This window comes from Panulirus ornatus, chromosome 20 (genome assembly GCF_036320965.1).
Source record: "Panulirus ornatus isolate Po-2019 chromosome 20, ASM3632096v1, whole genome shotgun sequence".
NCBI classification, from domain to species: domain Eukaryota; kingdom Metazoa; phylum Arthropoda; class Malacostraca; order Decapoda; family Palinuridae; genus Panulirus; species Panulirus ornatus.
Window position 1 is genome coordinate 58455042 of NC_092243.1, and position 103612 is coordinate 58558653.

The window sequence follows — 103612 nt, forward strand, 5'->3', positions numbered from 1 at the left end:
CCGGCTTTAATCTTCTGCAAAGGTTTCACTGCCTCTTCTCTCTTTACCAGATCATTCTCCCTGACCCTCTCACTTCACACACCACCTTGACCAAAACACCCTATATCTGCCACTCTATCACCAAACACATTCAACAAACCTTCAAAATACTCACTCCATCTCCCTCTCACTTCACCACTACTTGGTATTACCTCCCCATTTACCAATTGTTCTCTTGTCTTACGCACTTTATTTACCTCCTTCCAAAACATGTTTTTATTCCCCCTGAAATTTAATGATACTCTCTCACCCCAACTCTCATTTGCCCTCTTTTTCACCTCTTGCATCTTTCTCTTGACCTCTTGCCTCTTTCTTTTATGCATCTCCAAGTCATTTGCACTATTTCCCTACAAAAATCGTTCAAATGCCTCTCGCTTCTTTTTCACTAACAATCTTACTTCTTCATCCCACAACTCGCTAACCTTTCTAATCTTCCCACCTCCCACCTTTCTCATGCCACAGGCATCTTATGCGCAAGCCATCACTGCTTCCCCAAATACATCCCATTCCTCTCCCACTTCCCTTATGTCATTTGCTCTCCCCTTTTTCCATTCTGCACTCAATCTCTCCTGGTACTTCCTCACACAAGTCTCCTTTCCAAGCTCACTTACTCTCACCACTCTCTTCACCCCAACATTCTCTCTTCTTTTCTGAAAACCTCTACATATCTTCACCTTCGTCTCCACAAGATAATGATCAGACATCACTCCAGTTGCCCCTCTCAGCACATTAACTTCCAAAAGTCTCTCCTTCATGTGCCTATCAATTAACACATAATCCATTGAGCTCTCTGCTCATCTCTCCTACTTATATACGTATACTTATGTATATCTCTTTTTAAGCCAGGTATTCCCAATCACCAATCCTTTTTCAACACACAAATCTACAAGCTCTTCACCATTTCCATTTACAAACTGAATGTCCCATGTACACCAATTATACCCTCAACTGCCACATTACTCACCTTTGCATTCAAATCACCCCTTACTATAACCCAGTTTCGTGCATCAAAGTTGCTAACACACTCACTCAGCTGCTCCCAAAACACTTGCCTCTCATGATCTTTCTTCTCATGACCAGGTACATAGGCACCAATAATCACTCATCTCTTTCCATCCAATTTCAGTTTTACCCATATCAATCTAGAGTTTACTTTCTTACACTCTGTCACATACTCCCATATCTCCTGCTTCAGGAATAGTGCTACTCCATCCTTTGCTCTTGCCCTCTCACAAACCCTTGGCTTTACTCCCAAGACATTCCCAAACCACTCTTCCCCTTTACCCTTGAGCTTCGTTTCAATCAAAGCCAAACATCCAGGTTCCTTTGCTTAAACATACTACCTATATCTCCTTTTTTCTCATCTTGGTTACATCCACACACATTTAGACACCCCAATCTGAGCCTTCGAGGAGGATGAGCACTCTCTGCATGACTCCATCTGTTTCCCCATTTCGAATAGTTAATAAAAGCCATTATTTATGTATCAGAAGAGGGTTTGTCTCCTTTACTATTCTCCTAGTGTAGGACTCCTACAACAGATTAAGGACAATGTTGACTCCCAAGTCCTTCTCGTACACAACCCTGAGGCATATTTTCTCCAAGATAATAATCATATTGAGACCTTCTTTCACTTTGTCCATCCTCGTTTCTTTTCATTTGCTTGGGTTGAAGAACTACTCTTATCCTAGATAGAATAACCATGAAAGTGATGAAACTTTAGTTATATTTTTGCTAAAATTATCATTGGTTATTCATAAGGATTTCTGATGTGAGTTATACATATGTGTACTGTGCTTTGTGTATATTGTGTGAAATCACACCTTGAAAGAATCGGTAAATGTGTACAATTCTTTTGTGTACTGATGTTTAGTGAAGTTACGTTATCACCCACTCACACTCTCACCCCAAATAAAACTTGAAGAAAGAGATAAGGATTGTTATTTGTTGAATAATGAAATGATTTCTGCAGTGTTTGTGCCAGTATTTTTGGTTTTTATATTTATTTGTACATTTACTTATATACTTAATGTTCTGGCACTGTGAATAACTGGAAGACATGTGCTTTGTGTATATAGAGGCACCTCTTGGTTGAAGTGAGTTACAATTTAGGAAATCTTGTAAATCAAATATGTCAATAATAGTGATAGGGGTTTTATTATGAATAAGACACTCCTGAGTATTTATTATACAAGTGGAAAAACTACAGCATATATGCACCAATAAATATAAAATACTAAAATATACATACTGCACAATGGAAATAAACTATGAATCCTAATGCTGTCTTAATGTTTCACTCTTGATTATCTTCTTGATCTCTGCATTATCAGGAATGGCCCATGAAGTAGATTCAGTAAGTCCTTCGGCATTTTTAATAACGGCTGTTCATTTACCTCTCTCATAACGGTTGAACACATCATCTTAACCCCAGTGGTGATGGCCTTATGCTTCTTAGCCCAACTGATACCAGAAAAACATAAAAGATGCTTTGGTGGCATGATGTAAGGGGGTAAAACATGCAATATAGTTTGTTGCAGCACAAAATATTTTGGCAACTCATCACTATTGACTATATTCAAGCCATGCATAGACACATTTCTCACTAGGTGCTGACAATATACCACTGCACTATTAGCCCAGTGATTATCACTTTATTCTAAACTTAAGCCCATATAAATAAGAAAATAAAGTGTGCATTATTTTAAAAATGGCATAAATCGAGAGGTCCCTGTGATATGAAATCACATCTGAAAAGTGTGTCCTCCAGGTGTATGTTCACATTACATACTAAGAGTATATTGTGTGAAAATAATCCTGGAGAAATCCATACTTATCATTCAGTTTCCAAGATACACAGCCACAATGCCAACTCCAACTCCATCCACTCAACACCCTACCAAACCAACATAGAAGTAAGTGTACTAATAGTACTGGTGTGGGTATTCTGTAAAATTCTTTTTGCATAGTGTAAGATTATCTTGTAAACTATGCTATCAAGAGATTAATAATGATGCATGAGATGGGGTTTTAGTGATGGGTGACTTAAATACGAGGGTCATTAATGAGGCAGTTGAGGGTATAATTGGTAACCATGGGGCATTAAGTGTTGTAAATGGAAATGAAGAGCTTGTGGATTTGTGCTGAAAAAAGACTGGTGATTGGGAACACCTGGCATACATATGTATGGGAGAACGAGAGATGGTCAAAGGGCATTATTGGATTATGTGTTAACTGATAGGCACATAAAAGAGAGACTTTTGGATGTTAATGTGCTGAAAGGGGCAGCTGGAGGATGTCTGATCACTATCTTCTGGAGGCGAAGGTGAAGATTTGTAGAGATTTCAAAAAAGAAGAGGGAAAGTTGGGGAGAAGAGAGTGGTGAGACTAAGTGAGCTTGGAAAGGAGAGTTGTATGAGGAAGTCCCAGGAGAGATTGAGTGTAGAATGGCAAAAGGTGAGAGCAAATGACATGAGGGGAGTTGGTAAGGAATGGGATGTAGTTAGGGAAGCAGTAATGGCTTGCACAAAAGATGCATGTGGCATGAGAAAGGTGGGAGATGGGCAGATTAGAAAGGGTAGTGAATGATGGGATGAAGAAGTAAAGTTGTTAGTGAAAGAGAAAAGAGAGGCATTTGGACATTTGCAAAAAAAGGAGTGCAAAAGACTGGGAGATGTATAAAAGAAAGTGGCAGGAGGTCAAGAAAAAGGTGCAAGGATTGAAAAAGAGGGCAAACAGGAGTTGGGTTAAAGTATCATTAAATTTTAGGGAGAATAAAAGGATGTTTTGGAAGGAGATAAATAATGTGTGTAAGACAAGAGAACAAATGGGAACATCAGTGAAGGGGGCAAGTGGGGAAGTACTAACAGGTAGTGATGAAGTGATAAGACGGAATGAGTACTTTGAAGGTTTGTAGACGTGTTTGATGACTGAGTGGCAGATATAGGTTGTTTTGGTCTGGGTGGTATACAACGTAAGAGGGGTTAGGGAGAATGGTTTGGTTAAGAGAGAAGAGGTAGTGGAAGATTTGCAGAAGATGAAATCTGGCAAGGTGGCAGGTTTAGATAGTATTCCAGTGGAATTTATTACAAAAGGGGGATGACTGTGTTGTTGATTGGTTGGTAAGATATTCAATGTATGTGATGACCATGGTGAAGTGCCTGAGGATTGGTGGAATGCACGCATAGTTCCTTCATACAAAGGCAAAAAGGATAAAGGTGTGTTCAAACTACAGAGGTATAAGTTTGTTGAGTGTTCCTGGAGGTTTGCATGGGAGGGTACTGATTGAGAGGGTGAAGGCATGCACAGAGCATCAGATTCGGGAAGAGCAATGTGGTTTCAGAAGTGGTAGAACATGTCTGGATCAGGTGTTTGCTTTGAAGAATATATGTCAGAAATACTTAGAAAAACAGATGGATCTGTATGTAGCATTTATGGACCTGGAGAAGGCATATGATAGGGTTGATAAAGATGCTTTGTGGAAGGTCTTAAGAGTATATGATGTGGGAGGCAAGTTGCTATAAGCAGTGACAAGTTTTTACCAAGGATGTAAAGCATGTGTACGAGTAGGAAGAGAGGAGAGTGATTGATTCCCAGTGAATGTCGGTCTGCAGCAAGAGTGTGTGATGTACCCATGGTTGTTTAATTTGTTTATGGATGGGGTGGTTATGGAGGTAAATGCAAGAGTTTTGGAGAGAGAGAAAAGTATGCAGGCTGTTGGGGATGAGAGGGCCTGGGAAGTGAGTCAGTTGTTCGCCAATAATACAGCTCCAGTGGCTGATTCGAGTGAGATACTACAGAAGTTGGTGACTGACTTTGGAAAAGTGTGTGAAAGGAGAAAGTTGAAAGTAAATGTGAATAAGAGCAAGGTTATCAGGTTCAGTAGGGTTGAGGGACAAGTTAATGGGGATGTTGGGATTTAAGTTTGAATGGAGAAAAACTGGAGGAAGTTAAGTGTTTTAGATACATGGGAGTGGACTTAGCAGCAAATGGAACCATGGAAGCGGAAGTGAGTCACAGGGTGGGGGAGGGGATGAAGTTTCTGGGAGTGATGAAGAAAGTGTGGAAGGAGAGAACGTCTGAAGGAATAGTAGTTCCAACAATGTTATATGATTGAGAGGCTCAGGCTATAGATGAGGTTGTACTGAGGAGGGTAGATGTCTTGGAAATGAAATGTTTGGGGACAATATGTGGTGTGATCGAGTAAGTAATGAAAGGGTGAGAGAGATGTGTGGAAATAAAGTATGGTTGAGAGAGCAGAAGAGGGTGTGTTGAAATGATTTGGACATAAGGAGAAAATGAGTGGGGAAAGATTGACAAAGAGAATATATTTGTCAGAGGTGGAGGGCAAGGAGAAGCAGGAGAACAAATTGGAGTTGGAAGGAAGGAGTGGAAAAGATTTTGGATTTAGCAGCGGATGGAACCATGGAAGCGGAAGTGAATCATAGGGTGGGGGAGGGGGTGAAAATTCTGGGAGCGTTGAAGAATATGTGGAAGTCAAGAACATTATCTTGGAAAGCAAAAATGGGTATGTTTGAAGGAATAGTGGTTCCAACAATATTATGTGGTTGCGAGGCGTGGCTATGGATAGAGTTGTGCGGAGGAGGGTGGATGCAAATGAGATGCTTGAGGACAATATGTGGTGTGAGGTGGTTTGATCGAGTAAGTAATAATAGGGTAAGAGAGATGTGTGGTAATAAGAGTGTGGTTGAGAGAGCAGAAGAGGGTGCTTTGAAATGGTTTGGTCACACGGAGAGAATAAGTGAGGAAAGATTGACCAAGAGGATATATGTGTCAGAGGTGGAGGGAACAAGGAGAAGTGGGAGACCAAATTGGAGGTGGAAAGATGGAGTGAAAAAGATTTTGAGTGATCGTGGCCTGAACATGCAGTAGGGTGAAAGGCGTGCAAGGAATAGAGTGAATTGGAACGATGTGGTATACTGGAGTTGACGTGCTGTCAATGGATTGAACAGGGCATGTGAAGCGTCTGGGGTAAACCATGGAAAGTTCTGTGGGGCCTGGATGTGGAAAGGGAGCTGTGGTTTGAGTGCATTATTACATGACAGCTAGAGACTGAGTGTGAACGAATGTGGCCTTTGTTGTCTTTTCCTAGCACTACCTCGCACACATGAGGGGGGAGGGGGTTGTTATTTTATGTGTGGCGGGATAGCAATGGGAATGAATAAAGGCAGACAGTATGAATTATGTACATGTGTATATATGTATATGTCTGTGTGTGTATATATATGCATGCGTTGAGATGTATAGGTATGTATATTTGCGTGTGTGGACGTGTATGTGGGTAGGTTGGGCCATTCTTTCATCTGTTTCCTTGCGCTACCTCGCTAATGTGGGAGACAGCGACAAAGTAAAATATAAATAAATAAAAAATAAATATAAATATACTTCTTTTTTTTTTTTTTTCTTTCAAACTATTCGCCATTTCCCGAAGTAGCGTTAAGAACAGAGAACTGGGCCTTTAAGGGAATATCCTCACCTGGCCCCCTTCTCTATTCCTTCTTTTGGAAAATTAAAAAAAAATAATAAGAGGGGAGGATTTCCAGCCCCCTGCTCCCTCCCCTTTTAGTCGCCTTCTACGACACGCAGGGAATACGTGGGAAGTATTCTTTCTCCCCTATCCCCAGGGATATTCATATACATATATACATATTCATGCTTGTTTGTCTTCATTCTCGGTACCATCCCACCTCACAGGAAACACGAAAAAAGGCTATTTCCACTCACACTCATTCTCAAGCTGTTGTGTAATGCACCAAAACCACAGCTCCCTATCCAGGTCCCACAGGCCTCTCCATGGTTTATTCCGGATACTTCACATGCCCTAGTTCAGTCCATTGACAGCAAGTTGACCCGAAGTAAACCACATCATTCCAAACCATTCTATTCTATGCACGTATTTCACCATTCTGCATGTTCAGGCCCCAATTGCTCAGAATCGTTTTCACTCCATTCTTCCCCCTCCAATTTGGTCTCCCACTTCTCCTCGTTCCCTCCTCTCTGACACATATATCCTCTTGGTCAATCTTTCCTCACTCATTCTCTCCATGTGACCGAACCATTTCAAAACACCCTCTTCTACTCTCTCAACCACACTCTTTTTATTACCACACCTCTCTCTCACCCTATTATTACTTAATCAAACCACCTCACATCTCATATTGTCCTCAAACATCTCATTTCCAGCACATCCACCCTCCTCCACACAACTCTATCTATAGCCTATGCCTTGCAACCATATAACATTGACGGAACCACGATCCCTTCAAACATACCCATTTTTGCTTTCTGAGATAATGTTCTCGACTTCCACACATTCTTCAACGCTCCCAGAACTTTTGCCCCCTCCCCCACCCTATGATTTGCTTCCGCTTCCATGGTTCCATCCGCTGCCAAATCCACTCCCAGATATCTAAAACACTTCACTTCCTCCAGTTTTTCTCCATTCAAACTTACCTCCCAATTGACTTGTCCCTCAACCCTACTATCCCTAATAACCTTGCTCTTATTCACATTTACTCTCAGCTTTCTTCTTTCACACAATTTACCAAACTCAGTCACCAGCTTTTGCAGTTTCTCACATGAATCAGCCACCAGCGCTGTATCATCAGCGAACAACAACTGACTCACTTCCCAAGCTCTCTCATCCACAACAGACTGCATACTTGCCCCTCTTTCCAAAACTCTTGCATTCACCTCCCTAACAAACCCATCCATAAACAAATTAAACCACCATGGAGACATCACACACCCCTGCCGCAAACCAACATTCACTGAGAACCAATCACTTTCCTCTCTTCCTACACGTACACATGCCTTACATCCTCGATAAAAAGTTTTCACTGCCTCTAACATCTTGCCCCCACTCCATATACTCTTAATACCTTCCACAGAGCATCTCTATCAACTCTTATCATATGCCTTCTCCAGATCCATAAATGCTACACACAAATCCATTTGCTTTTCTAAGTATTTCTCACATACATTCTTCAAAGCAAACACCTGATCCACACATACTCTACCATTTCCGAAACCACACTGCTCTTCCCCAATTTGATGCTCTGTACGTGCCTTCACCCTCTCAATCAATACCCTCCCATATAATTTCCCAGGAATACTCAACAAACTTATACCTCTGTAATTTGAGCACTCACTTTTATCCTCTTTGCCTTTGTACAATGGCACTATGCAAGCATTCCGCCAATCCTCAGGCACCTCACCATGAGTCATACATACATTAAATAACCTTACCAACCAGTCAACAATACAGTCACCCCCTTTTTTAATAAATTCCACTGCAATCCATCCAAACCCACTACCTTGCTGGCTTTCTCCCTAACCCTCTCACTTTGCACACCTCCTCGACCAAAACACCCTATATCTGCCACTCTATCATCAAACACATTCAACAAACCTTCAAAATACTCACTCCATCTCCTTCTCACATTACCACTACTTGTTATCACCTCCCCATTAGCCCCCTTCACTGAAGTTCCCTTTGTTCCCTTGTCTTACGCATTTTATTTACCTCCTTCCAAAACATCTTTTTATCCTCCCTAAAATTTAATGATACTCTCTCACCCCAACTCTCATTTGCCCTCTTTTTCACCTCTTGCACCTTTCTCTTGACCTCCTGCCTCTTTCTTTTATACATCTCCAAATGCCTCTCTTCTCTTTCACTAATAATCTTACTTCTTCATCCCACCACTCACTACCCTTTCTAATCTGCCCACCTCTCATATTTCTCATGCCACAAGCATCTTTTGCGCAAGCCATCACTGCTTCCCTGAATATATTCCATTCCAACCCCCACTCCCCTTATGTCCTTTGTTCTCACCTTTTTCCATTCTGTACTCAGCCTCTCCTGGTACTTCCTCACACAAGTCTCCTTCCTAAGTTCACTTACTCTCACCACTCTCTTCACCCCAACATTCTTTCTTCTTTTCTGTATATATATATATATATATATATATATATATATATATATATATATATATTTATTTTTTTTTTTTTTTTTTTTTTTTTATACTTTGTCGCTGTCTCCCGCGTTTGCGAGGTAGCGCAAGGAAACAGACGAAAGAAATGGCCCAACCCTCCCCATACACATGTACATACACACGTCCACACACGCAAATATACATACCTACACAGCTTTCCATGGTTTACCCCAGACGCTTCACATGCCTTGATTCAATCCACTGACAGCACGTCAACCCCTGTATACCACATCGCTCCAATTCACTCTATTCCTTGCCCTCCTTTCACCCTCCTGCATGTTCAGGCCCCGATCACACAAAATCCTTTTTCACTCCATCTTTCCACCTCCAATTTGGTCTCCCTCTTCTCCTCGTTCCCTCCACCTCCGACACATATATCCTCTTGGTCAATCTTTCCTCACTCATTCTCTCCATGTGCCCAAACCATTTCAAAACACCCTCTTCTGCTCTCTCAACCACGCTCTTTTTATTTCCACACATCTCTCTTACCCTTACGTTACTTACTCGATCAAACCACCTCACACCACACATTGTCCTCAAACATCTCATTTCCAGCACATCCATCCTCCTGCGCACAACTCTATCCATAGCCCACGCCTCGCAACCATACAACATTGTTGGAACCACTATTCCTTCAAACATACCCATTTTTGCTTTCCGAGATAATGTTCTCGACTTCCACACATTCTTCAAGGCTCCCAGAATTTTCGCCCCCTCCCCCACCCTATGATCCACTTCCGCTTCCATGGTTCCATCCGCTGCCAGATCCACTCCCAGATATCTAAAACACTTCACTTCCTCCAGTTTTTCTCCATTCAAACTCACCTCCCAATTGACTTGACCCTCAACCCTACTGTACCTAATAACCTTGCTCTTATTCACATTTACTCTTAACTTTCTTCTTCCACACACTTTACCAAACTCAGTCACCAGCTTCTGCAGTTTCTCACATGAATCAGCCACCAGCGCTGTATCATCAGCGAACAACAACTGACTCACTTCCCAAGCTCTCTCATCCCCAACAGACTTCATACTTGCCCCTCTTTCCAAAACTCTTGCATTTACCTCCCTAACAACCCCATCCATAAACAAATTAAACAACCATGGAGACATCACACACCCCTGCCGCAAACCTACATTCACTGAGAACCAATCACTTTCCTCTCTTCCTACACGTACACATGCCTTACATCCTCGATAAAAACTTTTCACTGCTTCTAACAACTTTCCTCCCACACCATATATTCTTAATACCTTCCACAGAGCATCTCTATCAACTCTATCATATGCCTTCTCCAGATCCATAAATGCTACATATAAATCCATTTGCTTTTCTAAGTCTTTCTCACATACATTCTTCAAAGCAAACACCTGATCCACACATCCTCTACCACTTCTGAAACCACACTGCTCTTCCCCAATCTGATGCTCTGTACTTGCCTTCACCCTCTCAATCAATACCCTCCCATATAATTTCCGAGGAATACTCAACAAACTTATACCTCTGTAATTTGAGCATTCACTCTTATCCCCTTTGCCTTTGTACAATAGCACTACGCAAGCATTCTGCCAGTCCTCAGGCACCTCACCATGAGTCATACATACATTAAATAACCTTACCAACCAGTCAACAGTACTGGGGTTGACGTGCTGTCAATGGATTGAACCAGGGCATGTGAAGCGTCTGGGGTAAACCATGGAAAGATCTGTGGGGCCTGAACGTGGAAAGGGAGCTGTGGTTTCGGTGCATTATACATGACAGCTTGAGACTGAGTGTGAACGAATGTGGCCTTTGTTGTCTTTTCCTAGCGCTACTTCACGCACATGTGGGGGAAGGGGGTTGTCATTTCATGTGTGGCGGGGTGGCACGGGAATGAATAAGAGCAGACAGTATGAATTATGTACATGTGTATATATGTATATGTCTGTGTGTGTATATATATGTATACATTGAGATGTATAGGTATGTATATGTGCTGTGTGTGGACATGTATGTATATACATGTGTATGTGGGTGGGTTGGGCCACTCTTTCGTCTGTTTCCTTGCGCTACCTCGCTAACGCGGGAGACAGCGACAAAGTATAATAAATAAAATAAATAATAAATCTAGTCACATGTAAAAAAAATTTTTTAGCTTACATTACACTTTTATAAAACTTGGTTTTATCTAAAAGAAAAATGTTTGGTTTTGTTACTATTTTACAATGAGGGCCTTGGTTTCTCTTCATCAGGAATTAAGGAAGGCAAGACAAACTATTTTAAACCTAACAATCTGGTTATTAAAGTCACTGCTTTCTTATTCCCTTGAGGATAAAAGAAAAAATATCCCTTTTGGTATTGTGGATATTTGTAGGAGTGCTAAGAAAGTCAAATGTACAGCAAAAGGGTTAAAATAATATTTTTGTACAGGAAAGCTTGATTTTAAGAATGTACTGCTATGACATTTGCACTTGTAATGGTGTCTTGAGAAGTACTGAATTCCAGCACTCCATCATTTTTGTGACAGCCAAACTGTGTAGTGTATTTTGCATTTTTAGAAGTGGGGATTTTCTATGTGGTACATATTTACACTTGCTGCTTAAAGATAACATTAAAATATGGAAAACCTCCCCCAAAAGAGCAATATGTATACTCTGAAAATCCCAAGACCTGAGTGTCCTAAGAATGTGGATTGGTGATCTGCCCATACTAAAGGGAGAAAGGAAGACAAATAGATTTTGGCCTGAGAAAGTGAATTCAGGCAGTATGGGATATTGGCATTCATCTAGGCTTGGCTGGAGTGAAATTTTGTGTAATTTCATTATTACTGTACTTTCAATTTTAAGTGTTATTATAATATCCTTGAATGACTAGCACCAGGATTAACAAGACAATGTACATGTGGAGTCACTACTCACGCAACTCGACTGCATAATTCCCACTCATACTTGATAAACAGTTGGAGAGACTATCTCATCCTGCATCTCAAAGCATCTAAGTGAAAGATAGGGTGGAAGGGTTGCAGTGTAGTCTTAGCTCACACAGATTAAAGTACAGGAGTTTATTTGAACTTGTACACCAACTATTTAAGGTAATCATGAATTTTTGATAATTGGAAATGAGTCACTTGTGGAATACAGGAAAGTTGCTTTACCTACATCTAAGGCAATACAGAAATTCCCTCCAGCAAAAGAAGTTGAACACAATTTTTTCAAATCTGAACAAATAAACAGCAGTGTCGCACTGATTTTGGAGCTGCTGTTATTTCTGATGCAATCAAGTTGCCAAAAACACCTGAGTAACCATGCAGATGATATTGAGATCATACAGAGAGAACAGTGTGCTAAACTGCAAAATTCTACAAGTTCTACAAGTTCCAACTTTTGACAACTACATGGCTGATGAAATTCAACACAGCCTAACATGAAGTGAAGATGATGGATACACTGAAAAGAAGCCTTGTTGTGAGTGTCACTGTGCTGGTAGCAAAGAACAAGTCTACAGATCAAGGGTCTTAAGGATTTAAGGCAATATGCAGCTTGCTACTCGACCACCTCTACATGAATATTTTTGAGAGAGGGTCAATTTTAATCTCACCCTCAAATACATGGCTATAAAATGCTGAGAATTTTTAGAATATATACATTCCTTGCACTGTTTGCATGACCAATTTGTTCATCCCACTTGAAGAGACACTGATTCACCACAAAAGGCTTAATGGTTAGGGACAAAGATTGTACCCACAGTAAAGGAGCTGAGCTCCATGAACACAGGTGGAGAATGACTTGTAAAAAAAAAAAATAAATAAATAAAAAAAATGTTACAACTTCAGTTTCTGAACCAATATAACTAGTTGATACTGAGCAAGTCTTCAAAAATGGCAAGGAACCATCTGTGAGGGAACATAAGAAACTAAGCAAGAAATAGCTATTCAAAATTTTTCAGTAATACAAGCAACAAAAAAGGTGGTTAAACAGAACAGGATGAGTGAACAGATGGTGATTGTTCTGTAAAACTATAAAATACTAAAAATGATCATCAGAAAATTTGAAGAAATGAAAATCCAGAAGAGTATAACTCCTTTCAAGTAGTGCATGATGAGGTAATCATACATCTCATACATGCCTCAAAGCTCATCATAGCCCTTCTAATTTGTGAGCACTTGAAATCTGAGCAGGCACTTTTTATGATTTTTCTTGGGATTTTTTCTCATTTCCCACAAAATATGTTTTCCTGAGTTTTGCAGTTTATGCATATTCATTTAAACTGTATATGTTACAGAATATTTTTAAAACAAAAAAAAATCAGGCTCAAAAGACTGTTCTTAATGCTACCTCACTAACGCAGGAAATGGCGAATAAGTATAAAAAAAAATCATGTTAAATTCACTTGCAGTTAGTCTGAGAATGAGACCTTTTTACTGTTTTTATGTTTGCTTTTGCTATTAACCAGGCATGATGTCAAAGAGAAATTTTGAAGGAAAATTACAACAGCTTATTCCTGTTAAGATTTCATCCCCCCAAAAATAACCAAAAACACCTGAGTAATAATGCATTGTCTCAAAAGAATTTAGTGTTTCATGTAAATATTTTACACGAAAGTTTACTACCTCCACCAAAAGTTTATGCAGTTTTTAAAAGCATACCTAAAGGACCAAAAACTAGCTTGGCCAGGAAGTTGTCGTCTTTGCCTATACTCTCTCAACCTTACCCCACCCACTACACATACTAATTGCTGAATCAATATCACAGCTACAAATGTTCCCAGGAGTATACTGTAGCAAGCACCAGATATTGCTAAGCTGGATCTGAAAAGAAAGGACATTCCATTAAGAAAATGACAAACCCAACACACATGAATTACACATCTTTATTTATACTAATCTTGCCTCTCAAACAATCATCTATATCAAAAAAAGGAGACTGCAAATTTTTTCTTAATATATTAGGAGCTAGAAACAGCAGCTCAAAAATAAAATACACTGCATTAAAGGGGACTGGAAAAAACCCTCCCTTTCTTGTATTTCAATTTCTAAAAGAGGAAACAGGAGTCAAGTGGGGAGTGCTCATCCTCCTTGAAGGCTCATATTGGGGAATGTAAATGTAACACAGATGAGAAGAAGGGAGAGATAGGTAGTATGATTAAGGAAAGAAACCTGGATGTTCTGACTTTGAGTGACACGAAGCTCAAGGGTAAAGGGGAAGAATGGTTTGGAAATGTCTTGGGAGGAAAGTCATGGGTAGGTGAGAGGACAAGAGCTGAAGAGGGAGTAGCTTTACTCCTGAAGCAGTTATGGGAGTGTGTGACAGAGTGAAAGGAAGTAAATTCTAGATTGATGTGGGTAAAACTGAAAGTGGACAGTGAGAGATGGGTGATTATTGGTACTTATGCACCCGGTCATGTGAAGAAAGATCTTTAGAGGCAAGTGTTTTGGGAGCAGCTGAGTGAGTGTGAGCAGTTTTGGTGCACGAGATTGGGTATTAGTGATGGGTGATTTTAATGCAAAGGTGAGTAATGTGGCAGTTGAGGGTATAATTAGTGTACCTTGGGTATTCAGTGTTGTGAATGGAAATGGTGAAGAGCTTGTGGATTTGTGCGCTGAAATATGACTGGTGATTGAGAATACCTGGTTTAAAAAGAGATATGCACAAGTACACAGATGTGAGAAGGAGAGATGGTCAAAGGGCATTATTAGATTATGTTTTAAGTGACAGGTATATAAAAGAGAGATTTTTGGATGTTAAGTTGCTGAGAGAGGCAGCTGGTAGAAATCTGATCACTGTTGAGAAGAGAGTGGTGAGAGTAAGTGAGCTTGGAAAGGAAACTTGTGTGAGGAAGTACCAGGAGAGATTGAGTTTTGAATGGCTAAAGGTGAGAGCAAATGAAGTGAGGGGAGTGGGTGAGGAATGGGATGTATTTAGGGAAGCAATGATAACATATGCAAGAGATGCATGTGGCACGAGAAAAGTGGGAAGATTAGAAAGGGTAGCAGGTGGTGGGATGAAGAAGTAAAGTTGTTAGTGAAAGAGAAAAGAGAAGTGTTTGGAGGATACTCACAAGGGAGGAGTGCAAATGACTGAAAGCTATACAAGAGAAAGTGGCAGGAGGTCAAGAGGAAGGTGCAAGGGTTAAAAAAGAAGGCAAATGAGAGTTGGGGTGAGGGAATATCATTAAACTATAGGGAGAGTTAAAAGATGATTTGGAAAGAGGTAAATAACATGCATAAGACAAGAGAACAAATGATAACATCAGTGAAAGGGGAAGTGATAACAGGTAATGATGAAGTGAGCAGGAGATGGGGTGAGTATTTTGAAGGTTTCCTGAATGTGCTCGATGACAGAGTGGCAGATGTGGGGTGTTTTGGTCGGGGTGGTGTGCGAAGTGAGAGAGTCAGGGAGAGAGAGGTTTGGTGAAGAGAGAAGAGGTAGTGAAGCCTTCCAGAAGATGAGGTCCGGCAAGGTGGTGGGTTTCAATGGTACTGCAAATGAATTTTTTAAGAAAGGGAGTGTCTGTGATGTTGATTGGTTAATAAGAATATTCATTGTATGTATGGATCATGGTGAAGTGGCTGAGGATTGTTGGAATGCATGTATAGTGCCATTGTACAAAGGCAAAGGGGATAAAGGTGGGTGTTCAAACTACAGAGGCATAAGTTTGATGAGTATTCCTGGAAAATTGCATAGGAGGGTACTGATTGAGAGGGCAAAGGCATGTACAAAGCACCATATTGAGGAGGAGCAGTGTGGTTTTAGAAGTAGTATAGGATATGTGGATCTGGCGTTTACTTTGAAGAATATATGTGAGAAATACTTAGAAAAACAGATGGATTTGTATGTAGCATTTATGGATCTGGAGAAGGCATATAATAGATAAATAAAGATGCTTTGTGAAAGGTCTTAAGAATATATGGTGTGCGAGGTAAGCTGCTAGAAGCAGTGAGAAGTTTTTATCAAGGGTGTATGGCATGTACAAGTAGGAAGAGAGAAGCGTGATTGGTTCCCAGTGAAGGTCAGTCTGTTGCATGGGTGTGTGATGTCCCCATGGTTGTTTAATTGTTTATAGATGGTGTGGTCAGGAAGGAAAATGCAAGAATTTTGGAGAGAAGAGTGAGTATGCACAGTCTTTTGGGTATGAGAGGGTCAGGGAAGTGAGTCAATGTTGATTGGTCATTGATACAGCACTGGTGGCTGATTCGAGTGAGACACTACAGAAGTTGGTGACTGAATATGGAAAAGTGTAAGAAAGGAGAAAGTTGAGAGTAAATGTGAATAAGAGCAAGGTTATTAGGTTCAGCAAGGTTGAGGGACAAGTTAGTTGGGATGTAAGTTTTAATGGAGAAAAATTGGAGGAAGTGAAGTGTTTTAGATATACTGAAGTGAATTTCTTAGTGAATGGAACCCATGCCTCACAACCATATAAGAGTGTTGGAACTTCTATTCCTTCAAACATACCCATTTTTGCTCTCCGAGATAACGTTCTCTCTTTCAACACTCTTCACTGCTCCCAGAACCTTTGCCCCCTCCCTCATCCTATGACTCACTTCTGCTTCCATGGTTGCATTTGCTACCACATCCACTCCTAGATATCTAACGCACTTCATTTCCTCCAATTATTCCTTGCTCTCAATCACATTTACTCTCAACCTTCTCCATTCACACACTTTTCCAAACTCAGCTACCCACTTCTGCAGTTTCTCACTTGATTCAGGCACCAGTGCTGCTGTATCATCAATGAACAACAACTGACTTATTTCCCAGGCCCTCTCCAAGACTGCATATACTTCCCTAACCTCCCCATCCATAAAGAAATTAAACAACCATGGTGACATCCCATTCCCTTGCAACAGACCAACCTTCAATGGGAACCCATGACTCTCCTTCTTACTTGTACACATGCCTTACACCCTAAATAAAAACTTAATGGTTCTAGCAGCTTACCTCCAACACCATAAATTCTTAACACTTTCCACAAAGCATATGTTTCAACCCTATCACAAGCCTTCTCCAGATCCACAGATGCCAGATACAAATCCATCTATTTTCCAAGTATTTCTCACACACATTCTTCAAAATAAACACAAGAATGACACATCCTCTACTGCTTCAGAGACTACACTGCTCCCCAATCTGATGCTGTGTACATGCCTTCATCCTCTCAATCAATACCCTCCCAAAGAATTTCCCAGATATAATCAACAGACTTATGCCTCTGTAGTGTGAACACTCACCTTTATCCCCTTTGCCTTTATACATTGGCAATATACATGCATTCTGCCAGTCTTTGGGCACTTCACCATGATGCATCCTTACACTAAATATCCTTTCCAACCAATCAGCAAGACAGTCACCCCCTTCCTTAATAAATTCAACTGCAATACATCCACTCCTACCACCTTGCTGAATTTCATCTTCTGCAAGGCTTTTACCACCTATTCTTTCTTCACCAAACCACTTTCTCTGAGTCTCTCACTTTGCACACTACCCTGACCAAAACACCCTACATCTGCCACTCTATCATCAAACACATTCAACAGTCCTTTAAAATACTCACTCCATCTCCTCCCTACTCCGTCACAACCTGTTATCACTTCTTCTGCCCCCTTCGCCAATGTTCCTATTTGCTCTCTTGTCTTTTGCACGTTATTTACTTCCCTTGAGAATATCTTTTTATCCTCCCTAAAGTTTAATGATACTCTCTCACCCCACCTCTCACTTTTTTCTGCCCTCTTTTTCAACCCCTACACCTTCCTCTTGACCTCTTGTTACTTTCTCTTATACATATCCCATCACTTGCACTCCTTTCTTGTAAGCAATGTCCAAATGCCTCTCTTTTCTCTTTCACTAGCAACTTTACTTCTTCATCCCACCACTCATTACCCTTTCTAATCTGCATATCTCCCACATGCATCTATTGCACAAGCCATTACTGCTTCCCAAAATACATCCCATTCCTCACCCCCAGCATTCAGCCTTCCTTTAAAATCCTGTATAAGTATTATCATATATAATAACTCTGCACTATTTTTTAATGGAAAATCATATTGCCAAACACTGGTGCTAAATATCATATTTAGCATCTTACGAGTCCTGCCAACTTCATGAATTATAAAATATACAGCTTTTCACATATCAATTTAGCAAATCTGGTACGAGGCAGAAAAAAGCACTTACTGAAGATCCAAGAATGCATTAGGGCACTGATGAGGAAAGAGAACTGTGGTGAAATACAGGTCTAGAAGGTATGGATGGCAGACTGCAGTAAGACTCAGGTGAGCACCATAACATAATGCAGGCAAGCCAAAGGCAAGACCAATCACAAACCACCGATCATTTACACAGCTTACACATGTATCCAACCTGAAAGAAAATAAACAATGTATGATTCTGAAAAGGTATGCATAGTTAGTGTAGTTTCATATTTTAAGATGTTTACAATGAAATCTGTGATTTTGTTTAATCAGCAACTAAATGATACTAACTACGTTTAACTCCAAATCTGACTGATATATACCCTTCCCTGCCACTTTCATTTAGTACAGTAAATAGATATGCACATATCCCTTACTTTCCTGCCCAGGAGCCCCTTCTACTGGGCACTAATAGTACTCCGGCAGCCTGCTACATCCAAGAAGTAGGACCACTTGGTGGTGTCATGTTTGTGTTTTTAGAGAGAGTGCAGAACAACAAAGCATCAAGTGCATGTCCAGTTTGGAAGATGCACCAGGGGCATGGGGAGGATCTTGTGATACTTTGCTGTATAGATGGGTGGTCTTTAGTGCAGATGAGAGAGTGCAACTCAAACATGCTTGAGTGGTAGTAGGGTGGTGTTTAAGACTGGGCTGGGAGCATGGTTATTTAGTGCTTACTGGGTCATCTGAATGTGTACTGCATGTTCTGTCAATACTATTTGGTGGGTGATGGGGGATCTGTCAGCATAGGGAGCTGAAGTGTGATGGAAAGGTAAGCTCTTTTTATTTCTAGTTAAGAGATGGTGGTTTATTACATAGTAGTATGAATAACAGGGATATAGTGCTATCATAAAGAACTGAGTGCCAAGCATACTGAGCTGGGATTGCATTGGTAGAACTTTTTTGCTGTGTAGGTGAAGAGTGCACGCTGGTGCTATGCAGCCAGTGATTGTTCCGAGTGCTTTGTTTAGTGTGGTTTGTAGCTTTGTTGTATTGGTTTCGTCAGCTGAGGTCTTGTTATTAGGCAGCCACTGATTCTTCTGAGTGCTTTCTTTTAGTGTGGTTTGCACCTTTTGTTGTATTAGGTTTTGTTTGGGTGGGTGCCCATGCAGGCGGGGTGTAGACACAGATTGGGCAGATGAACTGTCTAAGAAGAATGCTATGGGATTCTTTTTCTTATTCAAATCTGGTATGACTGAATGTTTAGGGCATTCAGTCATACCAGATTTTCTTTTGTTAAACTTCAATGTTTGTGGGTTGGAGAGTGAATGACACGTGTATGTCATACAAGAAGCCCAAAAAAGTTGATGTGTATGTCGTACAAGAATCCCAAAAAAGTTAGTTTTGTTGAGTTTGGGAGACTGGATATTCAAGGTGACGTGAAGGTGCATGTTGGATTTATTTCTGTCTGGGATAAATACGGTGACTGAAGACTTCTGTGGACATGGACATGCTATGCTGTGAAAGCCAGTATTGTGCAAGTAATTGTATGATGAGTTTAACATGTTTGTTGTTATATGTGTTGTGTGGTGTCAAAGTGCTGTGATGTGACTATAAGGCTGTCTGCATATGAGAGGATTTTCACAATTTGGTCAATAGGAGGTGAAGGAAGGCTACGTAGAAAGAGACTGAAGAAGGTTGGAAAAGCAACTACTTCTTGGGAAACTCCATTGCAGAGTTTGTGGATTTTGACGTGAAGCCTTTAAGAGTTACTGGCACAGAGGCATGGCTAGGTATAAAGTTGACTGACCATCTTTTTTTTGTCATTGTGGAGGATGTTGTCAAGTGTCTTTTGTGTCAGGAAATAGTGTCAAATGTTATGCTGATGATTACTGCCAGTACTGTGCAAGAAAGGAGTTGTAGTTGGTAGAAACCATCTAGGATGTAATGTGAGAGGTTTATTTATAGTGTGGTACTTACCTCTATGAGTACTAATGAAAAAGTTTTGCTGGAGAGACAGGGCTAGCATATGAGTTCACCATGTCTTGCTTGGTTATTAATGCTGTTTCTCTCGGTTGTTTTGCTTAGTCATCGATTTTAGATTCATCTGTGACTGATTTCAGCCTTGAATCTAATCATCTTTTACATATTTCTGAAGTAATTCCATGCATGTTTCTTTCTCCTAGCTTTGCATTGAATAATCCTTGAAGTTTACTTGCTGGGCATTCATGTATTTTCAAGCAATAATTTTTTATGCTTTCCAAGGATAAACTTCAAATTTGATTATTCTGTATATTACTTGTTGAGAGGCTTTCACATTTAAGATATCTTTATACCCTCCATATGCTGCTAGGCATGTATTATCATGTAAGGCTCTCTTCTTTCCAATCCATAAACCTGTAGCTCAAGCTCTTTCAGGCTCTTGTGACAGTTCATGGGCTTCAGTCCTCCAATATTACTTGTTCAATGTTTCTGTATTCTAATTTCTTTTTTTATCCAAACATTTAACTGGTTACTATGCAAATCAGAAATCTTCTATTCTACCTCTTCAATAAGTCTTTGTAGTAAGGTCATGAGTTGGTGTGAGGGCAAGAGCTAAAGAAGGGGTAGAACTACTGCTGAAGCAGAAGTTGTGGGAGTGTATGAAAGAGTGTAAAGAAAAATGAAAGTGGACCATAATATATGAGTGACTATGAGTGATTATGCACCTGGCCATGAATAGGAAGATCATGAAAGGCAGGTTTTGGGAGCAACTGAGTGAGTGTTTCAGCAGTTTTGATGTTCAAGATCAGGTATTAATGATGGGTGATTGAAATGTGAAGGTGAGTAATGTGGAAATTGAGTGTACAACCAGGGGTCATGGTGTATTCAGTAAAGTGAATGGAAATGAACAGCTTATGGAGTTGTGTAGTAATTGGGAATACCTGGTTTTAAAAGAATGATGTACAGACATATATATATGTGAGTGGAGAAAGATAGTTGGTGGGCATTGCTGAATTACATACTAATTGACAGTTGTGCTAAAGAGAGAGACTTGGAGGCTAGGGTGAAGAATTGTAGAGGTTTTTTGGAAAAGAGGAAATGTTATGGGTTAGAAGAGAGTGGTGAAAGTAAGTGATCTTGGAAAAGAGACCTGTGCAAAGGAGTACGAGGACAGACTGAGTATAGGATAGCAAAAGGTGAGAATGAACAAAGTAAGGGGAGCAGGTGAGAAATGAAAGATATTTAGGGAAGCAGTGCTAGCAAGTGTGAAAGAAGCATGTGGCATTCATAAGGTGGGAGGTGGGGAGGTTAGAAGGGGCAGTGAGTGGTCAGATGATGAGGTAAAATTCCTAGAGAAAGAGAAATGAGAGGTATATGGGCAGTACTTACAGGAAATGAGTGCATATAATTGGGAGGTGTGTAATAAAAAGTGGCAGAAGGTCAAGAGGAAGGTGCAGGGGTTGAAAAAAAGGACAAATGAGAGTTGGGGTGAGTAAGTACCAGTAAATTAAAAGGGGAACAAAATGTTTAGGAAGGCACTAATGGTGTGCCAAAAACATGAGAACAAATGGGAACATCAATGAAGGGGGCAAATGGGGAAGTGATAACAGGTGGCTATGAAGTGAGGAAGAGATGGAATGAGTAGTTTGCAGGACTGTTACATGTGTTTGAAGATAGGTGTTAGTGCTGGTATTGCAGGAGAGCACTGAGGAAAAGAAACAGTTTAGATGTTAAACTTCATGTTATAAGGCAATAAAAAGCTAAGGTTCATGAGGTATCATGTTTTCAGGAGTATGGTGGGTTTCTTTCAAATATTTCAGCCTACTTTTTTGTGCAAGAGATCAATAATGACTGGAAAATGGCACACAGGTTAGTGTTAGTAATATGGGTAAATACATAAGGAAAAGAAGTTCAATTGTGAAAAATCAGGTTATAAGGTATACAGATGGTAGTTATATTACACATCAATGTCTTCTTTTGTCTTTGCTGTGTGCTCAGCCAATGACATGCTAATACAATACAATGCAATGGTGAGCCAATCAGCAACTTGGGCCCCCAGTCTTGAATGTTTCCCTCAAGGCCAAGTCTCCTGCACGTTAGTGGCTATAATTTTTTTTTTTCCTACTTTTGAGTGGGTAAGACACACATAATGTCTAAAAAATGGCTTGCATATGATAGTGATTATTGTGTTGCCCAGCAGTTCTGGAAGAACATCAATTTGGATTTGAAAATGCTTATGATAAGGTACAATAAGGCTGGTAAGCATTAGGTTAATGTCAGCCACAGCTTGGGTCTGGCTATGTCTATGAAACTGAAGGCAAGGCAGACTACCACAAATACCTTCCTAAAGAAGAAAAGTGCAGTTTCTAGTAGGATGAACTATCGCCTGGTCTATCTTCACAGTAGCTCCTCCCATCTGATCACCCACCATCACCTGCTCAAGTTGCTCTAACTGTGTTTCTTGATGTTTTTTTTCACTAGGTTATATCATTAAAAATTAGTATCATTATCTATAACCTAATTCAAAACATTTATGGTCATATGTGCTATTACAAGCATTTTAATGAAAGTCTTATGGGTGACCAATGGTGCTGTTGGTAAGTCTTATAGGTGACCAATGGTGCTGTTGGTACTCATTTCCATTGGAGCCATATTATAATGGCTTCCTTTGGTGCTTTTTTTTTTTTTCTAACTTGGAGCCACTTGATCAAGAATGCATCCCCAGCACTAATAAAGGTATGTCTGTAAAATTTCTACAGCAACCTCCCACCTAGAATCTATAATATGACAACATATTGCAATAAACACCTACATAACACCTTTAATAACATGAAAGCTACTTTGGTAAATCCTGTGGGACAATATATTTCAAATACTTGGAGTTCAAACTCTCCTAGAGAGGATTTTTTTTTTATTGTTATCTAAAAAGTTGTAAAAAGTTAGCTACAGGTCGAACCTCTTTCATCCGGCAACCTTGGGACCTGGCCATTGCCGGACCACACAAAATGCCAGAAAACAGAAATTGATCCATAAGGGAAACCCCTTTTGTAAACATATTCCTGTCAGAGATAGAACAAAGCTTAAAACAGGAAATAATACAATCATAAAATCTTTCAAATGAGGTTTTTGTTGTTACATCAGTTCACATTAGAAGTATCACCAGATGGAGACTCCTCAATATCTTGGGCAAGGGATTTTTGTGGCATATGACACCAATACAGGGCAGGTTCGTTAGCATTTTCCAGTTGTTCGGGGGCTAAGTTTTCTATTGCCACAAGCTGTGCAAATTCATCCAAAAAATTTTGTCGCAGCTTTGTGACGAGTACTTAATGTAACAAATGACCATAGGTTGGTAGTTGGCTGCCTCGTACACTCTCTCCTTCCCTGTATGTATTATTGAAATTTCATGTCTCCACTTAAACTTGTGTAACCATTCTTAGGAATATTCACAGTCATAGTCTAGCTTTAGTTCTCTATGAAAAACTTTGACCTGCTCGATAAACACCTCCCCGGAAATGCTTTCATGTCCATTACGTTGGAGCTTTAACCAATTTACAAGTGCACCGTCTAATCCTGTGCTTCTGGCACCTTTCAAAGTTTTCAGAATTTTTAAACATTTCAGGCTTTCATTTTCAGCAAAAAAGTGAATATAAAAAATTAACAGGACTCTTAATTAACTCAGCTGCAATGTGAACAGATTTTGGAGCCTTAGCACTGCTAACAGTGCTGCCCTGGTGGCAGATTCAAAACATGCTGGACCACAGAGCGCCGGATTAGAGAGGTACAACCTGTATATATACAAAGACAGAAAAAAGGAGTAATGAAAAAAAGCAAAGTAAAAGAAAAATAAACCAAACAATCCATGTACCAAAACAAATATGACAATGACATTACCAAACACAATGGTGATCGCGTAGTAGGTAGCAGGTGTCACAGGTACGACAGTGGGAGGCTTGTCTAGGCACTTGCTTCTCACAATCTCCACATATCCTCCAAGCCCCAGATTCGATTACCTCCTCATACATCTTGTCTCCCCTTCTGCTTGGAGACTCAAAACCAGCACAGGACGTGGCACGTACGAGATACAGGGAAGTGCAAGAGACACATGTGAAACACATAAAGACCAAGTTCTCAAATGCACTAATCTTAAGGTATGCAATGACCTGTGTATAATATACTGCAAGAAGAAGTGCAGCAGATGTTGTCAACCAAGCGAAATAAAACTTGGATCTTGGATAATTCTTTACATCTCTTGATCTACCTATGCCATATGTTGAAATACTGTCACGAACAGCCTTCCTTCTTAAGAGTCGATGAACAGAAACCAGTACACCTGGAAGAATCACCACATATGTAATAACAGTAATTGTCCATGAGAAGCAACCCAATAAAATGGTGAAAAACACGAACACAACAGCACTACCCACATCCAAAGGAACTTTTTTTGCCCCTCCGTACCATGGTATCCTTAAACGATCAGATATGGTATCCATGATCTTCTCAACACTTTCTGTCTGTGAAGGTTTCAGAGTAAACAACCTGTGAATAAAAAAAAGGAGGCAAATTACAAAACTATCTTTTTTTCATACTTGTTTACTGTTCCCATGTTAAAGAAATATTGACCAGCACAGGAAAAGAAAAGTACTCCTCCACTTACATCCATTCTCTACCTGTTATATGTAATGTACAGATACCTCACCTACCTATCAACAACAAGGCCCCACAAACCTTTCTGTGCTTTCCTTCAGCTGCATTGTATCCCCTCTTTCAGTCCATGGACAGCATGTTGCCCCTTGTTATAAGACATCACTCCAATTCCTTCTAATCTGTGCACACCTCTCATCTTCCTGCATGTTCAGGCACCATCCACTCACACTATTTTTCACTCCATCCTTCCATTTTCAGTTTGGTCTCCCCATTCTCCTTCTCTCCACTTCTGACATGTATAGCCTCCCTATCAATCTCTCCTTGCTCATTCTCTCCATACATCCAAACCATTTCAGCTCAGACTCTTAAGCTTTCTCAACCACACTTTCTTTTATTACCAAATCTCTCACTTATTCTTTTATTACATTCTCAATCAAACCACCTTACACCATATATTGCCCTCAAACATTTTATTTTGAATGCATCCAATCAGCACATTCTCGTCTACAGTCCATGCTTCACACCCATACAACAATGCTGTGACTACTGTACCTGTTTTTGCTCTTTCAGTTATCGTCCTTTCTTTTTACACTTTCCTCAATGCTTCTGGAACCTTCAACCCCCCACCCGCACCCCACTCTGTAACTCACTTTCATTTCCAAGATTCTATTTGCTGCCATGTCTACTTACAGGTATCTAAAATGCTCCACTTGCTCCAATTTTCTCCATTCAAACTCACACCCCAACTAACCTGTCCCTCTGCCCTGCTAAACCTAATAACTTTGCTCTTGTTCAAATTTACTCAAAATTTCCTCCTTTATTAAACTCTCCCAAACTTACTCAAAATTTCCTCCTTTATTACACTCTCCCAAACTAACACACAAACTTCTGCAGTTTCTCACGCAAACCTACCATCAATGCTGTATCATCAGCAAACAAGTGACTCACTTCCAAAGCCCCCTCACCTCCGCCACACTATATGAAATATATTCTGTGAAATATCAAAACTCCATAATGGCTTTGGATTGAACAAGAGCATCACTCAAATATGAACTTGTACAATGAGCTGAGAAGACAATATTTCTTATCACAGTACCAAGTATAATCCTTCTTACCTTTCAAATGCCTCATCTATTGCTTCACAATTGCAAAAGGTAGCAAGCAAATGTGATCGTTCACCATCTTCACTGATGTATTCACAGCAACACAGGGGAATATCATCCCGCTTTGGCTAATGGATAAATTTATGGAAAAAATTAATTGCAGATGTGAAATGTAGTCCTAAGTACAAATGAATAGTTATTAATGTAATAGATGTAATGTGCCAATATATATCATCAGACTCAAAGAAATATGAAGCCTACGGATGTCTATGCAGTAATTCTAAGAGATGAGTACCATATACCATGTTTCAATGTTAACAATGTTTTCACAAATCCCATGCTTCATTGTTAACAATGTTTTCACAGCTCCTTAAACTATTAATGTCAAAGGCTCCATTCGCTCCATCCTTCCATTCCAGAATGTGAATTTTTATAAGTATAACCTATTAGCTAATAGCCCTCTTACAGTGCTCATGCAGCTTCAAAGTTATGCTACAATCAGTAGTAGCAAAAAGATCAACTCCCTTGGAGTGGCAAGTTCCTCCATGGAACTACACTCCTTTTCAATCTTTACCAGTGTAACAACCTTGACAAATGTGAATTTTCACTCATGGCATAAACGCATTGTATCGTTTGATGTGATATTCAAGTCATTTAGTTGGGAGAGAATAATTGGTTAATCCTTAACCCTTTCAGTGTTATTGCCCTCATCTAAGCCAAGCAAAACAGGCTTTTATTTTCATAAAGCAAAGCAACATGGGTTCCTGCCACTAGATAAATTCTTTGAACACTGTAGACTAAGTTGGCTGAACTGAGATGGCAACTAAAACAAAAGATAAGTTAGTTGTGATACGTGTTTGAATAGGGAACACAGAGGAAGTGAAGTGTTTTAGACACCTGGGAGGGGACTCAGTAGCCAATGAAACCATGGAAAAGGTGAATCATATGGTGGGTCAGGGGCCAAGGTTTTGGGAGCATTGAGGAATGTGTGGAAATACTGGTCACTATCTGGGAGGGCAAAAATGGGTACATTTGACGGCATAGCAGTCTCACTCAATGATGTTGTATGGATGTGAAGCATGAGCTATGGATGAGAATGTGCAGAAGAGGGTGGAGATGTTGGAAATGAAATGTTTGAGGACAGTATTATGTGGTGGAGGAGGGATGAATGAGTTAGTAAAAGAGGTTGATAAGGAAGATTTACAAGTCAGAAGTGGAGGGAAGAAGGGGAGACCAGATTGAAAAACATTTAACAATTCATTGCAGAGAAAATTTTACAGAAGTTTTATCATCTGTTCATGTGTAAGTTAAACTGATGTTCAATTTTACCTGAGTGAGGTCATCTGGGAAATGTCAGATCAAGGTCAGGAAGACGCAGGGTCATACAGATCCCTAAGCCAACGTTGCCTCTCTAATTACAAAGTTACATGACATTCCATGATTCCTCTGGTTCTGTATACATAACCTCTGTTTTAACCATTTTCTCACTCTGTAGATAGTCCTCCGAAGGAGGTTAATAATGTACAAAAAAAAAACAAGAAGAAACGTGAACATTGGTGAAGAGGTAATAGGGGAAGTGATAACAGGTAGTGAAGGTGTGAGAAGACAGAGTGGGTATTCTGAAGGACTGTTAAATGTGTTCAAAGATAGAGTGGCAGATGAAGGGTGTTTTGGTCAAGGTGGTAAGCAAAATGAGACGGTCATAGCAAGTGGTTTGGTGAAGAAAGAAGAGGGTCAAAGCCACGTGGAAGATGAAATGGGATAAGGTGCCAGAGGTCAATGGTATTGCAATTGAATTTATGAAGAAAGAGGGTGATTGTGTTGATGATTGGTGGGTAAGGATATTCAATGTATGTATGGATCATGGTGAAGTGCCTGAGGGTTGGCAGAATGCATGTATAGTGCTACTGTATAAGAGTGAAGAGGGTAAAGGTGAGTGTTCTACCTACAGAGGTATAAGTTTGTTAAGCATACCTAGTGAACTGTATGGGAGGGTATTGATTAAGATGAAGGCATGTGTAGAGCATCAGACAAGGGAGGAGCAGTGTGGTTTCTGAAGTGGCAGAGGATGTGTGGTCAGGTGTTTGCTTTGATTAATGTGTGTTAAAAATACTTAGATAAACAGATCGATTTGCATGTGGCACTTATGGATCTGGAGAATGCATTTGATAGGGTTGATAAGAGATGCTTTGTGGAAGTTCTTAGGTATATATGGAGTGGAAGTTAAAATGCTTGAGGCAGTGAAAAGTTTTTATCAACAGTGTAAAGTGTGTGTACAAGTAGGAAGAGAGGAGAGTGAATGGTTCCAAGTGAAGGTTGGTCAATGGTGGGGGTGTGGGATGTTACCTTGGTTGTTCAATTTGTTTAGGGATGGAGTGATGACGGAGGTATATGCAAGTTCTTAAAAAGAGGGGTGAGTATGCAGTCTGTTGGGGAAGAAAGGGTCTGCAAAGTGAGTCAACTGCTGTTTGTCGATGATACAGCACTGGTGGCTGATTTGAGTGAAAAACTGCAGAAGTTGGTGACTGAGTTTGGAAGAGTTTGTTAAAGGAGAAAGTTGAGAGTAAATATGAATAAAAACAAAGTTATTTATTAGGCTCAGCAGAGTTGAGGGCAAGTTAGTTGGGATGTAAGTTGGAATGGAGGAATATTAGAAAAAGTGAAGTGTTTTAGATATCTGGAGGTGGACCTGCCAGCAAATGGAACCATGGAAGAGGAAATCAGTCATAGGGTAAGGGAGGTGGCGAAGGTTCTAAGAGTGATGAAGAATATGTGGAAAGAGAGAACTTTATCCCGGAAAGCAAAAATGAGTATGTTCAAAGCAACAATTGTACCAAAAATATTATTTGGTTGTGAGGCATGGGCTAAAGATAAGGTTGCATGGAGGAGGGCGGATATGTTAGAAATGAAATGCATGAGGTCAATATGTGGTGTGAGGTGGTTTGATTGAGTAAGTATTGAAAGGGTAAGAGAGATGTGTGGTAATAAAAAGTGTGGTTTAGAGAGCTGAAGAGGGTGTCTTGAAATGGTTTGGATATATGAAGAGATTAATTGGGGAAAGGTTGACAAAGAGGATACATGTGTCAGAAGTGGAGGGAAAAAGATGTGGGAGACCAAAGTGGAGATGGAAGGATGGAGTGAAAAAGATTTTAAGCAATCAGGGCTTGAACATGCAGGAGGGTGAAAGGCATGCACAGAATTAGAGTGAATTGGAACGATGTGGTATACTGGGGTCAACGTGCCATCAGTGTGAAACTTCCAGATCTGTGGGGCCTGGATGTGGATAGGAAACTGAGGTTTCAGTGCATTACACATGACAGCTCTAGTATGGATGGGTGCAGATGGGGCGCCTTTCTTTGTCTGTGTCGTAGTGCTATCTCATTGATGCAGGGGTGGTGATGCTGTTCTCTGTGAGGTGGGGTGGCACTGAAAATGGATGAAGGTGAACAAGTACGAATATGAATATATGAACAAGTACGAATATATATATATATATATATATATATATATATATATATATATATATATATATATATATATATATTTATTTTGCTTTGTCGCTGTCTCCTGCGTTAGCGAGGTAGCACAAGGAAATAGACGAAAGAATGGCCCAACCCACCCACACACACATGTATATACATACACATCCACACACGCACATATACATACCTATACATTTCAATATATACATACACAGACATATACATATATACACACGCACATAATTCATACTTGCTGCCTTTACTCATTCCTGTCGCCACCCTGCCACACTTGAAATGACAACCCCCTCCCCCCGCATGTGCGCGAGGTAGTGCTAGGAAAAGACAACAAAGGCCACATTCGTTCACACTCAGTCTCTATCTGTCATGTATAATACATCGAAACCACAGCTCCCTTTCCATATCCAGGCCTCACAAAACTTTCCATGGTTTACCCCAGATGCTTCACAAGCCCTGGTTCAACCCACTGTCAGCACGTCAACCCCGGTATACCATATCGTTCCAATTCACTCTATTCCTTGCACGCCTTTCACCCTCCTGCATGTTCAGGCCCCGATTGCTCAAAATCTTTTTCACTCCATCTTTCCACCTCCAACTTGGTCTCCCACTTCTCCTCATTCCCTCCACCTCTGACACATATATCCTCTTGGTCAATCTTTCCTCACTCATTCTCTCATGTGCCCAAACCATTTCAAAACACCCTCTTCTGCTCTCTCAACCACAGTGTGGTTGAGAGAGCAGAAGAGGGTGTTGAAATGGTTTGGACGCATGGAGAGAATGAGTGCGGAATAACTGACAAAGAGGATATATGTGTCAGAGGTGGGGGGAAGAAGGAGAAACGGGGGACCATATGTACATACAATTACATACACACACACAGACATATATATATATATATATATATATATATATATATATATATATATATATATATATATATATATATATATTCATACTTGCTTGCCTTCATCCATTTCTGACACTACCCCACCCCACAAGAAACAGCATTGCTACCCCCTGCTTCAGTGAGGTAGTGCCAGGAAAACAGATGAAAAAGGCCACATTCATTCACGCTCAGTCTCTAGCCGTCATGTGTAATTCACCAAAACCACAGCTCCCTATCCACAACCAGGCCCCAAATTCCTTTTCATGGTTTAAACCAGACGTTTCACATGCACTGGTTCAGTCCACTAACAGCACATTGTCTCCAGTTCACCATATCGTTCCAATTTATTCTATTCCTTGCATGCCTCTCACGCTCCTGGATGTTCAGGCCCCAATAGCTCAAAATCTTTTTTCACTCCATCCCTCCACCTCTAATTTGGTCACCCACTTCCACTTGTGCCCTCCACCTCTGACACATATATCTTCTTCGTCAACATTTCCGCACTCATTCATTTCATGCATCCAAACCATTTCAACACACCCTCTTTTGCTCTCCTAACCACACTCTTTTTATTACCACACATCTCTCTTACCTTTTCATTTTTTACTTGATAAAACACCTCACACCACACATTGTCCTCAAACATTTCATTTTTAACACAACCACCCTCCTCCATACAATCCGAACTACAGCCCATGCCTTGCAACCATATAATGCTGCTGAAACCATTATTCCTTCAAACATACCCATTTTTGCTCTCTGAGATAACATTCTCTCTTTCCACACATTCGTCATCACTCCCAGAATCTCCACCCCCCCTCCCCCACACTATGACTAGAATACAAAAAAATTACAGTCAGCTACAATTGGGGTTGGTACAGTTTTCTTTGATTCAGTTGATTTTTTATATGTTACTGCTATTTTTATATCAATTAGCCCCTTATTTTTCCCTGATCATCAGTTGCAGAATTTAACTTTGTAGGTAAAACAGCTTTATGTTATTATTAACTTTGAATATCCAGTGACTGTGTTCAGCAATGCTGATGTATTATATATTTACAAAACACAGTTAAACACGACTTGAAGCATATGTCATTATTTAATATTAAATAAAGCAATAAAGGCCATGTATATCAAGAAAAATTTAGGTATGATTAATACAGAAGTAGGTTATACACTTGTAAAACATCAATACAAGCAATAAAATCCTCACCTAGCTGCTAAAATAATAATATAAATTTGTTGCTATCATTATATTCATTTCTTGCTAAAGATCTCAAGGCTGCTCAAAACTGTTTGTATGTTGACATCAAACACCGTAATAATAGTGCAGTATCATGTATGACTGGTATATTTCAAATACACTATCATAGTTTTGAGTAGTATAGAGGTTAAGTGAGGTATTCATACATTCAGTTAATTTTTCTACTAGCCTAATACAGTGCCACAGTTTCCAGTGTCTACTATGTTATGATTTAATATGAATGTGGAAAAAAAGCATTCTCCACAAGTATTTCTGCAATCACAACAATGTATACATATACAACATTTCAAAAACTAGTACAGTAGCCACTTGTTAAAGTTAAATTAGTTCCATTTGATGCTTAGTAAAATTAAATTTCACTTCCCATCTAATCAATTAATGTTTATTAGTTGGCACCAATGACTCAAATTGAACCAATAGTTGACAAAATAGTGTTTGAAATACTGATGCTTACTAGATGGCAGTAATATGAGAGTTATGGCAATTTTGCCAACTTGGCATAATATCATGACAAGCTGGTAAAATAGCAAGGCATCACAATCTGCAGCCCTTACTCCCCATCCTTAACATTCCTAAATCTGGTTTTCATGCAGCGATAAAGTGGTAATTCTGAAAATTGATCTTTTAACCAGTGAAAACATGAGGTTAATTAAGAAGGGAACAAAAACAAATCAATGGAAAACTAATGTTTCCTTAAGTAAAAGATATAAAATAATCTTTATCAAATAAGTTGGGTACCATTGATCTTACTGTTTTTATTCTGATTCAAACTGGTGCTTGTATTTGTCATCATTTCTTTAAAAATAACTCAATCATGAAATCATTCCAATAATTACTTCAACTGTATTTTTCATCTTTCATCTTCTAATCTTTAACTTGAGCCATTGTAATCTTCAAAGTATCATGAGGAAGAATATGTTACAGTACACTATATGTGCTATCATCATTGAAATATATATGTAAGTAGATTGTACATATATTTTGACAAATATATCAAATCCCTTAACTTAGGGGAACTCCATTCTCTTGACCCCAAAGGAACAACCTTGTTTGCCCTAGTCCCTAATGAGGTGGATAATCCCCGGGACACTTATCTAACCAATTCATTAAGACCACAGTGATTGTTTCAATTATTAAATTTATTACCAATCAAAAGAGCGATGTTTCCTAAAGCGCTCAATAGCAAAATTATTTTCAATAGTTTTAAACAAAGTTTGCGTTACCATTTTCAACGTTTCCACTTTGATCAAGGAATTTCTCTGAGTTCATTTATTTCCGATTTTAACAATCGTCTTTTTTTTATTTTCGTTGTGGTTTCTGTATGTCAGGCGACATGACACTTAAGGAGACAACTGCGCACCATGCACTGGCATTTGTTAAATAATAACAATCACATTGATGTCACATCATCTTTCTTAACAACCCCAAAATCATTGTGTTCACATTTTCCGTTTTAGAACTCATCTATAAGGTCTCTAAATAGAGTCAAATTGTAATAAGATTTAAGTTGATTAAGCGAAATTATCTGATCATCCCAAAATTTGTTCCTTAGTACGGTACTGAAGATTTGGCACCACAGCCTATCAAAGGGACCAAGCCCGCCAGCTTTTCCGCCATTTTACTGCTGGAACATCTCGACCACTCCTGTTTTGATGAAGGATTTTGTTGTACTCAACTCTTCATTAAGGTAAGAACATCCCTCAACAAGTACTTTATAAGTAAATGAATACTTTTGGTATCAAATGGTCCAACAATAATGGGAAACTGGTATGAACATAGCGATACCCGATTTTGTCCCTGTTGTATTTAGGTTGGCATTCCTGTGTGGCTCAGGTGGCTGGCAACTGCACCGAGAGCACCAGCTGGGTCAGCAGGGCAGCCACTGCCACCACCCTCGGTAGGCCCTCACATGGGCAACATGCAAACATTTCTTCACTTGCCGGCATCATATTATAGGGGCGAAGGCAACACTCGACAAGTCGAAAGGGTTATACTTGGTCGATCATGTGCAACTGGAGCAATAAAGGAAGAGATATAGGGAAAGTGAGGACAGAATGCATTGGCACATGACATGAAGATGTCGAGTTGGTCAGAGGACCGACTGTAAGATAAAGTAGTTTTGGGTTGTAGTAACCGATTCAGTACATGTCAGAAATATACATATGTAAATCGAAGGCTATTTCAAGGTCAGTACATACCATCAATCATCTGAAACAAATTTCGTTACCTTGTATTAAAATAACCTGAATCGAATATACGTTAAACATATCCACCTGCGATTCATTTTAAAGGTATATATAAAGAATGTTAATCATGAAGTTTTTCACAATATATGTTCTACTGAGTAAGTACTTAATGGACTTGGCCATTGAAATACAGTTTTGAGTGATACATGAAAAATCATCGATTAAACATATCGGTACTTTATAATTTAATTGGTATATATATATATATATATATATATATATATATATATATATATATATATATATATATATATATATATATATATATATATACTGAGTTTGGTAAAGTGTGTGAAAGAAGAAACTTAAGAGTAAATGTGAATAAGAGCAAGGTAATTAGGTACAGTAGGGTTGAGGGTCAAGTCAATTGGGAGGTAAGTTTGAATGGAGAAAAACTGGAGGAAGTAAAGTGTTTTAGATATCTGGGAGTGGATCTGGCAGCGGATGGAACCATGGAAGCGGAAGTGGATCATAGGGTGGGGGAGGGGGCGAAAATCCTGGGAGCCTTGAAGAATGTGTGGAAGTCGAGAACATTATCTCGGAAAGCAAAAATGGGTATGTTTGAAGGAATAGTGGTTCCAACAATGTTGTATGGTTGCGAGGCGTGGGCTATGGATAGAGTTGTGCGCAGGAGGATGGATGTGCTGGAAATGAGATGTTTGAGGACAATGTGTGGTGTGAGGTGGTTTGATCGAGTAAGTAATGTAAGGGTAAGAGAGATGAGTGGAAATAAAAAGAGCGTGGTTGAGAGAGCAGAAGAGGGTGTTTTGAAATGGTCTGGGCACATGGAGAGGATGAGTGAGGAAAGATTGACCAAGAGGATATATGTGTCGGAGGTGGAGGGTACGAGGAGAAGTGGGAGACCAAATTGGAGGTGGAAAGATGGAGTGAAAAAGATTTTGTGTGATCGGGGCTTGAACATGCAGGAGGGTGAAAGGAGGGCAAGGAATAGAGTGAATTGGATCGATGTGGTATACCGGGGTTGACGTGCTGTCAGTGGATTGAATCAGGGCATGTGAAGCGTCTGGGGTAAACCATGGAAAGCTGTGTAGGTATGCATATTTGCGTGTGTGGACGTATGTATATACATGTGTATGGGGGTGGGTTTTGCCATTTCTTTCGTCAGTTTCCTTGCGCTACCTCGCAAACGCGGGAGACAGCTACAAAGCAAAAATATATATATATATATATATATATATATATATATATATATATATATATATATTCTCTAACTCATCCTCTACTATAGTGTGCAAGCTTACGCTTCTTTTATGGTCCTGAATTAATGATGTATGATGTTGAATAGCAAATTTTGTATGCTGTTTTTTAAGTCACAAAAGAGTAAATTCTCGAATGACACCAGTTTAAGGAATGATCGGTGATGCACGTTGTTGTGAGTGGACGAATCATTATATCAAAGCTTAAGAATACAAGTGGGCCTTCAAAAGTAATGATATTCACAATTTTGCATTTTTTCATATACAATTAAGAATACCTAAAAAAAATCGTGTTCAAGTTGGGGAACGTCGCTATGTAAGATATGAAACGGGAATTACACTAGGGTGGAATCATGTCTCAGACCAGGAATCTTGTATCCTTTATAAGAAATCATTACGTCAGATATTTTCTTACTCTCTGGTTTTCCAACGCTAAATTAACACAAGAATCTGGATTACTACTTGTAATGTTGACTGTATGTTATCATTCGTGAAATTAAGATTCATCTTATCAGATAAGTTCAGTCACTCACGTCAGGCGGTTTTTTTTTTTTTTTTTGACATTCATGGATAAGCTCCATAGTGTTGTGTTCTACGAACTATGAAATATATGGACCCATACTTTAGTTCCGAGCTTGGGACTATATATATATATATATATATATATATATATATATATATATATATTTTTTTTTTTTTTTTTTTTTCTTTTTTGTCGCTGTCTCCCGCGTTTGCGAGGTAGCGCAAGGAAACAAGACGAAAGAAATAGCCCAACCCACCCCCATACACATGTATATACATACGTCCACACACGCAAATATACATACCTACACATCTTTCCATGGTTTACCCCAGACGCTTCACGTGCCCTTCTCCAGATCCATAAATGCTACATACAAATCCATTTGCTTTTCTAAGTATTTCTCACATACATTCTTCAAAGCAAACACCTGATCCACACATACTCTACCACTTCTGAAACCACACTGCTCTTCCCCAATCTGATGCTCTGTACATGCCTTCACCCTCTCAATCAATACCCTCCCATATAATTTACCAGGAATACTCAACAAACTTATACCTCTGTAATTTGAGCACTCCCTCTTATCCCCTTTGCCTTTGTACAATGGCACTATGCACTCATTCCGCCAATCCTCAGGCACCTCACCGTGAGTCATACATACATTAAATAACCTTACCAACCAGTCAATAATACAGTCACCCCCTTTTTTAATAAATTCCACTGCAATACCATCCAAACCTGCTGCCTTGCCGGCTTTCATCTTCCGCAAAGCTTTTACTACCTCTTCTCTGTTTACCAAATCATTTTCCCTAACCCTCTCACTTTGCACACCACCTCGACCAAGACACCCTATATCTGCCTCTCCGTCATCAAACACATTCAACAAACCTTCAAAATACTCACTCCAGCTCCTTCTCACATCCCCACTACTTGTTATCACCTCCTCATTTGCGCCCTTCACTGAAGTTCCCATTTGCTCCCTTGTCTTACGCACTTTATTACCTCCTTCCAGAACATCTTTTTATTCTCCCTAAAATTTAATGATACTCTCTCACCCCTACTCTCATTTGCACCCTCTTTTCAACCTCTTGCACCTTTCTCTTGACCTTCTGTCTCTTTCTTTTATACATCTCCCACTCAATTGCATTTTTTCCCTGCAAAAATCGTCCAAATGCCTCTCTCTTCTCTTTCACTAATAATCTTACTTCTTCATCCCACCACTCACTACCCTTTCTAAGCAACCCACCTCCCTGGGGAAAGGGGTGAAAGAATACTTCCCACGCATTCCTCGCGTGTCGTAGAAGGTGACTAAAAGGGGAGGGAGCGGAGGGCTGGAAATCCTCCCATCTCTTTTTTTTTTTTTTTAAATTTCCAAAAGAAGGAACAGAGAAGGGGGCCAGGTGAGGATATTCCTCAAAGGCCCAGTCCTCTGTTGTTAACGCTACCTCGCCAACGCGGGAAATGGCGAATAGTTTGAAAAAAGTATATATATATATATTTATATATATATATACTGAGTTTGGTAAAGTGTGTGAAAGAAGAAACTTAAGAGTAAATGTGAATAAGAGCAAGGTAATTAGGTACAGTAGGGTTGAGGGTCAAGTCAATTGGGAGGTAAGTTTGAATGGAGAAAAACTGGAGGAAGTAAAGTGTTTTAGATATCTGGGAGTGGATCTGGCAGCGGATGGACATCGGAAGCGGAAGTGGATCATAGGTGGGGGAGGGGGCGAAAATCCTGGGAGCCTTGAAGAATGTGTGGAAGTCGAGAACATTATCTCGGAAAGCAAAAATGGGTATGTTTGAAGGAATAGTGGTTCCAACAATGTTGTATGGTTGCGAGGCGTGGGCTATGGATAGAGTTGTGCGCAGGAGGATGGATGTGCTGGAAATGAGATGTTTGAGGACAATGTGTGGTGTGAGGTGGTTTGATCGAGTAAGTAATGTAAGGGTAAGAGAGATGTGTGGAAATAAAAAGAGCGTGGTTGAGAGAGCAGAAGAGGGTGTTTTGAAATGGTCTGGGCACATGGAGAGTATGAGTGAGGAAAGATTGACCAAGAGGATATATGTGTCGGAGGTGGAGGGAACGAGAAGTGGGAGACCAAATTGGAGGTGGAAAGATGGAGTGAAAAAGATTTTGTGTGATCGGGGCTTGAACATGCAGGAGGGTGAAAGGAGGGCAAGGAATAGAGTGAATTGGATCGATGTGGTATACCGGGTTGACGTGCTGTCAGTGGATTGAATCAGGGCATGTGAAGCGTCTGGGGTAAACCATGGAAAGCTGTGTAGGTATGGCCATATTTGCGTGTGTGGACGTATGTATATACATGTGTATGGGGGTGGGTTTTGCCATTTCTTTCGTCAGTTTCCTTGCGCTACCTCGCAACGCGGGAAATGGCGAATAGTATGAAATATATATATATATTTTTTTTTTTTTTTTTTTGCTTTGTCGCTGTCTCCCGCGTTTGCGAGGTAGCGCAAGGAAACAAGACGAAAGAAATAGCCCAACCCACCCCATACACATGTATATACATACTCCACACACGCAAATATACATACCTACACAGCTTTCCATGGTTTACCCCAGACGCTTCACATGCCCTGATTCAATCCACTGACAGCACGTCAACCCCGGTATACCACATCGATCCAATTCACTCTATTCCTTGCCCTCCTTTCACCCTCCTGCATGTTCAGGCCCCGATCACACAAAATCTTTTTCACTCCATCTTTCCACCTCCAATTTGGTCTCCCACTTCTCCTCGTTCCCTCCACCTCCGACACATATATCCTCTTGGTCAATCTTTCCTCACTCATTCTCTCCATGTGCCCAGACCATTTCAAAACACCGTCTTCTGCTCTCTCAACCACGCTCTTTTTATTTCCACTCATCTCTCTTACCCTTACCTTACTTACTCGATCAAACCACCTCACACCACACATTGTCCTCAAACATCTCATTTCCAGCACATCCATCCTCCTGCGCACAACTCTATCCATAGCCCACGCCTCGCAACCATACAACATTGTTGGAACCACTATTCCTTCAAACATACCCATTTTTGCTTTCCGAGATAATGTTCTCGACTTCCAAACATTCTTCAGGGCTCCCAGGATTTTCGCCCCCTCCCCCACCCTATGATCCACTTCCGCTTCCATGGTTCCATCCGCTGCCAGATCCACTCCCAGATATCTAAAACACTTTACTTCCTCCAGTTTTTCTCCATTCAAACTTACCTCCCAATTGACTTGACCCTCAACCCTACTGTACCTAATAACCTTGCTCTTATTCACATTTACTCTTAACTTTCTTCTTTCACACACTTTACCAAACTCAGTCACCAGCTTCTGCAGTTTCTCACATGAATCAGCCACCAGCGCTGTATCATCAGCGAACAACAACTGACTCACTTCCAAGCTCTCTCATCCCCAACAGACTTCATACTTGCCCCTCTTTCCAAAACTCTTGCATTCACCTCCCTAACAACCCCATCCATAAACAAATTAAACAACCATGGAGACATCACACACCCCTGCCGCAAACCTACATTCACTGAGAACCAATCACTTTCCTCTCTTCCTACACGTACACATGCCTTACATCCTCGATAAAAACTTTTCACTGCTTCTAACAACTTGCCTCCCACACCATATATTCTTAATACCTTCCACAGAGCATCTCTATCAACTCTATCATATGCCTTCTCCAGATCCATAAATGCTACATACAAATCCAATTGCTTTTCTAAGTATTTCTCACATACATTCTTCAAAGCAAACGCCTGATCCACACATCCTCTACCACTTCTGAAACCACACTGCTCTTCCCCAATCTGATGCTCTGTACATGCCTTCACCCTCTCAATCAATACCCTCCCATATAATTTACCAGGAATACTCAACAAACTTATACCTCTGTAATTTGAGCACTCACTCTTATCCCCTTTGCCTTTGTACAATGGCACTATGCACTCATTCCGCCAATCCTCAGGCACCTCACCATGAGTCATACATACATGTATGTATATATATGTGTATATATTTATTTATATCCCTGGGGATAGGGGAGAAAGAATACTTCCCGCGTATTCCCTGCGTGTCGTAGAAGGTGACTAAAAGGGGAGGGAGCGGAGGGCTGGAAATCCTCCCATCTCTTTTTTTTTTTTTTTAAATTTCCAAAAGAAGGAACAGAGAAGGGGGCCAGGTGAGGATATTCCCTCAAAGGCCCAGTCCTCTGTTGTTAACGCTACCTCGCCAACGCGGGAAATGGCGAATAGTTTGAAAAAAGTATATATATATATATATATATATATATATATATATATATATATATATATATATATATATATATATATATATATATATTATCCCTGGGATAGGGGAGAAAGAATACTTCCCACGTATTCCCTGCGTGTCGTAGAAGGCAACTAAAAGGGAAGGGAGGGGGGGGGGCTGGAAATCCTCCCCTCTGTTTTTTTTTTTCTAATTTTCCAAAAGAAGGACCAGAGAAGGGGGCCAGGTGAGGATATTCCCTCAAAGGTCCAGTCCTCTGTTCTTGACGCTACCTTGCTAACGCGGGAAATGGCGAATAGTATGAAATATATATATATATATATATATATATATATATATATATATATATATATATATATATATATATATATATATATATATATAATGTGTTAGCAGTGTTGATGCACGAGACCGGGTTATAGTGATGGGTGATTTGAATGCAAAGTTGATTAATGTGGCAGTTGAGGGAATAATTGGTGTACATGGGGTGTTCAGTGTTGTAAATGGAAATGGTGAAGAGCTTGTAGATTTGTGTGCTGAAAAAGGACTGGTGATTGGGAATACCTTGTTTAAAAAGAGAGATATACATAAGTATACATATGTAAGTAGGAGAGATGGCCAGAGAGCGTTATTGGATTACGTGTTAATTGATAGGCGCGCGAAAGAGAGACTTTTGGATGTTTATGTGCTGAGAGATGCAACTGGAGGGATGTCTGATCATTATCTTGTGGAGGCGAAGGTGAAAATTTGTAGAGATTTTTAGAAAAGAAGAGAGATGTTCGGGTGAAGAGAGTGGTGAGAGTAAGTGAGCTTGGGAGGAGACTTGTGTGAGGAAGTACCAGGAGAAACTGAGTGCAGAATGGAAAAAGGTGAGAGCAAAGGACGTAAGGGGAGTGGGGGAGGAATTGGATGTATTTAGGGAAGCAGTGATGGCTTGCGCAAAAGATGCTTCCATTTACAATTTGATCTGCCGCTTCTTCCTCTCACCTTCTCTGACCCATATGTCTTTGTTGACCTCTTTTCCCTCATTCTGTCTATAAGTCCAACCTATTTCAGAACACCGTCTTCTGCTCTCTCAACCACAATTTTCTTATCACCACACCTCCCTTTTGTTACTTATTCGATCAATTTCTCTAACACTGCATATTGTCCTCAAACGTTTCATTTCCAACGCATTCTTGGTAATGTTTTGGTGTTAACTTCTATGGAATTATTGCTATAGATAATTCAGCACCATCTCATAAATGTGATATTATCACAATGTTTCAGGTACCATTCCCTGTAACACAATATTGACATATGAAATAACCTGTCAAGATGGAGAGAGTGTATTGGATTAACGCGTGATTAAATGCTTTTGTTTGACCTATCCTTATGGCTGATGGCAATATTGTGCATGTTCAACATTGATTTTTTAGGCATATACCAGTCATGAAATCAAGTTACTTATTTCAATTTGTTGTTTGCTTTTTGGCAAGGAAAACAGTCCTGACAGGTCTCTTTTATGTTACTTCATTGATTCCCAATTAGTTGATGTTAGGTGCTAGAAACGCTAACTACTGTGCCAGGAATAATCAACAAGGGGTTACTATTTGTAGATAGTGAAAATTTGTTTGTTGGAAGTGTGTGGATCAGCAAGAGGAAGACAATAGGTCAGACTACGGATATCAAAGGCAGAAGTAAGGAGAGACATTGGCAGTTAGGAAAAGTGGTTGGATACCTTACCTTACACAGAGTCACCCACACCGCACACCTTCCAGTGCGGCCTGACGGACGGGAGTAGTAGGCATACCCTGCCTAGACGTCCACTCTCCCACCACGTCAAACCGCCGTCGGGAACTGATACCCGCCATGGTAGTAGCATTGGGGGGACGACCAGATTCCGCTCCCCACGACACCAGATGTTACAGGCAGGCTACTAATCTCAACCTGTGCTCTTGGACCACATCTTGTAAAGGGAATGGGTCCAGGTTAGGGCTTTCACGGAGCACACCTCCAGGCCCCGGTAGGAACCCTAACCCCCCTGAGAGCACTTGCACTCTCTTGACACCATGCGCCTCGCCAGCTCAGAGTGGCTGATGTTACCCGCACGGTGTCTGCCGGTAAGATCCTGTACGCCCTGTAGGACTTCCGGGATGCCGTAATAGCTGCACTTGTGTTGGTGTGCAACTGAGAATGCGAAGCAATCACCAGAGACTTGTGTATCTACAACACAAGTCTGTGACCCTTTGGAAGCCACGATGTCTGGCCTCCTAAAGGACACTGCAATAGGGATACAAGGCTCGCACGTCACGTCGTAACCCTTTTGCCTCAACCGGCCGGCCAAGAAAGCACTGATGTTATCATGCCTCTTAACCCAACCTCCGTGGGTACTTAGTCATACCTGGGAGATATGCCCAAGCGTGCCTGGCTTGTGACACGTGTCACAGAGGCCGGAGATCTCGGGTCGGCCTCTAGCAGCCCTAGTGGGGGTAGCTAATGCGCTTGCCCTCACTTGGATGGCCTTAACGTAGTCACTACCCGTGAGGAGTCGGGTCCCACAGGTGACCCATCTGCTGACCTGAAATCCGGTGTAACCACCCCTTGCAGATGTGACCTCATTTAGACGACGAGGCATGGAAACCCCCAGTTTGGTGTTAGGTCGCATCAGGCGCCGCATGGCAGCTGTTCCCGTGCCTCAAATGCACCTGTAATGACAGCTACACGGCTCTGATGTTGTTCCTGGTTTGCCTTGTTTGATGTCGTTGCAGTCCACACGTTAGATGTGGTTTAGGTTAGGAGTTGTAGGTAGATATTGCACCACTGTAGTCTTCGGATGTTGCATAAACCACTCCAGGACTGCTGGGCACACGTGGATAGGACTGTGGTCATGGACAAAATGAAAGTGTTCTGGCCCTGGGAAAAGTAAACACCTCAGCGATGGAAGGAAAATCTCCTCCTGTAGTTCCACATACCTTTACCTGGTAAACTGCCTCAAACCATCATGAGTCAGCTGGCCAACAGCACCTGCAGGCATCCCAACACTGACTTGGCCATTCCATTCTGCGACCTACCACGTGCTCACTGTCATATCTCAGGAAATAATGGAAGGAAATTTAATGTGATTGAATTTTAGTTTTTGTATATTACTCATACACACCACAAATAAATGAGAGAGAGAGAGAGAGAGAGAGAGAGAGAGAGAGAGAGAGAGAGAGAGAGAGAGAGAGAGAGAGAGAGATTTTATGTATATTATTGTTTCGTCGGGCGCCAAACGTATTTTGTGACTAGTGGAACCATCATTGACGAAAGCCTCCTTATCGCGGAAAACTGTGGTCCCAAATGCTTCTTGGTTTGTCGTAGCACGTCAATGCATATTCCATTCTGGCTTCCTTGTGCAACTTGGTCAACCCTGGCTTTGTTGCTGGTATGCGACCACGTATCGCACTGGAGTGGACTGTTGTGACCTGTTTAAGGTTTGCATGCTTGACCAAGGTCATTATGAATGCTGACTACAGGTCTGAAGTAATGACAGATGCAATGGCCTGGGCGAGAGACGTAAAACATGGGTAAGTCATATAAAATAATTATGGCGATTTACCTATCAGCAACCTCGTTATTTCAAGATAAATCCATCACCTTAGTACCCACAAGTTGTGCAGCCAGGGCAGCCACTCCAAGGCGTGGTGTCCGAACTTCCGAATCTTGTACCGCCAGTCCGCCGAACAATTTAGGAAATGCTGATGCCTTACTTGTAAAGTACAATAATTGTTCCTCGCGTAGCTTGTGCGGTTTCCATGTGTATGAGACGGTTGCGGCAGGAATGCAATACTTCAACTCTGTTAGTCATTAACACATAGCCACCTAAACATAAAACCAATACTAGACTTTATGGAGTTATCGACCCAACGGTAGCGTTGCGCTTTATGGAAATATCTACTCAATGGGAAAGCGTTGTTGGGCCTGGTTCCATTACGACAGCATTAGAAACTTGTAGAGTTAATCAGATGTCTCGAAACAAGCATGATAAATTTCCAAATCGAATGATAAAGAATTTCATATTGATTCATTATTCCAAAGTGCAGCAGCCATATACTAATTCGAAACTCGGTTGCTGAATAAATTCCTACCCTCATTATCTTTCATACTATTCGCCATTTCCCTCGTTAGCGAGGTAGCGTTAAGAACAGAGGACTGGGCCTTTGAGGGAATATCCTCACCTGGCCCCCTTCTCTGTTCCTTCTTTTGGAAAATTATGAAAAATGAGAGGGTAGGATTTCCAGCCACCCACTCCCTCTCTTAGTCGCCTTCTACGACACGCATGGAATACGTGGGAAGTATTCTTTCTCCCCTATCCCCGGGGATAACCCTCATTATGTATATGTTAAGTCTCCCAACCGTGATCAATCCATCAGTGGCAGTCAGTGGACCGGCCTGACAACCAATAAAAAATACAAACAAGAAGTGGCTGACTGCCCGACCTCATACCGTAAGAACAGGAGAGAGGAAGTCGTGCTGGCCCGCCCGAGAATGAACTGTTCCTTTATCACCCACATGAAGCCATACATTAACAAAAATTGTCCACCATTATGCCAACAATGCCAAGAGCTTTCAACAAAGGACATTTACTCCGATGGATAGTATTGCAGTGGAATTTATTTAAAAAGGGGGTGACTGTTGTTGACTGGTTGGCGAGGATATTCACTGTATGTATGGCTCATGGTGTAGTGCCTGAGAATTGGCGGAATGCATGCATAGTGCCATTGTATAAAGGCAAAGGGGATAAAGGTGAGTGATCAATTACAGAGGTATAAGTTTGTTGAGTATTCCTCGGAAATTATATGGGAGGGTATTGATTGTGAGGGTGAAGGCATGTACAGAACATCAGATTGGGGAAGAGCATTGTGGTTTCAGAAGTGGTAGAGGATGTGTGGATCAGATGTTTGCTTTAAAGAATGTATGTGAGAAATACTTAGAAAAACAAATGGATTTGTATGTAGCATTTATGGATCTGGAGAAGTCATATGATAGAGTTGATAGAGATGCTCTGTGGAAGGTATCAAGAGTATATGGTGTGGGATGCAAGTTGTTAGAAGCAGTGAAAAGTTTTTATCGAGGATGTAAGGCATGTGTACGAGTAGGAACAGAGGAAAGTGATTGGTTCTCAGAGAATGTTGGTTTGCGGCAGGGGTGCGTGATGTCTCCATGGTTGTTTAATTTGTTTATGGATGGGGTTGTTAGAGAGGTGAATGCAAGAATTTTGGAGAGATATGCAAGTATGCAGTCTGTTGTGGATGAGGGCTTGGGAAGTAAGTCGGTTGTTGTTCGCTGATGATACAGCGCTGGCAGCTGATTCAGGTGAGAAACTGCAGAAGCTGGTGACTGAGTTTGGTAAAGTGTGCGAAAGAAGAAAGCTGAGAGTTAATGTGAATAAGAGCAAGGTTATTAGGTACAGGAGGTCTGAGGGACAAGTGAACTGGGAGGTAAGTTTGAGTGGAGAAAAATTGGAGGATGTGAAGTGTTTTAGATATCTGGGAGTGGATCTGGCAGCGGATGGAACCATGGAAGCGGAAGTGAGTCACAGGGTGGGGGAGGGGGCAATGATTCTGGGAGTGTTGAGAAATGTGAGGAAGGCGAGAACATTATCTCGGAAAGCAAAAATGGGTGTCTGAAGGAATAGTGGTTCCAACAATGGTATATGGTTGCAAGGCGTGGGATATATATAGGGTTGTGCAGAGGAGGGTGGATGTGTTGGAAATGAGATGTTTGAGGACAATATGTGGTGTAAGGTGGTTTTATCGAGTAAGAAATGGAAGGGCAAGAGAGATGCGTGGTAATTAAAAGAGTGTGGTTGAGAAAGCAGAAGAGGGTGAATTGAATTGGTTTGGTCACATGGAGAGAATGAGTAAGGAAAGATTGACAAAGAGGATATGTGTCAGAGGTGGAGGGAACGAGAAGTGGGAGACCAAATTGGAGGTAGAAGGATGGATTGAAAAAGATTTTGAGCGATCGGGGCATGAATATGCAGGAGGGTGAAAGGCGTGCAAGGAATAGAGTGAATTGGAACGATGTGGTATAACGGGGTCGACGTGCTGTCAGTGGATTGAACCAGGGCATGTGAAACGTCTGGGGTAAACCATGGAAAGTTTTGTGGGGCTTGGATATGGAAAGGGAGCCGCGTTTTCGGTGCATTATACATGACAGCTAGAGACTGAGTGTGAACGAATGTAGCCTTTGTTGTCTTTCCTAGCGCTACCTCGCGCGCGTGCGGGGGGAGAGGGTTGTCATTTCATGTGTAGTGAGGTGGCGACGGAAATGAATAGAGGCAGCAAGTATGAATTATGTACATGTGTATATATGTATATGTCTGTGTCTGTATATATATGTATACGCTGAAATGTATAGGTATTTATATGTGCGCGTGTGGACGTGTATGTGTATGCTTGTGTATGTGGGGGGCTTAGGCCATTCTTTCGTCTGTTTCCTTGTGCTACCTTGCTCACGCGGGAGACAGCAACAAAGTTTAATAAAAAAAAAATTTAGATTACTACAAGAACATTTGTTTTAACATTGACAAATTGATGGTCTTCCTCAGAGAAACAGAATTAATCAAGATGATGTAAGATGGTTTGTGGCTTCTCTGGCGAGGTTGGCTTGTCGCATGGTGGATCGACATGTCACTTACTAGGCGTTCGGCCTTTGGAGTAGGTGTTTATACCCACGGACAGCTGCGTCATTGGTCGAGCCGGTGGACCTCTGAATAAATTATTTATTCTATGTGCATTCCGTGGTGGAGGACTATCTCTAGTCTGTCATATCTTCTCGCAGTCTTGGTTAAAATGCAGTCGTGGGTGCTGTGCCGACTGATCGGTTTTTGCCGCTATGTCGGCTCATTACCCACAAAATCCTTTCTTTCCATTATTTATTTTTGATTATTTATCTGTTATCATAATATCAGAATTATGCTTTTTTTTCCTTTTTCTAGAATAGTTATTTAGAGATGATGGTTTCAGTCATACATTAAATACGGTTGCAGGCCCAATGACCTTCCTCATAGGTCGATGGCCGTAAAACCCAACAGCAACAACAACCATGCATTCTATTTCTGTATGGCAACTCATGCACATACAACTACCAACCCTAGGGTTTCAACGGTTGTTCAGTTTGAAAATCATCGGACACCTCTTGTAAAGGTACTTTTTTTTTTCTTTATCGAATGTACATGCTTTCACCCTCTTGATCACCAGTCTCCTACATAACTTACCAGGTACAGTTAATTAACCTTTGTATTTTAAACGCTCACTTTTGTCCCCCTTGCTTTATTACAGTTGCAGTATACACGAATTCTGCTATTCTTCAGGCACCTATGCATGATCCATACATGCATTAAAAATCTTGGATAGCCAACCAGCAACACAGTCACCCCCTTTCTTAAGAACTTCTGCTGGATTAGCAACCAATCTATCTGTCTTGGCACATTTAATCGTATGGAAGGCTTGTATCACTTTTTTTCTTCACTAAACCAGACTATTTTCTCCTCTTCTCTCCTCACCAAACCACTTTCCATGACTTCCTTTACGTACCTCCCTAACCCAAACATCCTACACCTGCCACCGTATCATTCAACACATTCAACAGGCTTTCGCAATACTCACTTTATATCCTCCTCATCTCTTCCCAACCCATTATATCCTGCCCATTTGTTCCTTTAATCAATGTTTTGATTTGCTCTCTTATTTTTCACTCTTAACCTCTTCCAAAACATATTATTATCCCTGAAGTTTACTGATAATCACTCACACCAACTCTCATTTGCCCTCTTTTTCAGCACCTGCACCTTGCTCTTGACTTCCTGTTACTTTTTCTTGCACATATCTGCTATGGGATATGGGTTTGAATGCAGAAATTTTGAAAGAAGTGAAGTGTTTTAGATACTTGAGAGTGGACATGGCAGCAAGTGGGACCATGGAAGTGGAAGTGAGGTATAGGGTGGATGAGTGGATGAAAAACTGTGAAAGGATATTATCTGGGAGGGCAAAAATGGGTATGTTTGAGGGTATAGTAGTTGTATGGATGCAAGGCAAGCATGGGCTGTACATGAGGATGTGCAGAGGAGGGTGGATGCTTTGGGAATGAAATGTTTAAGGGCAATATTTGGTGTGAGACGGTTTGAACAAGCATTAAAATGATAGGAGAGAGATGCAGTAATAAGAAGAGAGTGGCTGAAGGAGCAGAAGAGATGTGCTGAAATGGTTTGGAAATATACAGAAAATGAGTGAGGAAAGGTTGACAAAGATAATTTATGTGCTGAAATGGTTTGGACATGTAGAGAAAATGAGTGAGAAAAGGTTGACAAAGAGAATATATGTTTATTCCCAGTCACCAGTCCTTTTTCATTACAAAACTCCACAAGCTGTTCACAATTTTCATTCACATCACTTGATACCCATTCCTTAACTATACACTTAATTGCCACATTACCATCTTGCATTCAAATCACTCATTACTCATACTTAGTCCCTTGTATCAAAATTACTGATGTGGTGTACTCAGTTCATTCCAAAACATTTACCTCTCTTTCTTGCTCTTGTTTCCAGGGGTATAAGCACTAACATTTACTATCTACTCTTGATCCTTTTTCATTTATACTCGTATCACTTTGAGGCTTACTTTCTTGCATGCTTTCTCACATTTCCACAATTACTCCTGTAGTAAAAGTGATACCCATTCCTTGGCTCTCACCTTCATTTTATACTGCAAGTATAGAGATTGCAGGGCGGTTAAGTAGTAAGTGTTCTATGTGATAGTTCCATCATGGGCATGACTGGTTTTAGGATATTTTTAAATGGTGCTTGTAGTGGTTTAGGGATGGTTGATATTCAGAGCATAGATGGGAGAATGTGACTAATTTGTGAGGCTAATTTGTGAGGAATGTTTAATGCTTGTCTAATTTGGGAGGACTTGTTTAATGTCTGGGAGGACTGTTGTTTAATGCTTGTGGGAGTTATTTCAATATTTATATATTATCGTTGTTATATTTGTTATAGGTGGGGAAATCTGTGAGTAGAGGTTACAAGTGTGTGATGCGGGGGTAGGCTTTTTATTTACTTGGGGTTAGCAGTGTTGTATAGGATTAAGTGTCGAGCATGTTGAGGTGATGTGCTGGGCTGATCATTTTTACATTGTGAAAATATTGATTGTTTGTGGTTCTTAGGCATCTAGTGATTGTCTGAGTGTACTATTTTGTATGGTTTGCATCCATGTTATACTTGCTTTTACAGGGGAGCAGATGAATGTTTTGTATAGGATATTGAAGTGTTCTTTTTCATATCCAAATCTGAGGACATGTAGATTGTTTTGCATTTTTGTTGGTATTATTGATGTGTGGTCAGTGTCATGTGTGTTGTACGTGATGCTTAGAGTGGTTTGTGCTCTCTATGTGAGTCACTGTCCATTCAATATGACACTTAGGATGTGAGCTTGATTTGTGTCTGTATAGGGTTAAAAGAGTGTTTGAAGACTTCTGTGGAGAGGGAGACATTCTGTTCATGACAAGACCTTGTTCCAGTTGTGTAATGTAGTGCTGCACATATGATGTTGCTACTATGCTGTCAAGGTGTAGTGGTGTGATAGTGAAGTCATCTACATATGAAAGAACCTTCATGTTGAGGTATGCCTGAGGCAATGGTAGGTCATGTAAGAAGAGATGAGTCAGACAAAGAATTGCTCCATGGGGAAGTCTGTTGTAGAACTTAAGGGTTGAAAAGGTGAAGCTGTTGTGAGTGATTGTTATGGCAACTGTTGTGAAATTGGCCGACCACTATTTGTTGTTGTGGAGGATGTTGTCAAGGATGTGTTGGAGGACAGGGTCAAATATTTAGTTCATGATTGTTACCACTTGCACTGTATGGGAGGGGGTTGTAATTAGTTGAACCCATTTGACATGTGTTTTGTTAGGTCATTGTGTAGTATGATGGTAGAATGATTGGTTCTTGATTCATGATGAGTGGGTGAGATTGGGATGCTTTGTTTCTGGGTCTGGTTCTCACAGATTTTGGGTACTGGGGATAGAAGTGTGATAGGGAAGTAGGAGGAGGAGGTATTGGATGGTCTGGAAGGTTTTAGGATAGGTGTTATGTTGTTGAGTTACCAGATGTTAGGGATTTTGATATGTAGACGGGAGTAGTTGAAGATATCAGTGAGTGCTTGAATTGCAAATGGGCTATAATGTTTTATGTGAAAGTTTGATATGTCATGAGGGCCTGTAGCACGAAAGTCCCATAAGGCTTCTTTCCTTCATTTTGCTCCCTCATATCTAGCTTCCTGTTGATGGATCAGCCTTTACCCTTTTCTTCATCAACAGTGGTGTCCCTCAAGGTTCTGGCCTATCTCCTACTCCTTGTGTCCTTTTTATCAATGATTTACTTTCGTCCACAGATTATTAAATTTGCACTTACTCTGATGACTCAACACTGCATTCCTTCACATCTTTCCAGTCTGCACCTTCTTCTCTCACTCAGTCTGCATCTTGTCTTTATATAACTTCCTCAGTGAACTCAGACTGGGACAGGATACTTCATACAACTTCCTCATTGAACGCAAACTGGGACAGGATACCTAAGTGGGATGAATGAAATCTGGTTAAGTTTAATGCCTTCAGGACCCAGTTTCTGCCCATCTCTCTGTCGAAAATGCCTCACAACTTTTCCCTCTCCTTTGATGGTTCTGTAATTCCACCTTTTGAGTTGATGATCATTTTTGATATTACTGTAACACCCACATTACAGAAATAGCTAAGTTGGCCTCTCAGAAATTGGGAATACTGTTTAGAAGTTGTTCTGTTAATACAAAGGATTGATCCATTCTTGTATGGAATAGTCTGCATTCATCTGCTTCTGGAAATAGTGCAGCCTTGGGCTACAGGAGACTTTAGAAAGAAGCTTGGGTAACATCAGGACTCTTTCATGAAAATTAGTCCTGGGGTAATTATGAATGAATATGAATATGTAATGTCCATATGCCTTCTTAGCTACCGTCAGGAAATTGAGAAAAAATGTTTATATATAATTTTTATTTGTTTATTCATATTCATATGTTTTATATGTTCACTGAAAGGCCTATGAGCCTTCCAGGGGTTGATACTTTCTCATTTATCTTTATTGTGTGAGTAAATATGTCTACGTGGTATTTGTGCCGACATTTTTTATTCAAACCTGATAAGTAGATAGAGGTTGATTGAAAAAATATCTGTTTTTAGAATAGTATTCAGTTTGTCATAATACTACCTCAGTTACGTAATCAACAAGAGAGGAAAGGTATGAGATCCTATAATATGACAACCATAAATGCATGAGATAATGCTGTTTGTTAATGTTTTGCTCCTTTTAAGAGCCTTTTTTCACTATTTGATTTTTTTTTTTTTTTCAGGAAATGGAGGGGTTGACTTTAGATGTGTCTAGCCTTGGGGGAGAGGGAGCCCAAATGATTACTTTAGTTGATACTACTGGCCTGGATGATGAGGCAACACAACCAAATGTTCACATTCTCACAGCTCACCAAGTGGGTTACTTTTATTTTCAGTGTACATTAGAATTAGTTATGTGTTAAGCTGTATGTGACACATCAATATAGTTATGTATTAAGCTTTATGTGACTTTGAATCGTTTCATAATCTAAGTGGTAAGACTAGTTTGTGGCCATATAGATACTCAGAGGGAGAAGTCACAGACTTTGTTCTTAAGCTCCTCATGTTTCCAATGCATGCAGTCAGCTCTTAGAATGAGGGGTTCTGTAGGCAAATTATATGCTTGAAAAGATTGTCAACTTTTCCTCACTCATTCTTTCCATGTTTCCAAACCATTTCAACTCACCCTCTTCTGCTCTCTCAACCACTCTTTTTTTTATTACCACACATCTCTCTTACCCTTTTATTACTTACTTGATCAAACCACCTCATATCACATATTGTCCTCAAACATCTAATTTCCACAACATCCACCGTCCTCTGCGTAGCCTCATCTGTAGCCCATGCCTCGCATCCATATTATATTGCATATTGTCGGGACCACTGTTCCTTTAAATGTACCCATTTTTGCCCTTCCAGGGCATGTTAAAGGTGTGGGGTAAACTATGGAAAGGTCGGTGTGGCCTGGATGTGGATAGGGAGCTGTGGCTTTGGTGCATTACACACGACAGCTAGACTGAGCATGAATGAATATGGCCTTTTTTGTCTGTTTTCCTGGTGCTACCTTGCTGAAGGGGGTAGTGATGCCATTTCCTGTGGGGTGGAGTAGCACCAGGAATGGATGAAGGCAAGTAAGTATATGTACATGAGTATATATGTACATACTAAAAGGGGAGGGAGTGGGGGCTGGAAATCCTTCCCTTTTGTTTTTAATTTTCCAAAAGAAAGAACAGAGAAGGGGGCCAAGTGAGGATTTCTTTCAAAGGCTCAGTCCTCTGTTCTTAATGCTACCTCGATAATGCCTTACATCATCAATAAAAACTTTTCATTGCTTCTAGCAACTTACCTCCCACACCATGTACTCTTAATACCTTCCACAGAGCATCTTTATCAACTCTATCATATGCCCTCTCCAGCTCCATAAATGCTACATACAAATCCATTTGTTTTTCTAAGTATTTTTCACATACATTCTTCAAAGCAATATCTGATCCACACATCCTCTACCACTTCTGAAACCACACTGCTCTTCCCCAATCTGATGTTCTGTACATGCCTTCACCCTCTCGATCAATACCATCCCATATAATTTCCCTGGAATACTCAACAAACTTATACCTCTGTAATTTGAACACTCATCTTTATCCCCTTTGCCTTTGTACAATGACACTATGCATGCATTCCGCCAATCCTCAGGCACTTCACCATGAGCCATACATACATACATACTCTGAATATCCAACACATCCACCCTCCTCCTCACAACCCTATCTATATCCCATGCCTCACAATCATATAACATTTTTGGAACCACTATTCCTTCAAACATACCTATTTTTGCCCTCCGAGATAACGTTCTCGCCTTCCACACATTCTTCAACTCTCCCAGAACCTTTGCCCCCTCCCCCACCCTGTGACTCACTTCCACTTCCATGGTTCCATCCGTTGCCAAATCCACTCCCAGATATCTAGGACTTTTCACTTCCTCCAGTTTTTCTCCATTCAAACTTACCTCCCAATTGACTTGTCCGTCAACCCTGCTGTACCTAATAACCTTGCTCTTATTCACATTTACTCTCAGCTTTCTTCTTTCTCACACTTTACCAAACTCAGTCACCAACTTCTGCAGTTTCTCACCCAAATCAGCCACAAGCGCTGTATCATCAGCAAAAAACCCACCTACATACACGTATATACATATCGCCCACACACGCACATGTACATACCTATACATTTCAACGTATACATACATATACATACACAGACATATAATATATACACATGTACATATTCACACTTGCTGCCTTCATCCATTCCCATTGCCACCCCGCCACATATGAAATGGCAACCCACCCACATACACATGTATATACATAACGCCCACACACGCACATATACATACCTATACATTTCAACGTATACATACAAATACATACAGACATATATACACATGTACATAGTCACACTTGCTGCCTTCATCCATTCCCATCGCCACCCTGCCACATATGAAATGGCACCCCCCCTCCCCCTGCGCGTGCGAGGTAGCGCTAGGAAAAGACAACAAAGGCCACATTCATTCACACTAAGTCTCTAGCTGTCATGTGTAATGCACTGAAATCACAGCTCCCTTTCCACATATTTCACATTTCTTCATCATTTCCCGTGTTAGCGAGACAAGGCGAGGAACAGATGAAGAAGGGCCACATTCAGTCATATCCATTTTCGAGCTGTCATGTGCAGTGCACCAAAACCACAGCCTTATATCTACAACCAGGCCCGAAAGACCTTTCCTTTGTTTCCCTGGCTGCTTTGTATACCCTGTTTCTGTTTGTTGACAGCATGTCACCCCCTTGTACAACACATTATTCCAATTCATTCTTGCCTATAGATTTATTTCACCTTCCCCTTTGTTCAGACCTTAGTCACTGATACATTTTTTCACTTCATCTTTCCATCTCGAACTTGGTCTCCCTCTTCTCCTTGTCCTTTCCATTTGATCACACTCTTCAGCTCTCTTAGCCACAGTCTTTTTGGTATTACACCTTGCTGTTACCCTTTTATTACTTAATCATACCACCTCACACCACATATTGTCCTCAGACATATCATTTCCAGCACTTGGATTCTGCTCTGCATATCCTTATCTGTAGCCCATGACATGCAACATTAGGACTACTATGCCTTCAAAAATACCAATTTTTGCCCTCCCGGATAATGACCTATCTTTCCACACATTCCTCAGTGCTCTTAGAACCTTTGACCTCTCACCCACCCTATGGCTCACTTCCACTTCCATGGTTCCATTTGCTACCATGTCCACACCCAGGTATGTAAAACACTTTACCCCTTACAAACTTCTTCATTTAAACTCACACCTCATTGAACATGTCCCTTTCCCTAGCTAAACCTAATAACCTTGCTTTTATTCACAAATGCTCTCAACTCCCTCTTATATTCACAAATGCTCTTAACTCCCTCTTTTCACACACTCTCCAATACTCAGTCACCAACTTATGCAATTTCTCATTCAAATCTTCCACTAGTAATTGGGGGGGACAATTCCTAAGCACCCTCACCCCTTACTGACTGCATACACACCCTCCTCTCCTAAGGACCCTTGTATTTACCTCCCTCGTCACCCTATCCATAAACAGATTAAACAGCTATGTTGACATCACACATCCCTGCTGCAGACCAATTTTCTCCTGGAGCCACTCGCTCTCCTCTCTTCCTACTCCTACACATGCCTTATACCCTTGATAAAAACTTCTCTCAGTAGCTTTCCTCCCTTACCATATATTTTTAAGACCTTCCACAAGGCATCACTGTCAATTGTACCAAATGGTTATCTTATATCTATAGGTGCCACATACAAATACATTTGTTTGTGTAAGTAATTCTGACACAAATTCATTAAAGCAAACTTGATAGGGTTGTGCGCAGGAGGGTGGATGTGTTGGAAATGAGATGTTTGAGGACAATATGTGGTGTGAGGTGGTTTGATCGAGTAAGTAATGTAAGGGTAAGAGAGATGTGTGGAAATAAAAAGAGCATGGTTGAGAGAGCAGAAGAGGGTGTTTTGAAATGGTTTGGGCACATGGAGAGAATGAGCGAGGAAAGATTGACCAAGAGGATATATGTATCGGAGGTGGAGGGAACGAGGAGAAGTGGGAGACCAAATTGGAGGTGGAAAGATGGAGTGAAAAAGATTTTGAGTGATCGGGGCCTGAACATGCAGGAGGGTGAAAGGCGGGCAAGGAATAGAGTGAATTGGATCGATGTGGTATACCGGGGTTGACGTGCTGTCAATGGATTGAATCAAGGCATGTGAAGCGTGTGGGGTAAACCATGGAAAGTTGTGTGGGGCCTGGATGTGGAAAGGGAGCTGTGGTTTCGGGCAATATTGCATGACAGCTATAGACTGAGTGTGAACGAATGGGGCCTTTGTTGTCTTTTCCTAGCGCTACCTCGCACACATGAGGGGGGAGGGGGATGTTATTCCCTATGTGGCAAGGTGGCGATGGGAATAAATAAAGGCAGACAGTATGAATTATGTATGTGTGTATATATGTATATGTCTGTGTGTGTATATATATGTGTACAGTGAGATGTATGGGTATGTATATTTGCGTGTGTGGACGTGTATGTATATACATGTGTATGGAGGTGGGTTGGGCCATTTCTTTCGTCTGTTTCCTTGCGCTACCTCGCAAACACGGGAGACAGCGACAAAGCAAAATAATAAAAATAATAATAATACTTAATCTATACATCCTCTACCACTCCTGAAACCACATTGTTCCTTTGCAATCTAATGCTCTGAATATGCCTTCACCCTGTCAATCACTACTTCTTCATAAAGCTTACCAGGCACACTAAATAGTTTAAATATTCACCTTTGACCCCATTCACTTATACATTGGCACTTTGCATGCATCCCATTAGTCCTCAGGCACTTCACCATGATCCGTACATTGAAAATCCCAACAAGCCAGCCAGCAGCACAGGAAATCAGGAAATCAAACTGCAACATTGTCAACTCTAGCTGCTTTACCAAATTTCATTTGATGCGAGGCCTTTATCACCTTTTCTCTTCAAACTACTTGCCGTGACTCTCTCTCTTTTTACATACCTCTCCAATCCAAACACCCTTCATCTGTTCAGAATACTCGCTCCATCTCCTTCTCACCTCATCATTACCTCTTATCAGTACCCTATTAGCCACTTTCACCCATGTTCCCTTTTGTTTTCTTGTTTATCTCATACTATTAACCTCCTTCCAAAACATCTTATTCTCTCTGAAGCTTATTAATGGGTAATATCCAGAACAGAAGGGTGTGATTTGTTGTCTTTGGAGAACTACTATGCCTTCAAAAATACCAATTTTTGCCCTCCCAGATAATGACCTATCTTTCCACACATTCCTCAGTGCTCTTAGAACCTTTGACCTCTCACCCACCCTATGGCTCACTTCCACTTCCATTGAAAATCCCAGAGTGTTGGAGTTCAAATAATTAAGGCTGAGTTGGGAGGGTGGTTGTTTAGTGCTTGCCTGGTTATTTCAGTGTGTGTGTGTGTGTGTGTGTGTGTATTGCTATTTTTTTTATAGGAATGGGGGATCTGTGAGTTGAGGTTACTGAAGTGGGAGGCACAGATAAGCTTTTTATTTCCACTTAAGGTATGGTGGTTAGTTGGTTTGTAGGAGGAGGCAGAGTTGGGTAGTTTAGAGAGTTTTAAGATTGGTATTATGTTAGCATGCTTTCAGATGATAGGGATTTTGTTGTGTAGCCAGGAGTTGTTGAGGTTATCTGTAAGTGCATGGATTGCATATGGGCTTGTAGCAGTTGCATTCTTTAAGATTAAATTTAATTGCATTGCTTGTTGAGTGAGAGTGAAGAGTAGGTGAGCACTTGTTTTTGGGTGGATTTTGTGTAGGTTTTTCATGACATTTTGTTTTGGAATGTTAGTGGCTGATTTTTGAGAAGTATGTCCTGTGCTCACCCTACAAAGATGCTAACACAGCATCAACTTTCTTCTTGACCTGTGGTTGTTCCTTGTGACGTGCCTGGCTTCCTGAGCACTGCAAGTCTCCTAGAAGGGGATCCTGGGGGAGGAAGGTAAAGATAAAGGTACACCAAAGTCTTGGCCCCAACTTTTGCTTATAATGAAGAGTCAGTTGTACAGCATTTTAGAATTGTGTATGCTAGATTACATATTCTTATGTGTTTTCCCAGAACTGTAGCATTTGCATTTTATAAGAAATTTAAACTAGTTTTTTTTATTCAAAGCTGGAAAGGAGTACAGCAGAGCATATACATGATGAGAGACAGCGGAATGTTCATATGAATCACCACCACCACCAAGCTTCAGAACACAGTCACTCAGAACTAAAATTTCAGCGACCCTCACCTCATGCCAGTCCACATTGTCTAGTTTGCAATGCTAAGCTTGGGGTATCTGCTAGAGGTGCCATGGAGGTCTTTTCAGATAAGGTGAGTTCTCTCCAGTTTTGTTTCAGTATTTGGAAGGTATCAGCTAGTGCTATTAGTACTGTCTTTTGCTCATTATTTACCTTCTTCCAAAACATCTTTTAATTCCCCGTAAAGTTTAATGATACTCTCTGATCCCAACTCTCATTTACCCTCCTTTTCAACCCCTGCACCCTCGTCTTGACCTCCTGTCGCTTTGTCTTATACATCTCCCAATCATTTGCACTCTACACACTTATCTATTACATTTGTACAAATGTAACTTGTTTTTTGGGCATTATGGGCTGGATTTGGTCATTGTGACTGTGATTTATGTACATTGTGTATCATTTGCTGATGTTGAGAATGTGTTTGCTGATTATGGATAAACTCCAGCATAGGGGGTCCTTGCAGAATGACAGGGTTATGTTCCTGGTGATCTATCGTTATTGCAGATTGTCACTGCATGAGTAATTGAAATCCTTGTCATAAAGGGTGTTATGTTCCAGGCTAAAGATTACCCCAGTCTAATTCTTATGCAGGAACGATACCCAAAGCAGCTTGATATCAATGTACCAAACTCTGTCATGTTGTAAATTAGACTCTCTGATTCAGCAGCTGTTGCCATTTTACTGGTAAATCATTCAATGATTCTTACTGAGACTGCTGGTAATGAGGAATTGAAGTAGGTGTTGGTAGAGTGGATGGGTTAGAGTGAATGGTTTGTCAAGCTTTCCAGAGTAAGTTTTTCTATTTTATTGTGTGAGATTTATGTTTGTTAATGTGTGAGGTTATTATATTACCTATTTTAACATTCTTAAGTTATGTAGATCTTACTTTTATGGTACATTAAGAATATGAAAACTTAGTGTTCCTTATAAGGTGACCATCAGTGGCTGGAATATGATAAGAATCCAGTTTTTGCTTTGATATCATTATAAAAGGCATTATAACTGAAAACCAAACAGTAGACTTAAATGTTTGTATATTCATATGCTCTTCAACTTATAATGGTATGTTCTGATAAATCCATTGTAAGTTGAAAATATTTTAAGTCAAAAGTGCATGTAACACTGTACATCAGACTTACCGAACATCATAGCTTAGCCTACCCTACCTTAAGTGTTCTTACATCACTCACATTAGCCTACAGTTGGACAAAGTCATCTAACACAGAGCCTAGTTTATGATAAAGTGTTGAATATCTCACCATTATAAAGTTGAAAAATCATAAGTCGAACCATTGTAAGTTGGGGAGCATCTGTATATATAAAAGAATATATTCCTTCAACTCTGTTTCTGTTGCACAAACATTTTTTTTTTTTTTTTTTTTGCTTTGTCGCTGTCTCCCGCGTTTGCGAGGTAGCGCAAGGAAACAGACGAAAGAAATGGCCCAACCCACCCCCATACACATGTATATACATACGTCCACACACGCAAATATACATACCTACACAGCTTTCCATGGTTTACCCCATACGCTTCTCATGCCCTGATTCAATCCACTGACAGCACGTCAACCCCGGTATACCACATCAATCCAATTCACTCTATTCCTTGCCCTCCTTTCACCCTCCTGCATGTTCAGGCCCTGATCACACAAAATCTTTTTCACTCCATCTTTCCACCTCCAATTTGGTCTCCCACTTCTCCTCGTTCCCTCCACCTCCGACACATATATCCTCTTGGTCAATCTTTCCTCACTCATTCTCTCCATGTGCCCAAACCATTTCAAAACACCCTCTTCTGCTCTCTCAACCACGCTCTTTTTATTTCCACACATCTCTCTTACCCTTACGTTACTTACTCGATCAAACCACCTCACACCACACATTGTCCTCAAACATCTCATTTCCAGCACATCCATCCTCCTGCGCACAACTCTATCCATAGCCCACGCCTCGCAACCATACAATATTGTTGGAACCACTATTCCTTCAAACATACCCATTTTTGCTTTCCGAGATAATGTTCTCGACTTCCACACATTCTTCAAGGCTCCCAGGATTTTCACCCCCTCCCCCACCCTATGATCCACTTCCGCTTCCATGGTTCCATCCGCTGCCAGATCCACTCCCAGATATCTAAAACACTTTACTTCCTCCAGTTTTTCTCCATTCAAACTTACCTCCCAATTGACTTGACCCTCAACCCTACTGTACCTAATAACCTTGCTCTTATTCACATTTACTCTTAACTTTCTTCTTTCACACACTTTACCAAACTCAGTCACCAGCTTCTGCAGTTTCTCACATGAATCAGCCACCAGCGCTGTATCATCAGCGAACAACAACTGACTCACTTCCCAAGCTCTCTCATCCACAACAGACTTCATACTTGCCCCTCTTTCCAAAACTCTCGCATTCACCTCCCTAACAACCCCATCCATAAACAAATTAAACAACCATGGAGACATCACACACCCCTGCCGCAAACCTACATTCACTGAGAACCAATCACTTTCCTCTCTTCCTACACGTACACATGCCTTACATCCTCGATAAAAACTTTTCACTGCTTCTAACAACTTGCCTCCCACACCATATATTCTTAATACCTTTCACAGAGCATCTCTATCAACTCTATCATATGCCTTCTCCAGATCCATAAATGCTACATACAAATCCATTTGCTTTTCTAAATATTTCTCACATACATTCTTCAATGCAAACACCTGATCCACACATCCTCTACCACTTCTGAAACCACACTGCTCTTCCCCAATCTGATGCTCTGTACATGCCTTCACCCTCTCAATCAATACCCTCCCATATAATTTACCAGGAATACTCAACAAACTTATACCTCTGTAATTTGAGCACTCACTCTTATCCCCTTTGCCTTTGTACAATGGCACTATGCACGCATTCTGCCAATCCTCAGGCACCTCACCATGAGTCATACATACATTAAATAAACATATTCAGAAATATTCATATGATGTGATGTCAGAATGCAGCCTAGGAAAGGGTTAAGTGCATGTGTTATCCTCATTTAGATCTATTGGGAAGTAGAAAATGAATCTTTTGTGAACTCAAAACCAGTTTTTAGTATCTCATTTGTTTGGAAGATTGAGAACTATAGAAAACAAAAAAACAAGTGTTTGTGTAAAGAATGCAAAAAGCGTTATTGTTTTGGCATGGAGAGATTTCACATTTTTATCATACTAAATGGATTTTTTTTAACAGGCAAAGACTTCACACCGTCAGCTGCAGGTTCACATTGTTCTGAGCACTATTGTCAACCAGGACCTGAATGCTCTTATTGCCCATTCGAGCATTGTGTGTAAAAAATGCTTCAAGCTTATTGATGACATAGATTCTCTAGAAGGTCAGCTTATGAACCTGAAGCAGGTGAGTAAAGTGTTCTTTTATTGTAAGTACAGTACACATAACTGTACACAGTTTTCTCTTACATTGTAACTTACATGGCAAAGGCAAAAACATACCCTAGTTGTGGCTGTCTTGGTTGAAAGGAAAAATGAAAGAGGTTGAGCTAAAGAATGAAGAAGAAATTGTTTTGAACTCTTCAGGTGTTTAGAACCCTGACTCTTGAATGTGGAATGTTTATCAATCATATGTTTTCTTCTGTACAGTTTTTCAAAACAACCCAATTCAACCCTGTAACAAACATGTTAAGTGTAACCATATCCTCCACTTTTTTCTGGAAATGCCGCATAGTCAACAAAACAAATTCTTCCTCCTAAAAGCTGAGGATATTGTGTAATTGGCTTAATTTTCATGTGGGATTCTGCCTCGTAAAAGCTGGAGATGTGTAGGTGCCATATTTTTCTTGTGGGAAGCTATTTCATATCTACTTTGGTTTTATATTCATTAGTATGGAGTACTGCTCTCACATGTGGGGAGATTCTACCTCTTCTTTATTAACCTGAGTGAAATCAAAAGCTTTTCATCTCATTAACCATACCTTTCTGTGTACTGCTGTTACTGTTCTTTCTTTTCTTGGTGGGTGTTATTTTGTACTGTCTATTTTGTCTATTTTGTATGTTGTATGATTTGTATGTTGTATGTTTTGTATGATTTGTATTTTGTATGATTGGATGTTTTGTGGGCAGAATGCCAGCAGTCCTTATATAGGTGAGGCAGAAAGAAAAAACTGCTGCCCAGGTCAAAGGAGTGGAACTTGATAACAACTGAAGTGCTGGCTCAGGACACAGCCGTCACTAACCCTCCCAATACCCAGGCACCTGGGAAGTACAGGTAATTAACCTTCTTGGTCGGTAGCTGCCTACCAACTCTTACCAACATAACAGTCAACCAATTCCGAAAGGCAACAGCCTTGTCCTGTAGGCCCAAGTCTTAGTTACCGAAATACACACAGACAGCTCATGCAAGTTGTGTTTGAAATAGGAGATAAGGCAGCAACATCATGGCAAAAGGAAAGGTAAGTTTGTACAGAGGTGATAGCTGGGGTGTTGATAATATGGAAGGCTTTTGATACCATTCTGGTTCAGGGAGAGGTGTTGGAAGATATGTGAGCAGCACTCCAAGGCTCAGATTGGGGTGTGTGGATGTAACCAAGATGAGAAAAGAGTAGAAATAGGTAGTATGTTTGAGGAAAGAAACCTGGATATTCTGGCTCTGAGTGAAAAGAAGCTGAAGAGTAAAGGGGAAGAAAGGTTAGAAAATGTTTTAGGGGTAAAGTCAGGAGTTGGTGAGAGGATAAGAGCTAAGGAAGAAGTAGTACTACTCCTGAAGCAGGAGTTGTGGGAGTGTGTGATAGAGTGTAAGAAAGTAAATTCTAGATTGATGTGGGTAAAACTGAAAGTGGGTGGTGAAAGATGGGTGATTATTGGTGCTTATGCACCTGGCCATGAGAAGAATGATCATGAGAGGCAAGTGTACTGGGTGCACTTGAATGTGTCACCAGTTTCGGTGCAAGAGACTAGGTATTAGTGATGGGTGCTTTAAATAAGAAGGTAAGTAATGTGGCAGTTGAGGATACAAATGATGTGCATAGACTGATCAGCATTATGAATGGAAGTGGTGAAGAGCTTGTGGAGTTGTATACTAGAAAAGACTGGTGATTGGGAATGTCTGGTTTGATGTGCTGTCAATGGACTGAACCAGGGCATGTGAAGCGTATGGGGTATACCATGGAAAGGTCTGTGGGGCCTGGATTTGGATAGGGAGCTGTGGATTTGATGCATTGCATATGACAGCTAGAGACTGAGTGCGAACGAATAGCCTTTTTGTCTGTATTCCTGGCACTACTGTAGAAAATGAAAATAATGGTATGTTTCCATTTTTAGATTGCATGATCCATAGGCAAGGAAACAAGTTTAAGTTTAGCATATACAGAAAACCTACCAATGTATGCTCATATATCCATTATTACTCATCCCAACATGACAGAGTTAAATTATCATCATTTCAATCTATGTTCCTTGGGGCATTACGTATTTGCAGCCCAGAGTTTATTGATGATGAGTTTGAGAAGATATATTCTATTGGATCTAAGTTAAAGTACCCTCGATCTTTCATTGATAAATCCCTTAAGTTAGCAAAGAAATCATTTCAAAGAGTTGAGCCCAAACCTCCCACTGACACCAAGAATCTTTTAGTTCTCCCTTTTAATAATGATTTCACTTTACTTCCCATGTTGCTTAAATCCTTTAATGTAAATGTTGCCTTCAGCGACAATAATACTATGAAGAATATCTTAATCAGGAATTCACCAGAAAATTCTCTTGGATGCATCTATAAAGTGCCATGTGGAAAATGTGATAAATTTTATGTTGGGCAGACTGGTAAGGATCTCTCTGTTAGACTTAAGCAACATAAATATAGTATAAGAACAGGACAAGAATCAAATGCTTTGTTTAATCATGTTAAAAACTATGATCATTGTATTGACTGGAGTAATGCCATCTCAGCTATTAACTCTATTACCATGAGAAATATTGAATCTTCTATTATTAAATACACAAAGAATTTTTTTTTTTTTTTTTTCATACGATTTGCCATTTCCCGCATTTGCGAGGTAGCGTTAAGAACAGAGGACTGGGCCTTAGAGGGAAAATGCTCACCTGGCCCCCTTCTCTGTTCCTTCTTTTGGAAAATTAAAAAAAAAAACGAGAGGGGAGGATTTCCAGCCACCCGCTCCCTCCCCTTTTAGTCGCCTTCTACGACACGCAGGGAATACGTGGGAAGTATTCTTTCTCCCCTATCCCCAGGGATAACACAAAGAATTATAATCTTAATATTAGTGATGGTCTATACAAATTAGATAACTTTATTGTTGATAAAATTTGTAAAATGATAAGTTAATGAACACTCGTATGTTTTGGACAATCTCTTGTTTACCAAATGGCGTCCTAGCTTCATCTCTTCGATGTATATCAACTGACTTATATTTCTTTCTTGTGTCTCCCCTGATGATGTGATTATTACACAAAAGTGCACTTGGGAACTTATCGTGTTTCATTTTCCCCGTGGATTCATAGAAGTTGTAGAAGGCGACTAACTTTTTAACTTTCTAAAAAATGGGAAACAGAAGGAGTCACGCGGGGAGTGCTCATCCTCCTCATAGACTCAGATTGGGGTGTCTAAATGTGTGTGGATGTAACCAAGATGTGAAAAAAGGAGAGATAGGTAGTATATTTGAGGAAAGGAACCTCTGAGTGAAACGAAGCTCAAGGGTAAATGGGAAGAGTGGTTTGGGAATGTCTTGGGAGTAAAGTCAGGGGTTAGTGAGAGGACAAGAGCAAGGGAAGGAGTAGCACTACTCCTGAAACAGGAGTGGTGGGAGTATGTGATAGAATGTAAGAAAGTAAATTCTCGATTGATATGGGTAAAACTGAAAGTTGATGGAGAGAGATGGGTGATTATTGGTGCATATGCACCTAGGCATGAGAAGAAAGATCATGAGAGGCAAGTGTTTTGGGAGCAGCTGAATGAGTGTGTTAGTGGTTTTGATGCACGAGACCGGGTTATAGTGATGGGTGATTTGAATGCAAAGGTGAGTAATGTGGCAGTTGAGGGAATAATTGGTATACATGGGGTGTTCAGTGTTGTAAATGGAAATGGTGAAGAGCTTGTAGATTTATGTGCTGAGAAAGGACTGGTGATTGGGAATACCTGGTTTAAAAAGCGAGATATACATAAGTATACGTATGTAAGTAGGAGAGATGGCCAGAGAGCGTTATTGGATTACGTGTTAATTGACAGGCGCGCGAAAGAGGGACTTTTGGATGTTAATGTGCTGAGAGGTGCAACTGGAGGGATGTCTGATCATTATCTTGTGGAGGCTAAGGTGAAGATTTGTATGGGTTTTCAGAAAAGAAGAGTGAATGTTGGGGTGAAGAGGGTGGTGAGAGTAAGTGAGCTTGGGAAGGAGACTTGTGTGAGGAAGTACCAGGAGAGACTGAGTACAGAATGGAAAATGGTGAGAACAATGGAAGTAAGGGGAGTGGGGGAGGAATGGGATGTATTTAGGGAATCAGTGATGGATTGTGCAAAAGATGCTTGTGGCATGAGAAGAGTGGGAGGTGGGTTGATTAGAAAGGATAGTGAGTGGTGGGATGAAGAAGTAAGATTATTAGTGAAAGAGAAGGGAGAGGCATTTGGAATTTTTGCAGGGAAAAAATGCAATTGAGTGGGAGATGTATAAAAGAAAGAGACAGGAGGTCAAGAGAAAGGTGCAAGAGGTGAAATAGAGGGCTAATGAGAGTTGGGGTGAGAGAGTATCATTAAATTTTAGGGAGAATAAAAAGATGTTCTGGAAGGAGGTAAATAAAGTGCGTAAGACAAGGGAGCAAATGGGAACTTCAGTGAAGGGCACTAATGGGGAGGTGATGTGAGGAGATGGAGTGAGTATTTTGAAGGTTTGTTGAATGTGTTTGATGATAGAGTGGCAGATATAGGGTGTTTTGGTCGAGGTGGTGTGCAAAGTGAGAGGGTTAGGGAAAATGATTTGGTAAACAGAGAAGAGGTAGTAAAAGCTTTGCGGAAGATGAAAGCCGGCTAGGCAGCAGGTTTGGATGGTATTGCAGATGGTATTGCAGTGGGTGACTGTATTGTTGACTGGTTGGTAAGGTTACTTAATGTATGTATGATTCATGGTGAGGTGCCTGAGGATTGGCAGAATGTGTGCATAGTGCCATTGTACAGAGGCAAAGGGGATAAGAGTGAGTGCTCAAATTACAGAGGTATAAGTTTGTTGAGTATTCCTGGTAAATTATATGGGAGGGTATTGATTGAGAGGGTGAAGGCATGTACAGAGCATCAGATTGGGGAAGAGCAGTGTGGTTTCAGAAGTGGTAGAGGATGTGTGGATCAGGTGTTTGCTTTGAAGAATGTATGTGAGAAATACTTAGAAAAGCAAATGGATTTGTATGTAGCATTTATGGATCTGGAGAAGGCATATGATAGAGTTGATCGAGATGCTCTGTGGAAGGTATTAAGAATATATGGTGTGGGAGGCAAGTTGTTAGAAGCAGTGAAAAGTTTTTATCGAGGATGTAAGGCATGTGTACGTGTAGGAAGAGAGGAAAGTGATTGGATCTCAGTGAATGTAGGTTTGCGGCAGGGGTGTGTGATGTCTCCATGGTTGTTTAATTTGTTTATGGATGGGGTTGTTAGGGAGGTGAATGCAAGAGTTTTGGAAAGAGGGGCAAGTATGAAGTCTGTTGTGGATGAGAGAGCTTGGGAAGTGAGTCAGTTGTTGTTCGCTGATGACACAGCACTGGTGGCTGATTCATGTGAGAAACTGCAGAAGCTGGTGACTGAGTTTGGTAAAGTGTGTGAAAGAAGAAAGTTAAGAGTAAATGTGAATAAGAGCAAGGTTATTAGGTACAGTAGGGTTGAGGGTCAAGTCAGTTGGGAGGTAAGTTTGAATGGAGAAAACTGGAGGAAGTAAAGTGTTTTAGATATCTGGGAGTGGATCTGGCAGCGGATGGAACCGTGGAAGCGGAAGTGAATCATAGGGTGGGGGAGGGGACGAAAATCCTGGGAGCCTTGAAGAATGTGTGGAAGTCGAGAACATTATCTCGGAAAGCAAAAATGGTTATGTTTGAAGGAATAGTGGTTCCAACAATGTTGTATGGTTGCGAGGCGTGGGCTATGGATAGAGTTGTGTGCAGGAGGATGGATGTGCTGGAAATGAGATGTTTGAGGACAATGTGTGGTGTGAGGTGGTTTGATCGAGTAAGTAACGTAAGGGTAAGAGAGATGTGTGGAAATAAAAAGAGCGTGGTTGAGAGAGCAGAAGAGGGTGTTTTGAAATGGTTTGGGCACATGGAGAGAATGAGTGAGGAAAGATTGACCAAGAGGATATATGTGTCGGAGGTGGAGGGAATGAGAAGTGGGAGACCAAATTTTAGGTGGAAAGATGGAGTGAAAAAGATTTTGTGTGATCGGGGCCTGAACATGCAGGAGGGTGAAAGGAGGGCAAGGAATAGAGTGAATTGGATCGATGTGGTATACCGGGGTTGACATGCTGTCAGTGGATTGAATCAGGGCATATGAAGCGTCTGGAGTAAACCATGGAAAGCTGTGTAGGTATGTATATTTGCGTGTGTGGACGTATGTATATACATGTGTATGGGGGGGGTTGGGCCATTTCTTTCGTCTGTTTCCTTGCGCTACCTCGCAGACGCGGGAGACAGCGACAGAGTATAAAAAAAAAAATATATATATATATATATATATGTATACGTTGAGATGTATAGGTATGTATACTTGCGTGTGTGGACGTGTATGTATATACATGTGTATGTGGGTGGGTTGGGCCATTCTTTCGTCTGTTTCCTTGCGCTACCTCACTAATGCACGAGACAGTGACAAGGCAAAATAAATTAATTAAATATAAATATATATGTCTGATCATCCCTGGGGATATGGGAGAAAGAATACTTCCTACGCATTCCTCACGTGTTATAGAAGGCGACTAAAGGGGATGGGAGCGGGGGCCTGGAAACCCTCCCCTCCTTGTATTTTAACTTTCTAAAAGGGGAAACAGAAGAAGGAGTCACGCAGGGAGTGCCCATCCTCCTCGAAGGCTCAGATTGGGGTGTCTAAATGTGTGTGGATGTAACCAAGATGAGAAAAAAGGAGAGATAGGTAGTATGTTTGAGGAAAGGAACCTGGATGTTTTGGCTCTGAGTGAAACGAAGCTCAAGGGTAAAGGGGAAGTGTGGTTTGGGAATGTCTTGGGAGTAAAGTCAGGGGTTAGTGAGAGGGCAAGAGGAAGGGAAGGATTAGCACTACTCCTGAAACAGGAGTTGTGGGAGTGTGTGATAGAATGTAAGAAAGTAAACTCTAGATTGATATGGGTAAAACTGAAAGTTGATGGAGAGAGATGGGTGATTATTGGTGCATGTGCACCTGGGCATGAGAAGAAAGATCATGAGAGGCAAGTGTCTTGGGAGCAGCTGAGTGAGTGTGTTAGTAGTTTTGATGCACGAGACCGGGTTATAGTGATGGGTGATTTGAATGCAAAGGTAAGTAATGTGGCAGTTGAGGGAATAATTGGTGTATATGGGGTGTTCAGTGTTGTAAATGGAAATGATGAAGAGCTTGTTGATTCATGTGCTGAAAAAGGACTGGTGATTGGGAATACCTGGTTTAAAAAGACAGATGTACATAAGTATACATATGTAAGTAGGAGAGATGGCCAGAGAGCATTATTGGATTATGTGTTAATTGATAGGCACACAAAAGAGAGACTTTTGGATGTTAATGTGCTGAGAGGTGCAACTGGAGGGATGTCTAATCATTATCTTGAGGCAAAGGTGAAGATTTGTAGAGGTTTTCAGAAAAGAAGAGAGAATGTTGGGTGAAAAGAGTGGTGAGAGTAAGTGAGCTTGGGAAGGAGACTTGTGTGAGGAAGTACCAGAAGAGACTGAGTACAGAATGGAGAAAGGTGAGAACAAAGGAGGTAAGGGGAGTGGGGGAGGAATGGGATGTATTTAGGGAAGCAGTGATGGCTTGTGCAAAAGATGCTTGTGACGTGAGAAGCTTGGGAGGTGGGCATATTGGAAAGGGTAGTGAGTGGTGGGATGAAGAAGTAAGATTATTAGTGAAAGAGAAGAGAGAGGCATTTGGACGATTTTTACAGGGAAATAATGCAAATGAGTGGGAGATGTATAAAAGAAAGAGGCAGGAAGTCAAGAGAAAGGTGCAAGAGGTGAAAAAGAGGGCAAATGAGAGTTGGGGTGAGAGAGTACCATTAAATTTTAGGGAGACTAAAAAGATGTTTTGGAAGGAGGTAAGTAAAGTGCATAAAACAAGGGAACAAATGGGTACTTCAGTGAAGGGGTCTAATGGGGGGGTGATAACAAGTAGTGGTGATGTGAGAAGGAGATGGAGTGAGTATTTTGAAGGTTTGTTGAATGTTTGATGACAGAGTGGCAGATATAGGGTGTTTTGGTCAAGATGTTGTGCAAAGTGAGAGGGTTAGGGAAAATGATTTGGTAAACAGAGAAGAGATAGTAAAAGCTTTGCGGAAGATGAAAGCCGGCAAGGCAGTGGGTTTGGATGGTATTGCAGTAGAATTTATTAAAAAAGGGGGTAACTGTATTGTTGACTGGTTGGTAAGGTTATTTAATGTATGTATGTCTCATGGTGAGGTGCCTGAGGATTGGCTGAATGCTTGCATATTGCCATTGTACAAAAGCAATGGGGATAAAAGTGAGTGCTCAAATTACAGAGGTATAAGTTTGTTGAGTATTCCTGGTAAATTATATGGGAGGGTATTGATTGAGAGGGTGAAGGCATGGACAGAGCATCAGATTGGGGAAGAGCAATGTGGTTTCAGAAGTGGTAATGCACCGAAACCATAGCTCCCTTTCCACATCCAGGCCCCCAGACGCTTCACATTCTCTGGTTCAATCCATTGACAGCACGTCGACCCCGGTATACCATATCGTTCCAATTAACTCTATTCCTTGTACGCCTTTCACCCCCCTGTATGTTCAGGCCCCGATCACTCAAAATCTTTTTCACTCCATCCTTCCACCTCCAATTTGGTCTCCTACTTCTCCTCGTTCCCTCCACTTCTGACACAAATATCCTTTTTGTCAGTCTTTCCTCTCTCATTCTCTCCATGTGACCAAACCATTTCAATACACTCTCTTCTGCTCTCTCAACCACACTCTTTTTATTATGACACATCTCTCTTACCCTTTCATTACTTACTCGATTAAACCACCTCACACCACATATTGTCCTCAGACATCTCATTTCCAACACATCCACCCTCCTCCGCACAACCCTATCTATAGCCCATGCCTCACAACCATATCATATTGTTGGAACTACTATTCCTTCAAACATACCCATTTTTGCTTTCCGAGATAACGTTCTTGCCTTCCACACATTCTTCAACGCTCTCAGAACCTTCGCCCCCCTCCCCTGCCCTGGGACTCACTTCTACTTCCATGGTTCCATCCGATGCCAAATTTACTCCCAGATATGTAAAGCACTTCACATCCTCCAGTTTTTTTTCCAGTCAAACTTACCTCCCAATTGACTTGTCCCTCAACCATACTGAACCTAATAACCTTGCTCTTATTCACATTTACTCTCAGCTTTCTTCTTTCACACACTTTACCAAACTCAGTCACCAACTTCTGCAGTTTCTCACCTGAATCAGCCACCAGTGCTGTATCATCAGCAAACAACAACTAACTTACTTCCCAAGCCCTCTCCTCCACAAGAGACTGCATACTTGCCCCTCTCTCCAAAACTCTTGCATTCACCTCCCTAACAACCTCATCCATAAACAAATTAAACAACCATTGATGCATCACGCACCCCTGCCACAAACCAACACTCACTGGGAACCAATCACTTTCCTCTTTTCTTATCCTGCTATATTCATTCCTTGCTCTCCTATTCCTAGCACATGCTAAATGGCTGCAGTGTCACCTGTATTTTCACTACTTTATATTTAATAGCTTCTTTGGTTTTTGACAGCTTGTATTAAAACATTCTTCCCTTTTTCTTAACCTTCCTTCTGTCTTTAAGGATAGAGCTACCCATGTTCCTAATCCTTTGCTGTAAATGTTGCAGAATGTTCACCAGAGTGCCCTAGTTTTTGGTTACTGAATTCCACTTTTCTGTAGCTGTGACCATAAAAGTTTTTGAAATTTGAGTTGTTTCCATGATTATATATCCCCCTTATGTCCTTGTTCACGTCTGCTTTTGTAACTTCATCATTTACCACATTGTCAGATTTGAGCATTAGATGATTATGTGATCATTTGGTATATTATATGCAATATATTCAATATTCATGCTAGTATGTGGATGTTGATAAGATCCAGCAATGATGGTGTATCAGTCACTCTTATACTGGTGTGTTCACTGACATGTTGATATGGGAAATATTCCTAAATACACTTAAAACGTATGTTTCTGTGACTCCCTCTCACCATGAGAACCTAACTGCCCCATCTGTCTTTTAGTAATTGAATTCCCCCATCATGCATACTGCACTGTCTATAGAAAGTGTTTTATTGCTTCCTGTATGCACATCCTTATTATTCCTCAATTATTGTTATTGTATATTTGTTCTGACCAGTACCGCTGTACATTTACCTCAACAGAAGTTAGGGGCTAACGATTTTAACCCCAGGGATGCTGGAGATTCCCTTGAAAGCTTATGAGACACTGCTCCAAAGAGAAACCATTTTTCATTCTTCAGCACATAAATTATCTTTTCATTTGTTTGCAGCTGAATTGGTTGCATACTGGAACCATATCTATTTGAGATTAGAATCTAACTTTTATTGAATTTTGGAGAAAATTAGGGCTTATTTTTTCCTTCACATTTTGGAATTGAAAGTGCGAAAGGTCTCTTAAATAGACTGTTAGATTGAATGGGTGGAAACCATGCTAACTTTCACTTTTCCTTTAGATGTGTTTATTGCTTAGTAATTTAGCATCCCATGCTGTATAAATGTCAAGTACTTTTAGGATTCATGGTCAGTTGTTTCTCCAGTTTTGTATGTGCAGCTGTAGTGATTTGTAATAAGAAAATATTTTTCAGGTGGTGACCAACAAGTATATGAGAACCTTGGCTTTAGTGAAACAAGATTCTCTTGAGGAAAGTGTTGACAGTGTGCTAGAGGAAGATTCTTTGAATCTAGAGGCTTCCACTCTTGCTAAGGATGATAAAGATTTTAAGGTGTACATGGGATCAGGTTAGTCTTATTAATACTTTTGATAATGTAGCTTATGTTGAAGGAAGAAGCTAGTTCTTTCTCATTTAATGCTTTGACACATTGTCTTGTGCCTGAGATAATGGCTTGGTTCTAAAATTATTGCAGGGTTGCATGGAAACCCTTAGAATTAAATCATTAGTAAATGTCACACTGCCATCAGTCATTGCATTGTCTTGTAACCTAGATGACGCATATATATGTTTTTCTGTGTGAGCAAGAAACACATTTTTTTCTTCTATTCTTTTCTTCCTTAATTTTCTTCTTTTCCTCTTTCTGCTCTATTTCCTCCTCCCTCCTCTCCTTATCCTCCTCCTAGTCCTTTATTTCCTCATCCTCTATTGCCTTTTCCTCCTACTTTAGTCTTTGACACAACCCTTAAGGATTAAGGGAAGATTGCCTTTGAAATGAACTTATGATTGTCGACAATGTAATGAATAAGGAAAGTGAATTTATGTTTTTCTTCCTCTGCGGTGAGCATGATGGAGATTGATTATATGGAGGAAGACATATTGCATTAGCTCATGAGCTCTCATTTCTAGCAATGAAATTGACTATCTTGAAATTGATATGTTGCTGTGCTTGAGTGATATCATAATGTCCATAGTGTTGAGGAACTTTACTGAGATTTGGGTAAGGTGATGAACAGTTTTTGAAGCAGGCAGCTTCTTTAATGATCACTTTTAGAAACACTTAAGTGGCCATTGGCTTGATGAGGATTATTTTTATCTTGAAAATAGTGAAAGAGGGCCTCATTCTTCTCTGTGAACTTCAAAGTCTCTTTGTGTGTATTATCAGTCTTTCTTGTTAGCAGAGTAAGGAAATTATGAATTTTTTTTCCAAGGAAGTGAAAGAGCTGTCACCTGCTTGCATTGGAAGAGAACCTGTCTTAGGTTACTTCTCAGATGTGAATAGATTGTATATTAGAATGTACTTCCTCATTAATTTTCTGGTGCTTTTTGTAATGTGACATGCAGCTGTTGTTTCAGTGATAGACGGGAGCATTAGGTAGAAGTAGCAAGTAGGAGCATAGGCTGAGAGCATAAGATAGAAGTAGTAGGTTGGAACATTAGACAAGAACATTAGGAACATCAGTTAGGAACCTCTGAAAACACTGCACAAGTTACCCTCTGCCAGTAGCCTGTTAAGGATGAGGTACTAAAATGCTAAAAATCAGAACTGGAATTCAACAATTATGGAGACTGTTGCTGTGGCCACCACCTTGATGGAGTTCCTAAACGGCACAGGTGTCAAAAATATAGGTAGAAAGATAGAATACAGTACCTGTGTGTGTATGTGAATATATATGTGTATATGAGTGGATGGGTCATTCTTCGTCTGTTTCCTGGCACTACCTTGCAGACGTGGGAAACAGCAGTTAAGTATGGTAAATAAAAATGAATGTAAAATAGGTATATATATTCTTTATTTTATTTTTTTTATTATACTTTGTCGCAGTCTCCTGCATGAGCGAGGTAGCGCAAGGAAACAGACGAAAGAATGGCCCAACCCTCCCACATACACATGTATATACATACACGTCCACACATGCACATATACATACCTATACATCTCAATGTATATATATATATACACACAGACATATACATACATACATATGTACATAATTCATACTGTCTGCCCTTATTCATTCCCGTCGCCACCCTGCCACACATGAAATAACAACCCCCTCCCCCCACATGTGCACAAGGTAGCACTAGGAAAAGACAACAAAGGCCACATTCGTTCACACTCAGTCTCTAGCTGTCATGTATAATGCACCGAAACCACAGCTCCCTTTCCACATCCAGACCCCACAAAACTTTCCATGGTTTACCCCAGACGCTTCACACGCCCTGGTTCAATCCATTGACAGCACGTCGACCCCAGTACACCACATCATTCCATTTCACTCTATTCCTTGCACACCTTTCACCCTCCTGCATGTTCAGGCCCCGATCACTCAAAATCTTTTTCACTCCATCTTTCCACCTCCAATTTGGTCTTCCATTTCTCCTCGTTCCCTCCACCTCTGACACATATATCCTCTTTGTCAATCTTTCCTCACTCATTCTCTCCATTTAATATGATAGGGTGAATAGAGATGCTTTGTGGAAGGTATTAAGAGTATATGTTGTGGGAGGTAAGTTGTTAGAAGCAGTGAAAAGTTTTTACCAAGGATATATGGCATGTGTATGAGTTATAAGAGAGGAAAGTGAATGGTACCCAGTAAATGTCGATTTGCGGCAGGGGTGCTTGATATCTCCATGGTTATTCAATTTGTGTATGGATAGGGTGGTTAAGGGTTTGAATGCAAGAGTTTTGGAGAGGGGCAAGTATACAGTCTGTTGTGGATGAGAGGGCTTGGGAAGTGAGTCATTTGTTGTTCGCTGATGATACAGCACTGGTGGCTGATTCGGGTGAGAAACTGCAGAAGTCAGTGACTGAGTTTGGTAAAATTTGTGAAAGAAAAATGTTGAGAGTAAATTTAAATACAAGCAAGGTTATTAGGTTCAGTAGGGTTGAGGGACAAGTAAATTGGGAGGTAAGTTTGATTGGAGAAAACTAGAGGAAGTGAAGTGTTTTAGATATCTGGGAGTGGATTTAGCAGCAGATGGAACCATGGAAGCAGAAGTGTCACAGGGTGGGAGAGGGGGCGAAGGTTTTGAGAGCATTGAAAAATGTGTGGAAGGAGAGAACGTTATCTTGGAGAGCAAAAATGGGTATGTTTGAAGGAATAGTGATTCCAACAATGTTATATGGTTGCGAGGCATGGGCTATAGTTAGGGTTGTGCGGAAGAGGGTGGATGTGTGGGAAATGAAATGTTTGAGGACAATATGTGGTGGGTGGTGATTTGTTCGAGTAAGTAATGAAAGGGTAAGAGAGATGTGTGGTAATAAAAAGAGTGTTGTTAAGAGATCAGAGGAAAGTGTGTTGAAATGGTTTGGACATATGGAGAGAATGAGTGAGGAAAGGTTGACAAAAAGGATATATATGTCAGAAGTAGAGGGAACAAGGAGAAGTGGGAGATTAAACTGGAGGTGGAAGGATAGAGTGTAAAAGATTTTGAGCAACCAGGGCCAGAACATGTAGGAATGTGAGTGAATTGGAATGATGTGGTATACTGGCACCAGTGCGCTATCAGTGGAGTGAACCAGAGCATGTGAAACGTTGGGTAAACCATGGAAAGCTCTGTGGGGCTTGGATGTCATTAGGGAGCTGAAGTCTCAGTGTATTACACAACAGCTAGAGACTGAGTGTAAACAAATGTGGCCTTTTTTTGGCTGTTTTCCAGGCACTACCTTGCTGAAGCAGGGGTTACATATACAGGAGGATTAGTAGAATGAATGTGTAAAGCCATTGTATAAGGGAAGGTATATAAATTTGAGTATTTAAACTACAGAGGTGTAAGTTTCTTGAGTGTACCTGGTAAGTTGTATGGTAGGGTAGTGATTAAGAGAGTGAAGGCATGTACAGAGCATGAGAATGGAGAGGAACAGTGTGGTTTCAGCAGTGGTAGAGAATGTGTGGATCAGGTGTTTGCTCTGAAGAATGTGATTGAGAAATATTTAGAGGAAACAGATGGATTTGTCTGTGGCATTTATGGATCTGGAGAAAGCAGATGATATGGTTGATACAGGTGCCTTGTGGAAGGTCTTAGATATATATGGTGTGGGAAGAAAGCTGATAGAAACAGTGAAAAGTTTTAATCAAGGGTGTAAGTTATGTGTATGTGTAGGAAGAGAGGAGACATGTTTCCAGGTGAAAGCTTGTCTTTGGCATAGATGTGTGATGTCACCATGCTTGTTTAATATGTTTATGGGTGGGTTGGTTGGGGAGGTAAATGTGAGTCTTGGAGATAGGGGAGAGTATGCAATCTGCAGGAGATGAGAAGGCTTGGGAAGTGCGTCAGATGTTGTTTGCTGATGATACAACACTCACAGCAGATTAAAGTGAGAAGCTGCAGAAGTTGGTGACTGAGCTTGGAAGAATGTGTGAAAGGAGAAAGTTGAAAGTAAATGTGAATAAAAGTAAGGTTATTAGGTTTAGCAGGGTTGGGGTGTGAGTTTCAATATAGAAAAATTGGTTACATGGGAGTGGCCATGGCAGCAAATGGAACCATGGACTTCGAAGTGAGTGTTAGGGTGGGTAAGAGGGCAAAGATTCTGAGGCACTGAAAAATGTTTAGAAAGGGAGATTGTTATCTGGGAGGGCAAAAATGGGTATGTTTGAAGGTTTAGTAGTCCCCCACAATATTATATGGATGCAAGGCATAGAATATAGATGAGACTGTGTGGAGGAGGGTGGGTGCATTGATAATAAAATGTTTGAGGACAATATGTGGTGTGAGGTGGTTTGATCAAGTAAGTAATGAAAGTGTAAGAGTTGTGGCAATAAAAAGAGTGTGAAGAGCTGTGCTGAAATTGTTTGGACTTATGGAGAGAATGAGTGAGGAACGGTTGACAAAGAGTATGTATATGTCAGAAGTTGAGGGAATAAGGAGAACAGGGAGTCCAAACTGGAGATGAAAGGATAGAGCGAAAAAGTTTTTGAGCAACTGGGGCCTGAATGTGCAGGAGGATGAGAGGCGTGCACGGGATAGTGTAAATTCAAACAATATGGTATACAGGGGTTGACGTAATGTACTAGACTGAACCAGAGCATGTGACCCCATATTAGATTATTGCTATTCTTCCTTCATTTCTCATGAGTGCCTTTCCTTCTTCTATGGGGCCCTTCAGCACTCAGGACGCTAGCCAAATCCACCGGGCACAACCACAGGTCATGAAGTATAGTGGTGCTGTGTTGTATGTTTATGTGGGGCGAGAGCATAGCAGTTAGAGTTCAGGGAAAAAAATGTAAGGGACAGGACAGAACCTTGAGGGACATTACTGTTGATGGATAAAATGGGAGAGGCTGATCCATCAACAACCGCAGAGATAGATTGGCCAGAGAGGAGGCTAGATATGAAGGAGCAAATTGAGGAAGGGAAGCCATAAGAGGGGAGCTTACAGATAAGACCTGATGCCACACTGTGAAAAGCCCTAGATATGTCAAGGGCAACTACATATGATTTCCCAAAATCTTTCAGGGATGATGCCCATACATTAGTAAGATAGGAAGGAATATCTTCAGTGGTTCTCGCCTCATGGAAGCCATACTGGTGATCAGAGATAAGACTGATTTTTGAGTTGTTTAAGGATATGGGAATTGAGGAGGGATTCATAGACTTTGGAAATGCTATATGTCAAAGCAATATGATGATGGTTAGGGAAGTCAGAACAGTCACCCTTCTTAGGGATGGGATGTATCAATGCATGCTTCCAAGGAGAAGGAAAAGGTGTGGTTTTTAAACAGAAACAGAACAGATAAGTTAGCACACATGCAAGTTCAGAGGCACACTCTTTCAGTACACGGGGATGGATGCCATCAGAACCATAAGCCTTGCTTATTTTCAGAGAAAGAAGTGCTTTTCAGACAGTCCAAAAAGAGATTACTGGAAGGGGGCATAGGAGCTTCAGGGGGTGAAGGAATGTTAGAGTCATCCAAGGTGGAGTTAGAGGAGAAATGGCAACCAAAGAGAGTTGCTTTGTCTATGGGAGAGATAGCTATATTACCATTAGAGCAGAAAAATGAAGGGAAGGTAGAGTGACAGAAGTTATTAGAAATGCCCTTAGCTAAAGACCAGAAAGACCTATGAGTGGATGATGAGGAGAGGTTATCACACTTCTCTTGAATGAAGGAATGCTTCACCCATTGGATAACATGCTTGCAGCATTTATGGGAAAAGCTGAATGGGAGCCAGAGGAAGGAGAGTTTTTCCAAGCCTGATAAGCCTGATCCCTTTCCTGGATTGTTTGAGGAGGTTGTCTTGGAGGAAGAGGGGATTTTGAGGAGGTTGTCTTGGAGGAAGAGGGGATAAATGCTTCCATTCCTGCAAAGATAACCTGTGCCATGAATTTGGTGGAAACAGAAGCATCACCATATAAGTGACGGTAATTTACCCAAGGAAAGTCAGAAAAGAACTTAGGTAAGTTATTCCAGTCAGCTCTCTTGAGGCACCAGTATTTACACTTAGAAGGGGCTGCTGGAGGGGGAGGTCCCATTAAAATAAATACATTTATGAGAATGTGATCAGATGAACCGATTGGGGTGAGATTGTGTATTTACAATGGGGTGGACTAGTGGTGAAAAACTAATTCAGAATATAAGGAGAGTGGTCTCATCATTCAGGAATATGGGTAGGATGGGGGATAATTATGGGAGGAATTCAACCAATCCCTATGATGAATGTTGAAATCCCCGAGATATAGGATCTTGGCTTGCAGCTGAAAGGATGTTACAGTCTCATGGCAGGAGTTTAGATACTCGAAGAAGGATGTAAGATTTGTAGAATTAGGAGAGCAATAGGTGAAACAGAGGAAAAGTGTGGAAGTAGGGAGACAGACCTTGAGTCCCATAACATCAAAGTTTAGAAACTCAAGCTCCTTAAGGCCTGCAGCAGGTGTGTTGATTTTGGAAGAAGCACATACACCACCTTTGAATTGGAATCATGAGTGGAGGTCATAGTTAGATATGATAAAGGGACTAGTGAGAACATCACTAGACAACTATTTCTCATACAGAAGTAAGATATTAGGAAAGGTACTCCACAGATGGTGTTCAAATGAGGATAGGTTACTAGAGTCCACGAATGTTGGTATGGTGAATATAAACAGAGGAAGGTCTAACAGAGAAGGAAAGGTCATGGGAGGGGCTGCTACTACTATTGCCAGAGCCCTCCCTTTAATTGGCAGTAGAGTCAAGCACACACCTGGAAATTCTTAGCACACCACAATACCGGGGACTAGGGGCCATAGATACGATGGACTCTGTTATGGTGATACTTATAAGTGTCTGAGTGGACAGGAATTGGCAAAAGTACTTATGTGAAAAAAGGTGATGATAATAAGCAAGGTTTGAGTAGGTGTATGGTGCTTGTAAGAAGATGGTAGAACTAGCCCAGTAGTCCTGTTTTGATGAATCCTGACATGGAGAGTGTAAGATGGTTCTAGGCACCACTTTAATGCTCCTCAGTCAGGACAGTAGTATCACCCTGTGTGGCTGTTGTCAACAACCTACTACCTAATATCCTGCTAGCAGTTTTTTGTGTTTTTCTAACTCTGGTTGGCCTTCCCCTCTTTTTGAAAATCTTTTTCTTGGTACCTTTTGGTGGCCCTGGATATTGGAGCTGATGGGAAGGTGATGTAACCCTTGTGGCAGTAGATTGGCAGAGAGCAAACCCTGTTAGTCATGTAAAGATTTTAGTGATCCAAGAATTAACTGAAAAGTGTTGGCAAAGTAGAGCTTCCACACCAGTTTATGAGGGTAGAAATGAATACTAACCTAATATTCACTGAAGAACATCTCATACTCCAAGGACACTACCTCAGGGGAAAAATGTTTTTCCATTCTTCAAAACATCCCTCTTTCTTCCATCTATCTGTCCCCCATGGAGGTCAAGTCTTTTCCATTGACCTGTAGGGTCTAAGACTGGGGTTGAAATGAGAGAGGAGATTGGCGGTCTTTATGTTGTGGTAAGTTGTGTGAGGGGGTTACAGCTTCATTAGTCATTACAGTATTATTTTCAAGTAAGATTTACCGGCAGATTCTGTAATGCATTTGGGTTATGTCCTATGTGCATTAAGTATGACTATTTTGTGAACCAACTGGAAGAAGTTAAACTATGTCTTTAGTGACCTCAAAGCTAACTTTTATGTGTTAGAGAAGCTGGTATCTAGTCACTTGCCTAGTGCACAGTAGATATTGCCAGCTGTCTGCTTTAGGCAAGTTTGACTCTACAGTGTCCTTTCTGTGTAGGACAGCACAGTATTCATAAAATTATAGCCTGGTTTTGTAAGTTTAATTTCAATTTTAGGAGGTGGAGGACGAGCACGTCGAGGACGCCGAGGAAGAGGCAGAGGCCGACCTCCTAATATAAAACTTGAAGTGAAGCAAGAGGAACCTGTTGAAGTTATTACTGGTCTTGCAGCTAGTGATTCTATTGAATCATTGAAACACCAGGTGAGGAAATTATTATTTAATAAGCTGAAACAGTATACAAGGCATGTTTTCTTTCAGTTGTGGTAAACTAAAATTTCTTAAAAGTCATTTTTTCCTTGATAGGCATTTGAATAGAATATTATATGAATGAATATAAAATATTTAAAGATTACTTTTATTGGAAATGGCTACTAAGAATTTTTTTTTTACTGCTACTGGTTACACTGCAAGCAAGAAGCCACCGTTTGCAATGGTGTATGATAATCAGATGGAAAGAATTGTAGTCTTGTTAAGAACCTTAGTCCAGATGAGTCTATTATTTCCCTGCTCTAAAGTGGAGTGCAGCCTTGAAGATGCAGGAGCCCCATGAAAGGGGTTCTAGGGTTGTCTTCATAAAAATTGTGTAATCTCTGATCATAAAGGAGCTATTTTCAAAGAGGCAGTGAATGTTTCCTTTTACAATGAAAGAATATCAATTTTGAAGGAAAAAACATTACCATCAGCATAACCCTCCAAACATCTTTAAGAGCAGATGACTGATTGGATGTTAAATTGTTTTTTCATACTTGTTCATCATTTCCCACATGGCAAGGTAGTCTATGAATTGACAAAGAACAACCTCGTTGGTTCATATCCACTCAGTAGCTGTCATGTATAATACTCTAAAACCAGAGCCCCCTATTCCTAGCCAAGCCTTACAAACCTTGCCATTTTATGCTTTGGTTCAGTTCAGTGACAGCATGTCAATCCCTGTTGCTACATTGTTCAAATGTGTTTTCTGCCATGCACACTTCTTACTCCTGTAGCATGTTTAGCCCCCAATAACTCAAGGCCTTTTTCTTTCCATCCTTCCATTTCCTTAGTCTCCTGCTTCCCCTTGCTTCCTCCACTTCAGACAGAAGAATCTTCTTAGTCTCCTTCACTCATCCTTTCCATATATCCATGCCATTTCAGCAATACCAAGTTCAGATTTCCCATACATACTGTTTTCACTCCCACACTTCCTTTTTACACTGTCATTTCTTACGCAATTAACTCCGAGCATTATATTATCAGCACGTCCTTCTTTTTCTGTTCTTTTGCATTTAGGACCTGTGACTTGCGCTCATGCAGTACCACTGGGACTACTGTGCTATCATACATACCTGTCTTTACCCTTATGGACAGAGTTCTCACTTTCTATACATTTCTCAAAGCACCCAAGACCTTTTCCCCTCACTCACTCTGTGGTTTACTTCCGCTCTCACAGTTCCATCCTTTGCCATGTCCACTCCTGAGACATCACTTTCTCTAGATTTTCTCCATTCAAACCAGCCTGTCTCTATCCCATATAAAACCTTATAACCTTACTTTCACATTAACCCCCAATATGCTCCTTTTAAACACACTTTTGAACACACATCAGCTTCTGCAGTTTCTCACTTGGGTTTGCCACCAGAGCCATGTCATTTGCAACTAGCAGCTGACTCCCCTACCAGGTAACTCCAGCTTCCAGCATACAATAGATTTGCCCCTTCTCCACAATTCTTGCATGGCCACCCCCTCGAGGGAATTTTAGAAGGGAACAGTCGTCAAAGATATAGATAGATAGATAGCCTTCCTGACCACCCTATCCTAAAACAGAATAAACATCCATGGTGACATCACATACCTACTTTCACTTGGAACCACTCAGACTCCTCCCATCCTGCTCATGTACATGCTTTTCTATCTTGATAAAAAGCTTTCCCTCCACAAAGTGTATTCAAAGCACTTTTAACAAGGCTTTTGTATCATATTTCTGTAAAAGATATTGTTGAAGAAGTGTACTCAGACTTAAGTGGTGTTGGCCAGCTTTGTTAAACAACATTTATTGTGGGGAGACATTTAATAGCTGTGTTTATGCTATGATAAGTACCTGATAATGTAGGTTATCAGTAAAAAAATCCCTGTATAGCTAGCCACACAGTGCTACTGAAGCAGACACTGTGCCTGGGATCTTTTGGTTTGCAACTTATAGCAGAAACTAAGATATCATTTTTAGGCCCAAGTAGTACTTTTTAGGTTATGGACTTGTAATGATAAACTATGATCTGTCAAAACGTTCCAGGCATCTTGACCAAGATGTTCATGAAATAGGGGTATGTATATGTTATATAGTTAAAGCTCTGTTAAGGCTGTGTGAGAAGAAATCCCACAGGGCAGTTCAGTGTTTTTCTGTCTTTGCTTCCCTCACTGCTGATGCAGTTATGAGATGCTCTGAGTTTGATTATAAGTACACATTGTACCTGAAATAGTTATCTTTCTGTGTACTGAAGATGGTCTAAGTCCCTTTGACACCATATGACTCATTTCATTAACATTGGACATAAGGCTTCAGGATCTGTCATTGCCTTCCTTATAAGAGACACAAGGTTATGTTTTTAGGTTCCTGATTATATTAAGAATGGTATAACCAATATCAACACACCTCTTGCATACCTTGAAGACCTAGAGTCCCCAAACTTTAATGTTATGTGGCTCAAGGTTTTTCTCTTGACTACCACACTGTTCCTCTGTTTTGCCTATTGCTCTCCTAATTCTGCGAATTTTATGTATCTTTCCTTGACTATCTAAACTCATGCCATGAAACTGTGGCATCCTCTCACCTGCAAACTGAGATCCTCTACTTAGGGGATTTTGATGATCACCTTAGATGATAGTTGAATTCCTCCAATATGGATTGTGGGGTGGGTTAGGTTGTGGGTGGATTGAAACCCTCGTTTTCCATTCTCAGTTATCCAGAGCATATTATCTCCCACCTTACCCATATTCCTGACAACTTTCCTGATATTCTGGATGTTTTCACCTCTGATCCATTTCGCTATAACTTCACAATCTCACCCTGAATTAGTCCAACTGATCACACTCATAATTATATCTGTTTTAGTAGCACCCCTCCTCTCCAGCAGTCCCTTCTATGTGTAAATACTGGTACCTCAACAGAACTGACTGGAATACCATAGAGAAAATTCTTTTCTGACTCTGGATGAATTACATTCTCTTATCACGTTGATATTCCTGTCTCCACCAAACGCATAGCAGAGGTTATTGTTGCAGGAATAGAAGCATTTGTCCCCTCTTCTTCCAAGATGACTTCTTTCATTCTATGGTTTGACTGTTCCTGTTCTGAGGTCATTTAGGAAAGGGATTAGGCATATCGAGTTTGGAGAAACTCTCTTTCCTTTGACTCCCATTCAGCATTTATCACTATGTGTTATCAGTGCTGGTATACTGTCCTGAGGCAAAGCATTCCTTTGTTTAGAGGAAATGTGACAAGCTCTCCTTGTCATCCACTGATAGGTCTTTCTGTTGTTTAGCTACAGACATTGCTAACAACTTCTGTTGCTCTACCTTTCCTTCACTCTTCTGTTCTGACAGTACTATAGTTGTCTCTCCTGTAGACAAAGCAACTCTCTTTGGTTCCCGTTTCTCCTTTAACTCTTTTCAGACTGTCCAAAGAGCACTTCTTTTTCTAAAAACAAGCAAGTCTTGTGATCCTGATGGCATCCATCCCCATGTACTAAAAGATTGTGCCTCTGATCTTGCACCTGTGCTTGCTCATGTGTTAAGTTTCTGTTTAAAAGCCAGAACTTTTCCTTCTTGGAAGTATGCTTTGGAACATCCCATGCCTTAGAAAGGTGACCATTCTAATCTCTTGAACTGTCATGCTGTTGCTTTGAAATCTGCCATTTCCAAAATCTTTGAATCCCTTCTCAACTCCCATATCTTTAGACATCTTGAATTTCAGTCTTCTCTCTGATCACTAGCATGGCTCCCATAAGGCAAGATCTGCTGGATATTCTTTCCTATCTTACTAATATCTGGTCATCATACCAGGAAGATTTTGGGAATCCCATGGAGTTGCTCTTGACATATCCAAAGCTTTTGACAGGGTATGGCATCAGGGTCTCATCTTTATGCTCCCCTATTTTGGCTTCCCTCTCTCACTATGCTCCCTCATATTTATCTTTCTCACAGGCAGATTCATCTCCTTGTTTGTTGATGGATCAGCCTCCCCTACTTTCTCCATCCACAGCATTGTCCCTCAAAGCTTTGTCCTGACTCCTACACTCTCTCTCCATATTATCAATGATTTCCTATCTTCCATAAATAACCAAACGCACTCATACACTGATGAGTCAGTTAGCATTGCGCCTTAGCTCAACTTCCTTAGAGAACTAGGACTTTGACAGGATATCAGTTTCCAACCATCTCTATCGAAAATTCCTAACGACTTTACCCTCTTCTTTGACAGTTCTGTAAATCCACCTCTTTACTCAGTGAACATATGTGGTATTAGTGTAATATCCACTCTGTCTTGGAAACCCCACATTAAGGAAATAACTTAAGTCTGCCTGTAAGAAAACTTGCCTCTAGGAAACTGGGAGTCCTGTTTAGATGTAGAAATTTCTTTTCTTCTGGACAGCTGCACATGTTATACAAATGATTGATCTGTCCTTATATGTAGTACTGCTCTCACAGAGTTAAGTAGAAACCAGTCTGACTTACAAATTCTCCCAGGCTTACTTCAAAACTTGACCTGCTTGCCCTGTGCTGGCAATGTTGGTTCATTCTCTCTTCTCTATAAGTATTACTTTGTTTTTTTGCACTTGAGAGCTGGCTGATTGTGTACCTCTGCCACTGGCTAGACCACTCAGTACTTGGCATGGTGCTACACCACATGATTATTGTGCGACAATTGGCAACTCAATGGTGGGCTGTTTTCATAACTGTTTCTTTCCCTACACCTTAAAGCCTTGGAACTGTCTATCTCATGACTTTCCTGATAACTGCAATCTGGCACAATTTGGTAAACAGAGAAGAGGTAGTGAAAGCTTTGCGGAAGATGAAAGCCGGCAAGGCAGCAGGTTTGGATGGTATTGCAGTGGAATTTATTAAAAAAGGGGGTGACTGTATTGTTGACTGGTTGGTAAGGTTATTTAATGTATGTATGACTCATGGTGAGGTGCCTGAGGATTGGCGGAATGCGTGCATAGTGCCATTGTACAAAGGCAAAGGGGATAAGAGTGAATGCTCAAATTACAGAGGTATAAGTTTGTTGAGTATTCCTGGTAAATTATATGGGAGGGTATTGATTGAGAGGGTGAAGGCATGTACAGAGCATCAGATTGGGGAAGAGCAGTGTGGTTTCAGAAGTGGTAGAGGATGTGTGGATCAGGTGTTTGCTTTGAAGAATGTATGTGAGAAATACTTAGAAAAGCAAATGGATTTGTATTTAGCATTTATGGATCTGGAGAAGGCATATGATAGAGTTGATAGAGATGCTCTGTGGAAGGTATTAAGAATATATGGTGTGGGAGGAAAGTTGTTAGAAGCAGTGAAAAGTTTTTATCGAGGACGTAAGGCATGTGTACGTGTAGGAAGAGAGGAAAGTGATTGGTTCTCAGTGAATGTAGGTTTGCGGCAGGGGTGTGTGATGTCTCCATGGTTGTTTAATTTGTTTATGGATGGGGTTGTTAGGGAGGTAAATGCAAGAGTTTTGGAAAGAGGGGCAAGTATGAAGTCTGTTGGGGATGAGAGAGCTTGGGAAGTGAGTCAGTTGTTGTTCGCTGATGATACAGCGCTGGTGGCTGATTCATGTGAGAAACTGCAGAAGCTGGTGACTGAGTTTGGTAAAGTGTGTGGAAGAAGAAAGTTAAGAGTAAATGTGAATAAGAGCAAGGTTATTAGGTACAGTAGGGTTGAGGGTCAAGTCAATTGGGAGGTGAGTTTGAATGGAGAAAAACTGGAGGAAGTGAAGTGTTTTAGATATCTGGGAGTGGATCTGGCAGCGGATGGAACCATGGAAGCGGAAGTGGATCATAGGGTGGGGGAGGGGGCGAAAATTCTGGGGGCCTTGAAGAATGTGTGGAAGTCGAGAACATTATCTCGGAAAGCAAAAATGGGTATGTTTGAAGGAATAGTGGTTCCAACAATGTTGTATGGTTGCGAGGCGTGGGCTATGGATAGAGTTGTGCGCAGGAGGATGGATGTGCTGGAAATGAGATGTTTGAGGACAACGTGTGGTGTGAGGTGGTTTGATCGAGTGAGTAACGTAAGGGTAAGAGAGATGTGTGGAAATAAAAAGAGCGTGGTTGAGAGAGCAGAAGAGGGTGTTTTGAAGTGGTTTGGGCACATGGAGAGAATGAGTGAGGAAAGATTGACCAAGAGGATATATGTGTCGGAGGTGGAGGGAACGAGGAGAAGAGGGAGACCAAATTGGAGGTGGAAAGATGGAGTGAAAAAGATTTTGTGTGATCGGGGCCTGAACATGCGGGAGGGTGAAAGGAGGGCAAGGAATAGAGTGAATTGGAGCGATGTGGTATACTGGGGTTGACGTGCTGTCAGTGGATTGAATCAAGGCATGTGAAGCGTCTGGGGTAAACCATGGAAAGCTGTGTAGGTATGTATATTTGCGTGTGTGGACGTATGTATATACATGTGTATGGGGGGGGGTTGGGCCATTTCTTTCGTCTGTTTCCTTGCGCTACCTCGCAAACGCGGGAGACAGCGACAAAGTATAAAAAAATATATATATATATATATATATATATATATATATATATATATATATATATATATTATATTTTTTTATTATACTTTGTCGCTGTCTCCCGCGTTTGCGAGGTAGCGCAAGGAAACAGACGAAAGAAATGGCCCAACTCCCCCCCATACACATGTATATACATACGTCCACACACGCAAATATACATACCTACACAGCTTTCCATGGTTTACCCCAGACGCTTCACATGCCTTGATTCAATCCACTGACAGCACGTCAACCCCAGTATACCACATCGCTCCAATTCACTCTATTCCTTGCCCTCCTTTCACCCTCCCGCATGTTCAGGCCCCGATCACACAAAATCTTTTTCACTCCATCTTTCCACCTCCAATTTGGTCTCCCTCTTCTCCTCGTTCCCTCCACCTCCGACACATATATCCTCTTGGTCAATCTTTCCTCACTCATTCTCTCCATGTGCCCAAACCACTTCAAAACACCCTCTTCTGCTCTCTCAACCACGCTCTTTTTATTTCCACACATCTCTCTTACCCTTACGTTACTCACTCGATCAAACCACCTCACACCACACGTTGTCCTCAAACATCTCATTTCCAGCACATCCATCCTCCTGCACACAACTCTATCCATAGCCCACGCCTCGCAACCATACAACATTGTTGGAACCACTATTCCTTCAAACATACCCATTTTTGCTTTCCGAGATAATGTTCTCGACTTCCACACATTCTTCAAGGCCCCCAGAATTTTCGCCCCCTCCCCCACCCTATGATCCACTTCCGCTTCCATGGTTCCATCCGCTGCCAGATCCACTCCCAGATATCTAAAACACTTCACTTCCTCCAGTTTTTCTCCATTCAAACTCACCTCCCAATTGACTTGACCCTCAACCCTACTGTACCTAATAACCTTGCTCTTATTCACATTCACTCTTAACTTTCTTCTTCCACACACTTTACCAAACTCAGTCACCAGCTTCTGCAGTTTTTCACATGAATCAGCCACCAGCGCTGTATCATCAGCAAACAACAACTGACTCACTTCCCAAGCTCTCTCATCCCCAACAGACTTCATACTTGCCCCTCTTTCCAAAACTCTTGCATTTACCTCCCTAACAACCCTATCCATAAACAAATTAAACAACCATGGAGACATCACACACCCCTGCCGCAAACCTACATTCACTGAGAACCAATCACTTTCCTCTCTTCCTACACGTACACATGCCTTACGTCCTCGATAAAAACTTTTCACTGCTTCTAACAACTTTCCTCCCACACCATATATTCTTAATACCTTCCACAGAGCATCTCTATCAACTCTATCATATGCCTTCTCCAGATCCATAAATGCTACATACAAATCCATTTGCTTTTCTAAGTATTTCTCACATACACTCTTCAAAGCAAACACCTGATCCACACATCCTCTACCACTTCTGAAACCACACTGCTCTTCCCCAATCTGATGCTCTGTACATGCCTTCACCCTCTCAATCAATACCCTCCCATATAATTTACCAGGAATACTCAACAAACTTATACCTCTGTAATTTGAGCACTCACTCTTATCCCCTTTGCCTTTGTACAATGGCACTATGCACGCATTCCGCCAATCCTCAGGCACCTCACCATGAGTCATGCATACATTAAATAACCTTACCAACCAGTCAACAATACAGTCACCCCCTTTTTTAATAAATTCCACTGCAATACCATCCAAACCTGCTGCCTTGCCGGCTTTCATCTTCCACAAAGCTTTCACTACCTCTTCTCTGTTTACCAAATCATTTTCCCTCTCACTTTGCACACCACCTCGACCAAACCACCCTATATCTGCCATATATATTTTATTATTATTATTTTGCTTTGTCGCTGTCTCCCACGTTAGTGAGGTAGCGCAAGGAAACACACGAAAGAATGGCCCAACCCACCCACATACAAATGTATATACATATAACCTTGCTCATATTCACATTTACTCTCAGCTTTCTTCTTTCACACGTTTTACCAAACTCAGTCACCATCTTCTGCAGTTTCTCACCTGAATCAGCCATCAGCGCTGTATCATCAGCGAACAACAACTGACTCACATCCCAAGTTGTCTCATCCACAACAGACTGCATACTTGCCCCTTTCTCAAAATTCTTGCATTCACCTCCCTAACAACCCCATCCATAACAAATTAAACAACCATGGAGACACACGCACCCCTGCCGCAAACCGACATTCACTGAGAACCAATCACTTTCCTCTCTTCCTACTCATACACATGCCTTACATCCTCAATAAAAACTTTTCACTGCTTCTAACAACTTGCTTCTCACACCGTATATTCTTAATACCTTCCACAGAGTATCTCTATCAACTCTATCATATGCCTTCTCCAGATCCATAAATGCTACATACAAATCCATTTGCTTTACTGAGTATTTCTCGCATACATTCCTCAAAGCAAACACCTGATCCACACATCCTCTACCACTTCTGAAACCCACACTGCTCCTCTCCAATCTGATGCTCTGTACATCCCTTCACCCTCTCAGTCAATACCTTCCCATATCATTTATCAGGAATACTCAACAAACTTTTGCCTCTATAATTTGAACACTCACCTTTATCCCCTTTGCCTTTGTACAATGGCACTATGCATGCATTCTGCCAATCCTCAGGCACCTCACCATGAGTCATACATACATTAAATATCCTTAACAAGAAGTCAACAACACAGTCACCCCCTTTTTTGATAAATTCCACTGTAATACCATTGAAACCCACTGCCTTGCCGGCTTTCATCTTCCGCAAAGCTTTTACTACATGTTCTCTGTTTACCAAATCATTCCCCTAACCCTCTCATTTCGCACATCACCTCGACCAGAACACCCTTTATCTGCCACTCTTATCGTCAAACACATTCAACAAACCTTCAAAATACTCACTCCATCTCCTTCTCATCACCACTACTTGTTATCACCTCCCCATTTGCCCCCTTCACCGATGTTCCCATTTGTTCTCTTGTCTTACACACTTCATTTACCTCCTTCCAAAACATCTTTTTATTCTCCCTAAAATTTAATGATACTCTCTCACCCCAACTCTCATTTGCCCTCTTTTTTACCTCTTGCACCTTTCTCTTGACCTCCTGCCTCTTTCTTTTATACATCTCCCAGTCATTTGCACTATTTCCATGCAAAAATTGTCCAAATGCCTCTCTTTCTCTTTCTTGTTTAAAAAGAGAGATATACATAATTGCCCATATACTTACATATCAACATATACATACACACACACAGACATATACATATATATGCATATATATACTCTTTTTATTTCCACACATCACTCTTACCCTTTCAGCACTTACTCGATCATACCACCTCATACCACATATTGTCCTCAAACATCTCATTTCCATCACATCCACCCTTCTCCGTACAACCCTTTCTGTAGCCCATGCCTCGCAACCTGTAACATTGTTAAACTACTATTCCTTCAGAGATATTCATTTTTGCTCTCCGTCAAACTACTATTCTTTCAGAGATATCCATTTTTGCTCTCCGATATATCATTTTCTCCTTCCGCACATTCTGCGTCGCTCCCAGAACCTTTGCCCCCTCCCCCCCATGACTCCCTTCTGCCTTCATGGTTCCATCTGCTGCTAAGTTCACTCCCAGATATCTAAAACACTTCACTTCCTCCAATCTTTCTTTATTCAAACTTAGATCCCAATAAACTTGTCCCTCAACCCTGCTGAACCTAATAACCTTGCTCTTATATTGATATGCATGTGGGTGTATGTATATATGTGTTTATATGAGTGGATGGTTCTTTCTTTGTCTATTTCTTGGTGCTAGCTTGCTAACACGGGAAACTACAATCAAGTATAATAAAATGAAATGATTACTTTTGCTTGTTTGCGAAATGCAAGTCCAGAACCACAAACTCCATTGGCCCACTTAAAACAGAAGGTAAATTTATATAAAGATGACTTCCAAGAGATGAGTAAGATTATGAAAAGGCAGTATGAATTGGTGTTCAGTGAACCAAAAGCATTTGAAATAAATGACCCAGCAGACTTCTTCCTAAACAGTAATCCCTTAAGTGTACACATAACAGATATCTTCTCAACACAAGATTTCGAGAGGGAAATTGAGAGCATGCCCATGCACTCAGCCTCAGGCCCAGACTCATGGAACTCAAGTCTTCATAAAAAGAATTCAAGATACCTCCATTATGTGCACTAAATATCCTCTGGAGAAAAAAGAATCTAGTTCCTGATATCATTTCCAAGAGTCTGAAAGTGACCTAAAACGCCCCCCCTTTTGGCAAAGGTGGAAGCAAAGCAATTGCATGAAACTATCAATCGATAGCATTGACATTGTACATCATTAAAATCTTTTAACAAATCCTAAAATGCAAGCTGACAAGATTTATGGAAGTGAACAAACTACACAACATAGGAGAACATGGTTTCAGGGCAGGAAGATTTTGCCTCTTTCAGGTGCTTGACCATTATGTTAGGATTATTGAAGCTTTGGAAAACAAAGATGTTGACCTGATTTACATGGACTTTGCAAAAGTATTTTTCATATTTGACCATGGTGTCTTAGCATGTAAGATGCAAAAATTGGGAATAACCAGAGAATTTGCAAGATGGATGCACAACTCTATACTGATAAATCACAACACATAGTTGTAAACCATGCCGTATCCATTGCCTCCTCATTAAAAAACTCAGTTCCCCCAAGGAACTGTTCTTGCACCCCTCGTTTACATCATTCTTATATCTGAAATTGATGCAGACAGTTTCATATCATCCTTTGCAGATGATGCAAAAATGAATATGAAAATCACATCAACAGATGATGCTGAAAGGCTTCAACTGGGCAACTGAGTACAATGTGCTTTTCAATGAAGATAAATTTCAACTCCTTTGGTATGGTGAAAATGAAGAAATCACAAATATAAAAGAACACAGAATACTAGACAGATACAGATGCTGTCATAAGCCAGATGAATAATGTGAGAGACCTTGGAGTAATAATGTCTAATGACCTAACCTTCAGTGAACACAGCAAAACAATGGTTGCCTCATTTAGAAGGGTGGCAAACTGGATCCTGTGGATGTTCAAGACAAGGAAAGAAAAATTTTTTTATTCAAGGTACTAATTCTTATACGAATTGAATATTGTTGCATTTTAACATCAGCCCACAGAGCAACTGAAATTGCAGATTTAGAAAGTGTCCAGAGACCTTTCACAGCTTATCTGAATGTGGTAAAGGAGCTATACTTTCTTGAGCACAGATGGGAGAAGCATATCATCATCTGTACTTGGAAAATCCTAGAAGGTATGGTTTCCAACTTACATTTGGAAATAACATCCTCCTGGTACAACAGGCATGGAAGACTTTGTAGAATACTACCTCTAAAATCCAAAGATGCGACGGGCACAAAAAGAATGAACCCCTGAAACATCCAGGGCTCCAAGACCCTTCAGCACCTTTCCTACATCCGTCAGAAACCATTTGTGGAAGAGTTCAAGAGTGCATTGAACATGTACCTTCAAGGTGTACAAGACCTACCAGGCTTTGGGGGCTGTATGGGCCTGAGGGTTGTGACTTCCAACAGCTTGTTTGACCAATGACCCAATCCAACAGCCTGGGCCTAGTCTGGGCTGTGGGAGTGAAGACTGTCAAAGGCTGCACAAGGTATCTACAAGGTAATTTGTGAAAGTACAGCTAGCTTCCAACAGGATATAACATTGCGCATTTCTCCGTGCTACTGGCAAGAAAAGCCAGTCTTTACAAATATTGCTTGGGGTCTACATACCATTGAATGTTTAAATGTTGCTTGGATCCTTTTAGGAGAAAGATGATGATTTTATTTATCTATAATTTCCCTGGGACCTCCAGACCCCCTTCTCTGGAAGATCCTGTAGCTCCAAAGCTGTATTACTTCCAGTAGCAGAAAAACAGTGTAAGTTCTTTGATGAGACTTTACTCCCAGTAATGCTGTACATCCTTGCTTAAGGTGACTTTTCACTCATAACGTAACCTAATTGTGTCTTGTCAATTACTGTTAGGACCTGTCATTAATCCTAACTGATATAGGATTATTACTTTCAGGGTTTTCTCAGTTCCTCGGACAGCAATGATGGCCTGGGTGAAAGATTAGACGAGGGCCTAGGAGATGATGCAGGAGCTGATATGCTAATGGTTGAGGAAGAAATCTTAGAGGACTCTGCTGTAGTTGAAGCTGTGGAGGATGTTATGGAGGTGGATGGATTAGATCTAGAGGATAATGAAGGATGTGTCCAGGTGAGCATTTTTTTTCTTTATTATGATTTATTTATTTCAGATGAGATGAAATTATAGACTTATGACAGGGGTATATTTCCACTAGATTCAAATGTCTATTATTTTTAGAGATATTAGAAATATAGGAAGATATACTTGGGCTTTAAAACTGCTGTAGCAGTGATTAAGAATATTGAGTGTAAGTTGGACAGTTTTGATTGTAAGTTTGTAAGTATAAGTGTTAGTGTCATCACATGCAATATTTGCTGTTGTTTTTGTTACTTTTTTGTTAGTGCTAATGACTGCCAGACCTATCAGCCACATCTAAAGAAAATGTCTTAGTTGAGCATGAAACTTTATGATAGCCACAAGTTTATCATCTCTTGTATCGCTGACATGGTTCCCAGTTTGATCTTTTGATGTGTATTAATTGCAAATTCCTCTATTCAGTTTATTTTCACAAAAACAGTTGCATTTCCTATTTTAAAGAGAATATAGATTTTGCAGTATGAGAATAGTTTCCACTACCCATCAGCCGGAACATAGCCTTTTATTAGATGTGAAAAGATATACTGAAAATGGAACGTCATAAGGGAAATATTACTTAATATTACTTTCATATTTGTGAAAGAATTTGAGTCGGTGAAACAGCTACATCTGCTTTATACCCTGCCATTACTGAAGTTGAATTCTGGACTCTACCTTTAGTTACTATTTTGAGATGTAGTGCTAGTGAAGCAGTACTGGGATGGCTCCTGTTTAGTTTAGAAAAAGCTTTGGATCTGTACTTTAGGGTGATGGGTGTTTTCATGATTTGTTTTTTTGGGTTTGTTACATTGGTATTTGTTGTCCTCTGGAACTAATGCTAGACTAGGTTTTAGGTTTTTATGACATATTTATTGTCACAACACAGAAAGAAGTCTCTACTTCATCAAAACTTCATGATGATTGCTACACCTTTTGTATTTGTGTAAATGATTTTACTGTTCGGTAGTTTATACAGTGAAAGACTCATCTAATCTGATTTGCTCTACAGATTAGTGGTATAACTCTAACTTCCTTAAGCAGTCATGAATTGGGTGTTGAGCATGACTCACAAGATTTACACACAGACCAGCATCTGCTAGAAGATGGAGTTGAGAAATATAAATGTCGTTTTTGTTCCCTCAAGATGAGTGTGTTTGCTGACATTCAGACACATGTGCGGGAGGTGAGTTTTAATTTTCAGACTGCATTTTGCTAGATTTACTTGCCTTATTGATAGGTACATGTAACCTTTTAGGTAGGTATGATTAGATTTGTATTACCTCTGCAAATGTCATATACTGCATGCTAAGAAAAGTAACTACTTTTAAGAAAGTAAGATTAGTAGTATGAAAAGTAGTAGTATAATCTGCCATTCTTTTTCAGTCTCATCCTGAACGCATGTTTGAATGTGAAGTTTGTCAAGAACGACTTGCAACCAAACCTGAGTTAGTTTCTCACTTGGAAATGCATATTGCCTCAGGAGAGAAGCCATATGCTTGTACAGTGTGCCAACGCAGATATGCTCTTCCCAGGCAGTTAAAAGGGCATGTTAGACATCACATGAATAAAACCTTTGCCTGTTCACAATGTTCAAAGAGATTCCGATCTGGAGCCTCACTTCAGGAACACTTCAATGTTCACACTGGAAATCGTCCATATGGATGTGACCAGTGCTGCAAAAAATTTACTTCAAAACACATCCTTAAGACACACATGAAAACGCATGGGGTGCGTCATAGACCACACCAGTGCAGGACTTGTGGGAAAAATTTTCTAACCTCACATCACTTGAATGATCACTTAAATGTTCATGAAGGAAAGAAAAATTTCATATGTGAAACATGTGGCAAACCTTTTGCCACACAGAGAAGCTTAGATTTACATGCCATTACTCACTCAGGGATTAAAAACTTTGCTTGTTCAATATGTCAGAAATCTTTTGCTAGAAAAGGTGAGGTAGAGGACCATGAGCGAACTCATACTGGTGAAAAACCTTTCCAGTGTGAAATCTGTGGATCCACCTTTAGTCAGAGAAGTAACCTACAGTCCCACAAGAGAACTACACATTTTCAAGAAAAGAGATACCATTGTAATCAATGCAACAAGGCATTTAAGAGGAAGAGGCTTTTGGTTTATCATGTCATGAGTGTACACACTGGTGAGAGGCCTTATAAATGTGAGCATTGTAGTGCTTGCTTTGTCTATCCAGAACATTATAAAAAGCATTTAAGAATCCACACTGGTGAAAAGCCATTCAAATGTGATATATGTGGTAAGTCTTTCAATTCAAGAGATAATCGCAATGCTCATAAATTTATTCATTCTGATAAAAAACCATATGAATGTTTACTTTGTGGTGCTGGCTTCATGCGTAAGCCTATGTTAGCCTCTCATCTTCAGCAACATGGTCATACAGAAGACATTGAAACTTATATTAAAGTCAACCCTCCAACTGTTGTGGCTGCTGATATCACAGGTGATGCTGTTTCAAGTCCAGCTGGAACTGTTCGCACTATGAAGTTAGATGAAGAACAGAGTTTGGAACCAAGTTTAGATGGACCTGTACAGCTGGTGCGTGGTGGTGTGAGAGATGGTGAAACGGTGGAAGTTGTTTCAAGACCAGTTCATATAATAGAAGCAGATGAATTACCACGATACATCATTCATACCACAGGGGGTGGAGAGAGAAATGAGGAAGGTGTTGGCCATTTCTTTGCTTCCCTTCAGGGTCAGGTAGTAGAAGTTCGTGCTGAAGACATTGAACGGTACACTGATCTTACAGCAGACCAAATGACACAAGTTGCACAAGTGGCAGCTCAAGTGGTAACAGCTCAGCCTGCAAATAGCAGTATCCAGCAAGTAGCTGTTTCCAGTGATCTTCGCCCATTAAATATTCAGCTTGAACCTGCTACACGTGAAATTACTCTACAAACCCAAACATCTAGTGGTCGTGAAGTTTCTGCTTCTGTTGGTGTTTCCACAGCTGCTAATGTTACAACACGTGATGTTACCTTGCCAACTATTAGTCAAGTGCAGGGATCTGCTGGAGCAACAGTCCTGGTAGGTGGGCGACAAATGCAGTATGAATCAGGAGGGCTTGGTCAAGGCACTTTGAGGAAAGTCTTGACTGATAGGGAAGAGTTGCGTACTATTGCTGTGCACAACATGACAGCTGCTTCTGACTCGCGTACTGTTCGGTCATGGCCACAACAAAGTATAAATACATCAACAAATAATTTCATTGGGAATTGATTACTATACCTTAATATCAGTCAGTATGAAGCTACAATGTATGCTAAGGATAATTGGGTCTTGAATTACCTTTCATGATGTTGGGCTTTAAGATGCTTTATATGTTAAAAATTTGAAGATGTAAATGTTTAGCTCTATTTTTGGAAGTTGGATTGTTAATGCTTTGTTGTTACAAGTATATCTTTAGAGGAATTTAAATTAATGTAATATTTCCTTATAAGCATATGCATATTCATAAATATTCCAAATGTCAGTGATAACATTCCTATATAACATAAGTGTGTAGCTGTACAAACCATTGAAAAAGTAGATCATATTTGTGAGGAAGTTACTAGGAATAAGAGAAATGCCTTCCATTCTGTAAGATTAATGATTTTTCATGGCAGTTTGTTCAAGAGTTTTTTAAATAAGCATGTACTAGGACTGTTTACTTTCTGAGTGAATTAGTGTTTATATTGATTAAAGCTGTATGTTACTAACTCTATTTACTGTAGAATTAAAACCTATGAAAATATATATATATATTTTTTTTTTTTTGCTTTGTCGCTGTCTCCCGCGTTTGCGAGGTAGCGCAAGGAAACAGACGAAAGAAATGGCCCAACCCACCCCCATACACATGTATATACATACGTCCACACACGCAAATATACATACCTACACAACTTTCCATGGTTTACCCCAGACGCTTCACATGCCTTGATTCAATCCACTGACAGCACGTCAACCCCGGTATACCACATCGCTCCAATTCACTCTATTCCTTGCCCTCCTTTCACCCTCCTGCATATTCAGGGCCCGATCCCACAAAATCTTTTTCACTCCATCTTTCCACCTCCAATTTGGTCTCCCTCTTCTCCTCGTTCCCTCCACCTCCGACACATATATTCTCTTGGTCAATCTTTCCTCACTCATTCTCTCCATGTGCCCGAACCATTTCAAAACACCCTCTTCTGCTCTCTCAACCATGCTCTTTTTATTTCCACACATCTCTCTTACCCTTACGTTACTTACTCGATCAAACCACCTCACACCACACATTGTCCTCAAACATCTCATTTCCAGCACATCCATCCTCCTGCACACAACTCTATCCATAGCCCAAGCCTCGCAACCATACAACATTGTTGGAACCACTATTCCTTCAAACATACCCATTTTTGCTTTCCGAGATAATGTTCTCGACTTCCACACATTCTTCAAGGCTCCCAGAATTTTCACCCCCTCCCCCACCCTATGATCCACTTCCGCTTCCATGGTTCCATCCGCTGCCAGATCCACTCCCAGATATCTAAAACACTTCACTTCCTCCAGTTTTTCTCCATTCAAACTCACCTCCCAATTGACTTGACCCTCAACCCTACTGTACCTAATAACCTTGCTCTTATATATATATATATTCTTTCATACTATTCGCCATTTCCCGCATTAGCGAGGTTGCGTTAAGAACAGAGGACTGGACCTTTGAGGGAATATCCTCACCTGGCCCCCTTCTCTGTTCCTTCTTTTGGAAAATTAAAATTGAGAGGGGAGGATTTCCAGCCCCACGCTCCCTTCCCTTTTAGTCGCCTTCTACGACACGCAGGGAATACGTGGGAAGTATTCTTGCTCCCCTATCCCCAGGGAAGTATATATATATATATATATATATATATATATATATATATATATATATATATATATATATATATAATTGGAGTGCTTGGCATACGATATACTTGAGAAGAATATATATATATATATATATATATATATATATATATATATATTTTTTTTTTTTTTTTTTTTTTTTTTCCAAAAGAAGGAACAGAGAAGAGGGCCAGGTGAGGATATTCCCTCAAAGGCCCAGTCCTCTGTTCTTAACGCTACCTCGCTATCGCGGGAAATGGCGAATAGTATGAAAAAAAAAAAAAATATATATATATATATATATATATATATATATATATATATATATGCAGTAAAATTCTGAATGTAGTTAAGCAAAGAGCTATCCTAGGGTTCCATATTTTCATTTAGAAATAATACTGGTATATCACATATTTTCAAATCATGTTGCACAAAATGTAGGCAGTTTTATGTATATATTTTAAAAGATTTGTCTTTGTCAGTAGTTTTCAGAGTATTTGATCTGTTTATTGGTTGAGAACAAATTGTGGCATTTCTCATTTCTTGCATTCTCTCATTACCTTGTACTATTTAGCATCATGAATGGTGCTATCTGTGATGTTAAACTTAGAGGATTTGTAAGTGACATAATTTTTTCTTGTGAATATTCTAGCGCATCCCAGATTCGAAATGCTTGGGACCAAGAGGTCTTTGGAAAATTGATAAGTCTGTATATTTATTTGATAAACTTATGTAATAACTTTATCAGTTGTTTTTAATATAACATAAATTGCAATATGTAATTATGTAAGCAAATAAAGTTATTTCATTATTCTGTTACACTCACAAATGTTATTATATTCACAAATCAACTATAAGTACTTCACCCTAGTGTGCTCACCGCTTGCTGTAAATAGTTTCATGCTGACTGACGGGCAGATACCATGTAAACGTTGACACCCACTCCACTGTGCACTACAATCACTTAAACATTTGCCAGAATACCCTGTTTTTCTTAAAACATGCCAGGATACCCTTTTCTCTTTCTTTCATACTTGATTGCTATTTCCCACAGAGAGGTAGTGCCAGGAACAGACAAAGAAAGGCCACATCCATTTACATCCATGCTTAAAATGTATAATTCACCGAACCACAGCTCCCTATCCACTACCATGCCCACAGACCTTTTCATAATTTGTCCCAAATGGTTCAGTCCATTGACAGCACATCAACGCTTGTATACCACATCACTCTAGTTGACTCTGTCCCTGGCACACCTTTCACCTTCTGTCATGTTTAGGCCCTGATTGCTGAAAATCTTTTTCACTTCATCCTTCCATCTTCAGTTTGGTCTCCTTGTTCTTGTTTCCTCCACTTCTGACACATATATTCTCTTTGTCAACCTTTCCTCTCTTTGTCTCTTTATATGTCCAAACCATTGTAGTACACTCTTTTCAGTTCTCTCAACCACACACACACCACACCTCTCCCTTAAACTTTCATTAATTACTTGATTAAAGCACAATTCACCACATGTTCTCCTCAAACATTATATTGGTAACACACCAACCCTCCTTCACACAGGGTTATCTGTAGTCCATGCCTCACATTCATATAATAACATTGGGATTACTATTTTTATTATTTTTTAAATTATACTTTGTCGCTGTCTCCCCCGTTAGCGAGGTAGCGCAAGAAAACAGATGAAAGAATGGCCCAACCCACCCACCTACACATGTACATACATAAATGCCCACACATGCACACATACATACCGATACATTTCAACATATACATACATATACATGCACATACTCATACTTACTGCCTTCATCCATTCCAGTCGCCACCCCGCCACTTATGAAATGGCACCCCCCTCCGCCACATGCGTGCGAGGTAATGCTAGGAAAAGACAGCAAAGGCCACATTCTTTCACACTCAGTCTCTAGCTGTCATGTATAATGCACCAAAACCAGACCTCCTTTTCCACATCCAGGCCCCACAAAACTTTCCATGGTTTACCCCAGACGATTCACATGCCCTGGTTCAATCCATTGACAGCACGTTGACCCCGGTATACCACCGTTCCAATTCACTCTATTCCTTGCACGCCTTTCACCCTCCTGTATGTTCAGGCCCTGATCACTCAAAATCTTTTTCATTCCGTCCTTCCACCACCAATTTGGTCTCCCACTTCTCCTCGTTCCCTCCACCTCTGACACATATATCCTCTTGGTCAATTTTTCCTCACTCATTCTCTCCATGTGACCAAACCATTTCAATACACCCTCTTCTGCTCTCTCAACCATTCTTCTTATTACCATACACCTCTCTTACCTTTTCATTACTTACTCAATCAAACCACCCCACACCATATATTGTCCTCAAACATCTCATTTCCAACATATCCACCCTCCCTCGCACAACCCTATCTATAGCCCATGCCTTGCATCCATATAACATTGTTGGAACCACCATTCTTGAACTTCAACATACCCAATTTTGCTCTCCGAGATAATGTTCTTGCCTTCCACACATTCATCAATGCTCTCAGAACCTTCGCCCCCTCCCCCACCCTGTGACTCACTTCTGCTTCCATGGTTCCATCCACTGCTAAATCCACTCCCAGATATCTAAAACACTTCACCTCCTCCAGTTTTTCTCCATTCAAACTTACCTCCCAATTGACTTGTTCCTCAACCCTACTGAACCTAATAACCTTGCTCTTATTCACATTTACTCTCAGCTTCCTCTTTCACATGTTTTACCAAACTCAGTCACCAACATCTGCAGTTTCTCACCTCACCTGAAGCAGCCACCAGCACTGTATCATCAGCGAACAACAACTGACTCACTTCCCAAGCCCTCTCATCCACAACAGACCGTATAGTTGCCACTCTTTCCAGAACTCCTGCATTCACCTCCATAACAACCCCACCCATAAACAAATTAAACAACCATGGAGACATCACATGCCCCTGCCGCAAACCAACATTCACTGAGAACCAGTCACTTTCCTCTCTTCCTACTCGTACACATGACTTACATCCTAAATAAAATCTTTTCACTGCTTCTAGCAACTTACCTCCCACACCATATACTCTTAATACCTTTCACAAAGCATCTCTTTCAACCCTATCACATGCCTTTTCCAGATCCATAAATGCTACATATAAATCCATCTATTTTTCTAAGTATTTCTCACATACATTCTTCAAAGCATACACCTGATCCACACATCCTCTACCACTTCTGAAACCACACTGCCCTTCCCGAATATGATGCTCTGTACATGCCTTCACCCTCTCAATCAATACCCTCCCATATAATTTCCCAGGAATACTCAATAAGCTTATACCTCTGTAATTTGAACACTCACCTGGGAGTGGATTTGGCAGTGGATGGAACCATGGAAGCGGAAGTGAATCATAGGGTGGGGGAGGGGGCGAAAGTTCTGGGAGCATTGAAGAATGTTTGGAAGTTGAGAACATTATCTCGGAAAACAAAAATGGGTATGTTTGAAGGAATAGTGGTTCCAACGATGCTATATGGTTGCAAGGTGTGGGCTATAGATAGAGTTGTGTGGAGGAGGGTGGATGTGCTGGAAATGAGATGTTTGAGGACAATATGTGGTATGAGGTGGTTTGATCAAGTAAGTAATAATAGGGTATACATACATATACATACAAAGACATATATAGTAAAAGTTTTGCGGAACATGAAAGCCGGCAAGGCAGCAGGTTTGGATGGTATTGCAGTGGAATTTATAAAAAAAGGGGGTGACTGTGTTGTTGACTGGCTGGTAAGGTTATTTAATGTATGTATGACTCACGGTGAGGTGACTGAGGATTGGTGGAATGCGTGCATAGTGCCATTGTCCAAAGGCAAAGGGGATAAGAGTGAGTGCTCAAATTACAGAGGTATAAGTTTGTTGAGTATTCCTGGTAAATTATATGGGAGGGTATTGATTGAGAGGGTGAAGGCATGTACAGAGCATCAGATTGGGGAAGAGCAGTGTGGTTTCAGAAGTGGTAGAGGATGTGTGGATCAGGTGTTTGCTTTGAAGAATGTATGTGAGAAATACTTAGAAAAGCAAATGGATTTGTATGTAGCATTTATGGATCTGGAGAAGGCATATGATAGAGTTGATAGAGATGCTCTGTGGAAGGTATTAAGAATATATGGTGTGGGAGGCAAGTTGTTAGAAGCAGTGAAAAGTTTTTATCGAGGATGTAAGGCATGTGTACGTGTAGGAAGAGAGGAAAGTGATTGGTTCGCAGTGAATGTAGGTTTGCAGGCAGGGGTGTATGATGTCTCCATGGTTGTTTAATTTGTTTATGGATGGGGTTGTTAGGGAGGTGAATGCAAGAGTTTTGGAAAGAGGGGCAAGTATGAAGTCTGTTGGGGATGAGAGAGCTTGGGAAGTGAGTCAGTTGTTGTTCGCTGATGATACAGCGCTGGTGGCTGATTCATGTGAGAAACTGCAGAAGCTGGTGACTGAGTTTGGTAAAGTGTGTGGAAGAAGAAAGTTAAGAGTAAATGTGAATAAGAGCAAGGTTATTAGGTACAGTAGGGTTGAGGGTCAAGTCAATTGGGAGGTGAGTTTGAATGGAGAAAAACTGGAGGAAGTGAAGTGTTTTAGATATCTGGGAGTGGATCTGGCAGCGGATGGAACCATGGAAGCGGAATTGGATCATAGGGTGGGGGAGGGGGCGAAAATTCTGGGAGCCTTGAAGAATGTGTGGAAGTCGAGAACATTATCTCGGAAAGCAAAAATGGGTATGTTTGAAGGAATAGTGGTTCCAACAATGTTGTATGGTTGCGAGGCGTGGGCTATGGATAGAGTTGTGCGCAGGAGGATGGATGTGCTGGAAATGAGATGTTTGAGGACAATGTGTGGTGTGAGGTGGTTTGATCGAGTAAGTAACGTAAGGGTAAGAGAGATGTGTGGAAATAAAAAGAGGGTGGTTGAGAGAGCAGAAGAGGGTGTTTTGAAATGGTTTGGGCACATGGAGAGAATAAGTGAGGAAAGATTGACCAAGAGGATATATGTGTCGGAGGTGGAGGGAACGAGGAGAAGAGGGAGACCAAATTGGAGGTGGAAAGATGGAGTGAAAAAGATTTTGTGTGATCGGGGCCTGAACATGCAGGAGGGTGAAAGGAGGGCAAGGAATAGAGTGAATTGGAGCAATGTGGTATACCGGGGTTGACGTGCTGTCAGTGGATTGAATCGGGGCATGTGAAGCGTCTGGGGTAAACCATGGAAAGCTGTGTAGGTATGTATATTTGCGTGTGTGGACGTATGTATATACATGTGTATGGGGGTGGGTTGGGCCATTTCTTTCATCTGTTTCCTTGCGCTACCTCGCAAACGCGGGAGACAGCGAAAAAAAAATATATATATATATATATATATATATTTATATATTTATTTATTATATTTATTTATTTTGCTTTGTTGTTTTCTCCCACGTTAGTGAGGTAGCGCTAGGAAACAGACAAAAGAATGGCCCAACCCACCCACATACACATGTATGTACATACACGTCCACACGCTATATACATCTCAACATATATAGCGTGGGCTATGGATAGAGTTGTGCACAGGAGGGTGGATGTGCTGGAAATGAGATGTTTGTGGACAATATGTGGTGTGAGGTGGTTTGATCGAGTAAGTATAATAGGGTAAGAGAGATGTGTGGTAATAAAAAGAGTGTGGTTGAGAGAGCAGAAGAGGGTGTTTTGAAATGGTTTGGTCACATTGTGACAATGAGTGAGGAAAGATTGACAAAGAGGATATATGTGTCAGAGGTGGAGGGAACGAGGAGAAGTGGGAGACCAAATTGTAGGTGGAAAGATGGAGTGAAAAAGATTTTGAGTGATCGGGGCCTGAACATGCAGGAGGGTGAAAGGCGTGCAAGGAATAGAGTGAATTGGAACGATGTGGTATACCAGGGTCGACATGCTGTCAATGGATTGAACCAGTGCATGTGAAGCGTTTGGGGTAAACCATGGAAAGCTCTGTTGGGCCTGGATGTGGAAAGGGAGCTGTGGTTTCAGTGCATTATTACATGACAGCTAGAGACTTGAGTGTGAACGAATGGGGCCTTTGCTGTCTTTTCCTAGCGCTACCTCGCACACATGAGGGGGTAAGGGGTTGTTATTTCATGAGTGGTGAGGTGGCGATGGGAATGAATAAAGGCAGA

General features: G+C 40.7%; 2 protein-coding genes across 4 annotated transcripts; one reads left to right on the plus strand and one right to left on the minus strand.

The window, feature by feature from the left end:
- Nucleotides 1–11382: 11382 nt before the first annotated feature.
- GABPI (zinc finger DHHC-type palmitoyltransferase GABPI) lies at nt 11383–32912 on the minus strand. 2 transcript variants are annotated; one of them, XM_071675009.1, is made up of 5 exons: nt 32767–32912; nt 25906–26021; nt 24602–24682; nt 18204–18389; nt 11383–13840 (listed from the first exon to the last, which is right to left on the minus strand). In XM_071675009.1, exons 1-5 carry the CDS (start codon nt 32767–32769, stop codon nt 13639–13641), a joined length of 588 nt encoding a protein of 195 aa, XP_071531110.1. In that variant the 5' UTR covers nt 32770–32912; the 3' UTR covers nt 11383–13638. The 2 variants fall into 2 exon arrangements, with proteins under 2 accessions (XP_071531110.1, XP_071531109.1); XM_071675008.1 differs by having other exon boundaries at nt 24038–24682; nt 32767–32910.
- Nucleotides 32913–33102: 190 nt separating this feature from the next.
- On the plus strand, nt 33103–96234 carry LOC139756040 (uncharacterized). Of its 2 annotated transcripts, none has more exons than XM_071675007.1 (9): nt 33103–33230; nt 51226–51357; nt 57271–57474; nt 60639–60803; nt 71464–71617; nt 79555–79700; nt 92352–92543; nt 93559–93732; nt 93933–96234. In XM_071675007.1, the coding sequence occupies exons 2-9, from the start codon at nt 51229–51231 to the stop codon at nt 95799–95801; spliced, it is 3033 nt and encodes a 1010-aa protein (XP_071531108.1). In that variant the 5' UTR covers nt 33103–33230; nt 51226–51228; the 3' UTR covers nt 95802–96234. The 2 variants fall into 2 exon arrangements, with proteins under 2 accessions (XP_071531108.1, XP_071531107.1); XM_071675006.1 differs by lacking the exon at nt 33103–33230 and adding an exon at nt 46858–46991.
- The last annotated feature ends 7378 nt before the right edge of the window (nt 96235–103612 follow it).

Excerpts from the sequence above, each read along its gene's own strand:
- GABPI (XM_071675008.1), bottom strand. Across the intron at positions 24,683-25,905 it reads ATAGATGAGGCATTTGAAAG|GTTGTTTACTCTGAAACCTT; the intron begins GTAAGAAGGATT and ends TTTTATTCACAG. Across the intron at positions 18,390-24,037 it reads CGCGATCACCATTGTGTTTG|GTTGGATACATGTGTAAGCT; the intron begins GTAATGTCATTG and ends ATTTTCTTTCAG.
- LOC139756040 (XM_071675006.1), top strand. The coding sequence starts at position 46,860 with ATGGCCGTAAAACCCAACAGCAACAACAACCATGCATTCTATTTCTGT. Across the intron at positions 51,358-57,270 it reads ACATTCTCACAGCTCACCAA|CTGGAAAGGAGTACAGCAGA; the intron begins GTGGGTTACTTT and ends TTTTATTCAAAG. Across the intron at positions 93,733-93,932 it reads TTCAGACACATGTGCGGGAG|TCTCATCCTGAACGCATGTT; the intron begins GTGAGTTTTAAT and ends ATTCTTTTTCAG.